The 144,179-nt window shown below is 39.4% G+C and overlaps 3 protein-coding genes and 1 long non-coding RNA gene across 13 annotated transcripts in view; 1 reads left to right on the forward strand and 3 right to left on the reverse strand.

Moving 5' to 3' along the window:
• Nucleotides 1-6,735: 6,735 nt before the first annotated feature.
• On the reverse strand, nt 6,736-22,882 carry NIT2 (nitrilase family member 2). The gene is made up of 10 exons (XM_072811715.1): nt 22,789-22,882; nt 21,211-21,329; nt 19,939-20,059; nt 18,675-18,763; nt 14,612-14,705; nt 14,034-14,108; nt 12,554-12,632; nt 11,077-11,175; nt 8,733-8,788; nt 6,736-8,389 (listed from the first exon to the last, which is right to left on the reverse strand). The coding sequence occupies exons 1-10, from the start codon at nt 22,814-22,816 to the stop codon at nt 8,298-8,300; spliced, it is 852 nt and encodes a 283-aa protein (XP_072667816.1). The 5' UTR covers nt 22,817-22,882; the 3' UTR covers nt 6,736-8,297.
• Nucleotides 22,883-27,446: 4,564 nt separating this feature from the next.
• Nucleotides 27,447-84,022, reverse strand: TBC1D23 (TBC1 domain family member 23). Of its 3 annotated transcripts, none has more exons than XM_072812246.1 (19): nt 83,820-84,022; nt 63,758-63,869; nt 62,533-62,638; nt 61,139-61,343; nt 57,714-57,837; nt 54,409-54,533; nt 54,271-54,317; nt 53,370-53,473; nt 51,970-52,092; nt 50,562-50,654; nt 48,062-48,232; nt 45,794-45,836; nt 43,745-43,851; nt 39,680-39,819; nt 38,156-38,200; nt 34,268-34,356; nt 32,052-32,187; nt 29,939-30,133; nt 27,447-29,114 (listed from the first exon to the last, which is right to left on the reverse strand). In XM_072812246.1, exons 1-19 carry the CDS (start codon nt 83,870-83,872, stop codon nt 29,033-29,035), a joined length of 2,100 nt encoding a protein of 699 aa, XP_072668347.1. In that variant the 5' UTR covers nt 83,873-84,022; the 3' UTR covers nt 27,447-29,032. The 3 variants fall into 3 exon arrangements, with proteins under 3 accessions (XP_072668347.1, XP_072668346.1, XP_072668345.1); XM_072812245.1 differs by lacking the exon at nt 83,820-84,022 and adding an exon at nt 82,657-82,675; XM_072812244.1 differs by lacking the exon at nt 38,156-38,200 and having other exon boundaries at nt 83,820-84,021.
• A 212-nt stretch (nt 84,023-84,234) lies between these two features.
• On the forward strand, nt 84,235-111,292 carry LOC140625144 (uncharacterized). Of its 4 annotated transcripts, none has more exons than XR_012024526.1 (4): nt 84,235-84,915; nt 86,604-86,807; nt 92,111-92,212; nt 110,600-111,292. It is a non-coding gene; the product is annotated as an uncharacterized lncRNA (long non-coding RNA). The 4 variants fall into 4 exon arrangements; XR_012024525.1 differs by lacking the exon at nt 110,600-111,292 and adding an exon at nt 92,980-95,220; XR_012024527.1 differs by lacking the exon at nt 92,111-92,212 and having other exon boundaries at nt 84,244-84,915.
• A 10,490-nt stretch (nt 111,293-121,782) lies between these two features.
• The window catches only part of LOC140625150 (cell cycle control protein 50C-like), a 26,046-nt gene continuing 3,649 nt past the window's right edge, over nt 121,783-144,179 (reverse strand). For 2 of the 5 annotated variants that reach the window (XM_072812452.1, XM_072812451.1), the window contains exons 3-8: nt 140,742-140,852; nt 133,398-133,499; nt 132,319-132,406; nt 131,779-131,919; nt 126,613-126,822; nt 121,783-123,608 (exon numbers count right to left, since the gene is read on the reverse strand). In XM_072812452.1, the coding sequence (XP_072668553.1) occupies nt 123,427-123,608; nt 126,613-126,822; nt 131,779-131,919; nt 132,319-132,406; nt 133,398-133,499; nt 140,742-140,852 (834 nt within the window). In that variant the 3' untranslated portion in view covers nt 121,783-123,426. Of the gene's footprint in view, nt 123,623-126,555; nt 126,823-131,778; nt 131,920-132,318; nt 132,407-133,397; nt 133,500-140,741; nt 140,853-144,179 lie in introns of all 5 variants that reach the window. The other 3 variants (XM_072812453.1, XM_072812455.1, XM_072812454.1) reach the window with 3 other exon arrangements.

A 144,179-nucleotide genomic window follows, 5' to 3' on the forward strand; every position in this document is an offset into this window, starting at 1 on the left:
AAATCACTTTCACTTCTATACACTAATAATCAAATAGCAGAAAGAGAAATTATGAAAACAATACCATTTACAATTGCATCAAAAAGAATACCCAGGAATAAATTTAACCAAGGAGGTGAAGGAGTATGTACTCTGAAAACTATAAAAAAATAAAAAAAATTGGTGAAAGAAACTGAAAATGACACAAATGCAAAGACATTCCATGCTCATGACTGGAAGAACCAGGGCAATCCACAGATTCAGTGAAATCTATTAAAATACCAACAGCATTTTTCACAGAACTAGAATAATATAAAATTTGTATGGAACCACAGAAGACCTTGAATAGCCAAAGCAACTTTGAAAAAGAACAAAGCTGGAGATAATCACAATCCCAGATCTCAAGATACATTACAAAGCTGGTCAATTAATATGGTCAGTTAATCTATGACAAAGGAAACAAGAACATTCAATAGGGAAAAAACAGTCTCTTGAATAAATAAATGGTGCTGGGAAAACTGGACCACTTTATTACACCATACACAAAAATAAAACTCAAAATGGATTAAAGACCTAGATGTCCTAGAAGAAAACATCATGAGTAATTTCTCTGACAGCAGCCATAGCAACATTTTTCTAGATCTCTCTCTTCAGTCAAGGGAAACAAAAGCAAAATTAAACTACTAGAACTACATCAAAATAAAAAGCTTTTACGGGCAGCCCTGTTGGCTTAGCGGTTTAGCCCTGCCTTCGGCCCAGGGTGTGATCCTGGAGACCCGGGATTGAGTCCCACATCGGGCTCCCTGCATGGAGCCTGCTTCTCCCTCTGCCTGTGTCTGTGCCCCACCCCCCCAATAACTGAATTTTTAAAAATCTTAAAAAAAAAAAAAAGCTTTTGCATAGTGAAGGATACTAATAAGACAAAAAGGCAACTGAATGGGAGAAGATATTCACAAATGATATATCTGATAATGAGTTAATATCCAAAACTTATAAAGAGTTTATATAACTCAGCCACATAAAAATAACCCAATTTAAAAATGGGTAAAGGACCTGAAGAGGCCCTTTTCCAAAGACAAACAGATGTCCAATAGACACGTGAACATGCTCAACATCACTAATCATTAGGATTAATGCAAGCCCAAACCGAAAATGAGATATTTTATACCTGTCAGATTTGTAGAATCAAAAAGAAATAACAAGTGTTGGTGAGGACGTGGAGAAAAAGAGGCCCTTGTGTGCTGATGGGAATGCAAATTAGTGTAGCCACTGAAAAATGGTATGGCGTTTCCTCAAAAAAATTAAAAATAGAAAGCCCTCATAATCCAGTAATTCCACTATTGGGTATTTACCCCTCCCCCCACCAAAACAAAACATGAAAACACTAATTCTAAGTTATATGCTCTATTTTTTTTTAAGATTTTATTTATTTATTCATGAGAGACACAGAGATGGAGATAGAGAGAGAGGCAGAGACACAGGCAGAGGGAGAAGCAGGGTCCTGGCGAGGAGCCGGATGAGGGACCCGATCCCGGCACCCCCAGATGACGACCTGAGCCAAAGGCAGATGCTCAACCACGGAGCCACGCAGGTGCCCAGTACCTCTATGTTTACTGCAGCATTTACAATAAACAAAATAAAGGAAGCAATTCAAGTGTCCGTCCACAGAGGAATGCATAAAGATGTGATCTATGTATACAACGGTATCAGCCATAAAACATGAAAGCTTGCCCACTGGGACAACATGGATGGACCCAGAGGGTATCATGCTAAATAAGAGAAAGGAGAAGACCATATGATTTTACTTGTATGTTGAACCCAAAAAGCAAAACAATGAATAAACAAAAAGAGACCCACAGAACAAACTGATGGTTGTGGCAGTGCAGGGGAGCAAAATGGGCGCAAGAGGAGACAGAGACTTCCACTTATGGGATGAGTAAGTCAGGAGGATGAAAGTAGAGTGTGGGGAGTCCAGTCCTTGTTATTACATCAGCATTGTATGGTGGCAGATGGCAGTACACGCGTGGTGAGACAGCAGGACGTATGCTGTACACCTGAACTGATGTAATATTGTGATGGACTAATAAAAAGCAAGGTAGTGAAAAAATAGTAGTTTTTTTACAGGATGGTATGGTTTCAAGGGAGAAACTCTGAGAATGAATCTACAGACACAAGAGTAATAACACTTGAGCACCAAGGAACACATTTGTAGGGTTTCAAATATTTCAGGAAGAGCTAGGAATCACATTTAGAATATTACAGCTTGCCCACCATGCTCTGTTCTTCCAGATTCTTGTTCACTTGGTGAATTATGAACCAGCTATGAAGTAATTACTGAATAAGAAGTAATGTCCTTGCACGTTTGAGTTTTGGTTATTTGATGGTAGATCTGGAGTTTAAATTGGGTTTTTTGGGATCCCTGGGTGGCGCAGTGGTTTAGCGCCTGCCTTTGGCCCAGGGCGCGATCCTGGAGACCCGGGATCGAATCCCATATCGGGCTCCTGGTGCATGGAGCCTGCGTCTCCCTCTGCCTATGTCTCTGCGCCTCTCTCTTTCTCTCTCTCTCTCTGTGTGACTATCATAAATAAATAAAAAAATTAAAAAAAAATAAATTGGGTTTTTTTCCTTGTTGTTGTTAAATAATCTCTAACCCCAAGGTGGGGCTTGAACTCCCAATTCTAAGATCAAGAGTCACACATTTCACGGACTGAGCCAGCCAGGGACCCCTGGACCTTAACTTTTTAATTTTTGATTTTTGTTCAAGACCACTTTATCCTGAAGTGCATTCTCTCTTCCAATAACTAGCTTTTACTTTTTCTTTAATCTTTGCTCAAGAATAGAACTGAATGAAGATAATAATTTAACAAGAAAGATGTGACTGCAACACAAGGGTGGTTGTAAGGCATAAAGGAGAAAAGCCCGTATGAAAGCTGCTGCACTGGCAAGGTGTGGCCACTGCAGACACACAGAACACACAGCTTTTCCCTTGCCATCCGTCCCCTGGCTTCATCAGACCCACTCACCACCAAAACACACCCCACAGTCTTAGGAGGGAGCATAAAAGACTTAAAACTACTACAAGTGGAGCAGAACATTGATCTTGAAAACTTAACTCTTTTGTCTAAACCCTTTTTTACTTGGTAGACTTTGCACAGACCTAACTTGGTGGCAGCAAGAAGCCCTTCCCTAAACATCCACTTGAAGTCACAATCCAATAGTCCGTTTAAACCCTGTAATGTCAGTAATTTACTCATTTGCAACCAATGCGAAACCCATTATCTGTTAGCTCTCAACCTTACAGGCGAGGCCAATATTGAGTGGCACTTTCGTAACTACTTGCATATCCTGACTTATTTCAACAAAAGACATCGGGACTCCAAGGGAGTCACGCCAATTAGTTAAATGTGCTGCCTTAGTTGAGCTGCAGGAGAAGGATTGCAACATGTATTATGCAAAAAAGTATCTTTGCTCAACAGAAAGTGAGGGATTACAGGGGAATGACCTTTGACCAAAACATTTTCATGGCCTTGAACAGCAGTGTTCTGTTGCAAGCGGACCAAATCCAAGGTTCGCTGTGATGGGTATCACTTTCTTACCAGGGGGCATGTTACCACACATTGTAGAATGAAATGTTACCTGCTAATGGAGAAGCCTCCTTCATTCATTCATTTCCGCGTTCTAATGTACCAGAAGGCAGGATCGCCCAAATACGACACCGAAAGGACAAGATGACACGCATTTAATGAAATACCAAACAAGTTCTAGCGTCCATGTGCTTTATCTGTTATAGGAATGCTACATAAAGGTAAAGTGCTTTTCCTTCCATAGCGTCATCGAGATGGCGAGGATGGCTTGTCCACTAGTTTTCAGACTATTCTGAGCTCTTCTCTGAAGGAAATACCACAAGGTGTTCTCTGGGGACGAAGAAGGAATCCAAGGCAGAGGGCTCCTAGGCTCGCCACACCCACATCAGGCAGATCATTCTCACAGATACTGGGTTTACTGCAAGATTCTCTGACCAAAAACAGTTTCACGCTAAAATTATGAAGTTTTAAATAGTTGTCTGTGGGCCTATTAGGATACAGAGCAATCCTCAAAATGCAGTCCATGGTTACCTGAAAGTTCTGACATCCTTTAAAAGATCTGTGAGTTTTAAAGTATTTTTATAACACTAAGAAGTTATTTGGGAACTTCTAGTTGTAGCCAAGATGGAGTTATGGGGTTCAGACTTACCCTCCCATCTGAAATAACTTAAAAAAGGACCACATATGAGACAGTATTTTTCAGACATCAGGCCTCAGGATAGTGATCCAAGAGAAGGTAAAGGAAAGAGGTGAACCGTCTAATTGCTCGAACTTGAATTTCTAGTTTGCAGCACAGGGAATGGGACCACAGCTGGAGGTTAAGCCTCCCTGAGGAAGGAGGTGAAGCTGGAAGCTGCGAGAAGCCAAGACAGTAAGACTTCACGGGGCAGAGGGATCAGAGGAGAGAGTAGCACAGAGAAGAAGGAAGCTCAAGAGATCTGCAGAGCACATCTTTAGCCGAGTACTGATCACGCAGATATGAGGAAACTGCCTGGGCGCAGGCACTTGACAGTGACAAAGCAAAGAGAGCCACTGATATAATAAAGAAAAAATACACCAAAAACAGAAAATAGCCAAAAGGAAATACACAGGGGAAAAAAAAAAATACCAGGGTCGGGGGAGGAGGGGCGAAGACAATAGTATCATTGCTGGGACAATTTCAAGCAGCCTGATGTGTATGATTAGGGAAAGGTTCATAACACTAAGAAATCATAGCTGGTGATGTTCTAAATTTGATAAAAATTATAAAACCAAGGATGCACAAATCACAAAACTCCTAAGCACAAGAAACATGAAAAAAAAAACTGCACGAAAGCTTAATATCATAATCAAATTCTATAAATTTAATCAAGAGAAAAATCTTAAAGGCACATAAAGGTAAAAAAAGACATTATAGAGCACAAAGGATAATAATAATGTACTTTGCCTCTAGAATGCAAGCCGGAAGACAGTACAGCAGCATACTTAAAAACATTCAAAGGAAAGAAACAAGGTGAATTCTATAATCAGTAAGAATATATTTTTAAAAATGAAAGCAAAATACTTTTCAGACATACAAAAGCTGAGAAAATACATCACCAGAGACCTACACTACCTAAACGTTAAAGGAAGTGCTTCAAGTAGAAAAACAAAGATCTACTCTAATGAAGAGTATCAGAAATGGTAAATATGTTGGCAAACAAAAGAGGTTTACTTGCATTTTTTTACTTGCTTTTTAAGTATCTTTAAGAGATTATTGGGGGGACGCCTGGGTGGCTCAGCGGTTGAGCGACTGCCTTTGGCTCAGGGCATAATGGGGCTCCTTGTGAGAAGCCTGCTTCTCCCTCTGCCACTGTGTCTCTGCCTCTCTCTGTGTGTCTTTCATGAATAAATAGAATCTTAAAAAAAAAAGATTATTGAGTGTTTAAAACAAAAATAGCAATATATTGTGGGGTTCACACATATGCTGAAGTGCAATGTATGACAACACAAACGAAAGGGTAAAATCAAGTATACTACTTAAAATTCTTACATGTCAAGTGGCACAATACTTGCAGGTTGACTGTGATGTTAAAAATATATACTAAAATCCATAAAAGGGGCACCTGGGTGGCCCAGCAGGTGAGTGTCTGCCTTCAGCTCAGGGCATGATCCTGGGGTCCTGGAATCAAGTCCCGCATCGGGCTACCCGCAGGGAGCCTGCTTCTCCCTCTGCCTTCGTCTCGGTCTTTGTCTCTCGTCTCTCATGAATAAAATCTTTAAAAAAAAAATATATACACAGCAGATTCATTTTTCATAAAGATATCAAGGCAATTCAATGGGAATAAGGTAATCTTTTCAACAAATGGTGCTCGAACAACTAGATAACCATAGGCAAAAGGGGAAAAAAAATGGAAAGAAAGAAAAAGAGAATCTTGACTTTTTTTTTTTTTTTTTAAGATTTGAGAGAGAGAGACAGCACTGGCAGGAGGGGCAGAGGGAGAGAGAGAATCTCAAGCTGAATCCATTCTAAGTGCAGAGCCTGACATGGGGCTCGATCCCAAGAACCTGAGATCATGACCTGAGCTGAACCCAAGGCTTGGACACTCAACCAACTGCACCACTGAGGCACCCCGCAAAGCATCCTGACTCTTACCTCACACCATATATAAAAAATTGACCACGTAAGAGCGCAAACTATAAAACTTCCAAAAGAAAACGGGATAAAGTTAGCGACATTGGGTTTGGCAATTTCTTCAATACAACATAAAAAAGGGCAAACTTTAAAAAAAGAAAGGATTTTTATCTAGAATATAAAAAAAACTCTTACTAATCAATACGAGGATAAATAATCCAATAAAAATATGGGGAAAACATATGAATAGACACTTAGTCAAAAAGGATGCACAGACAGCAAAGCACATGAAAAGATGCTCAGCGTTATTAGTCATTAGGGAAATACAAAATTAAAAAAAAAAAAAGGAAAGCCACAATGAAATAACACTATACACACAACAAAATGGGCCAATTTAAAGGGTCATCAAACCAAGTGAGTATTGGTGAGGATGTGGAGCAACTGGGGCACCGGCGGACTGACGGTAAGGAAGTAAAATGGCAGTCACTCTGGAAACCAGTTTGGTAGTGATGTACACAGAGGACCCCGCCGTTCCACTCCCAGATTTTTACTCAAGAAAAATGAACAACTTGCACAAAATGTTTTTAACAGCTTTATTTCTAATAGCCAAAAACTGAAATCTCAAATGTTTATTTAAATTATGGTATATCCGCTTAGTGGGCTACCATTTAGCAATTAACAAAGAAATCAGTGATACACGCAGGGATGAGTCTCCAAATAATTACGATGAGTGAAAGAAGACAAAAAAGTATTCACGTGGTAGGATTCCACTTTTAGGTAATTACAGAAAATTCAAACTAACCTACGGTGACAAAGCTGATCAGTGACGGCCTGGGGCTGAGAAGAGTACGGAGGGATTCTAGAGAGCACCGGAAGGCTGGGGGCGGGCCGAGAGGAGGGCTGCTCGCCATCCTGATTAGAGCGCTTCAGGGCTGTACACATCGGTCAGATTTCACCAAACTGGACACTTAATTTTCAAATGTCGTTCACCTTTTCACTCTTGTACTCCTCCAAGTGTACGATGCTGATTCCCAGAGGTTAAATGACACGCGATGGTGTCCCGGCTCGTACAGCTAATAGAGTGTGTGCTCACGCATTCTTCTAAGATTTTATCTTCCCAGTCGGGTGACTACGATGTAAACAGCGGAGCGCCAGAGCAGGACCGCACCAGCTCACAAGTGCCAACGGTGCTTTTATTCCCAACTCTGGTTAGACGTGTTCTACTGAGAGTTTGCACCTCGGCCACGGTGAAAGTATTTACACCACGGAAACTGGCAAATGCTACCCAAATCAGGGCTTTCTTTGGGACGGCTGGCGGGTAAACGTTTACCAGCCCAACGTACATAAAAACAAGGTTCACTGGAATTCTTGATTTTTAATTCTGCAAAAGGATTCTGAAAACAGCCTAAAAACTTGCCTTTACCAAGCTACAAAGTCTTGCCAGGGAGAAAAGCAAAAAGAAAAAGATTTTCAGACACTCATCCCATCAAGAAAACCTTTTGCAGAGACCCATCTTTAGTTGCCTTGACCAAATGACACCGGACAGTCCTCCACGGGACTCACTGTTGACACAGCCTCTCCCCTACGACCTGGAGGGTCTGGGCGTGATTCATCAGCTCCTTCCTGCATCCAAGGAGCCCCCGGCTGCCAGGAGGACTCGGGCTGCCATCTCCTCTAGCAAACACCAAGGGTCCCTCGCCTTGCTTCCCATATCTGCTCACAGACCAAAAATGTAATCCTGCTCAAAAAAGAGGAGCACCAGACCAAGTTTTCTACATGATGGACTCCAACTCCAGCCAAGAGAGAAGAGGTGTGTGACACAAGCTGTATTTGTACCAGGCGAATCACCTGGACACCAAGGCCTGATACTTCTACCAACTACTGGGAGGCAACTTAGCATGGGAGGTAGCCCCTCTTCCTTCAGCTCTCAATGCCAGCCCGAGTCCTTTTTAACTGTGTAATATGGTGTGAAAAATACACGTGCTGATGCTCCATCATCTCATTAGAGAATTCTCAGGTAGGGAAAAATGCTGAAATTTAAATTAAAAAAAAAAAAAGATCTCTTTAATTAATTCAGCAGGGAGATGATCACATTGCAGAAACAGATCATCCTATTTCATGACATGTTAGGAAAATAAACCTCAGGGCTTTTTCGCCTCCACTGCATAGAGGTCTGATCGCTTCTGGCTAAAAATGGGGATTTGCTGGCGTATTTCAGCCAACTTCTTCAGGTCTGCGAAAACAGGAAAGTGTACCATTAATAAGATGTAACTCCTCCCTAACCAATGAGAATTTCCTCCCCAAATAGCATAAAAACCACCAGAATCTCAGCAAGTAATAGTAACCTCAGGCTTGTCCAGGGGCACAGGTGGCCTGGCACCGCCCCAGGAGTCATTCAAACCAAACCCAGAAAACCCACGCTGAGTGCCAGCCCCCGGGGTTTGGCCAGAGACCCAAAGATGAATGAGAAGGCGGCACAAGGGCGCCCTTCCAGGTGACAGCAGCTTCACAGCTACTCAATCGCCTCAGACCGGCGGGGACACCGGGGACCTGAGCTGTGCCACAGCGAATCTTACCTATGTCTGAATACACGACTGTCTCCTCGGCGCCAGCTTTGGCAACAACCTCCCCCCTGCAAGAGATTCGGGAGGGCGTGACATGAGTGGGCTGCCAGCCTCCGGGGTGTCAAGATCCCTGGTCTCTCCCACCTCGCAGGCCACAGGGGAAGGATCGGGAGCTGAAGACAAGAAGGGGGGCGCACAGGTTCCTGCTCTACCGTTTAGGGAGCTGCGTGGCCGTGTGGCAAGTCAGCTGCCACCTCCATTCCCCAACCTACGAGGTAGAAATGAGAGCTGTGAGACTCAGAGGATTGCGGAGTAGGCTTTGTAAACTGCCAACGGCTGGGAGACGGCAGTTATTCCGCGATTATAAGCCTCCAGGAACAGAGCTGCCGAGCCGCCTAGAACCAAGGGGAGCTCCGTCCCGTCCCTTTGTGAGCGCGTCAGGAGGACCGATTCGGGAGGGTCCGGGCCTCCAGGCCTCCCGAGGCCAGCGCTGCCGGGACCGCCTGCCTCGGCCTGTGCTGCCTGGGGATCTAGGCTATTGGCTTTCTGTTTTTGAAGGAAAGAAGTGGTGGAAACCACACCCCAACGGAGAGGAACCCCACGCGTAGCAATAGCAACACTCCCTCCCGAGTCTGCAGAAAGGCTGACCTGGAAACCTTCCGGTTCCGAGTCTCTTGGCCCGAAGCAGAACTCCCAAGACAGCCTAGCAAAAGGAAATTCCTCCAAAGCACAAAATAAATAAACTGATCTAACAAACAGTCTGACGTAGTAACTGGTTCTGCCTCCCGGGCGACCACAGACAAGCACAAATGACCTTGCCAAATGACCTCTGGCACAAATGACCTACAGACATGATCATTAACACCATTTAACCGAGTTCTTTTTTATTCTTTTCTATTTCTTCCCCATTTTCCCTGAAAAGAAAGCTCTCTGGGTTAACCCCAGGACCCATCCTAATGTCGATATAAGGCAGAGGCCCCCAAATCCCAAAGACAGAATACTGAAAAGGAAGAAATAAAGATAGATCTCGAACTACCACCTCGTGTCGGAAGCAGCCGGCCTGAGGAGTAACAAGCTGCCAGTGCCTCCCAAACCCTAATGTGCAGGAGGCTCCCTGGCCATCCCTTCTCAGGCCGTCCCCTATCACACACGTTAATCTTTGGGTCCTATAAAATCACATGAGAGAACTTCAGGGACCCCACAGTGAAACATGACCCTTCTCAGCTTCATTACTGGCATATTTACCTTCAAACTACAGCAATACACACCAGTGTGCTGGTGAGTGTATAATCACACAAACGCGTGAGAAGCAGTATGGAATAAATCCAAGTCCTGAAGTCAAAAGTCCAGAATCTAAACACCAGTCCTAGCTGCTTTGTCCCATGAACTTCAATGCTACCATCTAGAAACTGAGCTTAATACAGGAAAAGTCTCTAGGAGGTCACCCGGAGAGCATGGGTGTGAAAGTGCCATGAAAACTGTACAAATACAGACCATGAGCTACCACAGTAACAAGTGACTGGCCGTGTGGCTGGGCACACACTTTTTTTTTTTTTGAGTAATGTAGTGTGTTTTATTTTACAATGAAGATTTCAGAAAACAAACCACCAGAAGCAAAGTTACAAGAGAAACTGGGGAAAATATTTACATTTCATATTATGAACAAAGGAATTGTCCCCAAACATAAAGATTACCTCCTACAAACTGCTAAAAATACCAACAACCCAGTAAGAAAATGAAGACACAGTTCCCATCACAGGAAATACATCTAGGCCTTCAAAACCCAAAAGCAGTTTGGTCTTGCTCCTACAAAGATAAAGGAAGAGTACTTAGCGTCCCTTGGCTTCACTAGCACAACGCTCTTTCCTCTCGCAGAGGACAAGGCCATTTCCCTTAAATGAACTCACCCTCCTCCACCCTCTATTCAGTATCAGGGAGCAAAATCCTCACCCGGTAACTAATTCCTGCTCTAGGGCCAGCCACAGAGCCTCAGTTTTAACTAAAAGCCAAGGGTCTGGGAGCCCTTTGGACTGAAATCGCCCAACCATCCCTGCTGCCTGGTCTCCCCCACGTGACCCAAGTCCAACGGACCACAGAAGGTGCTCAGAAACTTGGAGGGCTGGGGCCAAAGACTCAATCGGCACAGCAGGACCACTTCTTTCTCACATGGCTTTCAAGCGGAAGCATCTCTTGCTGACGAGGTAGAGACGTGGCAGGCACGGGGGGGGGGGGGGGGGGGGGGGGGGGGAGGGAATTTGGGGAGGGGGCAGGGCTGGGCGAGAATCAGAAAACCCACCCTCCCAAGTGCAATCTCTCTCAAGCTCCCGCGCAGCCTGTCCCCGCGTGGCCAACTCACCAAGGACTCACAACAGTGCTGTGTCCCCAGGCAACATAGGAGGCCTGCTCATCCCGGGCAGGAGACGCTGTGGCCACATACAGCTGGTTATCAACAGCCCTGTTGCCAACGACAAAAGAGAGGCCGTTCATACATTATAGACTGGCGGCATTTTTCTATCCCAAATGTACAGATTCTTCTTTTAAAAACTGGGACGGGACAGGCCAGCTGAGATGTGGAAGAAAACAGCAAAGCCATGAAACCTTCTCTTCAAAAAGTATCTTCTCAAATGGAGGTGATTTTGCCCCCTGGGGACATCTGCCAATGTCTGAAGACATGGACTTTGACTCTGCCACTCGTGATAGGGGGCTGCTATTAGCACCTAGCAGGTGGAGGCCAAGGATGCTGCGAAACATCCTACAATGTACAGGACAGTCCCCACAATAAAGAATGATCTAGTCCAAAGTGTCAATACCACCATAGTTGAGACCCTGGCCTGAGCAAACCTGTCAACCTAAAAAAGAGCAAGTCAAGGTGGCCAGAGAGAACGGACCAGCCTTGCTGGGGCCATAAGCCTGGCAGGGCTACCTGGCACTTCCCCACAGGGGCCCAAGTCCCATTATCCCAAATGAGGTAAGAATTCAGGTGGCAGCCTGGGTACAGCAACTACCTCACCTGGGAGCTCTCCAGGCTCGCTCCAAGCCGCCCAAGCTTCCCTTGCTTTCTACAAGACTGCGTTAATGAACATGCATGGTACCGGATGCCCATCCCCATCCTCCACCCAGCACCAGCCAAACACCTCTGCTTCCTCCCCCAGTAAGAATCACCATCATTTTCAGAGGTGAGAAAACTGGCTACATCGGGGTAGGGAAGGAGAGGGTTGATGGAAGGAGCAAAAGGGAGAATTCTAGAGATCTGGACGTGTTCCATGTTGACCTGGGTCACAGGTGAACACACATGTAAAACTTCACTGACCTACAGACAAAGTTGGTGTACTTTTAAGTGATTATACCTCAATTAACAGAATTGTAAGGAAGGAAGCTAACATTTCTGACCAATATTCCATGGTTTTCAGCATACTTTACACAGACACACACAGTCACACTCCTTCTCCCTTCAGGTTACATCCCCCTCTGGTTTCTGCCCTTCAGCACTCACCCTCCACCTTAGGGGAGGCAGGAAACAGCTACTCGGACACGCCAGACACTGTGCAACGCCTCAGATTTACAGATTAGAAAAACAAGAGCCTTTAACAAGTGTCTTGTTAGAGCATTCCAGGGCTTGCAGAATGGGGTAAAGGATGGGGTGCGATAAGCGCCCCCATCTGAACGGCACAGTCAAGGTGTGATTCATCTTTTCCAATTGCATCTGGATGTCAAGACATGCTGAGTCAGGGGCAGCATTCTGCGTCAAGACAGTTGGGAATTCCACCAGACTGGAAATCTTTGTCCAGAACAACACAGAGACACTGGCAGGTATGCCCAAGATGCTTTCTTACCGGCCTCGTTGAAGCAGCTCCCAGTGGGCGGGTCCGGTGGTCATGTTAAAAGCTGCAGGATACACCAAAAGCTGGCAGCCTTGGGAGAGAAAGGCCGGAGAGTGGGTGCAGGTTAACAACCCACACCACGCTAGCTCCCCATCTTGATCCTCACCCTGTGGGGACCAAACTCAAACCTTCCCAAGCATAAAGAGGGCAGCCAAGCCGGACACTGTCAGGAGTATTCCGTCACGGCTCTGAACTCCTTTAGAGACACACACGCTATACACAGACACACAAAAATAGTGGTAATGATGATCAAAACCACAGTATGTGACTTCACTTAAAAAAAATAAACATTCAAATTTCTCTCAGCACCACATTTTGTAATGCTTTTCAAATGAACTGAGGTTCAGAGTAGGTGCCCTAAAGCTTACTGGGAGAACTTGACAGATCTGCCAACCCGGAGCCACGTACACCTTTCCTGCTGAGCAGGCAGTCACAATCTTTGCACCCACCCCCTTTGCCAAGTGAAAGTCAGGGCCGGGTCAGAGCAGCCTGGACAGGCTGGCAGGGATGCTGACATTTGTGGGGCACCATACGAGGAACTATGTTCTCCTGCCCTAATTTCCACAACAGGCCTATGAGAAAACGGAGATCCACACTGCTGCAAAGATTAAATAATTCAAAGTATCACGTCTATTAACGGGGAGAGTTGAAACCAGAACTCAGATCTTACGACGTGGCTCAGTGTTCTTGCAGGACAACAGGACACTCCTCTGGGCCAAAATGTCACAGACTGCCGTTGTACTGTAGCCAACATCTAGGACTACTGGGTGTACCTCCATGACAGACACGGCAGACCACATCCTTACTTCCAGGGGGCTCCATGTGACTCTTTCCAAACATAGCACAAGAGGAGCTCAAAGAGTGGAGCAGATTTCGGAACGTGACTCCTGCCTTAGCTGCATGGTGTGTTGAACCACAACCTCCGAAAAACCATATTGTCCATGTGCAGCCAGAGTCTGAGCAACCAGATGGGAATGGAGAGATGAAGACCTCCTCTCCAAGGGTATTATGCTGAGTGAAATAAGTCAATCGGAGAAGGACAAACATTATATGGTCTCATTTTGGGGGGGAATATAAATAATAGTGAATGGGAATAAAGGGAAAAGGAGGAAAAATAAGTGGGAAATATCAGAATGGGAGACAGAACATGGAAGACTCCTAACTCTGGGAAACGAACTAGGGGTGGTGGAAGGGGAGGAGGGCGGGGGGTGGGGGTGACTGGGTGGCGGGCACTTGACGAGATGAGCACTGGGTGTTATTCTGTATGTTGGCAAATTGAACACCAATAAAAATAAATTTATTATTTAAAAAAAAAAAAGGAAGACCTCCTCTCCAGTTTTTCTAAGGGCTCCGTTTACCCACAAAGACCAAGCCAGAACCAAATCTCGAAGCACCCACACCCCACATCACACAGCTGCGGTGCTGGCCTCACCTCTCTGCGCGTAGATTTGCGCGAGCTCTGCAAAGCGCATGTCGTAGCAGATGCCGAGGCCCACTCTGCAGTAAGCTATTTTTCAAACAGAAAAATGCAAATGAAATGTTAACCTCTTGCAACATGGTGTGGCAGTAAAGCCTCCACCTAAGATCACAAAACTGATGGCAAGACATTCACGCAAGGCCATGGATGGAGGAAAGGTATACGTTTATTCCTATTGGACTCTAGCTCATAAAGACACCATTTATCTCAGATTGGAAATGAGAAATTCATTCTACTTGAATGCGTCTCTATGTGGGAGGTGTTCAATCACTGCCGAAGAGGTAAACTCTGGAAGCGACCGTGCTACTAGCAGGCGGTGACCAAACAGTAGAGCAAAATCATGTCAGACCCTCAGCATTTCATTCATCCAGCCCTTTCTAGACCTCTGACCATTCTCTGCCCTTCCTACTTGCGGCCTTGCAGTCAGGGTACGTAAAGAAGCTGGAGAAGGGACATAAGAGGGAAAAAAAAAGAGGGAATACCTGATCCTCTTCTACTGATACTACTAAAATGTGGACGTGTCTGGTACTTACGAGTATCAAAGGTGGAGAAACTATCACCAGGAGTCAGTGTTTTAGATTCATGAAATGTAATTTTCCCAGGAATGTCAATGTCAAACAGATGGAGCTGCAGCACAAGTAATGAATTTGGTTACTTCCACTCTAGCAGGGCTCATGGCAATAGTAACACACCTCTCTCCGTGGGCAGCAACAGGGACGCTCTGCGATCAACTATGCAGACAGCAACCCCACCTGTCCACAGCCCACCCCACAAGCTGACATCCCATCAAAATGAGTTCTATTATACAAAATGGGAAAATGGTGCTGTAGGGTTTATGACACTTCTTTCCTAGGTGGGGTGTAACTGATGTCTAGGTTTCTTTTGGGAAGCAATTAACATGTTATTCTTTTACTCATTATAAATGCTAAATATTCCTCAGCCATCAGAAAGGACAAACACCCACCATTTGCTTCGACGTGGATGGAACTGGAGGGTATGATGCTGAGTGAAGTAAGTCAATCGGAGAAGGACAATCATTATACAGTTTCATTCACATGGGGAATATAAGAAATACTGAAAGGGATCATAGGAGAAAGGAGGGAAAATGAGTAGGAAAAATTAGAAAGGGTGACAGACCATGAGAGAATCCGACTGTGGGAAACACACAAGGGGTAGTGGAAGGGGAGGTGGGCGGGGGGATGGGGTGACTGGGTGATGGGCACTGAGGGGGGCACCTGACAGGATGAGCACTGGGTGTTATGCTATATGTTGGCAAATTGAACTTCAATAAAAAAATATACATATTAAAAAATAATAAAGGCATTAGAACATAAAAAAATGCTAAATGAAGTCTTCACAGAATCATAAACTGACACATTGGCAGGAGATACAGAAAGTGGGTAAGCAATTAAAAATAGGTAAAATTTTCCAAACTAAATGCAGCAATATATAGAACAGTAACATCACTTCAAAATTGGATTTATTCAAGGAAAGCCAATGTTTAACATTAGGAAACCAACCAATGTAATTTACTGCATTCACAAAATAAAGGAGAAAAGTCATATAATCAACCTAAGAGGTGAATACGCATTTGGTAAATCTCTACATCCATTCTTTTTTTTTATTATTTTTTTACTTATTCATAGAGACAGAGAGAGAGGCAGAGGCAGAGGGAGAAGCAGGCTCCATGCAGGGAGCCCGATGTGGGACTGGATCCCGGGTCCCCAGGCTCATGCCCTGGACCGAAGGCGGCGCTAAACCGTTGAGTCACCCGGGCTGCCCTCTACATCCATTCTTAATTTAAAAACAAAAGAAAAAACCTCTCCTGGTAAGGGAACTCCCCTAATCTGATAGAGTATGTGGGGGTGCGAGGGAGGAAGGAACATCATATTTGGTGGTGAAATATTAAACCTTTTCATTCTGAGGTCAAGAACAAACAAGGACACCGGATACACCTTTGAGTTGGAAGCAAGGTCCCAGTTGTTGCTAGGAGTGATGGTGAAAATACCTATTATCATGTTGGCCCAAAGAACCAGAGGACAGAGTTTCACAGCAGCTGGAAATTGAAAGAGAAATCCTGAAAAGAAGGAGTCCAATGAGAAAAGCCCTAAATTCTGCATATAAAAATCTATCCAAATCTCTGGCTAAGTAGTGAATTAAAGATGATAGGCCTGACTCCAAGCAGCCCAGCTAAAGCCAAACTACTTTAGATAGAACAGAGCAGCTGAAGCTGCTGCCCACCTCACAAAGGAAAAAGAGTATGGTGTTTGAGTACAACCAAGCGACTACTCACTAAAACAAAAAAATACAAAATTTTTCAGAGTAATAGAAGCTAGAATCTCAACATATAATCCAATATGCAATCCAAAATTACTACACAAAGAAACAAGAAAATGTTACCCAACTTTAAACAAAAGACAATCAAGGAAGCAGGACTCAGATATGATCATTACAAAAAAGTAGCTATTGAAACTAAGCTCAAAGGTATAAAGAAAAAATATGCTTTTAATGATGGGCATATAGGAAATGCCAGTAGAAAAATAAAAGTTTATCTGAAATTTTAAAAGATTTCACTGGATTGGCATACAGAAGACTGGGGCTTACAGAAAAACGATTCTGTGAATTTGAAAATGGATCAATGGAAAGTGTCCACACTGAACAAGAGAAAGAAAAAAGGGAAAAACAAACCTGAGTCTTGGGGACCTGGACTGGTGGAACGGTATCAAAATTGAAGTCCAATAAGACAATGGAACAGAAAAATATTTATCAAGATAATGCCCCCAATATAATGAAAGAGTTAAATTTACAGATTAAAAAAGCACAAAGCAGGACAAATATAAAGAAAATCGTATCTAGACAGGTGCATCAGAGTCAAAACAGTGAGAACTATAAAGATTATGAAAAAATAATTGTAGGAAAAAAACATGAATTACATACAGGATTTCAATACAAATCACTTACCAGAAAATTTTTTTTAAAAGGCTAGAAAGTAACTGAAAAACATGGCTCAAATTGCTAGGAAACAAAAGAAAACTATCAACCCAGAATTCTATTCCACCAAAATTATCTTTCAAGAATGAAGACAAAATAAAGATATATTCATAAACGAAAACTAAGAGAATTCCTATCTAGCACATAGTCACTACAGAAATTCTAAAGAAGATCTTTCTGTCTGAAGGCAAATATACCAGGTAGAACTATGCTCCTTAGAAAGAAAAATACCAAAAAGGTAAACACTGATAAACAAAATATTTTTATCTTAATTTCTTTAAAATACATAGGATCACTCAAAAATTTAGTGTTTTGTGGGGGATTAATAATATATTAGATGCAACATGTAAGGCAACAATAACAGAGAAAATAAGGTGGGGAAGGAAAGGGTCCTATTCAACTGTGAAGTTCTTAAATTTCATATGAAGTGGTACAACATTAATTCTAAGCAGACTGTGAAAACATAGGGTGCATGTTGTAATCCCTGGGCAACAACTTAAAAAAAGGCAAAGAGGTATAACTAAAAGCCAACATAAGTTAAAATGAATTCTAAAAAATACATTTAATACTAAGCCAAGAGAATGCAGGAAAGCGGAACAAAGGAAAAAAAAAACAGTAAAATGTCTAAGGCCTAAATCTAACCATATCAATAATTACGTTAAATATAAGTGGAGTGCACACTCCAGCTAGAAGGCCGAGATTATCAGAATGAAGACAATTGTAAGAGCCAACTGCAGGCTACCTACAGGAGAATCATTTTTTAAAGATGTATGTATGTATGTATTTATGATAGACAGAGAGAGAGAGGCAGACACATAGGCAGAGGGAGAAGCAGGCTCCATGCAGGGAGCCTGACGTGGGATTTGATCCCGGGTCTCCAAGATTGCGCCCTGGGCCAAAGGCAGGCGCTAAACTGCTGAGCCACCCAGGGATCTCCCAGAAGAATCATTTTAAATACAAAGGCACATGTTGAAAATAAGGAATTAGAAGATGATGTATTTTACAACACTATGTATAAGAAGCCTGGAGTGACCATAGCAGAGATAAAATAAACTTTAAGACAAAGAATATTATGAGGAAAAAAAATGGATTTCGTAATGCTACAAGGATCAATTTACCAGAAATATTTAACAATCCTCAATGTGTCTGCATTTATGACACCTAGATTTCCACTCTCTTCAATGTGATCTCTATATTCAATGCAATTCTAACCAAAATTTTTATAGATTTTCCCTTTGCTGAAACTGATAGGCGAAGTTAAAAAAATTTTTTTAAAGATTTTTTTATTTATTTATTCATGAGAGAGAGAGAGAGAGGCAGAGACACAGGCAGAGGGAGAAGCAGGCTCCATGCAGGGAGCCCGACGTGGGACTCCTTCCCGGACCCCAGGATCACGCCCTGAGCCGAAGGCAGACGCTCAACCGCTGAGTCACCCAGGTGTCCCTAAGTCTAAAATTTATATCAAAATGCCAACATCCAAGACTGGACAAGTTGACGATAGCAATTAGTCTAATGCCCCACGTGTGTACAATATTATGAGAAGAACTAGGGAACTTTACGGCAAATTCTCAAGAAGTAATGAGATTTGCCACATTCCCTGCTTACCTTTCTGTACTTTACCAGTAAAGTTCCATCAGGCCCAAACACGGCACAAGTGTTATATAATTTCCCAGCATCCTCTTCAGGAATGGAACCTTTCGTTGAGAGAACCACACAGGGAAAGAAAATATTCTGAATTTGTATATCACTGGACAAACACTTGATAAAGGGTCACTTGGGTCCAACAAGAAAGTGTACTATCTTCGAAGGGTTAATTACGGATTGTTGGTTTTTTTTGTCTTGAGTAAGATCTTTCAGAGATAAACTCCAGAGTACAGATAAAACATAAGTCAGATACCAAAGAGAGGTTTCAAAAATAACCAAACTGTTTCTGGATTCGACTTTGATCTTGGGCTACGCTTAATCTTTAACACCAACAGGGAGGATTCACTGTGGCTCAGCTTAAATTCACCAGGTCCTGCGACAGAACTTTATCCAAAAAGGCCTCAAGGTGGAAATGTAAGCCGGTCCCGCCATCACTGAATGTAGTTCCTGCATTTCTCTTTTTTTTGCTTTGTCTTTTCTTCACCTCGTTCATTTCTAATTCTTAATATAACAGAATAGTCTTGCTATATTTATTAAAGTTTTACTGTACTTTTGATTTAAGCAAAGAGAACATTTTAAAATGTATTTCAAAACATTTATAGAGCTACTTGATGTATGTAACCTCTTTGTGGAAAAAAAAATTCTTAACGTTGTATTAGTATAATGAAGACACTCCAATACGGTTTTTCTTTCCACATTTCCACCTGCCCGTGTATTCCCATTGCTTCTCCTGGGAAAATCGTTATCAGTTTGGTGTGTCCTTATACGATATTTACTATGTGCTACATTACAAATACCCGCAAAAAAAAAAAAAAAAAAAAAAACCCACAAAAATACATAACCTTCATTTGTGTGAGGGACTTATCTGTATGGGAGTACTTGTTCATGTCATATTGAACTCGCTTCTTCCATGTAACAGTGTGTCATAAACATTTTTCCACGTTACATAAAACCCACCTCATTTTTTTTTAAGAGTTTTTATTTATTTGAGAGCGCACTGAGGGAGAGGGAGAAGCAACACCCTGCTGAGCAGAGGGCCCAATGTGGGTTTGATCCCAGGACCCCGAGTTCATAACCTCAGCCAAAGGAGCCCCGAGGCACCCCCACCTCATTCTTTTCAATGCCTAATTTACAGGGTTTGCATTCCGTGGTTTAAATGTAACGCCAGAAGTTATTCAGATGTTTTTCACGTTTAGGCCATTGTACCTTGAGGGTAGGAAGTTACCTCCAATGAGATACACGCTGCATTCCTTGGCTACCTCAGAAAGCTTCTGTGTGGATTCACCAGGAATTTTCTCAGCATATTCAGGAAAATATTTCGTGCCGTATGGAGAGTTAAAGCATTCCTAGGATAATGTTGGCAGAGGAAAAGGGGAAAAAAGAAACATGAAAATATCCAACCCGTTTTAAAGTTCTGCTTTAAGGAGGCACAGCGGCCTTCCCGAGCTCCGCTCCCCAAGGGGTTAACCGGGCCTGAAGCCCAGCACCCCGGCGGCTTGGGTCACGGGTGCTCGGGGGCCTACCTGGCCACCCGCCCCTTCCTCGGGGTCAGGAGAACCTCGGTTCCCCACCTCGATCGCAGGCTCCCCCAAAACTCGGCTTGATCACAGGCCTTTGGGTGTGAGAATGAAGCCACAGCGCAAACTGTGTTAGCAACTGTGGAAGCAACAAGGCCTGTGTGTGGAAAAACACAGAAGCTTCGAAAGCCAGAGGCTTCCTCGTGTGTAAGTTCGCTCTTTCTGGGCTCCCTCCCAGCTCCATCGCTCTGATCCTGCGAATCCCGCTTCCCCCAGAATCTCCCAGCAGCCTCGGACTCTCCTTCCTTCACTCGCGGCCCGAGAGCGTGGAGCAGCAGCCGGCCCCAGGCAGGAGACAGGGCACCCGCAGGCTCAGGGCTCTCACTCCGGCCCAGCAGGCGGAATCCAGGGGAGACCCGGCTGCAGGTGCAGGTGAGCCCACACCCGTGGCCGGAAGCCAGGCCGGCTTCCCGGGAAGACCCTGCGCTCGCCCAGGTGCCTCCTGCTGGCCGCGCAGGTGACCCCGACCGCCTGGGGCCTAAAACACAAGGTGGCTCTGAAAATGCTCGTCCACCTCAGCAGGGCTGCGGAGGGCGACCCGGCCCGCCGGGGAGAGGCGGCGCAGGAGGGGCTGCAGGTGCGCTCCCTGGGACCCTGCACCTGCTGACGCCGAGGCGGCGGCCTCTGCGGGCGCCCCTCTGAAGCCACGGCCTGGGAGCCGCGCAGCGCCCAGCGGCTCAGGACGCGGGTCACGCAGGCTTCCTGCAGATGTTGGAGGCCTAGAGCCAGTCACGGCTCGCGGGCCTGCACGGACTTGGTGACGCCGGGCGAGGAGGGGAGTGTCCAAGGCACGGGCTCTCTTCCTCGGAGGAGTGTCCCCCACAGCACCCTGAGCAGCCGATGACCTCAGGGCGTCCCATCACCAAGACCACCTTCCAGAAGGGATGACCCGGGCCGCCCGCCGCCGCCTCCACACTCACCGGCAGGGAAACTACTTTGGCTCCTTGTCTCGCCGCCTCCCGGACGAGGCCACAGGCGCGAGCGAGGTTTTCCGATTTGATGGAAGAAACCTGGAGCTGGATGAGGGCCAGGCGGAAAGCTGCGGGCGAACAGAGACCCGGGGTTACCGGGGCCCGGCCGCCGAGTCCGGGGGCTCCTCGCCCGGGGGGAGGTCCGGGCCCCGACGGCGGCGATGGGGTCCGCGCGGGCGTTGGGATCCGCGGGGGCGGGGGCGCTAACCAGCCGCAGCCCACGGCGCAGCCCTTCACCGCAAACAATTATCCCGCACCAGGTGTGAGTGCTGCGGAGGCCGGGACACCCCCCCCCCGCCCCGCCTCCGCGGAGGGCGCAGGGCCCGCCTCTCCCGCAGCTCGAAGGACAAGCTGGAGTTTGAACATGACGTTAGCACTTACTGTTTGCTCCTGGGCTCAAGCTCCGATTCTGAATGGGACTCGGTGTGCTGCCCGGCTGCTGGGGGCCCGGGGGGCGGGGGGGGGCAGCCACGGCCTGCACCTGTGCGGGGTCACAGGCAGGGCCCGGGGGTGGGGGGCAGCCATGGCCTGCACCTGTGCGGGGTCACCTGTGCGGGGTCACCGGCAGGGCCCCTGGGGGGGCAGCCACGAGCTGCACCTGTGCGGGGTCACCGGCAGGGCCTAGGCCCCCGGGAGGTTTTGCTCTCACCCCACGAATACTCCTGCGCCCCAAAGAGCACGACAGTAAGTAGCAAAAAGAAAACAAAACAAACCACCCGCGAGGCTGACGGGCTGGGGAAGGAAGGGCGCGCAGCGACTCTCCCGCGGCCTGGCCTGTGCGAGGGCTTCGCCAGCCCCGCCCCGCCCGTCGGCAGCCAGGGCCGTCAGGGGCTGTTCCGGGCCCACCGCCTCTAGGCCCATTTTACAGGCCGGGAAACTGAGGTTCCGAGGGAGTCAATGACCTGCTGACATGCGCTGGGCAAGCCCCCGATGCCTCAGGTCTCCAGACTTGGCGTCCGGGGCCTCCCGTGGAAGAATCTGGCAAAGGCCTGGGGACGAGCGGAGCTCGCACGTGCCCCGGGGCCGGTCCAGGAGCGGGACGGGGAGCGGCGCGAAACCTGACCTCAGAGCTCAACGCCAGAGGCAGGCGGTCTGTCCCGGTTTTTCGCTCGGAAGAGCGGGCTCTCCCCTGGGCGTGAGGGGTGCGACGCGCACCCAAACCCGGGAACACAAACGCTCCACTCGCCGAGACGGGGTTCAAGCCGCAAATACCTGCGGCCGATGCCTTTGCAAAACCCACGCTCAAAAATCAACCTGAGGTGAAGCGAGCGACGGCGACCGCCCCGCCCCGCCCCGCACGGGCGCGCTTTCTAACGCGGAGCCCGGGGCCTCCGGGACGCTCGGGCCGCCCCCCGGCGAGGAGCTTCCCCACGGACTGGCGGCGTCGCGCCCCTGCAGCCCGGCGCCCGAGAGGCCGCAGCGGACGGCCCGCCCGGGGCCCGGAACCCCCGGGGGGCCCGGGAAGGCCCGCGGCACGGCGGGGACACGCGGCGGAGGCGACGGCTGGGCCGGGGCCGCGCTACTCACTGGCCATCGCTCTCCCGCGGGGCAGCATGTACCGCGCGGCTCGGCCCGGCCCGGCGCAGACCCACCGACCGACGCGGCGCACGGCGCGGGGCGGGGCCGCGCACGGGGGGCGGGGCCGCGCGCAGGAGGGGGCGGGGCCGCGCGCAGGAGGGGGCGGGGCCGCGCGCAGGAGGGGGCGGGGCCGCACATCCGCGCACGCCGCGCCCCGGCCGCTGGCCCCGACCCATTGATCCCGCCCCGCCCCGCTGGCCCTGGCCCCGCCCCGTCGGCCCCGCCCCCTCTGCCCCTGGCCCCGCCCACCCCACTGTCCCTGGCCCCGCCCGCCCGTGGAGCGCGGCCTGCGCGGGGACCGGCTGCGGGCGGGGGCTCGGGCTCCGTGCGCCCAGGGCTGCGCGGCGGCCCCGCTCCCGAGGGTGAGCGTTAGGGGCTCCGGCCGCGGCGTCACGCGGAGGGGAAGGCGGGCACTTCATGCTCTTGTGCTCTTAACGGAAATACGCTAATACTGTTAGGACTTTTGCATTTACGTTTATTAGGGTGTCTTTTTGGGTTTTTTAAAGATAGATTTGATTTGAGAGCGAGCGCGTGGGGCCAGGTGGAGGGGCGGGCAGAGGCAGGAGAAGCCGGCTCCCCCTGAGCAGGATTCCAGGCCCTGAGATCCTGACCTGAGCCAGAGGCAGAGGCTTAACGGATCGAGCCACCCAGGCGCCCAGTATTGCTTTTGGATTTTTGTGTTTCGTGTATTTGTGCCTTTTTGTCAGGTTTGGGGATCAAAAATCATAAAACGGATAAAAGCTTGCTATCCTTTTTTTTTCTTCCTTGCCATTTTTTTTTTTTTTAATGCTCTGGAATAGTTTATCAAAGTGGATCTAGTTTTTAAAAGGATACCCTAAAGACATTTTTGGAATAAAGACATTTAAGTATGAACCAGATATTTGATGCTTTAATGAATTTGTGATTATGCCAATGTCTTTACTCTGAGAAGAAGCATGCTGAAGCATTTAGGGGTGAAGGTCAGAATGTCTGGCTTAAAAATGTAGATAAAAGGAAAATATGTGAATATAGAGCAAATGTGGCAGATTTATTATGTCTAAGAGAATATATAGCTATTCATAGTACTGTTTTAATACTTTTTATTTATTTTTATGTTTTAATACTTTATAAAAGTTTTAAACTCTAAAGCTTCAAATGATAAAATTTTCATAATAAAAAGCTGGGGGGAAATACCTAGCAATTATGGATTTTTTTTGAAGGTTTAGCAGATTAGCTGGACCTGGCTTTGTAGCAGGAAGATACTAACCTTTTAATTTCTGCTCTGCTTATTAGCTTATTAAGTCTTGAGTCAATATTGGCCACTTACAATCTGCAAAGTCACCCATTTCCTTTAGATTTGCAAGGTCACCGGCACGAAGTTTTATCTGACAGGGGTACCAAACATCGCTGGACCTGCTAGTAGAACACCCTGGGGGAGCTGCCCAGTAACTCCTACATCAGGCTGGAGGCTGAGTCATCAGCAATTTAAACTAAGACACAGCTCTGAGCATGGAGGACACCTTGCGAGGGGTCGGTGAAAGGCCCAGCCCAAGAAGGGCCTGGGAAACCGGGGAGCGAGCCACCCGAGGGGTGGGAGAACCAGGAGTGACAAACAAGGCCAGGAGTCTGTGGGCGCTGCGCTCCCCACATCATGTGCAGGGAAGGTAGTGCCTCGGCTTTTAGAGAAGGAACAGTAAGAAATATGAAAACTGGTTTTGAGCTTTCCTTTAGAACTTTCTGGGCATAATGGAAAAGCTAGTCGCTGGGTTCCAGTTCTGGCTCCGCCACCGATGCCATCAATGCGGAGGCAAATCACTTCCTTCTCAGGACCTTCCGTAACCTGTAGCACAAAAAGAACTCAGAGGTGGAGACAGGCTGGAGGACTCCCTGGCCGTCCTCCGTCGCCCCACTCCCCACCCTACAACCGCAGCAGCTGCGCCTCGGGTTCCTGCATTCCCTTTCCCCCGACCCTCGGCAAGGAACGAGACTACAACCACCACACTACATGGACCCCCGAAGCCCGGGGCAAAGCCCGGTGCCCGAGTGACCTCCCCTAGGCTGGGGACTGGTCAGGTTCTAGTTTTATTCGAGGTACTTTGCCAGCAACTCCGGTGGGTAAGTCATCCCTATTTCCGTGTCTAGACATCGGTTCAAATTCAACCAGCAGGGGATCCCCGGGTGGCTCAGGGGTTGAGCGCCTGCCTTCGGCCCACGGCCTGATCCTGGAGTCCCGGGATCGAGTCCCACGTCGGGCTCCCTGCATGAAGCCTGCTTCTCCCTCTGCCTGCGTCTCTGCCTCCCTCTCTCCCTATCTCTCATGAATAAACAAAAAATTAAAAAAAAAATTCAACCAGCCAAAATTAACTTTATCACCTCTGAAGGAGCTTCTCCCCCCCACCTTTGTTCTTCCATACAGGCACCACCATTTGTGCTGTTTCCCAGTTCTCCTGGTTCCCCACGCCCTCCCCTCAAAAACCGAATCACTTCTGTATTTTTCAAGTGTTTTATCCTGCACCTCTGGTAAGGACAAGGCCCTTCTGACTCTTCTAAGAGCCCCCGTTGGTTGCTGCCTCCTTTTCTATTCCTGAGACCACCATTCACAGCTAGACCTTCCTCACTTGAGGAACAAGAAGCAGTTGAGGGCAACTGCTTCAGGCAACCTAACTGGTCTCTTTTTCCTCAGCATCTTATCCTCCACCCAATCTTCATAGTATTAGGGAAGTTTGTCCGGGGGGGTGGGGACAGAAGTTCAATTTTGGGGGTGAGATAGATACACAAATGATTAACAGTTGTCAGAGATGGAGGGCTGAAAATCAGAACTGGAATCATCTCCACCATAAGAGCACGAATTCTAAGAGCAGACGAGATCTTAGGAGCATGTACGATACTACAAAAAAATAAAACATCATACTCAGGAATTATACTGGGTTTAGAGCTTTGCACAAATGTCTATCAAGTGATGAAGGGATAAGGGCTCCTAGGAGGCTCAGTCGGTTAAGCAGCTGCCTTCAGCTCAGGTCATGATCCCAGGGTCCTGGGATGGAACCTCGAGCCTCGTGTCAGGCTCTCTGCCCATTGGGGAGTCAGCTTCTCCCTCTCCTGTCCCTCCCTCCACCACTTGTGCTCACACTCTTTCAAATAAATAAAATCTTAAAAAAAAAAATAAGGTGAATGGATGAATGTGATATATCCATTCAGTGGCATATTCTACAGCCATAAAGAATGCAGTTCTGATACATGCTACAACACGGACGAAGCTTGAACATATTATGCTAAGTGAAAGAAGCTAGACACAATTTATTGTAGGATTCCCTTTATCATGAAATGTCCAGAATAGGCAAATCCATAGAGACAGAAAAGGAAGTTAGTGGCTGCCAAGGGCTAGAGAAAGGGAAAAGGAGAGTTACTGCTAATGGGTATGGATTTTTTTTTTTTTTAATTTGAGAGAGAGAGAGAGAGAGAGAATGCATGAAGGAGGACAAGAGAGGAGGACGGGGGCAGAGGCAGAGGGAGAGGGAGCAGCAGAATTCCTCCCTGACCCCAACAAGAAGAGAGCCAACTCGGGCTCCATCCCAGGACCCTGGGATCATGACCTGAGCCAAAGGCAGACACTTACCTGCTTAACTCACTGAGCCACCCTGGCACCCTGGGTATGGGTCTTTCTTGAGCAATGAAATATTCTGAAATTAAATACCAGTGATGGTGGTGCAAGTCTGTGAATATACTAAAAACCACTTGGTAGACCTTCCAAAAGGTGTAGATTATATTTCAATAAATTTTTTAATTCAAAATGTTAAGAGTAAAGTTGAAACATCAGTTTCATCACACATTCAACCTATGGAGTTGGGTTTTCCTTAAGACAAACTGTGAACTTTAAATAGACCCACCAATCTCTGGCTGGTTAGTGTAGTATGTTAGAGTACCATGCTAAATAGTTAAGATCCTGTGTGAAACACACTGGCAGCAAAAATGGCCGAGTAGGTAACAGTACAAATTTATCGCCCCTGCCAGAAAACGTGTTTCATCAGTGGTTGGCGATTAGCACCAAGTCTATGTAAGAGAATTGATTTTATACCTTAATAAGCAATAATTAATTCTCAGGGAGTAGGGAGGGAAGATACCTTCATTTTTCACTCAATTTCTTTCAGCCTTCATTTTCTAATCTTGGAAATACAGAAAATAGTAACAATCTCATAATGTTGCAAACTCTGCAATCCTTGAGCATAGGTAAGAGGCAGATATCCCACAGTGAATTCTAGTTCTGTTCTCTGTGGGCCAGTTAAGGAAGGATGAGCTACATAAGTGCCTAATACAATCAATAACATGTATTTTTGTTTAATATTTGTAACTAGTAACTGTGGTGTTAAGATGAGGATACTAAAGTACAGGGAAGTAGGTCAAGGTACGAATTTATTGCACCTGGATTTAATGTCATTAGTTTTAAACTAGCTCTTTTCTCCTCCCCATATAGATGAGCAGAAATAGGAATCCAATACTTTCAATCCTAAAAATTGAACATTAAATTCCACTAGAAAGATAGCCGTCCATTTTCTAACTTTGTGTTTTCTGCAGAGATTTACAAACAGGGGAGGAGGGGAGAAAGAACGAGAGCGTCATTAAGAACAAAGTTCTGAGCAAATTGTACTGGTTTATTTACAATTGTAATTTATAAACAGTAACACAAACATCTTTACATTAATATGAAAAAAGTCCCATGGCTGAAATGGGCAAAAAATGGGAGACTTCAGGGCATTTCTAAAGGGGGCGCCAAAGAATGGAAAAAAAAGGAAAATGCAATACAACCGTTGTGGGTAGAATTATAAATATCAAGTACTGCACTAGGTGCAATTTCATGCAAATGTCTTCAACCACTCAAGTAAACTTTTTATTTAGGTATTAGAATAAAATATCTTGAACTATGTTGCCTGTTATTCACTTGATTTCCATTAAGTAAATTAAAATACCTGGCTATAAATAGGGTACATCTAAATATTTCTATCAACCCCTTAGAGATAATCCATTACATTTTAGGACATGGCAGATTGTGAGGATTTGCTACTTCCCAAGAAGATTTTATAAGGAGTCATTCCATAGCCCCAAACATGTTCCTGGATTTCTCTCACCAAATGTGTCTAATATAGACCTTAAATAAATTAAATGGAGAAAGCTGCAAAATGAAGCAGATCACTTTTTAGTTTTGTCATGTTAAAAATGGTTTCAAACCACTGGAACTTTAGAGTAGACAAAAAAACCAAAGAAGAGAAAGAAATTTCAGAAACAGATGATAAAACAACTGTACTTTATACAGCTCTCTTATTATTTGGCTTTTATTTAAGTGGATATTAGTGTGGTCACAGACCATAATCTCAGTAAGGATAAATCAATGTGTATACAACACCAGTTCTGAAATATCCTAAATCAAATATTCCACTTATAATAAAGACCAATGACATTTTTACAGATATAATTCTGTCCCCAAAATGTTTATTTTAATCTTAATGTGCCTACCTACCTATTACACTTTTAATTGCTCCTTAGAAACCATTAGGATGAAGTTTAGTATGTGAAGCATCCAGTCTTCAAATCATTAGCTAATGGTGCAAAAAAAAAAAAAATGATTTAGAAACTGATGCTTCAACATTTCACTAGCTGGACATGTGTATTTCTGAATTGGCTGGAATCATCATCTACTTTCTTAAAAAGATTTCACATTTTTAAGAACAGAAACAAACTCTTAATCTATGTAATACTTTCGGTTTCTGATACTGCTCAGTGGATAAAACTAAATGTAGCAATTAAAGGGGTCTCTTCAACTAATTCTATTTCTAATTTTCAGTGAAGACATTGCAAGTATATATGTGTATGGGTGTTTTTAAATCTGAAAGTGATACATATTTTCTTTTAAAACACAGCTCTTCAAAACAGAACTGCATTCTGCACCCTTAGTTCATAAGGGCATAGGGTCATTTACTTCAAAGTCATCTAATAACTGACCTTTATAAATCATTTTACAAAACCGAAAATGCAAAAGAAAATTTAAGAAAAATTTTAACTGTCCAGAAATTGATTATAATAATTTACACATTTTTAGACCTGCAATTCAAGCACCCCCATGAGCAAATTAAAGGTCTTCAGTTAGTATTCAATCAGCAAAATATGTCCATGTTTCTTCTCTTGGTTGCCTTAATTTCTTTTGAAATAATTCTCTTTTATATTAACTTTCCAAAGCATCCAAAACTTTCATGATCTGTTGTTTTATGGCTTTGGTAGCATCTCCTGCATTTGGAATCAAATACCTGGGGGGTGGGGGAGATATATAGATACATATTAATATAAATTGCTTTCAAAAAATAAAAAATAAATTTAAAAAATAATACAAATTGCTTTCACTTCAGGATTCCGCTTAGATGTCACTTCCAATGGGCTGCTTCCCCTAACCTACAAAGCCAGCAGACACATCCTCATATTGACTCCCCATAACTTATTTTGAAAGAAAGAAAATCTAAATATAAAAGTAAGGTGGTTTTTCTTACAGTGTACAGCCAGGTGGAATGAATCACAGATCAGGAGTCAGGAGGACCATATTTGGTCCTATCACAAGCTAGGTGTGAAGATCTGGAAGTCATTCAACTCCTCTGGGCTTTACATTTTTATAGGACTATAAAGATGGTTTAGTTTTGAGATCAATGTGGTCGCATGGTCCTTGGTGCCAGTCCATGAACTGTTTGTCACTGGTCCACAATAAGATGAGGAGGAGCTTGTACCAGATCATAAGTTAAATATACCACTCAGCACACTGCTTAATTCACACTTTTCCAAAGCAAGAATTTTTTTGATGAATGACTTATATTCTGAGACAAGCTCTTATTTGATTGCAAACCAGCATTTAGTGCAGCAATGGTACAGATTACTTAAGGACCCTTCTGTCCAAAAGCTTATGAAATTAGCTATGGCACTCACTGGAACCATGTGCTAATCAGCCACATATGACTAAGGATATAGCAGAAAAAGATCAGCAAAGAATGCTAACAAAAGTGGCTGACATATCCTATTCCACCATCTATTCCTAGTGATGAATTAATTCAATAATTCAGATAATATCATTCTAAGAAAATCTTACCTTTCGATTGCCAAGATTTCTATTCCTGAAGCGTTGCTGTTTCCATACTTGAAGGTAATTAGCTCAGGATGTTTTTTTTTAGATGTAATTTTAACTACAGAATTTAGTGCTTGTCGAGACTGTATATAAGCCAATCCTTTCCGTGAAAGAATCTCCCTTAAACAGTACATGTGTGTTGCAGTAACCAACAGATGACTTGAGAGGGAAAAAAAGGAAAAAAAAAAACATTAAAAAAAACAAAAAGAATTTTAAAGAAATGCCGTGCAAAAAAGCAGTTACTTCAACAATAAAAGATATTCAACTCCAGATAAAATTACCTACTTTTGACTAAAGAATACAAAGGATCACACCTAAAAACAAAAAAGCTACCCAGTAGTAGTTTTTAATTTCCTTTTAGTTGTATGCAAAATTAACATTTTATTAACAGAAAATGTTGTAACTGTTTAAGAGCAAATTTAATATTTTATATAATAAAAAGTACAATACAATTAGAAATCATTAGCATAATATTTTTAGAAACTATTCTATCTGGTATATGGAATATAGTACTTTTCAAACTTTTGCAGTTATTGTCTATATTCATAAACTATTTTCATTCTCATTATACCACAGTGTATACTTTTTTTTTTTAAGATTTTATTTATTTATTCATGAGAGACACAGAGAGAGAGAGAGAGGCAGAGACACAGGCAGAGGGAGAAGCAGGCTCCACGCAGGGAGCCTGACATGGGACTCGATCCCGGGTCTCCAGGATCACACCCTGGGCTGCAGGTGGCGCTAAACCGCTGCGTCACCAGGGCTGTCCCACGGTGTATACTGAAGACCACTTAGCAATAGTTGGGCTGCCTCACATATTTTATAATATTCTGTAACTGGACCTTGATCGTAGAATGGACAAAGAATTATTAACACACCCCCTTCCTTGTGTCTCAGCTCACTTAATACAGTGATATACTATACACTTTTATGTAATTCAGTAAAACTAATACCAGACAAGTCCAGAATGCAGGACATTCTGCAGATTAAACGGCCTAGCCTTGGAGGATTCATTCACCATGTAGAAAAAGGGTAGGAGGAGGTGGTAAGGACAGTAGTACTCTTGTATACGGGGGTAAGACTAAAGAGATTAACAGGCAAATGCAATGTGTGAACCATGACCAAATCCTGAATCACGAAATAAAAAAGAGACTATAAAAGATACTTTGGGGCACTATGAAAAATATGAGAGTGAACTGTATGTTAAATGATGTTCAATTTATGGTTTTTAAAGAGTGATAATGCTGAAGTTGTGTAAGAGAATGCTCTGTTCTTGGGTGATTTATGCTGAAGGATTTAGAGATAAAGTGTCCATCGTAGCTGTAAGATTCCCTAAATGGCTTAACAAAAGAGAATTGTGTATGTATATGTATCTATATGTAGATACATAACTGGATGGAGTAGTGCAAAAAGAAGTTAAAATCTGGTGAACCTGAAAGAGGCTTATAAAGATGTCCAATGTCTTGTTAACATTCAACACTTCAACACTTGGTTAAATTTTTCAAGATAAAAAATTACATAAGAAATATTTTTAAAAATCAAGATATATAGGGTAGCCTGGGTGGCTCAGCTGATTAAGCATCTGCTTTCGGCTCAGGTCATGATCCCAGAGTCCCGGGATCGAGCCCAAATTGGGACCCTGCTCAGTGGGGAGCATGCTTTTCCTTCTCCCTCTGTCTCTGCCCCTGCTTGTGCTCTCTCTCTCTAGCTCTCTCTCAAATAAATAAAACCTTAAAATAAATAAAAATCAAGACCGAATACAAGCTGACAAAGCAAAATTATATCTTATTGTACTGAATAAAGAAAATTTCTTCTGCAGTTCAGTTTTTATTAACTTCCCTTAATTTAATTTTACTTCTGAAGAAGGCATTTTATTTTATTTTAGGATTTTATTATGTATTTATTCATGAGAGACCCAGAGAGAGGCAGAGGCAGAGGCAGAGGGAAAAGCAGGCTCCTCACAGGGAGCCCGATACGGGACTCGATCCCAGAACCCTGGGATCACACCCTGACTGAAGGCAGACACTGAACCACTGAGCCACCCAGGCGTCCCTGAAGAAGGCATTTTAAAAAGTACCTAGGAAACATGTGTCCACTTTCTTTAACTTCTTTACAAGGAAAATGATGCTTGACATCTGGCTTGTTTATCCAAGTCTGGATGTTTACAACCTCTTTTCTGTCATCATCGGACATTGAAGAGCTGTCAATTTCATCTATGAAGAAGTATTAAAAGTGGGAATTACCAACTTTAAAAATGAGACATTTTTTAACAGCTTGAAAAAATTTTTTTCAATATTTTAATCATATGGTTTGAAAAACAAAACACTTCTAATCCTGTTGCTATATTTCCTTATGCCACTGGCATAATACAGAATTATTATTATGAAACATTAGACTACATGGTAAGAAAATCAGGTGAAAATACTGAAAATACACTTTTAACTACACTTCAATAAAAAATAATGTAAATACATTTTTAAAAGACTGAGGAATTTCAACTTTTTTGTTTTATGTTACATGACTCTATGTCTAGACTATAGAGCGATGGTTGAACTGTCCAATAATAAACACCTTGAGGGCAAAGATGGCAGGGTTCTTGTTTTGCTGGATTTTGATTTTAAGAAAAAAACAAAAAACTCTGTCCTGCGATAAATAAGTAAAATTATCTTTAGTGTTTTGGTTTTTTTTTTTCGAGTGAACTAACTCTAAGACATTCTAATTTTTTCTAACTTAAGTAAGGGGAATTACAGTTCTTAGGGTTAATAATTACACATTATTTTTAAGAAATACTTCAAAATATAGAGAGACATAATTTAAAAAAATGAAACATCACATAGCTATACTTTCAGCTTAAATAAAAAGTGAAACTCTTGTGTATCTCTCCCCAATCACATTCTGCTTCCTTGTCCACTAAGACAGTGACTGACTGTTATCAGTTCCACCCTTTAATCATACATGAATATCCCTAAAAAATATACAGTAGTGTTTTTTTGCATTATAAGTAACATTTATATAAACAGTAGGCCATTCAATTGTATTCGTCCACACTGCTTCTTCACTCTCAACATTGTAAAATTTATCCATGTTGATACACACAGCTCTAGTTTTCTCATTTTCATTACTGTGCAATTTTCCATAATATAAATACATGTGTAAATATATGACACATTTGAAAATATACCATAATTTTTTCATCCATATGCCTCTCAGAGGAATGAAAACAGTTGAAATGAAAACTGTCATTGAAAGAAGTTGAAATACTCAGGGAGAGCTAGAGACTGATAACAGGAAGATAGCACAAAGTGAGTGAGGAAAGGACAAAAAGAAACAATTAGAAATAGCATACAGAAAATCTCATTTACCTAAATTTAAGATTTGGGAAGGTGATTTTGTAATATTTGTTAAAATGTCAAAAGTAGTTCCCTATAATCTAACAATCTTATTGCTAAGAAAATACCCTCTGTACACTTAACAAAAGTTCATATAGACAAATGTATAAAAATATCTACTGTCATTTGAAACAACAACAACAAAAAAAACTGGAAAACTACCGGTATGAATTGTGAGAAGACTGATTACATAAATAGAGAATAAAGGTGGAATATGGGCTGAGATGGAAAAAATGCAACATATATTACTAAATAGAAAAAGCAAGGTGAAATTTGGTTGTTTTTTTCCTTCTTATTTTGTACATTTATTTTTCCTAACCCAATACACACACTAATATTAATTATAATTACTAAGCCAAGGTAATCTTGGCATCAGGAACTAAAATAATAAATTATTTTAAAATTATTTTTAAAACTAAAGACCACCACAGAGAATGACAAATTTCCCTAGCACAATATCCCCATCTTGTGGCCCTTTAGGATATTGCCTCCAAAAAGGCTCTAGATGTCTCAACTTTGGAATGCCCTGAACTTTATTTAGTACCACAAATCTCAATCTCCTAGGTGGGTGGATCAAGGGGATTTAAATAAAATCCTACGGACTTAAATACTATTTCAACACTCATAATTCCCAAGTCATCACCAGTTTACTAGATCTCTCTTTGGCTAAAGACTCCTATAATCAACTGCCTACTCAGCATTTCTCCTTGAATTCTAATAGGCCTAACTTAAGATGTCTAAAACCAAACTCTTAGTAGAAAAACCACAGACTCTCCAAAATACAGGATCTCACTGTGTCTTTTTTTTTTTTTTTTTCTTTTAAAGCCGTTGTTTGGCTAGTCTCAGAATGCTCTCTCCAAGGACTCCCATGGAAAGCATCTGCAGATAAGTGTTACTACTACACCTGTGTCGTATTCTTCTTCATCCCCAATGCTGAAAACAGGCTTTACACCACGGTAAGGCTTGCCCACTCTGTCACTGCTGCTCACATGCCTATATTCAAAGAATTTCAGAGGGAGAAATCATCCGTAAGAAGTTACCAAAGATTTTCACCAAGTATGTGAATATTTAAATAAAATGTACACATGCTTTGTCCCTAGCTCCCATATACCACCCAGGTTTAGAATAGTTATGTTAGGGAAACTGTAACAAGATATGGAAATTATGTTAGCAAAAGTGGCATTATGTCTTGATAGGCTGAATGCTTTCAATCTATAAAACTTTTTAAAAAAATTTAATATTTATATTAAAACAAGTGCTTAGATCTGCACAGCCTTAGGGAAGTCATTTAACCTCTCTGTGATTCTGTTTTCATATCTGTAAGAGAGTAGTAACAGCAGTTACTGTGAGAAGTAAATCAGTTAATACTTTGTAAAGCTGTTAGGACAAAGCCTGGCATATAGCAAGTGCTATGCACATGTCTATTAGAGAAAATAGATTATGGAACCAAAGATTCATATTCCAGAAGAAGTGTTAAGACTTTCTCACATGGGGGATCCCTGGGTGGCGCAGCGGTTTGGCGCCTGCCTTTGGCCCAGGGCGCGATCCTGGAGACCTGGGATCGAATCCCACATCGGGCTCCAGGTGCATGGAGCCTGCTTCTCCCTCTGCCTGTGTCTCTGCCTCTCTCTCTCTCTCTCTCTCTGTGTGTGACTATCATAAATAAATAAAAATTAAAAAAAAAAAAACTAAAATCTTTAAAAAAAAAAAAAAAAAGACTTTCTCACATGGGAGCAAATACCTTAAAGTTTTTCCTCCCATTTTTTAAATCATAGTTTCAATTGTACAACATTGTAATTCAACAATTCTATATTTACCCAATGCTCACCACATTATAATCTTTTTTTATTATATTACTTTTGTTTTAATAGAAACATGTTACTTTTACATAAATGTAAATAAACCATGAAAATTAATCTGCCTTCTTTTTTAAGTGGCAGAAGCATAAACAACATGTAAACTCAAACTTGATTAGTTCTACAGGAAGTATGATCTCTTTTTAATATAAAAATTTCTACCTCAGTACTTTTTAGGTAATCTCAAACAAACCAAGAAGAAAGTTAAAGCGTTTCAACAAAATATATGTTTCTGGGGAAAAAGCATTGGAGTATTTGTAAGATAAATGCTCCATCAAGATTATCTACAATGATGAAAAACTGGCTTTTTGGGGTCATGTATCAAGAGATAGTTCCATATGGAAGAATTCAGATTACATGTCTTTACTTAATCTTAGAATTCAATTTTTCCAGAATAGAGATCAAGCCTGTATTTTAAATAAGTTCTTAATATCTCAATAAAAATCTTATAACCCAATTTTGTTGAAATAGACTTAAATCTTTACATCTCCCAAAACAACATTTCTCAACAGAAAACTCACAAGAAAAATCAATTGAGAGCTAAGTGGATAACACTCTTTGGAATTATAAATTAATCAAACACAGTATATAGCTTAAGTTAAAACATATCTAATATAAAATTATCCAGTAAATTATCAAACTATGCTTATTAGAGAAAATGAAGTAATTCAAACACTGAAACTCAGATTGAGCTTTCTTATAAAAGGCAAAGATAATAGAGCTTTGTCTAAAAATACTTTAGTGTCATCTAGATTATAAAATTGTATAAGATTGATATTGGTTCTCTCCTGACATTTAAGTATAATTAAATGGACCTAACACAGAAACAAAGATGTTCAATAAATGCTTGAACCAGAATGCAAGTATAAATAAAGCAAAAATTTTCAAAAACAGGGGCTGGTGGTACCTGGCTGGCTCAGTTGGTAAAGCATGTGACTGGATCTCAGGGTTGTGAGGTTAAGCCCTATATTTGGCTTAAGCCCTATGTGAGTTTAAGCCCTAGTGATCAATCCATTCATTATTGATCTAGATTTATAACGCAGTGCAGTTTTTATAAACAAGATTTCTAAAGAGTACTGAAATAGTTTTTAAAAGACTGTCTAAAAATTAATGAAATTCAATGGCTGGACTCTTTGTAAAAAGCAGTGTACCATATATATATTTTTTTTTACCTGAAGTAATAACAGTAAATACACTTTTAGCTGAAGTAGTTAACAGAAACATCTATAACATAGTTTGACCAGGTTTTAATTTATTTACTATGCTCAGAAAGCCGATTCTTTTGAACTTTTCACTAAATTCTATTTTTGAAATAGATATATTTGCCTGTAGACCAGAGAAGATAATTTAAATTTTTAAAAACTTAAGAATTTGGGAGAAAACTTGGGAGTTAAAATTAGACTAATTCAACAGTTCTATAACAAGAGAAAGTAGAAAGAGGATTCACAAATAGATTATAATTTTATTTTTTTTATTTTTTTAAAGTTTATTTATTTATTTATTTATTTATTTATTTATTTATGACATAGAGAGAGAGAGAGAGAGAGAGAGAGAGAGAGAGAGGCAGAGACACAGGAGGATGGAGAAGCAGGCTCCATGCTGGGAGCGTGACGTGGGACTTGATCCCGGGACTCCAGAATTGCACCCTGGGCCAAAGGCAGGCGCTAAACCGCTGAGCCACCCAGGGATTCCCCAGATTATAATTTTAAAAGAAGTAATTGTCTTTAAAATAATCTCCAATAAATTATAATAGAAGCTCTGTAATTGGCATTGTGCAGGAACAGTCACAGTAAATAAAAATTCTTACCAGTAAGTTAAGAGTAAACTACTGCCTTTAAAAATGCTGCTTTTAAGTAACTGAAAATATTGACCAAAAAAAAAAAAAAAAAAAAAAAAAAAGGCCAACTCCATTATTTCAAAGCTTAACTTGTATTTAAAATGCAACTAAAGGGGCACATGAGTGGCTCCGTCACTTGGATGGCAGATTCTTGATTTCCATTCAGGACGTGGTCTCAGGGTCCTGGGATAGAGCCCTCGGTCAGGGTCTGCACTCACTGAGAAGTCTGCCTCTAGATTCTCTTTCTCCCTCTCCCTTTTCCTCCCACTTGCACACTCTCTCCAAAATAAATAAATCTTAAAATAAAACTAGAATTTATTTTAAAATGTCCATAGATATTGTTGTAACTGATATAAAGCCATACAAAAGTATCAAGTTAGTAAAGTTCTTCTGTGCATCCTAATCAAAGATCCAGTAGATTTTTAAACTTTAGACTTACAGAATCTAATGACAAGTACCTCATCTTATTGGGGCAGAGAAGAGATGGATTATACATTAACATGTCTACAATGACCTAATTTCTGTGATAGAAAACCAAAGAACTGTGGTTCTCTGGGACTGATTTATATGTTTGTTCACCAACCTAAATACATACATCTAATTAAGAAAAAAAAATTTTTTTTAAAGATTATAAAGTGACATAGCATACTTGAATTAACAATTTTGAACTATGACCTATGCCTTATCTCAGGTGCTCTGATATTCTCTATTGTTAGGGCAGAAGATAGAAGCAAATGATCTCCAAAGCTACCACCCTGCCAACTCTGAGACTAAGTATTTTCTTTGTTTCAAACACCCTTCTTTCTTTCAGAATAAAAACTTCAGGTTTTATGAAGTTCTTGAATTTGAATATACTTGATTTTCATCTGAGGAAGGGGAGATATAAAGAAGCATGCAAGGAAAAAAATTAAAATGATCAAGCAAAAAACAAATGCAGCTCAATCAATATCACACACTCTTAAAAAGCAGAATAAGAGAAGTTTAGCATTTGAAACAGCTGGATGAAATTTTAGCCAAGACACTGTGAGGCTTATAGACAGCATGAGGCATGCTAAAAGGAGAGGATGGTCCCAGAAAGCTGCTCTACTCATTGGCTTACCGCTCTGTACATGCTCTGTCTGGCCAAGGAAGATTGAAAGACATTCTATAGCAAATTGAGGCAGAGGACAGAACAAAATGATTATTAAAAACACAGTAGCCTTAAAACAAAAATATAGTATGATCACTTTTTCTAACCCTGAGTGTACATTATAAAGAAAATGTTTTGATCATCCCAAGTACAAAGAAAAATGAAAACCTAGTTTCAACAGATTTTTTAAAGACAAGTCTTTTTAAGTCACAGTTATCACTAGTTCATTTCAAAATGAAATATTAAATGTTCATGCCACAAAATACAACAGTATTCTAGTGCAGAATGCATTAACTTAAAAGTAAAAGTTACAGGTTTTTGAGAACAGACATAATTTTAATGAGCAAAAAAAGTCTCTTGGGTTTGGTAAAACACTTTAATACTATTATTTATCAGTTAACCATTTTAGATGGGCATAATTTTTTTTGTGATTTCTGAAAATAACCTATTCTCTTCTTTTCTATTTACTAAACAAGGGAAAAAAAAATTCTTGTATGCATGTGTGCTACAATTAAAAAGTGATAAATAATAAATTCCTGACATTCAATTCTTAAGTTCAAATTTAAAAAGTTTAAATAACTTTCCTAGCATATTGCAAGGAAGACATGAAAGTGAAGTGAAAATAATATAGTGCACTTTAAAATCAGGCTTGCTTAGCAACAAATTCTGTGTTGGAATTATTAGGATAGTTTTGAAGTGCAGGAACAAGAAAGATCAACTATACTATGTGGAGGAAAAAACATTATGGACACTAAAGTTCCAGTAAGAAACATTATAACAGACATTCATAAACTTTATCATTTGTTAGCTATGTCCTTCATTTGTAATTCATGGGAAAACAGGGGTCATTTATATTCTGTGTACACAATTCTATGAAGATCTAAACTCTTAAAAAAAAAAAAAAAGATCTAAACTCTTAAACTTAAGAAAATGGGTTTCTGGGGTGGCTGATGGGCTCAGTGGGTGGAGCATCCAATTCTTGATCTTGGGGTTGTTGAGTGTGAGCCCTGTTTTGGGTATAGAGATTACAGAAAAAAATAAATTCATTTTAAAAAAAGAAAGAAAATGGGTTTTTGCCTTATTTAGCATGAATGAATTTTCAAGGTTATAAATTCCTACAGAAGAGAAGGAGGTTCCTGCTTTGAGATTACTGCATTTAGTAAATGGTTTCATCCATTTGACATGTGGGAAACAGTCACCGTATGAAGTGTAATACATATAATGGCATCTTAATATTTTTTTAATGAACAGCATAAAGGGGCAGTATTACTATCTGAGTTTTATTCTGAGCAGCAGGAGAAGAGAGAAATATTTACAGTCAAATTTTTATGGCAATAAAGGACATCTCTGCAATTATAATGAATACTGAAATTATCTAATTAAAAATGTACTTTATGATTCTTCTAGAATACATTCAATTCAACTAGTTAGCATTTACTCTAAGACATTTTTTTTAGTTACCCATCATAAACTCATACCATATAAGCAACTCACCGGTCCACAGGAGTTGATGTATTCTCAATAAAACTGATAACTTTTTCCCTGACATTAACGGATTTCGTCTTCAAAGCAACAGTCATTTTATTTACTAGCGATTTCATTCCTCTATCATTTGAGCCATTAGAAGATTCACCCTGAAAAAAAAAAAAAAAAAAAAAGAACTTACAGATGAACTAACTGCTCTCCTAATGATTAGCAGAGACACTACTGCTAAAAGTTATCTAGATGTTACTGAATTGTGTCCATATGTTAAAGTTCAATCTCCTAGGAACAAAACAGAAAATGAGTATGCAGAGATAGGGCCTATAAAGAGTAAATAAGGTTAAATGAGGTCATACAGGTGAGCCTTCATCCAATATGACTGGTGTCCTTTTAGGAAGAGGGAGAGACATCAGGGATGCACATACTTAGAAAAAAGGCCATATGTGTCCAGACAGATAAGAAGTCAGTCATCTCTAAAGCCAAAGAGAGACCTGAGGAGAGATCAAACTTGCCAACCCTTTGATCCCAGACCTGCAGCCTCCAGAACTGTAAGAAATAAACTTCAGTTGTTTAAGCCAACTACTTGGTTGTCTTTTGTTACAGTCACCCTAACAAAGTGATATACTAGGTAAAATCATTTGAGATGGGAATTAGAATTGAAAAATGAGGATATATGTTGCACATATAAATATGGAGTCTGAAACTACCTTCCTTATTCAATAAGAAATAGTTATTGACCTTAACTTCAATTATTCCATAAAAACAAGCAAAAGTATAATCAGATTATCATTCATGTAGCTAAATTTTTAAACATTTATTCCTTGTAAATTTTTAAATATTTTCATGTAGGACTTTACTTTTTTAAGAAAAATTAACTTTATGTACCTAATGTAATAGGTATAAAATTCTTTTTTCTTAAGATTTAATTTATTTGAGAGAGAGAGAGCACTGAGCAGGGAGCCTGATGCAAGTCAGAGCTCCATCCCAGGACCCTGGGATCATAACCTGACCCAACAGCAGACATTTAACTGACTGAGCCACCCAGGCGCCTCATGAGTAAAATTCTTAAACTATTTCATGGAATTGGGGACACCTGGGTGGCTCAGCGGTCGAGCGTCTGCCTTTGGCTTAAGGTGTGATCCTGGAGTCCCGGGATCGAGTCCCACATCAGGCTCCCTGCAGCGAGACTGCTTCTCCCTCTGCCTGTGTCTCTGCCTCTCTGTCTCTCATGAATAAATAAAATCTTAAACAAACAAACAAACAAACACTATTTCATGGAATTTTACTCCATATTCCCTGAAGGGCAAGGTGGCAAGACGTGTCAGAAGTTTAAAAGTGTGGGATCCCTGGGTGGCTCAGCAGTTGAGCGCCTGCCTTTGGCTCAGGGTGTGATTCTGGAGTCCCAGGATTGAGTCCCACATCAGGCTCCCTGCATGGGGCCTGCTTCTCCCTCTGCCTGTGTCTCTGCCTCTCTGTCTCTCATGAATAAATAAATAAAATCTTAAAAAAGTGTAACTATCTTTTACCCATTAATTCCTCTTCAGAACTTAGGAGAAGGAAATAATTAGAAAGTGCCTTAGGATTTAGATACTATTAGATGGAAAATTATACAAATTTAAAAAAAGAAATGCTTTTAAATAAGCATTTTACATACAGCATATATACACACACACACACACACAGCTATAGATAGCATTTTATATACAGTATAACATAAGATTCTGGTGGTGAGGTGCCTGGGTGGCTCAGTCAGTTATGCATCGGACTCTTGCTTTCAGCTCAGGTCATGATCTCAGGGTGTGGGATTGAGCCCCACGTCCAGCTCTGAGCTGCGTGTGGAGCCTGCCTGAGATTCTCTCTCAGCTTCTCCCTCTGTCCCTCCCCTGCCCCTCTCTCAAATATATATATATATTTGAAGGAAATATCTCAAAATATGAAAATATGAATAGCAGTTATTGTTCTTTATACTTTTCACTTACGTATATTGCTAAAATGAACATGTATCATTTTTATTTTAAAGAGAAATAAGTCATTAAATAACACAAAAACTGTATTTCTCTTTCTGTATCCAAATTTGAAAACAAATTAAATTGACTATGGAAATTAAATTCCACACTTAATAATGGAATTATTTTTAATATAATAAAAATTATACTTTTTAATATAATATATAACACATCTTTTTTTTATAACACATCTTTTTAATATAATGTATACTTTTTAATATAATATATAACACATCTTTAAGACAGTTTATTTAAAGGCCTCAGTCAGGGCAGTCCCGGTGGCTCAGCGGTTTGGTGCCGCCTTCGGCCCAGGGCCTAATCCTGGAGACCTGGGATCGAGTCCCACATCGGGCTCCCTGCATGGAGCGTGCTTCTCCCTCTGCCTGTCTCTGCCTCTCTCTCTCTCTGTCTCTATCATGAATAAATAAAATCTTTAAAAATAAATAAATAAATAAAGGCCTCAGTCATTATTTTTCAAATCTGAAGACAGGAACTTGAACAGAATTACAATCCAACACTGTGGGTGGCAATATTAATAAGAATTTTTTTAGGGGGCCTGGGTGGCTCAGTCAATGTTTGCCTTTAGTTAAGGTTGTGATCTCGGGGTCCTGGGATGCAGCCTTATACTGGGCTCCCTGCTCAGCAGGGAGTCTGCTTTTCTCTCTTCCTCTGCCCCTCCTCCCACTCTACTATAAGTGGGAGTGAGTGCTCGCTCACTCTCTCTCTCAAAAAAATACATAAAATCTTAAAAAAAAAAAAAGGCTTTTTAAAGGCCAATCTGATGATAATCCAAAATTCTAAGAATTCTGCTATGTAATCTTTTGAACTTATTCTACTTCTATAACAAAGTAATTATGGCATATGTAAACATATTACTACAAAAATTAATTATAGTGGTGTTCATAACACAAAAAACTAAAAGCAGTGTAAATAATCAATAGGGGACTAACTGAATAAATTATAATATATACATCCATACAGTGGAATACTATGTAGTTATTTAAAATAAAAACAGCAAACAATTAAATAAATGGTGATCTCACATGAAGAGCTCTTAGATACCTAGAGGATTAAGTTGAAAATAAATTTCAGAGGTTTATCTGCTGGTAATTTAACAACAATAGATTTAACTTATATGGCTGAAGGTAAATAGTAATCATCCAGTGAGTTATAATTTCATGATAACTGCTATTAAATATGTGACACATACAACACCATATGTACACTTGTATATTTGATCCTCACATCATCATGAAGAAAGTTCTGTTATCATTTCAATTGCATAGAGGGAGAAACCAGAGCTGGAAAGATCTTGCTGTAGATCATGAAGAAAGTAAGTTGTAGAGACAAAACCTGAACATCAAGGTAAGCCAGACTAGTATCCTTCTATTTCGACGTGGACCATTATTTCTTACGAAAATGATTTAATGACATCAATTAACATAAAATATTTTTGAAAGAGCACAAAAGACTTACTGCCCAAATATTTCCAAAGAAGCACAGAAAAGTGACAAGTAAATATACCCACTATAGCAAAATCTTGTAGAAACCTACATCTCTATAACTAAAAATAAGATATAATGGGACTGGCAATCAGTTTCTGTCTTCTACTGCCTAGCCCATTTGCAAATATGGATGGGCTGAAGTTGTAATCCTGTCAATTTGTGGTGGGGAGGGGTATAGACATGGTCTGCAGGACCTGCAGCCATCAGCTTCAGCATTCTTTTGGCTCACAATAATTGGGAGACTCCTAGAACCAGATCACTTGGGAGTCCCAGCTAATCACAGGACTCAGTATTATCTCCACTGGTATTTAAGCTGAGCAGACAACTGTCACTAGATGATACAAACTGCAGCTGGACAGAATTCAGCAGGTGGATCTCCAGAACTCCTGGCTAGTTTAGATGTGCAGGCCTGTTCCATCATTACATTAACCTTGAAATAACAGGACTCCTCACTATGTGTGTTTGAAATATTTTGACTCCGTTTCTGTTATGGTGAGGGTTCAACTGTTAGTCACCTTTCTGGGCATTTATTCAAATCTGGTGACATATTCTACACATATACTTACATCGACAGAATTGATACTGCTCCTTGAGCCCGAGGTACTAGCAATCCAATGGCCATATCCATTTTCTGGTCCATCCACATTAATGTCTGCCAGGTGCTGCTGCAGTGCTTAAGATAAACAAGAAGAAAAAAAACCTGGCTCACATATCAACCCCCTTTTGGAAAGATTTGCTACCAGAGAATGTAAAAATCATGTCACAGCTGAATCAAAGAGGTTGCAAAGACATAATTACTGTTTTTTTTTTTTTTTTTCTGTACTTCTATAAAGGAATGAAGGACTCCAAGCTACAGAAAGCCTTCCTCTTTTTCTCCTAAAGTCCTCTGTACAAGTACAATTTTTCATAATTGACCTTAAGGATGACAAGAACTATACAAAGGCTTGATGTTTTCCTCTCTGGAAGGGAATCTTTCAAGTATTAAGAGATAATGTCAGCAACATTTTTATGGATTAAAGGAAAGGATTTAAAGAAAACCTATGGTGGCTTTTGTTTTACCATAAAGAGACATCTAATTAAAGAAGGCATTAACTGATATGGTAAGAGAGGTTATTCTTGAAAAAGAAGTAATACATAATTTAAAAAAAGCTTCTAAAACCTAGACTACACTATAAAAACCTCTTTTCAGAGGCTTTTGATGATAAGCTTAATAACCAAGTTTTGTATCATGCTGTCAAAATTCCTAATAAATCACACTGAGGCTAAGGCCAATACTTGCTTAACACCACTTATTAAAATAACTCCTTTTGGGGATACCTGGGTGGCTCAATGGTTGAGTGTCTGTCTTTGGACCAGGTCATGATCCCAGAATCCTGGGATCGGGTACTGCATCAGGCTCCTTGCAGGGAGCCTGCTTCTCCCTCTGCCTATGTCTCTGCCTCCCTGTGTCTCTCATGAATAAATAAATAAAATCTTTAAATAAATAAGTAAATAAATAACCCCTTTTGTAAATCACTCTGGGTATGAGCCCCAAAGGTTTTAGTTATCAGGTCACAATATGCAGGAATCATAGTACTTGCTAATATCAACAAAGATCAAAAGGAAAAAGATCCCAATCTGTCAAAAATTCTTTTTTTTTAATTCTAAGTTATACAAGATTATCTTAAGTCAGAACTTAATCCTTATGAGACTCTCATGATTCTACTACTCAACAAATATTAATTTGATTTTAATATTAAAGGCTCTTTATTTCCTAATTGAAATATATTTGATCTATAGCACTGTATAAATTTAAGGTATTTAATTTATACATTATTAAATGTATGATTTATATATTGTAATATGATTTCCATTTCAGCAATAGTTAGCATCTCTATCGCATCATAGAATTAGTGTTTCTTTTTTATGGTGGGAATAATTAAGATTTAATCTCTGCAAGTTTGATTATTATAATACAATATTGTTGTCTATGTTCACTATACTTACAGTGATCCAGAGCTTATTTATCTACTAATCACAAGTTTGTACTCTTAAATAACATCATTTATTTTAAAAAGGCTCTTTTTAATCTTTTTACCCTGACCTAATCCTTCATAAATTCTCAAATATTTGCCTGCAGCAATTTTGTCAATTACTTTACTATCCTGGATTACCAGATATTCGTCTGAAGATTTGAAAACATCAGCTTATTTGTTTTATTCCAATCTATTCCATATTTTTAGCTAATACTTCCAAGTAGCTTAAAAATAAAATATAACAAAAAAGCAAAAAGTATATGTATTCCTCCTACCCTTGTTTTCCAGTCCTATCTATTCCACGTTCTCCATAAAGACAAGTCACATAGACAGTTTTTTGTGCATTTTTACAAAAATTTTTTACAAATACGAGCTCATTAACCTATCTATTGAAATAATCTTCCATTAAATATCTGCTCATTTCACATGTCTATTATGTTTGTCTGTAATCTCTATGTTCTGCGGCCTTGCCTTTTCTGAAAATACAGAATGACTGAAGAGAGTTTATTCATTAACTGATCTGGTCACTCCAAGTCAGATCTGGTGATATAAATTCCTCTGAAAAGTGGAGGGAAAATAATTAATAAATTAAAACCTTACCCATAAATCCTCCACTGGCAATGCTCACATATTCTTTGTTTTTCTGTAGCAAAAAAAACAGAATTTAAATTATTCCAAAATGTAATTTAATTAAAACCTCTCATAGTTCTATAAGCTGACAAATGTAATATAAAGTTATACATTGACAAATGTAATATAAAGTTATACATTAGATTTCTGGACCTTTTCTTTTCTTTGACATTTTGGAAGATGACAAAAAGATATACATTCATTTACCTTGTATATTGTATGGTCTGGTGTTTGGGTGGAATGAAGGGGACAACTTCATAGCTACTAACAAGACTATGATTTTATTTGTATTATAGTTCCAAAATGAAATAAAGAGTCAAACCAAAGCCAATTAAATTGTATTTTGGATATAATTAGAGTGGTTTTTAAAAGCTTTCAAAATATGTTGTGTCTCTCATAAAAAAGAAATATAAAAACAAATATTAGAGCTAATTATAATAAGAAATAACAGAATGTTACCATTTTACAAACTACTCTAAATAATGGATCTAATAAACAATGACAAAGAAAAAATGAGACATAAAGAAGAGAGATATCTGGGCAGTATGTACCTTCTGATGAAAGCTCATACCACCCAGGACTTCCTGGCCCCACCAAGTCTCTAGATAAAATTACCAACTTAGAGGAAATACCAGGGACAGAAGCCGATAAACACTATCATGTGAATGTAATCAGCAAAATCTATAATGTGGGAAACTCTCTATAGGACAAAGTACCAGTTTTCCAACAGATATATGTAAGTAAAAAAATTAGGAAAGGGAACCTATAAATTAAAAAGAAACTTAAAAGATTTCAACCAAAACATCTTGTTTTGGATCCTGGGAAAATCAGGGAAACCTAAACAACATATTTTTTTTTATAATAAAGTATAATAATAATAATGTGGTTATATCTTTCTAAGGAGTTTATAGGGTTCAGTTCTACCTATTTTTGAATGTTTGAAATTTCCTATGATAAAAATTGGGGAAAAAATTTCTAAAACCACATTAAGAACTTGAGTTATAAAAAGAAGTTCACAGTATTTCAAATTCTTGCCATGTGACAGGACTTACAATATATAGTTTATACCAGAGCATTTTTTAAATAGGCCAATCAAATCTATAAGTAAAATGAGTCTGAGTCACTATTTTTGTTTTTGTGTAAAATTCTAAAATCTCTCCTTTAATAAAATATAAAATTATCTTATGACCCTCTCATCCCAAATGCCTTGTTCATTCTCTGTAATTTTACCTTTCAAGGAGTCTTTCCTTTAGACTTATTTTCTCAAACCAGATTCCCAATAAAATACAACATGAACAGAAAAGGATCCAAATTGAGTGGCTGGTACAATAAATACCATGCCTGTGGTCTTTTCGATTCTATAGTTTAGGGTCATATAAAATGAAGGCTTTAATGTATTAACTATCATAAAATATCTAATAAACAACTAATTTTATAAAGAAAAGAGCCATCACCAAGTGAAGCTTTATAGAGCAGATAGAGAACAGGTTGTATAAAATCACTAACACAAATTAGTTGTGCTGAAGACAACATTCAAACACAGAAAGGTGGCTAAGTGTAATGAAAAATATACATGTATATTTATTCTATTTCAAAGTAAAGATATTAAAATAAATTATGTAGTTACTGTAAAAAGTACTAGGGAGTGAACAGACATAAAGAGCAACACAACAGAATAATCCAGAAATAGATCCTGAAACACTGAGGAATTCAGTGTATTAAAAAGGTGGTATTTCAAATTGATAGCACAACTGGTTACCTATCTGGGAAAAAGATGTTTTTGATTCCTACCTCACTTATTACACAAAAATAAATTCCAGATGGTTCAAGACCTAAACATAAAAAATAAATCACATAAGCATGTAAGAAAAATCTCAAGAAGTCCTTTCTTGGCAAGACACAAAATCTATAAGCTGTGAAGAGAAACTACATATAAATTTTACAACATAGGCAACAGTGGAAAATTACCTATAGGAACTTCTTAAAGGTGATAGCACCAACTGAGCAAAACTGAAATAATGTGGGGCACCTGGGTGGCTCAGCTGGTTAAGTATCTGCCTTTGGCTCAAGTCATGATCCCAGGGATCCTGGGATCAAGCCCCGTGTGGAGCTCCCTGCTCAGTGGGGAGCCTGCTTCTCTCTCTCCCTCTGCCACTCCCCCTGCTTGTGCTTTCTCTCTTTCTGTCGAATAAATTAAAAACAAAGCAAAACAAAAACTGAAATAATTTGTCAGCATACCTGTAAAAAGTGTGCCAGAACCATGTTCATGTACATGTCTTCTTCTTCTCTACCGCTGCCCATAAAACAGAGGTGCTCCCCACCAGCAATGGAGCCGGACTCGATGGACTGCTTCTGTGCTTCCAGCAAAGATTTTACTGACTGTGCAAACTCAGATGGATTCTGGAGCATCTAGATAATTTTTTAAAAACTAAAAATGTGGCATAACGGTATATGACACATACATTTCCAAATCTGAAATATTCTTATAGGGGGAAAAAAACAGTATTTAAATAGCTACCATAAAAACAAAGGAATAAAGCCTCCTATAAACAAAATTGCTGGGATCAGAGAAAAGAAATGTATATAAATGTACCTATAATACATTAAAACAAAAGTTGAAAATTCAAAGATTAAATATGCAAAGAAAATATTCTAAGAAAAAAATGTGTTTTTTAAATAAGCTATAATGTCATTAGGTATCATGAAAAGAAAAGTTTTCACACTGAGAGGAAGGGTCCATAACTAAAAACAATACATTAAAACAAGATCTATTTTTTAGTTTCCACTTCTTTGGTATTTCTTAGAGGACAGAAATAGGAGAAGACATTTGTATCAGCACTACTCTAGGTACTAAAGATAAATGGATGAAAAAAGTTAATATTTTCCCCTCAAGGAAACAGATATGCTAATAACCACAAAAATATGTTAAAACTGTTATAACAGGGCTACATAAAAAGCACAGTGAAGGGACGCCTGGGTGGCTCAGCGGTTGAGCGTCTGCCTTTGGCTCAGGGCATGATCCCACCGTCCTGGGATCGAGTACCACATCAGGCTCCCTGCATGGAGCCTGCTTCTCTCTCTGCCTCTGTCTCCACCTCTCTCTCTGTGTGTCTCTCATGAATAAATAAATAAAATCTTAAAAAAAAAAACAGTGAAAATCCAACAGAAAAATGGACAAACCAAAGAAAAGCAATCTGTAAAACAAAATAAGAACAATATACTTAGAAAAAGATGTTCAACGTCACTAATAATTAACCACTGTTTTTCACCCATTATTCTTATAACATAAAAATAATTGATAATGTTCTATAATGCAGTGGTATTTTTAGATAGGCTTTTAGAAGCCTATTTTGCAGAAATACTTGCACAAGTTCACAAAACGTGTACAAGCATATAACTGCAGTATTGCTTATTATAAGAAAACTGAAAATAACCCAAATGTACATCAACTGGGCAATAAATTATGGTATATCTTTACCACAGATCACTATATAGTCATTAAAAAGAATGTACTTAGGGTACCTGGCTGGCTCAGAGCATGCAACTATTGATGGTGGGGTGTGAGTCTGAGGCCCACATAGAGCTTGCTTGCTTACATACATACATACATACATAAAATGTGGGGATATTAAAAAAAAAAAAAAAAAAGAAAGAACATACTTAAACGGAAAGATCCCTAAGAAACAGTTTGGTGAAAAAGCAAGTGAACTGCTGAGTGAAAAATCAAGTAAAAAAAAAAGTGAACAAGAAAGATATAAATACACAATAAAAGATCTGGAAGATTAAACAAGGTGGTAATAGTTAACTCTGGAGATATCCTTTTGAGTTTTTGAAGAAAAAAATCAAATATTCATGAATCACTTGAGCAAACTTTTAAATAAGCATAAAAGAAGGACTATCTAAACACTCCTAGGCAAATCAAAGAGAAAGGCTTGGAGTTCACTTTCAGGATACAAACAATCTTGATCTCCTTTCTTACTTAAAGCCCTCCAAATTGTCTGAGTGGTTCTACTTCTCTTTTTCGTAAGTTTCCTCTCAATACCACCTAAACCCCTCACTGTCACATTTTCAGGCTTCAATGTCACCTTTTTCAGATGAGATGGCAAGAAGGGCAAACTACATAGTCAGCAAAAAGAGTTACTCCTCTGTCTTCCCCATCCCTGAGGCTCTTATAACCCAGAATAGTTTAAATGTTTATCTCACTCTGAGTATTTCTGATAAAATTTAATTTCTTATTCATCTACTCTTTTAATTAAAGTGACCCTTAGACAGCAATTTTAACAAACGAGCACCGATATGCCAGATACCACCCTTATTAAATACTGAATTATATGCATAAGTACTCATGATGGAAAAAAGGCTTGTAGTAAACAGTTTTAGAATTACCCAAACTATAGTAAGAGCTTATATTTATAGAGTACTTACTAGATGCAAGGCACTACGCTAAGTGCTACATCAGATAACTCACAGTAAGAAGTTTAGAATTTACTGACATAACAATGGTAGGCAATAGTAAGCCATAGTTAACTGTTTGCATCTATCTTGTATCCTATCAGAAGAATGTTCTGGTGAAAAGGAAATCTGAAAACAATACTTTCGCTATATAGGCAGAGACTCCTTCCTTAAGCAGAAAGAAAATGTCCCCAATCTGGAACATATATATTTATTTATGAAATAAAGGAAAAAAACCTATTTATTCTCTTACTTTATAAAAATTTTAACTAGCATTTATACTAACCAGATCTGAATCTAAGTGGAAAGCAGTTGATAAATGCCCAGCATTATACTGCTCTGCAGGACGGCAATCCACCACAAAGAACCGGACTCCTTCCTAAGAGGAAAACAACATTTGACGTACTGGAATTTGCCATGAGGGTCACATTTCACATAATACAATATCAAATTCAGGCAAAGGAGAGGGAATAGATTTATTAAAAAACGGATCTCACAGAATTAGGAGGACCCAATTAGAAGCAATGCAAGAAATATCCTCAAGATCTTACATAACTATGCTCATTTTCAACAGTTAAAAACACTTTATATATACTGTTCTTGACTAGAAAGTCTTTAAATGTGTAGCAGAGGAATGTCAGTTTGAGCTAAAAAACTATATTGGAATTAAAATTTTTAATGTATATCATGTTAAATATATACTTAAAAACTACATAGTTATAAACATAGATCTAGGCACAATTACCATTTCTGCATATTAGTCCCAAAGTTGCCAGCAATTTCGATTCCTTAAGAACTAAACATCTTTTGGGGATGAGAGGAGGTTCTGCAATGCCAGTTTGAACCGAAGAAATTCACATGAAGGATTTAAAATGGATTACTGGTTTTCATTTATTTTTTAATACTAGTTCTAATAAGAGGCACCTAGGTGGCCCAGTCAGTTAAGCATCTGCCTTGGGCTCTGGTCATGGTCTCAGGGTCCTAGGATCAGGACCCTGCTCAGCGGGAGTTTGCTTCTGTCCCTCCCCTACTTGTGCTCGCTCTTTCTCTCTCTCTCAAATCTTAAAAAAAAAACAAAACAATTAAGTTCTATTAAGAAAAAATATGTGAAATGTTTGTTTTAAAAGAATCTATTATGAAATGCCTGTCTTTCTATGCCCATTCTTCTTCATCTTGGAAATACACCCCACCTTCCAGATACACATACCACCCATGGTTAACTGTTGCACTACTGGTAATAAAGAACATATACTGAAAAAACTGGCTCATTAGATTTTTATGCAGGAGATGCAGGAGACAGCACAGCATATCCTCAATTCTCCTTTGTTATAAGCTCTATAGCACTAGATCATGTAATCCAATTAGCTGTATAATTACTGTTAAATGCTAAATCCATCTTTTTAAGTACTTTATACAACCTCAATTGCTTTGTTAAAATATGAAAAAAGATTTGGCAATTTACAAAAATAGATGTCAAGCATAATTAATTATTGACAAGTAAAATAACACACAAGCTGGTCATTTTAAAATGAGCATGTGGGCAGAAGATTAAACACATTAACCATTCAAAAAAAGCAAAACAGCTACATTTTATAGTAAATTAACTTTGTGGGAATCAACAAAGGGAGGAAATGTTGGTTCCTTGCATTTAAAAGGAACATTCTTCTGACAAACTGTGGGTTTTCTTTACTTACCCCTTGAAGCTGATTTGCTTGAAGGATCTCTGACACCGAGATAGCCAGACAGAGAGCCTGACTCAGATCAGCATCGTCATCCTTAATTCCCAACAAAGTACTACCAAATAGATGGTGATTATCCTGTTTAAAAAGAAATTTTTATAACATTATAAATAAAATTAATCTTTCTTCCAAAGAACATTCTTAATAAACCATGATGAAACATAAAATAATTTTATAACGCTGAGTCATGTGATTTTTAAAACTGAATATTATATCATCTCGAATCTTATAGGCCGAAGGCTACAAAAAGGCTGTATACCAAGTCCCTCCCTGTCAGTACACACAAAATAAAAGACTTTAAAAAGATAAAACATTCTACACAGCTATTTTTCTATATCACCTGGAGTGAAATATTAAAATTTTAAAATGTTATGACTTTTCATATTTTAACCTAACAAAAACAAAATAAGGCAAAAATTACATAATACACTGATCCACAGCTTGACTTAATTAGCAAGTGGTAGTGCAGATTATTTACTATGTCTGAAGAATAAAAGGTGTTCCTCTTAAAAGACTGAAAAGAAAAGGGTAAGACTTCTTTTTCACTGAGCATCCTAAACCACTATCCTATCATCTGACTTGTTTGATATTGTTAGGAACTGAGGTGGTCTACATAAGGCAATTATTAAAATAGCTGAAATTAGTCCCTAAAAATGAACTTCTTTTTTAATTAATTAGTTTCAGGGGAAATGCTTTTGTCTGCCTTCTGAAACATATTACACTGAACATAATTTAACCTTATCATGTTTCAGTGACATGACCACCAATTAGCAATCATTATTACAGAATGCCTAAAAATAAATAAAGATAATAAATTCTATGCCTCCTACACTATTAGCTTTTGATTCTTGGAGTTTTACTTTCTAGGAACTCATACCACTGTCTGGTGTTTTTGATCTGGTGTCCTTTCACTGGAAAGCACTTAAGAAAGGTTCTAAGTCTCTATGCAGCTAAGGGACCCTTTTTGTTCATGAGACAGCTTTATATCATTAAAATTGTACAAAGCTAAACTCCAGATAAAGGAGGCATAATTACACATTCTCCATTAGATTTCTGAAATTTTTAAAGTCTAGAAAGCACTAGCTTAAGAAGTACCTCAAACTTCTCATGATCAGAAATAACTAATCATCACAGTTGAAGTGAAATAGTTCCTAGCATATTTGTATACTATCTTTTTTAATTTGTCTGTTTCTCTACTAGGGAGAGTATTTACAGTGAAAAATCCCCCAAATTGCAACACATAACAAGAAAGGAAAGAGTGACAACCTAGAGTATTTTAACTGAAGTGGACACAACATAAATCAAACAGTGTACAAAATGTGAAATACTGAAGCTGGTAATTTCTTGTCTTCTACCTTCCTAAAAGAAGCTGGTGTTTTACTGCAATAATACTGAGCCAGAGAGAAAAGGTCTTCTATATCTTCTAGATTCAAACTGGATGGAGTATTTTCCAAGAACTCTGAAAAAGGATTATAGATAGGAGAACGTTTAAAAAATTGTGATGAATACAATCATGAAAATTATTTGCATATCAAAGCTAGAATATCTTCAAACATAATAAAAACTACATAGTTGGAATCTCAACAGCAATGCCTATAAAACTGCCTGAGAAGAAGTGGAGTTCCCCCAAAGGAGCTGAAACTGTTAATGTAATTCTGCAGTTAGTGAAAAAAAGTTCTGGCAATCAAATCAAATTCATTAGCTTTGATGGCAGTACTATGATTTAACAAACATGCGAAGTGCCAGGGCCCCTAGAAATAAGAAATGACTTAGAAATAGTTTCTGACCTAAGGAACTCTGTCTTGTGTGAGAAATGTAAAAATAAATCATTATATGTAGCAAGATAAACACTATATTATAGTACAAAGTGGCAGGCACTAGAGAGATTAATCTGTGTGGGTGCTAGAATGGGGAGAACCCAAAGAACCAAATTTCCACAATGGAAATAACTATGAAATCTGAGTACTGAAGGGTAAATTAAGGAAGAAGGAAGGGAAGACGGGAGAGAGAGAGGAGGCCATTTGATATGAAGAAACAAACCAGAATAATATATGAAAAAGAACTGAAACAGTGAAAAAATATGGATGAAATGAATGAAGATGGCAAAATTGAAGGAAATAGTCCTTAAAGTTTGCACCTGCAGAGTGTGTACAAGTTGAATGAAACCTCAGAGTTCTGTAGACTAATCTCTTAAATTTATAGATGAAGAACCTAAGTTTCAGTGACCTGAAGTATTTCCTCTACAGTGATACTTACGGATAACTTCTTCTTTGCTGTCAGACTCCTGTGCTAAAATAAATTCTCTGTACAAGAGACACAAATGAATTTGAGTTAAATATTAACAGAGTACCCTGAGAATAGAAAGGAGAAAAATCTAAGCAACTTGATACTTACTTTGCATTAACAAGGATTATTAACATTAAGAAATAAATAAAAAATGGATCTGCTTGTTGTAGATATCCATCCCATATTGCCTGAGTGACTTCAATGGAACAGTAACATGCAAAAAGGCTTCCAAGCTGTAATCAGGAAATGAAATGAGACATAAACCACTGGAAATGACCTGTTCTTTTAAAAGTATGAAAGCATATGTGTAAGTAACATTATATCACATTATCTGCACCTGATGCTTAATGTGTAGCTTAATTTTGCTGTATGTAATGCAAAGGCCTAATATGTGAATTCAAGGCACAATGAAGCCACTTACTGGCTGTGTGACACAGGGCACGTTACTTAACCTCTAAAGCTTCCATTTCTACATCTTAAAAAAAAAAAAAAAAAGGAATACTACTATTCTTCTTCTACCATTGTTGTGAAGAGAGAGATAGAAACATCTAAAGTAACCAGCACATATCTGCCATAGCATAACTAGCATAACTACTGCTATCAGGGTAACTGATAACCACAGGTAACCACAATTATTATGGTCCGTAACCTATAAGGTAATGATAAGGATCAAACATAGTAATCTAAGAACACAGAGAAAAGTTTTAATGACAATATAATGGTGAACTGCTGCCAAAGCTTACTTGTCCATCATTTGAAACAAATGAAACATTTATATCCCTCAGTATGTTTCAGCTCTATGGTTTTCCACTTCAAATGAGAGTTCTTTAAGTTTCTCTAGAGCCTGTGTTTCAAATTGTATAAATTCAGTGATATTTTTAAAGTATTCAATTTTTATCAGATACAGAAACAATTCCATCTAGAGGTTTAAATTTACATTTTTAATGGCTAATGGGAACATATGCATTAGTGCATATTTCAGTAATAAACGGTCACATATTCTTATTAACTATCACTTATTTTAAATATTCTCACAACAGGCCTTCAAAGTTGACATTTTTCTCTCCCGTTTTTGGGGTACGGAAATAGACTAGCGTTAAATAACTTACCCACACTCACAGAGCTGGTGAGTGGTGGTGTTTGCACTAGAAAAACGACCTGATATTCCATAGCTAGCTGCCATTACACTTAACCACAGAGCTTTTAAAGAATATGGTGCTACTGGGCAGCCTCGGTAGTGCAGTGGTTTAGCACTGCCTACAGCCTGGGGTGTGATCCTGAGGACCTGGGATCGAGTTCCATGTTGGGCTCCCTGCATGGAGCCTGCTTCTCCCTCTGCCTGTGTCTCTGCCTCTCTCTCTCTCTCTGTGTGTCTCTATGAATAAATAAATAAACTCTTAAAAAAAAAAAAAAAGAATATGGTGCTACTAATTTTTTTGTTGTTGTTTTAAAAATTACCATTACAAGTAAGACCACTATTATAATAGCCAAAGATGTAATAAAAACAAAATCACAATATATTGTCATCATTAAACTCACTTGGCAAACTACAGCTATCACTGCATTACTCACAGTTATAGGTCCTCAAGGTTTGGGAATTAGTTTTAACTGTAGCACCTCATTATTAAAAACAAAACAAAACAAAACAAAACAAAAAAAACACACACAAAAAAACACCTCCATTCCATAGACATGATACTAGTAGCAAGAACAAACTATTTGGGACACTGAAGACAGATCAGTTGTTTTAGTACTCAGTTAAAATCTACGACCAGCACTGAGGACTGATTCAGAGACCTGGCAACAGAAATGGCATTTCTGAGGCATGTGACAGGAGAGACCTCTATTAAGATATCAAGATGCTTACAAGAAATAGTTTTTTTTTTTTTTTTTACTTCAACACAAATAAGTACATTGAATGGCAACATATGTATCTCAGAGAAAACGTAATTTTACAGTAGGGGTCCTGGGTGGCTCAGTCAGTTAAGTGTCGGACTCTTCATTTGGGCTCAGGTCACGACCTCAGCATTGAGACTGAGCCCCACGTCAGGCTCCACACTGGGCAGGGGGCCTGCTTAAGATTCTCTCTTTCTCTGTCCCTCTGCCCCTCCCTGCCTCTGCTTGTGCATATGTGCACATTCACTCTTTAAAAAAAAAAGATAAGCTTAACTTTACAGGTATTTTATTATTTTAACTCAAAGCAACAAGACTGTGGCTGAGAACTAAATAGGCTGTTGCAGTTTGAGATAATATGCCAGAGTTGAAACCAGTTAGAATTCTCTAAGTTCCATTTCTTGATTGTTTATTCATCCCTTCACCCTCTAAGATAGGTATTATTATTATTCCCATTTTACAGATAAAGAAATTGAGGTTCAGGGGCTGTTTTAAATCACACGGTTATGTGGCACAAAGGAATCCTTTCTGAAGAAAAATTAGGTTAAGACATGATCAAGGAATATGTTTAATTTCTGAACATTCTTCTAGCACCTAATCACTGTTTTAGAAAAATCTTAAAAAAAAAAAAAAAAAAAAAAACCATCTTAAAAGTTACCTAGAAGAGCAGTTCTCAAAGTGTATTCCAAGGAGCTCTAGAAGTACATAGTATCATCACAGATATTGAATAAAAAGCAGATATGAGAATCTACCTATCTGTGATGAAGCCAAATACTAAGATTCACAAAAATATAAAACAATGCCATTACTCTAATTTTCTTTTGAAAAATAGTTATTTTGCATTAGGAAAATAGGCTATTTATGTTAACATGTAATGGATTACTTCTAAATGAATATTTTAAATTTCTTAGTTTTAATTTCTAACCAACATAATCCATATAAAATATGGATCCTCAACAAATATTGAATATAAGAGGTCTGACACCAAAAGGTCTGAGAACCACTGACCTAGAATAATAAAACTTCCCACTGAAAATATAAATGTAGAAGAATACAGCTGAGATGTACTTTATATTCCTTTATACTGATCATTTGACAATCTTTAAGACATTTTCCTCATGATTAGATATCAATTCTCATACACACCATCAATACCTAAATCACACAAAGTTTTAAAGTGAACTGATACATATATTTACATATATTACATGCATATATTTTGCACATACTGCATTTATATACCTCATGTATATTACACATATACAATATATATATAACATATATATACGTAATGTATGTAAAACAACAAAAGGCTAAACTTCACTTTAAATAATCTGAACATAATCAAGAGCTAAAAAACCAATTTTTGAAGTGCCAAAAATTTTACACCTTTGGTTTAAATATTAATGGTCTGTAACTTAGTATTTTTCTTTTTTCTTACTTGGGGGTAAAAAAAAACCCTAACTATAGTTTTATAGAAAGCTATTTTTCATTAAGTGTTCCTACTTTCACTTTATTACCCAGTTGAGTGCATAGGAGTCTGGAGTAATTTTCTTTGTATCAAGAAAAGAACACAGCTCAGGCTCATGGTATTGGATGAGTAATCTGAAAAGATGAAATGGTCTTCCCTTCAGAGAACAATCCCTAAAAGACAAGAGAAGCAAGGTTTTTGCATTAATGGGTCAGAAATGGTCATATTAGTAACCAGTCCTCCTGTAACACCCACCCCATCTCCTCTCCCCACCCCCAAAACACCTGAACACCACAGCATTTATAATAAGCCTATCTGAGAGAACCAGGCTCAGAACACCTAACATAACCTGACTTGACAGAAAGTTTGCAGCAACAGCAGGTCTACAGCCAACTCTAGGGAGATTCTCTCTAGGTAAACTCAGGGAGCACTCAAACAAAAGCACTGCAGGGACCACTGCAAACAGCAGGATCATTTAGGTTATTCTGATAACTTTTGGATCCCAAAAGGATTATCTAGAGAGTTCTAAAGAAGTCAAGCCCTCTTCTTCCCTACATAAGAGAAAACTCCTAGAAAGGCTTCAGGTTAGCTCCACAGTTAATATACTCAAGTAGGGATGTCCCTTAACCCAGGTAAAAGTGTAAAATGGCCACAGATGAATAAAATACTGGGCCAGAACCTTAGAAGCTGTTGAAGTAGCCTGGGTACTACTGCTCAGAATAAATCCCAAGAGGTACAAAACACTTTATCAAGCAACATAACAACTACTTTCCTTCTTCCTTTGTGTCTAATGAATCAATAAAAAATGTAAACAGCTCAAAGAACAGACCATCTCAATAAAAGTATTTGTTGAGAAAATATCATGTGCTGGACACTGTATCAGGCACTTTACAAAAGTTATCAAATTTTATCTTTACGAGCAACCCTATGAAATAATTACTATTTTTTCCTCATTTTACAGTAGAGAAAACAGAGGCTTAGTTGTAGACAGGTAGTTCACCCAAGGCCACAGAGCTAAGAAGTCAGCTAAGACCTCTACACAGAAACTGTATTAAACTGTCATGCCATATTACTCTTCTCTATATATAACTCAGTATTGCAACAAGTGGTATTTTGGTATTGGTACAGTCTCTAAAAAACAAATTGTAAAGAAACTGAAATAAAAGGCTTCATGTGAAAAAACTAATGAATGTCTCAGTTTTAACACAGAAGCACTGATAAAGAATGTCATCAAATGCTGGGATCCCTGGGTGGCTCAGCGGTTTAGTGCTTGCCTTCAGCCCAGAGTGTGATCCTGGAGTCCCAGGATCGAGTCCGTCGGGCTCCCTGCAGGGAGCCTGCTTCTCCCTCTGCCTGTGTCTCTGCCCCTCTGTCTGTCTCTCTGTGTGTGTGTCTCTCATGGATAAATAAAATCTTAAAAAAAAAAAAAAAAGAATGTCATCAAATGCTATTTAAGTGGGAATACTGAAAAGTAATTTCTATATAACCAAGATCTGAGATCAATGCCAGGATTGAATATGAACCTGTAGCTTATTTGGATAATGTAGATGACAGGGAAGTTTTGTAGAGAAAGCCCTAGGTTGTTAATTCAGATGCCCAGAGACAGAAACTGGATTCATATTGGCAAGTTTACCTCCTCCCTTGTCTGAATACTCTCCCCATTCTATAAACGCAAGGCAACTGACTGCTAAGGCAAAACACAGAAGCAGACAGTAGTGTAGGGACATAAAAATGTAGCAACAATCGCCTACTTTGTGTCCCTAGCAGGACATCTCAGGGAGTCAGCCACTGCAACATCATCTATTCATTTAACAGCTGTGTACTATTGCTGCAGCACTGTGCTCCAGAGGATTCTACCCAAGTTATATTGAATCTGTAATAAAATATATTACAATAGAGTTCTTCTGGCAGCATTTTGTGGGGCTGTGTTCTATCCAAGGGCATTAACCGCCACTGCTGGAGTGCTGTGTGACAGATGGAACTCACAAAGAGTAACTAGAGGAACCTAACAAGAGAGTGTATTACACAGCTCAGTGTAAATCCTCCCTCCGCACCACTGCTAACGACCACCACCAGTATCTTTTAGAGGAAAAGCTGGAACATCATCTTTCTTGCTATCACTAGCTCTGTTATGCTAAGTCGTGGTAAAATATAAGGAGTTGAAAGATGTATTTGAATTCCAGTCTCAAATATAAATTCCATGATCATAGTAGCCCTGTCTCCTGGTATCTCTGGGTCTGTTTTACTTACATGAAGCACTATGGCTTCAAGGTAGCACAGAGGCTCTCTACCCTGCTATACGTTAGGACAGATGCGTATTTTAAAAGTTCTTTGCCTAAACAGACAGACATTTCCCAAAAGAAGATATACAAACAGCCAATAAGCAAGTGTATGAAAGATGCTAAACATCATTGATTGTCAGAGAAATGCAAAGCAAAACCATAAAGAGATACCAAATACTCATTAGTATAGCTACAATAATTTTTTCTTAAGTGCTGACAGGGATGTGGAAAAACTGGGATCTTCATTCACTACTGGTGGGAATGTAAAGTGATACAGTTGTGAAAAAGGCTGGCAATTCCTCAATTAAACATACAGTCACCGTATAATTCAGCAATTCCACAACTCAGTACATACCCAAGAGAAATGAAATATATGTCCACACAAAAACTTATACACAAATGTTCACAGCAGCATTATTCGTAAGAGTCAAAAAGTGAATATAATCCAAATGTCCAATCAGCTGTTGAATGAGTAAATAAAAATGTGGTCATGGAGCCTGCTCAAGATTCTCTCTCTCCAGGGCAGCCCCGGTGGCTCAGCAGTTTGGTGCTGCCTTCGGCATAGGACGTGATCCTGGGGACCAGGGATCGTGTCCCACATTGGGCTCCCTGCATGGGGCCTGCTCCCTCTGCCTGTGTCTCTGCCTCTCTCTTTCTGTGTGCCTCTCATGAATAAATAAATTTTAAAAATCTTTAAAAAAAAAAGATTCTCTCTCTCCCTCTCTCATTCCCCCCCCCGCGAAAAAAAAATTCCCATAGCATTCTATATTTCATCTTCCTAATACTCAGCACACTTCTAATTATTTGTTCAGTGCTTGCATATCTAGGATTACATTCCAAGCTATAATGCCAGCACCTCACTTAAGGCAGCACTCCAAAAGTTTTACTTTCCATGTAGGCATTTAATGTTTTTATTATTTTATAAGGAAAGAAATTAAAATAGGGATACCAAAAAATTAGCATAAACTCTATAAGCATAAATCCTTAACTGAAGAATCCTTTTAAAAAAAGATTTATATAAAAAAAGATTTATAACCACAAAAATAAAGTCAAATAACCATTACGACTCAAACAACCCTAAAAATTATTTGAACTTCTTCCTTTACCACCAAAGTAAATCTAAAAACTTCAGTTCAAAGCAAATTAGACATTTATTCATTTTTAAAACCATAATAACTAAATTGTATTTTACCTGGGAATGTACTTATTCATGATAGCATAAAAGCAGTTGTATAAATCACTGCGTGGAAGGTGAAGATGCACCAATGGCTTTAGTAGATGTATCCAGCTAAGGGATGTGCTGTATTTAATGTTACGTGATTTACAGTAAAAGGTAATTACAGATTCAATATCCGAAAGTAATTCTGTTGCCTTCTCTTCTGGCACTGAAAGCTGTTCTAGAAAAGAAGTGTCAAAATTAAGTTACCAAGGGCCCATTAGTGATGCCATTAATGCATATAACACTTATTTACAAACATACATACTACCTTAGTGTATTTGGAGCATGACAAGGGCAAAATAAAACTATATGAAAGCACATGTTTCATTATACTTATTCAGTATTTACTAGATATTCAATATTTACTAACTCAACTTAATAATACTTGACTTATATATATATTAAACATTAGAACTTCAGATAATCTAAAGTGGATAGGTAGGAAAGATAGGCTTAATCCATATTCCTGGAAAGTAAAAAGGTGTTTTCTAAACAGCAGGTTATCGTCTACCCCATGATAGGTAGCTGCCTCTATGTCTTTGTCAGGGAAGGGAATTCATTCTCTACGACCAAATTCCCTTTCCTTTGCACACACCAGCAATAATGTTTCTTTTGTGGTTAGCAGAGAAAAGCCTATCTAATCAAAACCTAACTAAAATGTGATAAAAAGAGAAACAGAAAGATACTAAGACTACAGATGAATTTAAAAGTATAAACTAAAATCATTTAATCTTGAAAAAGACCTTGTGGAGTGACTGGAAATTTTTCACCCATGACTTATAAAAGTTATTTTTGGGGGGCAGCCTGTGTGGCTCAGTGGTTTAGCACCACCTTCAGCCCGGGGCGTGATCCTGGGGACCCAAGAATCCAGTCCCGTGTCAGGCTCCCTCCATGGAGCTTGCTTCTCCCTCTGTCTGTATGTCTCTGACTCTCTCTCTCTCTCTGTCTCTCACGAATAAATAAAATCTTTTTTAAAAATAAATAATTTTTTTAAAAGTTATTTTTTTAATAGCAGATCATTACCTATGATGAATAGACTTTTAGAACACAGAGCCCTTTAATGTGCAGACTATATACAATGATACAGATCTTTACACACAAAAAACAATTTTAAAACTGCAACAAGACTGTACAGGTAGCTGAAGACCTGAACACACAGTTTAAAAAAAACTATAAATTGGACTCTCTTTCTTAAAAATACTAGACATCACTTCATAAGAATTTCACTTTCGTAAGAAACTATGTACTAGCCCTTCACAAACTCAACATATCTCAAATTATAACAAAATGATTCTAATAGATTAACTCTTCTACCTCAAAATATTATTTTCAAAATTTTCACTGTTGGAAACAATTATTAAACTTACCAATAAACTCAAGACAATCTTTGTGAATGGCATTCTGTTCTGGCAAGTCTAAAATACCATCCCATGATGCCAAACTATCACCTTTTCCTGCAACATTTAGAGCAATCTGGAAGAAAGATAAAAGCAACTAGCTTCAAATTTCATTTCTCATTCTTGAAAAATATGCTGTAATAGTGGAAAGTCCTGAATTTAGAAATAATAATGCATACTTCTAAGATTACAAAATAATGTATTTACACTCCACCAAATGCTGATCCCTTAAGTCATATTGCAACAAACACAATTATTTTACATCTTCCCACATTAAATTTTATTACTTCATGTCAATCAAATGAATAGCATATATAAATTTGTTTATTTGAAGCAAATATCGTCAATGCTAGAGACTGAATGTTTGTGTGCCCACACAAAATTTATATGTTGAAACCTAATCCCCAATACAATGTTATCTAGAGGTGAGGCCTTTGGGGGGTGATTAGGTCATGAGGGTAGAGCCCTCATAATGGAGTTAGTGTCCTTATAAAAGAGAGATGGGTCATGGGGGTTCATTATACAGTTCTCTACTTCTGTATGTGTTTTAAATTTCTATAACAAAACATTCAGAATCCTACATACATACAGTTATTATTCCATTTCTGTTACATATATATATGTGTGCAGAGAAGAAAAATATAAAAAGATATATGCCAAGACATAATTACTTATAGGTGATAGCCAATGATTTTTATCTTTTCCTATGCTTATATGTTTTAACAAAGGTGAGTTTTTATAATCATAACAAAATCTTAGTTTAAAATTTAAAAAAATGATAATACACATGCACTGGAGAACAGCCAAAGAGAAAAATAAACAAAGTAAAATGTCGTATAATTCCAATGCCAGAGAGACCTATGTGCCCTCCCCATCCTGTCTTTAACATAGCTGAGGTAGTAATTCCAGCTACAATTATAAATCCTATTTTACTCACTGTTTGCATTTTCCCATTTCATTAAACAATCTTCATAGACATCATTTCTAATAACTACAAACAAAAAACACTGCCTTTCAAATTCTAAATTATTAAATAACCAAACATGACAGAAACATACATTTCAATAAGTTGCTCTGTTCGATAAATTCTCTAGACGCAGCATGCTCATAAGTTTTCTGCAATGTCAACAACTGAACATAAAAATTCTCAAATGTTCTTCTTAAGTGATTACAGTTTGTTTTAGTTTCCAGTTACCTTCCAAACTTTGGCTCTCTGATCAGCAGGTAGTGGTCTCCCCTGAATTATATTTCTCAAAGTTTCAAGATCACAACCTCCTGCTTCCAGAGCTTCTTCAAGATCTTTTTCCCTAAAAAACAAGTCCGTAATAGATCAATGTTACTTATTTTTTCCCATGTAAGATTCATATATAAGCATGGCTTACTAAAGTCTCTATCTATGAAAAGAAGGTTCCTTGAAAGGGAATCTCACGTTTCACGCAACTTACTCTTATTTTGCATTTAGTTCTAATAAGCTTGGTTATGTTTTCTAAGATTAAAGAAATTTAAAAAGAGAAGACAGTGCATGCAAGCTGACAGCACTGAAAAGCCACGGTAATAGTACGACTCATGGTAATAGTAATGACTAACACTTTATATAGCACTATCTTTGTGCCAGACACTATTCCAAACACTGTGCCTGTGTTTTTTAAATTCTCACAACTCTATATGAAGTAACCACAATCATCACTGGCCCCAGTTTACATATGCAACGGTTGAAGCAAAGAGGAGTTATACAGCTTATGATCACTTATCAAGAAAGTACTAAAGCCAAGATTTAAATTTTAACAGTCGGGTTCCAAAATTTGTGTTTCTAGTATTATGCTAAATATTCGTAAGGAGGAGAAATTATAAAATCTAACCAAGAATTCAAAGCACTGCAATATGGGAATACTTAGTATGTAACTTTATACAGAAATCATACCTAGAGCAGTGCCTGGCTTACAGTGTCCAAGTAATGTTAGAAGAACAAAAACACTCTAAAGGCATCACTGTATTACATATTTAAGCAAAGCAATACATCATCAAGTAAATCATCAGGCAGTTATGTACAGCCTACCATGTTTAAAGAGAGAATTAAACATGAAAACAAATTGTACATGGTTAAAAAGAATACATTTAAAAAGAAACTTTCACAAATGTTATGAATTTTTAGTCATGAAATAACAACTTAAAATAACTAATTCCTCAAAATTCTCAAAAGCTGAAATTTCATTATTTATAATTTTAATATACAATACACAAGAAATCTTTACAATAAAAATTCGTAACTCAGCCAATTTCTAAAATTCTTTGAAGCAGCCTGAAAGGCAGAGTCTCCCACTACAATCAGGAAATCAAGACACTGTCACATTTTTGTGTGTGTAGGTGGTTTTGAGAAAAAGTTTACTCCCATTCCACATTCTCTCAATAAAACAATGTACATCTTCCCTATCGATAGGATTCCAAAAATATTAGTTTAAATGTACAGTGTTGCCCTCTTAAGAGGAAGGAATTAAATGAAAATGTAAATACTTGGGATCATATTCAACACAAATGCAGTGATCAAATTTGAGAGATTTCTTAACAAAGCTACTAAAAATTCATAAGAATAAGAAAATAACTAGTAACCATACAAGAAACATTTTGTTCTTTTGCTATATGGTCACCACCGTGTGGAGGAGAGAGTGAGGGAAAGAGGTTTCAAGTCTACTAATGGTTCAGGCCTACAGCTGGTAAAGATGGGGTTGATCTATTATATTCTGGCCAAAGCATACAAGACAGCCTGTCAGAATTTGAAAGATTGTAACCATGAAACAAAGAAAATGGAATGTGACCTTTGATGAGTAAACACCATATTTTTCACGATCAAATAGATAAATGAAGTGAAAACACCACCGTACAAGATGGAATTCTTCTACCATAGAAACGGAGAGCTTTTCCATTTCTTGGTTCCTTTTGGAAGTAATTCTGCCCAAAAATCCTTTACTATCTAGACAACAAAGTCAGTATTTTCGGGCAAAACACCCGACCCTCAACATACTTTTCAAATCATCATAATGTACGCGCACATCTCTGTTGATACAGCTGCACTGGGTCCTTTGCTGCCCCCAGGGAACCTCAGATATGGTCTCTGCAATAGAACCTTGAACAAGAAACCAGAAAATGCCCCAACTTAAGCAGTAAAAGGAATTTCTCACTAAGAGTAACATTATCTTCTGAACAAGGTATTCAAAAGTTCAGTTATCAGACTTTCAATATTACAAATGTACTTGTAAAAGTAGAAAAAGAGTTGAAAATAGTGAAATTAAATAATTTATTTAAGGATCAAGTTCTTATCGAGAGATAGGAACTCTATGGCACTTCGCTCTGAAACAGACTGTTCCTTCCCCTAAACCAAGTTTCCTTCTACTTTTGAATAAGCAATACCTAACATCCAAAAGCAAGACGCATGTCTTGTGGAATATCATTGGGTGGGTTATGGATTTTTAAATCTTCTTTGAATATGGAGGCTTCTTATTGACCTCACAGTCTAAAGGTTGGTAGAAATGTACTGCATACTCAGGCAGGTCTTAAAATAGAAAAATACAGGCCTTGTCCATTTATCCCAGTTAGTCCAAAAAATAACTGTCTACTTTGCTCAGAAGACTCATGGCAAAGCAAATTCAAAGCAAATAACAGAAATGCACCTTTTCCTGGTTCTATGAACCGAATCCTTATTTGTTAGTATAATGCTATATGTTACTGTTGATGATGTATCAATGACCTATTTTCAAAACCTAAATAGAACACAATAGAATATTTATTCCCTCACCTGATGTTTTGTGGCAAAATCACCTAATCTAAGCATTGTAACCCAAGTTGTTTTAAAACTATGGCAAGGCAAACAATGGGACTACATTCATATGAAGTTAGTTTAATGCTTAAGCTAACAACTGAGGAAGATTTTTCCTCTTCAACCAAATGGTAACTTCTAGCACATGGAAACATTTGCACAATGAAAGTTAAAAGGGGATGAGAGGGGGACTTGAATTTCTCAAGCACTACAAATTATAGATTTCTAAATGCTTCTAGGAACAATAAATTCAATTTGAAATTCTGTACATAATTATTTTCTGAATTAGCCATACAATGAATATGTCTGAAATTATAATTTTTAAAAGCAACTAAATTACATGTGTTGTATTCCTAAAAGTTAAAATCAGAAAATCTGCTGGGGGGAGGGGGATACTGTATATTGCTTTTCTTATTTTTTTAAGATTTCATTTATTTATTTGAGAGAGACAGACAGCACAAGCAGGGGGAGGGACAGTAGGAAAGGGAGAGGGACAAGCCAACCCTCCACTGAGCGAGGAGCCCAATACGGGGCTTGATCCCGGGACCTGAGATCATGGACTAAGCCATGAGCATAAGTCGATGCTTAACCAAATAAGCCACCCAGGCACCCCTACACTTTCTTCTACATTGTTTTTCCTCAACCATGTTCTAGAAACTTTTCCTTATAATTTCAAAAATTGATGAATTTTAATTGTACATATTCCAAACAGGAGATGAAAGCAAGGCTTAGTTCACCTCTTAATTTTTTTTATACATATCTTTTTGCAATTAAACTCCATATCCATTATTAGTCATTTTCCACCCCTTCCCACTCTGCTCCCAGCCTCTGGCAACCATTTACTTTCTGTTTCTACACATTTACCTATTCCAGACATTTATTTTTTAAAGTTTATTCATTTTTAAGTAATCTCTATACTCAACACAGGGGTTCAAACTCACGACCTCAAGATCAAGAGTTGCATCCTCCCCCAATTGAGCCAGCCAGTGCCCCAATTCTGGACATTTTATATATGAAATCTTATTTATATGGTCTTTGTGCATGAGCATAATGTTTTCAAAGTCTATGTTGTAGCATGTACCAGTACATGTTATTGCCAAGTAATATTCTACTGCATATATATATATATATATATACATACACACACACATACTAAAATTTACTACAATTATTTATTTATTTTAGAGAGAAAGAACACTCACGAATGTAAGCACATGCATGGAGGGAGGAGACAGGGAGAAAGAGAATTTCAAACAGGCTCCATGCCCAGCATGGCGCCTGACCCTGGGGCTCAATCTCAGGACCCTGAGATCATAACCCTGAGCCAAAATCAAGAGTTGGTCCCTTTACCAACTGAGCTACGCAGGCACCCCTATAATACGTTTTATTTATCCACTCACCAGTTAATGGACATTACAGTTGTTTTAACTTTTGACTCTATATGATGGTCTCTTAATTTTAAACATAAAAATCAATAGTTCAACTGGTTAAGTGTATGATGCATACATATTATTTATTAACTACTTATTCTTCTTAAGAAGGCCTGAAAGAATTTAAAAATCAAGTCTATCAAAACCAGACCTATTGGGATGGCTATTATCAAAAAATAACTAAATAAATAAAAATTTAAAATGTGTTGGCAAGAATGTGGAGAAACTACCAAAAAAAGTGTTGGTGAGAATGTAAAATGGTGTAGCCACTATGAAAAACAGTATGGCTATTCTTCAAAAAATTAAAATATAGAACTATCATGATTCAGCAATTCCACTTCTGATTATATACCCAAAAGAAAACTGGAAAACTTGAACACTGAATAGATATTCGTACACCTATGTTCATAACAGCATTATTCACAGTAGCCGAAGGTGGAATAAACCCAAATATCCTTCAGCAGATAAATGGATAAATGAAATGGGGTATATTCATACAAAATGTAACATTATTCAACCTTAGAAAGCAAAGAAACTGACACATCTACAACATGAATGGATCTTGAGGATATTATGCTCAGTGAAATAAGCCAGTCACAAAAAGTCAAATACTGTACAACTGTACAATAGTCAAATTCACAGAGACAGAAAGAAAACAGAAGTTGCTAGGGACCGGAAGTAGGTCAGGGGTATGTCAGTATCCATTAGAACAAAAACCAAAATTGTGAAAGGTGGCTACTACAGAGAAGTGAGATGGGATGGACATTTACTTTGCACATAGCATCAGTCAGTAAAGCTTGAGTGTATCTTATATTTGTATGTACTACTTGAATAATTTAATATTAACAGACTCCTTTTTAACATACCCTTTCAGTCAGCAGGAATTGAGAATAAAATGACTCAGCTAAAAGCATGTTCAAAGAAGTACCTACAAAAACTACAATGTAGCAGTTTTAAAATGAGGAACTGATTTAAATTAGTGGATGAAATACTAGGCAACAATTTAAAATGCTGAAAAACAATGACATGAAAATGTTCATCATATTAATGACATGTAGTAAATCTTTTAAAAAGGGAAGCTTTAAAACTAACATACAACATGTATGTGTTAGAGAAACAGTACACTATCCCCACTCCCTACCCACTCTTTCCCACACATACACTGGGAAGCTATTAGAAAATGTTTATTTCAAGTAGAGTGCTTAATATAATTAATTTTAATATAATTAATATAATCATAAGAAAATTAATGTGTCCTTTTTTGAGGGGGTATTATTATAGTCTAAAATGAACAAATATTTGCAAGAAACAAGAATGAATAATTCTCACCTCAAACATATATGACTTTGCTTAAAGTATTAGTAAGTAGCTACTACTTAAGAAACCATACCTCACATAATCAGTAAGAAGAAAACAATGTGGCATTTGTGCCACTTTATGTATTTCATTTTAGTTCTCCCTTCCTGAATACTGAAAGAGTAAAGATAAACAAGTCAACTCATACTGACAACAAACTTCCTTCTTTTTTAAAGGTTTACATAATCTAATAAATTTGGAAGGAAGTTAAAAGATAGAAAACCTTTGGTTCTATTTTTGAGCATGGAAGAAAATTAACTTTCTGCTCCTGTGGATGGAGTTAAAAGTAGAGAGTAGAAGGGTGGCATAAACCTGCTAGAAGAGCTTTCATGTGGTGTCATTTCTTGTCCTCTGTCTTAATTCCATGGCCTAAGACCTTAAGCACATTCTTAACACCCTAAATATCACTCCTTTGTGCTCTGGTCACACTCGGAAAGCTACAAATTCTCAGCATTGGATTGGTTAATCTAACCAATTTTGGATTCTTTTGTTCCTACACTCCGCTCAATAAAGACTTCATGGGAAGATAAATTAAGACAACTTTATGAAGCTATCATAAATTCACCATTTTCTCTACCATCAATGCTGGCTGAAAATTTCCTATTCACTTTCTTCAGAATCCCTACAGAGCCACTTTACCTCAAGTGACTTGAAAGAAAAAATATAGGTCAGCAGACTTCTCTCTTCCCTTTGATCTCAACCCCTCTCCAAAAACAAACATAAGCAACTTACCATCAGCTTTAGATATCATTTCTGTCTTCCCTCTATGCACAGACATCTACGTATCCTGTCTCTAGTCTAACACTGGTAATGTCACCTGGGGCTTCTCTCTAACCCTGAATTCCTTTGAAGCCATGTGCCACCAATTATCCCCCTCTCTTATCTTCCACTTTCTTTTTCCAATATGCTCAATATCGTCATTAGAAACAACATCCGCACTACTACAAAAGCTCCTCCAAACTTTCCTTTCCATCTAGGTATCAAGCTCTTGATTGTTCCCTTCACAGCAAAGCTTTCTGAAAGAATTCTCAACAATGTATGTCATTATTTCTCCTTCATCTTCCCCTCAATTCCTCCTCCTCTACTCTCCATCATTTCTCCTCCCTCTTTCACTTCCACCACTCCACAGGGACCACTCTCCCTATGACCCCCTCTTTCTGCCTAATATCCAAATCTTTGCCTTAATTTAATCTTTCCAAGGCATCTGATAACTCTTCTTTCTCCAAAAAAGATACACAAATGACCAATAAGCACATGAAAAGACAATCGACATCATTAGCCATTAGGGAAAGTCAAATCAAAAGCACAATAAGATGCCATTTCACATTCACAGGATGGCTAATATCAAAAAGACACACTACTTTTCACATCCATTAGGATGGCTAGTATCAAAAAAAGGACAAAGATGTGGAGAAATTACAATCCTTATGCACTGCTGGTGAGAACGTAAAATGGTATAGCCACTGTGGAAAGGTCTGTCAGTTATTTAAAAACTTCAGAGAATTATCATGTAATTTAGCAATCCCACTTCTGGGTATATACCCAAAGGAACTAAAAACATGGACTCAAACAGTTATTTGTACATCCATATCCATAGCAGCATTATTCACAATAGCCAAAAATTGGGAACTGCCCAAACATGCATCAATGGATGGGTAAACAAAAGGTGGTGTGTGTGTGTGTGTGTGTGTGTGTGTGTGAGTGTATAATGAAATATTACTCACCCTTAAAAAGGAAGGACATTCTGACATATGGTACAACATGGATGAACTCTGAAGACAAATGCTAAGTGAAGTAAGCCAGTCACAAAATAGTAAAGATTGTATGATTATACTTATATTAGGTACCTAAAATAGCCAAATTCATAGAGATAGAAAATAAAAGTTACCGGGGCTAGAGAGAAGAGAGGTGAATGGGAAGTTATTGTTTATTAATTATAAAGCTTCTGTTTGGGATGATGGAAAATTCTGGAAATGAATAGTGGTGAGTGATGGTTATACATAACTGTGAATGTACTCAATGTCACTGAATTGTGCATGTTAAAATGGTAAAATTTAATGTTATATAAATTCTACCTCATAAAAAAGACAAAAAACTTGTACATTAGTGCTTATGATGGTATTATTTATAATAGCCAAAAAGTAAAAGGAATCTAAACGTCCATTCACTGATGAATGAATGAAATGTAGTATGTTCATACAGTGGAATATTACTCAGCAATAAAAAGGAATGAAGTACTGATACAAATAACACGTTGAAAAACCTGAAAACATTATGGTAAGTGAAATAAACCACACGAAGGCCACATTTTGTATGATTCCATTCACAAGAAATGTCCAAAGTAGGCAAATGTAGAGAGACAGAAAGTGCATCAGTGGTCGTCAGGGGTCTGGATGACAAGGAATGAGAGTGACTGCTACTGGGTAGGGGGTTTCTTTGAGGGGTAATGAAAATAGTCTAAAACTTACATCTTGGTGATAACTGCCTGACGCTTAAATATACTAAAACCACTGAACTGTATGTATACTTCAAATGGGTAAATTTTATGGTACCTAAGTTACATGTCAATAAAAATATTACAAAAGAAGTAACTGCATCAGAAAAAGTTTAGAGATGCTTTAATTTAAGGCTTTCAAATGAAGCTACTGTATCAAACCCTCATTTACCATTTCAATGAAGGAGTATGTCACTATGAAGGGATTGAGCCACACCTTGGGTTAAGGGGTAAGAGCTTGCCTTGACTCTTTAATTCCTCAAGTTGATAGCATTACATGTTAACTACCATTGTGGGAAAGGAACAAACTCCTCAACAGCTGACATAGCTCAATAGCAAGGCCACCAAGGAATTGAGGATATTAAGGCTTAGAGGCAACATATTATAGAGAAAGTAATATAAAATTTAAAATCAGAAAATGTGATACCAGATTCTATACACTTAACAGCTGTGTGACCTAGAATACAAACTTACTCTTCATCTATAAAATGGGGATAGTACCAGGTACCAATGAATTTAAAGTATTGGGAAGTATTTATACAGCATACAGATTCTGTTTTACCAGTTTCCCTTCCATTCCTCTTTCCATTCCAACTTAATGCCTACAGCTTGCCTGAATCTGTCTTTTTCAACTTTCTCTTTCTGAATAGTCTCCATAGGCACTGAAGCCTGCACCATTTTCCAAAGGAAAAGTGTCGGACAGTAAGCTGTTCACATTAACCATTTACGGGTACATGTGACACCAATCCTGAGACAAATGAGACAATAATAAAATGTAGAAAAAGCTAAACTTTGAGGACAAAAGAAAACATAAATGTAGGAACACTAAGTCACATTTCATTTAGTTAAGAATAAATATTTAAAGACAAAACTAACACTCAATAAATGGTTTTTAAAAAGCAGAAAGCATTGGGCGCCTGGGTGGCTCCGCGGTTGAATGTCTGCCTTCAGCTCAGGGCATGATCCCAGAGTCCCAGGATCGAATCCCACATCAGTCTCCTTGCGTGGAGACTGCTTCTGCCTCTGCCTATGCCTCTCATGAATTAAAAAAAAATCTTAAAAAAAAGAAAGCATTTATACAAAATAATGAAACAGCCCTAGAATGATGCAATTAGTAATCATTCCCAGCAAATTAGATGGTCTCTATGATTTCTCATAGTCTATTCAACTTCAGAATAACACAATGCCACTTGAGCATAGTGAGAGAAATTTCTAAAACACTTTGGATAGGATGTTCTCTGAAATAGAAAAAAAAATTAATTCACAAAGCCTCTCAGTCTATCAAGTAAACCAAATCAACTTCACCAGTTTTCCAAATTCTTAAAATCTAGTCCTTTTCTATAATTACCCAAAAAACCCCACATGGGATCTAGAATATATGTTAATCACTTAAACTGGGAAGAGTACAGATACCAGGATCCCTGGGTGGATCAGCAGTTTAGCGCCTGCCTTTGGCCCAGGGCGTGGTCCTGGAGTCCCAGGATGGAGTCCCACATCAGGCTCCCTGCATGGAGCCTGCTTCTGCCTCTGCCTGTGTCTCTGCTTCTCTCTTTCTCTGTACCTCCTATGAATAAATAAAATCTTTAAAAAAAAAAAAAAAAGTACAGATACCAACCAATTACCAATTCTTTTCCCAATTTTTTAAAAAATTAATTTTGTGCCTTAAAGTGGTCAGGGTCTAAGATATATATTATTGTTTGATAAAAACAAAAATTTAAAAGCTAAGTTTAAAATTTTGTTTCCACTACTAAGGAAAAATAAAAGTCCGAAGTCTGCTATGTAAACATCTTAAACATGGTATTTCTCCAGGATACTACTCAAACTCCTGAATCAGCTAGCAGTATTAAACAGAGCCAAGAGATAAAATGGATTCAGAACTTCTAGCATTCAAAAATATAAAGACAAATATAACAAATATAAAGAATAGCCTGGGATCATTATTCTTTCCTCAAATATTTCCACATATGCTTATTCACAGGTCTTATACATGACCTACTCCCTTTCAAAGTCATCTCTCTCCTTCCTTTTACAGTTTACCTCCCTGAAAACAGTAGTCACCACTCATCTCTACTTACTCTCTCCTCATCCACTCAAACTCTCCATCTTCCTACTAAAACTGCCCAAAAAGTCATTAATCATCTATCTTTAGTCCTTGTTCTCTTTACAAACTCTGCAAAGTTATATTCTCTCCTTAAAACACTCTCCTTAAGTTTCCATAACTTTCCTATACCTCTCTCTAATATTTGCTCTGAATTTTCCTTCCCTGCCAAAAAGTACTTTAAAAAAAAAATTCATGAGAGACACAAGGAGAGGCAGAAACATAGAGGGAGAAGCAGGCTCCCTCTGGGGAGCCTGATATGGGACTCAATCTCAGGACCCCGGGATCAGGACCTGAGCCAAAGGCAGACGCTCAACCACTGAGCTACCTAGGTGCCCCCAAAAGTAGTCTTTTATTCAAACCTTCAATAAATATATATTGAACATCACTACCTGCCAGCCACCGTGTGAGGTACCAAAGATCTAGCAGTGAACAAAAAGTCGTGCTCTCATGTAGCCTATATTCTAGCTGGTAATTCCAAAGTTTATCTCAAGTCCTAATATCTGAAACCCACTCAAAAAAGGTGGGAGGAGGTCCCTTTCATGTGTATATAACCTGTTTAAATTTGCCTGGAATGTACATCACTATGAGCACAAATTAAACCATGACAGGCCAGCTTGCCTATATATAGATAAATATAAATAAATATAAATATAAATATAAATATATAAATATATACATATATATGACATATTACATCCAGGTACAAGCCTCTGATCAATTATTTAAAACTCAAAAATGACCAGCTAACTAGTTGTAAGTACCAGCAGATTGTGTAACAGTGTCAAGTTGCACACGTTAAAATTGCGGTTTCAAGACTTACTTTGTGCCACCTTATTTCTGGTTATTTCTTAATGCCCAGGTCATGAGAACATCAGCAACAAAAGCTTTGTCTGAATTTATTTTGCTACTATTGTTAACAAACTGGTTATAAATTACTACTACACCAATACTCGTTAATTAGTTCCTGAATATTTTGTGTGATATTTGGTAGAAATGAAAATCACACAACTTTGTTACACATTCACTCCTGAAATAGATACGGAATAAGTTCATGACCATAATATGTACTGTGTAACTTATTTTTATTTATTTATATATATTTTTAGGTAAACTCTATATGGGATTTGAACTCACAACCCTGAGATTAAGAGTCCCATGTGCTACTGACTGAGCCAGCCAAGCACCCATGTGTAACTTATTTTTAAATACCAATCTCAAACCATCAAAACTTTTTTTTTTTCCAAAACTTTTTTTATAAAAAATGTTGTTTTGTTTTTGAGAGAGAACGCGTGCGCATGTTGGTGAGCAGGGTGGCATGGGGGCCTGGGGGGCAGAGGGAAAGGGAGAGAGAGAATCTCAAGCAGGCTCCATGCCCAGTGTGGAGCCTAACATGGGGCTCTATCTCACAACTCTGAGATCATGACCTGAGCCAAAATCAAGAGTCTGATGCTTAACCGACTGAGCCACCCATGTCCCCTCAAACCAGCAAAACTTTCTAACAAACAGTATGAGACATATTAAAAAATGACCATGATACCTTACTGTCCATGAAAGCACAATCTGGTAATGGCAAAATTTTCAAGTTATCTGGATTTCTGTCACACTTATTACAGCATTTTAACAAGTTGTATATTTCAATGCCAAGAGAAAAAAATCCCATTCACCAGCTTTTAAAAAAAAAAAAAAAATTAGTGAAACTCTGTATCAGGATCAGATCCACAAAAGTAGCTTTGGGAGATTCCCTTACCAAATAATACAATCCTCTCCAGAATTTATGCTTAAGCAGGATCTTGCGCCAAGGAAAGAAGGTGTAAATCTAGTCATCCTGTGCTTAACAAGCCTAACTGTACAGTGCTATAGAGTAGTATTTCAGCACTGTACAAAAGGCAAAGGAGACAGAGATCATAGAACACTGATCTGTAAGCTACTAATATTAAGTCACTACAAATGGAACAGTGCTTTGAATCTTTAGACTTGAAAAAAAAACTCTTTAGACTTGGGACGCCTGGGTGGCTCAGTGGTTAAGCATCTGCCTTCAGCTCAGGGCATGAACCAGGAGTCTCAGGATGGAGTCCCGCGTCGGGCTCCCTGCATGGAGCCTGCTTCTCCTCTGCCTGTGTCTCTGCCTCTCTCTGTGTGTGTCTTTCATGAATAAATAAATAAAATCTTTTTAAAAAAATCTTCAGGCTTATTTTTTTATTGGAAGAAGAAATACTTTTGTTGTTTTTTAATTTATTTTTTATTGGTGTTCAATTTGCCAACATATAGAATAACACTCAGTGCTCATCCCATCAAGTGCCCCCCTCAGTGCCTGTTCAAACTTATTTTTGGTCCATAATCCACATAGATCAAACTATACAGATAATACTAATGAAGTGTACTCCTTAAAAAATAAAAAAAGCAGCTTCTCATAACTTTACTCTATGTGTAATGTTGCAATGCAATTGCCGTAAGATTTTCCTTGCACAATGGAAGAATATCTTCTCTACAAAAAAAAGGAAGTTGACTTTAGACAGTGCTCCAAATCCTTTCCTCTTTCACACTTCCTCAAAATAAAAAGTCTCTAACATACTCTTCTTTTCTCTACATATGAGGTGACTTTCCAGTACTTTTTTTAAAAGATCTACTTATTTATTTTTGAGAGAGAAAGAGAGCATATTCACAGGCATATACAAGCAGGAGAAGGGGCAGAGGGAGAGGGAAACAGACTGCCCACTGAGTGCAGAGCCCGATAGATGTGGGGCTCCATGTCAGGAACCTGAGATCATGACCTGAGATGAAATCCAGAGCCAGGCACTCAACTGACTGAGCCACCGAGGCACCCCAACTTTCCAGCACTTTCAATGCACAAACAAATGCAACAGGTTCCCCACCCCTCGGCCTCACCAAAGCAGTTTATTAACAATACACGTATGTCCTTTGCCCAAGAGAAAGAATGGGATGAAAACAACACAAGTCAATATAAAACAGCATTTACTTGTTTCTATCACAAGTTTCTAATTTATCCAAAATGCAATAAGGAAAGAAATGCTACCAACATTCCTTTCCTTGAAACCATCATTTTAGAAAATAAAGGAACATTACTACAAATGAGGTGACAACAATGCAAGTCTTTCCAAGGATACTTTACCAATGGAGATTGGTTTGGCAAAGAAATACATGATAGATTTTTTACAAAATTGCATTCCAATCATCAATGAGAATTTATTTGATTAAAGAGAATCTCGCTTACTTTCATGTCAGTGGTTAAATCTAAATAGAATCTACAAAATAAAACTCAAGAATTGCCGGTATTTAATTATTCAGCTATATGAGATAAATACATTCTTCTATGGGTCACTTTTATACTTCAAAACAAAGGCTAGAAACTTCTGAAAGGGGAAAGAAACCACAAGAGAGTTACATTAAAACCAGGTTTCTTGGGACATCTGGCTGGCTCAGTTGGTTGAACATCTATCTGCCTTCAGCTAGGCTCCTGATCCCAGGGTCCTGGAATGGAACCCTGTGTCAGGCTTCCTACTCAGTGGAGAAGGTCATCTGCTTCTCCCTCACCCTCTGTTCCTACTCCCCCTTGTGTTCTCTCTCTCAAAAATAAATAAAATCTTTTTAAAAAGCAACAACAAAAAACCAAGTTTCTTGTTTCTCCAATATCCCTGAATAAAAACAACAGAAAAATTACTGAGCTGATAGTTACTAAACTGTATAATTACTTATATTTTCTAATTAAATATCACTACTATGTTCTCACAGACTGTAAATAATTCTATTTTATATATGATATAGGTACATGAAATATAATTATATTAATTATTAATATACTTAACCGAATTATACAAATACATTTATTTATTTTTTTTTACAAATACATTTAAATATAAACATGTAAGTACATATTATCTAAATGTGATATATAAGCATATTGTTTCAAGATCAAAAAACTTATTTTTGGCAAGGATACGAGAATACATTATGAAAACTAAAGAGATATAAAGCTATAGTATATAATGCTCTGTATCACATCTCACCATATCGATCATGAATTGTACCTTCTTGTATATATAAGACAATGTGTTACACAGTTTATGCACATCCTTACAGCTTTAGAGGTGCCGCAGATAACAAATACATATGTTTAACAATGCACATCTTAGAAAATTGTGTCTTTCAAAACACAAGATTGAGTATAGGACTAGTTTATTTTAATTAAAAAAAAAATTAAGTAGGCTCCCCACCCAGCGTGAAGCCCAACAACAGGGCTTGAACTTGCAACCTTATTGTTTGATAAAAAGATCAAAACCTGAGCTGATATCAAGAGTTGGATGCTTAACCAACTGAGCGAGCCATCCAGGTGCCTCAGGACTAGCATATTTTTAAATGGGCTCTCTCTAGGTGTCTGTTATATACGTGAAGTACACAGTATATATGCAATCAACTTTAGAAAGAACATAGGGCTTAAAGAGATATAAATTTAAGTCCCAGATTTTCCGCTAACTGGATTTGTGGTCTGACCATCCTAAGCCTGTCTTCTCATCTCTAACAAGAAAACTACAATAATTCGTAACTTCCCCTTCTCATAGAATTGTTGTAAGCATCAAATGAGATAGTATATATAAGCATACATAAGAGATAAAGCCCTATGCAAACATATAATATTTTCTTATAGTTTGCTAAAATTATTAAATATCACCACGGCAACTAGTTTTATGTAACTGCTTTAAAGCAAGAAAAGCACATATTACACCATTCCCACCCAACTATGAAATGCTATGTCAGCTTTAAGATAAGAAAAAACTCCTTTAACCCTCAAGAAAAAGAAAGGAAACTTGAAACAAAATATTTAGTGATTTTATTACTGACCATTTTCTCAGCTCAGATCAAAGGTCAAAGGTTAGACCCTTAAAAACAAATACACATGAAATTTCAGGAAATAGGGTTTTTTGTTGTTGTTAAATTGGCTCTTAGTGTTCTTGTATTTCAACAAGAGACAATTTGTTCTTGTACTAACATAAGGAACTGATTTTCCATTTATAATTCTCAATATCTAAATAAATCATTTCAAGTACTGTCCCCTTTCAAGCTAAATAATCCTATGCCACTCTGCTAGAGTGTCTAATTTCTAAAACACCAGTATGTCGGTATCTTCAGAAGATATCGTCACCTATCATCCCTAGGGCTAAAAGGATGAAAAAATGGAAGTGCCCAAGCAAGTAAGAACAATGCAACTTCTGGTTTTTAATCGGTCTCAAATTTTTTCTTAAACACCGTACTGCAGCTTGAATATAACCAGTAGTTAGTTAAGGTCTGCTGAATGCTTTGCTAAACTCTGTTTTGCTTTTTGATACATGAGGGAAGCCACTGTTTTTAGTTTATACCAAGCAGAATCCACATTTTAGCATAAGCAGCAGCAATTATTTGCCAAGCATAGTTTATCAATTCTGTTCAGAGGACACCTACTTGTAAGTTGGCTGTGTATTGGAGCACACTTAACATGATGCTCCAGAGTTACCTGACTTGCCTCTAAGATAGGGAATGCACCTGTACTCTCTATAGTAAGCACAAATAAACGAAAATAAATTAATTGTATACGTTTTGGGGGCATGCAAAAGCCAATTACTTACATTCACAGGAGCAAAATCCTAGAAGTGAGTTATTATTTAGGAATTACCTTTAAAAACTGTAAAATGTGAATTATAGGAAAAACATTCATGTAAATCACATAAACAAAATAAGTCTTAATTTCTAATCGTTGTCTGCATTCTACCTACAGTTTACAAAATCAAACAGGTGTCACTTAAAAAACCCCCAATTCAAGACAGTAAGGTTTATTTTCTCTTCATTTTCTGTAAAGTAATATCTAGTATGCCCAGAACCACAAGTTGTCAATATTCCTCTTAAACGAGTTCCATTCTCTTTCATATTAAATATATTTCTTTATTGAATATATCATGTCTGGAATTGCAATCATCCACTCCTTAAATACCTCCTCATATTTCAATGCTTATGAAATGGGAAGCACGGAGAACACTATTTACAAAGTGCACAGAACTTTCAAAAAGACTCTTTTATCTCCAAAACAATTCTATTCACATTTCAGATGAATAAAAGTTTCTTTATAAACTGCTTTTATAATTTTAAGAAAAGTTTACCAATAATTTAAGAAGAGTTTAGTAATAAAACCATGACTTTAAAGTGAATATTGTACAAAAATTTTAAACTAAACAGAATACCAACAGTTTTTGCAAAATTAATATCTATATAAAAACATTTTTAAATCATGGCTTTAGATTTTTAGGCATTATGTCAGGAAGAAAGCCTCAGAAAATGAGAAACTCTGGTTCAAATCTAAGGCTAACTTAACTGCTTCAAAACTGAGAAGAGGAATTATCAAACTTTGAACTGTAAAAATTTAACATCTTTGATTTTTACAAACCCGCAGTTTGTTTAAATTTAAATAATTTCAAACTTGCTGGCACCTAGCTGGCTCAGTCAGTAGAGTATGAGACTCTTGATTTTGGGGTCATGAGCTCAAGACTCACATTGGGCACAGGGGTTTACTTAACAGAAAAAAAAATGTTTAATAATAATTTCAAACTTGCTATAAACATTTTTAAAGAATTTCTCCACACCCTCTGAAGTTTCAGAAAGTTAGAGAGCTGAGTATTTTCTGATATCCTTGGTTTTCCATAAAAAAGTGAGCATTTTACAACCAATTACATGGTTCACAAAAAGAATGAAGTTAGAAAATATATATGAAATGACAGCTTGGTATGCTATTGCACATGGTTTTACAAAAGTCATTGAGTCAATAAACATTCACTGAGCCACCTGCTATCAGCCACTGCCCTTGAGAAGTCCACTATGTACACAACGATGATAAATCATGCAATCAGATAAATTGCAATATAATGCGTTGGGTGAGAAAACATAACAGATAATATATAGAGAGAAATTCTTCCAGCCAAATCATTCTGAGACATACATCATCTAGAAACTTGCTAAAGAGTATAGTCCAGGAACCAGCAAAATAGCCATCACCTAGAAGCTAGTCAGTCAGAAATACAGAATCTCAGGTCCCAAGCAAATCTACTGAATCTGCATTTTAACAAGATCCCCAGGTAATCCTAATGCACATTTAAATTTTGAGAAGCACTGGCCTAGAACATAACTGAAAATAGGTAAGTGTCATCTTATACTTTTAAAAATCTTTGGAACCCATACTGAGCCTTTTTACAAATATATACTTAATTTTAACATAGCTACCTAGTTTCACAGATTAAGAACTGGGAAATACCACTAACAACAAAGAGAGAAAACAGAAAAAAAAAACACTAACAGAAAGCAATCTCAAAAGAGATGGTTATACAGGGCCATTTAACATAGTAACAATCTTCCCTTTTTGCCTAGACAGGTCACTGTATTACAGAAGTATAACAGTAACTGATCTTCTTAACTGTGCCTACTCTAACTAGACCACAAATTCCTTGAGGACAGGGACCTAGTTTTATTCTTACACACTTATATCTACAAACTGAATGACCCTAAGTCACTGAGGTAAGTTCAGGTTAGGCAAAGAGATATATAACACATTTCAGAAAAATTTCCATCTGACAAAGGTACAATAAAAACGTGAAGTGGGACGCCTGGGTAGCTCAGCAGTAAGTATCCAACTCCTGGTTTCTGCTCAGATCATGATCTCAGGGTCATAAGACAGAGCACCGCGAGGAGCCTAAAGATTCTCTCTCTCTCTCTGCCCCTCCGCCACCTCCCCGCCACACATGCTCTCTTTCTCTCTCAAGAACAAACCCTCCCCCTTCCATAACAACCTCTTCACCAGTCTAAGAACAGAGGCTTTACCAAATCTATGGCTCCAAATCCAAATGTCTTCTCTGACTGTATTCAAACTCGCTCTGAGGGTACACCCGAGTGGAGTACGCAGAGAAAAAGATTACATACATGGGAATGGAAGCAGAGCAGAAACCACAGAACCCCTCCGGGTTCCTCCATTCATAAAAATAAAAACGACAAAAATTGAAAGCCACAAAAAACATACAGCAACCGTAGAAGAGAACACATGCTACTGCTAACAACTATTAATTCCATGTTCTTTGCCTGTGAATCACTGGTATTCACAATCCTCCTAAGAGCTTCTCGAAGATACTTTACTCTAGAAACATTTCTCCTCATGGCCTCCAATAAGCTGATCAGAGTCAGTTTATGATACAATTCACCCTTCCAAGACAGCACATTTACGAAGTTCTAGTCATTACTCCCCAAACAATCATTAGTTTTCTTGCCTGTGTCCATGGTCCGGCTATTACTCCATTCAGAGCCCTTTCCCACCAGTTAATGCACTATCCAGTATGTTAGCCACCAGCCGTGTGTGGCTACTTAACATTTGAAATGTGGCTAGATCCAGTTGAGATGTAAGGTAAAGGTAAAATAAAATATATGTTGAATTTTGAAGTGTTACAAAAAGAGACGTAAAACTGTCTAATTGGTTTCTTTTAACAATATGTTGAAGTAATATTTTGGATATAAATAATTTCAACTGGTTTTGTTTTGGTTTTTAATGTGGCTACTAGAAAATGTCAAATTACAGGGGCACCTGACTGGCTCAGTCAACGGAACATGTAACTTTTGATCTCAGGGCTTTGAGTTCAATCAAGCCCAGGTTGGGTGCAGAGGTTACTTAAATTTTTTTTACATCTTTAAAAAAAAAAAAAGGAAATGTTTAAATTACATATGTGGCTTACATTCCACTTCCACTGGACAGCACTAGTCTAAATCCTGTGGACTCTTCAAGGCCTAATTCAAACATCTTTGCTTCCTTGACGCTTTCTCCAATAACTGCAAGTGGAAGTCGCTTCTGTCCCCCCTGAAACCCCATAGCGCTTTCACTCACATTCCCAAAGAGCTGGATCAATTTAACTTGCTCCCGAGTGTAACTGTCACAGCTCCAATATAAGCAAATTGAGAAAAGAAACTACATCCAGGTCACCGGTGCGTCTTCCTGCCGAATCCTGGAGTGCACATGCACGCACCTAGGCGGTACTGGACGTCTGCGGATTCGGGGCTGGGTTTCTCAGTTACTATCTTATCTGAACCTTTCGATGATCCCGTTTCTTTCTCAAGGATTAAAGTCCACGTCTAAAATGTCCCGTACGATTCTCAGGCCAACAGCTTAATACACGAGCTGTATACATGTCATAGGATGAAAAAGCAAACCTGAAACTATCTAACACATACAGTCAGTGTACTTCAATATAAAAATCCAAAAAGCCTCTAAAGGCTCTATCTTTTTTTTATGATACTGTCCCTAAAAACGTCTTGTAAAGATCAACTATTTCAAAATTAGGAAGGGGCCTTTCCCGAAGACTAGCGACACTGGATAAAGCCGACCAAAAACATGACGGGAGGGGCCCCCCGGTTGCCCCGAGGCGGCCGGGCAGGCGCAAAGGCTGGGCAGCGGCGAGCGCGGCTCCCGCGAAGCCCCGGGGCCGCCCCGGTCGGGCTCTGGGGAAAGCGGCAGGAAGAAAAACGACTTGTGGGGCCCGAATCGTCAGAACCGTTGAAACGCAAAACAAATAAAAACTAGAATAAGAACCATCTCAAGTCTGTGGGCAGGATCCTCCCCGGCGCGTCGCTCCCCCGCAGGCAAGGGTCGCGGGGTCACGCCAAGGGCCGGGTCCTCAGATGCGAGCCCCGCGCCTCGGACGTGCGTCCCCGAAACTTCCTCCCGAGCCAACCTACTGGAACTCCCGGGACCACGGGTCTCGGCTGAGCCCTGCCCTGAAGCCAGCCTCTCCAGCGCGTCCGGGGCCCCGGGACCCTCACGGGAGCCCCGCGGTGAGGCCCAGGCGCTGGGCGACCCGCTCTCCCGCGGAGGCCCGCCTCAGCCCGTACCGAGAGGGCCCGGCCCGGAGAGGGGGCGGGGCAGGCCAGTGGACGCGGTCCAGGCGGGTCCCCGCGCTCCACGCCGGCGCCCGCCGGTGCCTGCGGGACCGGCGGGAGCGGGGGAAGGAAGAACCGAGGGGCAGCCGGAGTCAGCCCCGGGCTTTCACTCACCAGCCCTCACCGCTCGACGTTGGCCGGGGCTGGACCTCTTCTCCTTCCGCCATTGCTGTTGACGTCCACGTCACTTTGCCGAAAAGTGGACCCGGCGCCGGGACCGACTCCTGAGACTCAATGTCGTAAAAGATCCTCGGAAGTCTGGGAACGAGCTCCGGGAGAGGAAAGGAGAAAGGGAGGAGGCGGCAAGGGACGGGCGGAACGCAACGTCACGACGTCCCCACGGCGAAAGGCGGCGGGGCGGGGAGCGGGGGAGGAGACCTGGTCCGAGCCGCTGCCCTGTCAAAGACTACGAGTCCCAGGATGCCCTGGGGAGCCGGGCGGAAGGAGGGCGTGGGAGTGGGCGGGGCGGGGCGGGGCGGGGAGCGGGCGGGGCTCGGCGGGGAGTAGGCGGGGCTCGGCGGGGGAGCCGGACTCCGCGGGGGAGCGCGACCCGGTCCCGGCCGCGGCGGGCGTCGCGTCTTCGCGTCCTTGGGGCTTGTCCGCCGCCTTGGGCGTCCTACTAAGCAAGACCGGAATTGGGAGCCGCAGCTCGTGGAGGGCGGGGCGGGGGAGCGTCGCGGGGTGGCCGCACCGCAGCCCTTTCCCGCGGGGACCGCGGGGTCCCGGGAGAGTTGGAAGCGAGGGAAGGTTTGCGCGGCGCGGTCCACGGAGCACCAGGCGGGCCGCATGCTTTCGGCCTCAAAACTTGAAAGCTGTTGGGGAAAAACGCGCTGAAAATAAAGGAAACGGGCTCTAGACTCCCGCCTTTATATATAGCTTCCGCATAAGCTGGGAGGTCAAATCCACATTCGGGTTTCTAGAGCTCCCGGGGTTGCAGACCGAGCTGCCGCTCCGCTTCCTGCCCCCGCCGTCCTCACCGTCCGTCCGTCCGTCCGTCCCCCCGCGCAGCCGTGCCTGCAGCTCCAGGCTCCGTCCGCGCGCCCGGCGCCGTCGAGGCCGCGGCTCTCGGCTCCGTGACTGGCCCCGGGGACGCCAGCTGCCGGGCTGCGTCCCCCGATCGGGACGTTAAATGCACAAAGCAGATTGCGGAGGGTCGGAGGAGGCGCGGCGTTCGGAGACGCAGCACCGTATACCGTACGGGCAGATGCAGGTGTGCTCTTACAAATGAAAGGGAAAAAATAAAATAAAATAAAAAGGAAGGGGAAGGACGGGAGAACTGGAATGAACGGCAGTTCTCACGCAGCCACACAGTAGCGAAGGCGGTGAGAACGAGTTTATTCAAAAACGAACTGACACCCAGTGCCCCCAACCCCCGCCCACTTCCCCTTCCGCTACCCCTGGGCGACGGGCACCGAGGGGGGCACTTGGGATGAGCACTGGTCTTAGGTTGTATGCTGGCAAATCGAACTCCAATAAAAAAAAAAAAAAAAAACGTAAAAAACAAAAACGACTGACCGCAGGGGAAAGAGCCGAGCTCCATTCCAACCGGTGCAGAGGTGCTTACATGGGGGAGGGGGACTGGGGCTCAGTAGAATTTTTTTCTTTTATTTATTATTTATGATAGTCACAGAGAGAGAGAGAGAGAGAGAGAGAGAGAGAGGCAGAGACACAGGCAGAGGGAGAAGCAGGCTCCATGCCCCGGGAGCCCGACGTGGGATCCGATCCCGGGTCTCCAGGATCGCGCCCTGGGCCAAAGGCAGGCGCCAAACCGCTGCGCTGGGGCTCAGTAGAGCAGAGAAGTGACAAGTCACGGAGGCTCGGCCAGCGGCTGCGATGAGGCAGCTGCACCCGCTCGCTGGCAACCTGTGGGGTCAGAACCTGCTCTCCCCCAGAGCTGGGGGGCGGCCCTGTCCTTCCCGATGATTACATTTCAAAGGGATGATTCTCAGGTCCCGGAGAAGGACACTCTGGGCTGTGAGAGGAACATACTCCCAGTGGTCAGCCCTTTCTAACAGATGCCCAAGAAAGGGAAGCCAGGAGCCTGGGGTCAGGATTGGCTGCAACAAAGAGGAAATTCCCCTGGCGCTTGAACTCTCTCAATGGGGCGTCTTAGTGGGGGGCTGCATCTCCAAGGGGGCTAGAGCCCTCCTGGGGACGTGCTCTTAGGTTGCTAGAAAACGTGCGAGTTTGGTCACATGTCTTCGTGCAGAAGTTTGCATGAGTCGTTATCCGCGGAAAGTCCTGCAGCTCTCAGAATTACATTTAGGGAAGGAGAAGAAATGGTTTCAATTGTATTTTTAATATTCTGTGTTGTGCCCAAGACTGCGAATCTGAGAAAACCACCAAGGAGCCGACACGGATGCAAGTACATGAGGGTTTATTAACAAGCTGGAGCTTGGGTCCGAGTATACCCCACGGGGCGGGGCAGGGACTTGAACCGGGAGGAGGGGTACAGCTGGGTGTTTATGGGCTGGTCTAGGGGTAAGGTGGGGTTTTTCTAGGGTGGGGGTGTGAGAATCTCCAGTAAAGAGGTCCCACGAGCTCTTGCTTCCTTATTCCGATAAGGGCTGCTTTGTGGTTTTCTCTGTGGCCGGGCGGGGTAAGGCAGACTGGGTACCTGGTGACAGTGGCCTGGTCACAGTGGCCGGAGATGGCAGCTCAAGCTCCAATGGCTGGACTTGTGCCGATGTTAAACTTGAATGGCCCTAATTTTCTCGGCCTCCACATTTTGTTTAAGAGCTGGGAAGTGTAGTACAGTAGGTGTTCCATATTCTTTTAGAGTCTTTGGTATACAGATTTTTCCCCCATGATTTTAAAACTATTTGACTAAAATAAGCAGAAAGCATAGTCCAGCCATTTCATTAGCAACCAAAACCATGTTTACTCTCTTCCCAACAGGGGGATGATGCAGAGCCGCATGTTATTATACCCACTTCCAAGCCCAGGACCTTACCAGGATGTTCAGTCCTTCTGTGGGGAAAATTTCTTTTAACATGGAGATGAGGGTTTTGGTGACAACCATCAAAAAAGAGTAAAAGGCATGACTCTAGGTCAATTTACCATCCTAATTTCAAGACCTCCACTGCATCACTTCAATTGCTGGTGGGTTTTCAGAAGCTTTTCTAAAATGGTTTTAAACACTATTATTATATTGAGGTGCCTCAGTGACTCAGTTGGTTAAGTGTCTGCCTTTGGCACAGGTAATGATGCCAGGGTCCTGGGATGGAGGCCCCAGGCAGGGTCCCTGCTCAGTAGGGAGCCTGCTTTTCCCTCTTCCTCTGCCACTCCCCCTGCTTGTGTGCTCTGTCAAATAAGTAAGTAAAATATTTTTTAAATGTTTCAACTTATTAAAAAAATTCTATCAGTTATTTGACAAGCAACTGTTCACTCGCTGACGTGTTTCCAATCCTTGGGGCTCATGGGTGGCTCAGTGAGTCAAGCGTCTGCCTTTGGCTCAGGTCATGATCCCAGGATCCTGGGTTTGAGCCCCACATTGGGCTCCCTGCTCAGCAGGAAATCTCCCTCTCCCTCTGCCACTCCCCCTGCCTGTGCTCTCTCTCTCTCTGTCTCTGTCAAATAAATAAAATCTCATTTTAAAAAGGTGTTTCTAGAAGATCCCTGGGTGGCTCAGTGGTTTAGTGCCTGCCTTTGGCCCAGGGCGCGATCCTGGAGTCCTGGCATCTAGTCCCACGTCGGGTTCCCAGCATGGAGCCTGCTTCTCCCTCCTCCTGTGTCTCTGCCTCTCTCCCTCTCTCTCTCTCATAAATAAATAAATAAATAAATAAATAAATAAATAAATAAATAAATAAATCTTTTACAAAAAAGGTGTGTCTAATCCTCAAGTATAATTCATGTTTAGCATAATTAGTGATTGCTTTACACTCTGTGTGGTAAAAATATTATTTCATGAAAAATATGTCACTTGACATTTCAAGCATTCTTCCCCTTATAGAAGTAAAGGCAAAGCTTCTGACTACCCCTCTTTTTACCAAGGCCAGAGCTTCATGAGCATGCAGCCTGTGCAACAGCTCAAGACCCATGCTTAGAAGGGCCTGTACTCGGTGCAGGGCTCTGCTACTGCCATCTTGAAATTCCTAATGATTTTGGAACAGGAGGTCTTTTCTTTTCCTTTTGTACAGGCCCTCCCCCCGCCGCCAAATTACATAGCCAGTCCTGGATAGGGTCAATACAGTATTAATACACACTTGACATTATTTAATGATAATATTTTCTGGAGTTAGATCATTTGTCCTTTACTCACCCACCTGTTCTGTGTTCTGCTGAGTTCACTCTGAGTTCATGACATTCACCAAGATGACATCCTTTTTTCCTCCAGTGGTAATTCTAGGAATCTGGTTGTTAGGTGAAGTCCTTGAAACTTTGGTTCCTCTTTCTTGAACAGGTTCTACTGGTTTACTTTCCATGGTGTTTGGTGTTTGCTCATGTTTGGCTTGTTAACATCGAAGCTGCAGTTACCACAGACCTCAGTGGTAGGGGAGTCCTCTGCCAAGAAGCCTCTGCTCCTCGTTCTCTTGCTCTGGCTCAGGGTCATCCACACTTTCCCCCCACCTTGCCTCATTTTCTGGCAGGATAAACACCACACTGGGTTGTTTGACTCCAAGCTTGGAGTTTGACTCCGAGCTGCTCCCCCTTGCTAATGAGTGTGTTTGTCATCATAAGCTTTTCTTCTTGCTCTGAATCTGGTTTGTCCACATTTTCCCCAATACACCTCACTTACTGAGATGACAAGGACCACACTAGGACCACAGAACATTTTCTAGATGGCTGCAAATTTTTATGGGTGTAACTTCTGAGTGTTTTGTGCTTTAAAAAAAAATCTCACTGTCCTGCCATTTACCTCAATTGTTATGTACTTAAAAAAAAAAACTACAAGTTATTTATAAAAAAATAGATACAAATCCCAACTACATGAGACTACAAGTAGAATTTGTTAAATTTTGGTAGTGGCTCTCTGCTTTAAAAAAAAAAAGCCCTTTTCAAGAGATAGAGATGATTTTTATTATGAAATCATCTGTTTATATTTTCTTACATTTCTCCTTCCTTCTAATTTTAAGAATATTTCATCCATAAATGAGGAAATCTTTCTGCTCTTGTGTTTCTCTATATCCCTCTGGACCAAAGGGAGTTGGAATCCCCTTATTTATTTATTTATTTTTTTTAAATTTTTATTCATTTATGATAGTCACAGAGAGAGAGAGAGAGAGGCAGAGGGAGAAGCAGGCTCCATGCACCAGGAGCCCGACGTGGGATTCGATCCCGGGTCTCCAGGATCGCGCCCTGGGCCAAAGGCAGGCGCCAAACCGCTGCGCCACCCAGGGATCCCGGAATCCCCTTATTTATAACCCAGTGCTGTGCTAAGGTGCTGCTGATGGTGGTGACCGTCTGGGACTATGCACAGTGCAGCCATTCCAAGATGCGTGTCTAAAAAAGGCACACCCGGTCATCCACATAGGATATGTTACCTGCCTGCATTTGTGCAGATAATTGTACCCCCACACCCAGATAGGAAGGTGTAGAATTATGCTGTATTATCCTTGGACAAAATCAAGTTGCAATTTTTCTAAAGGGAAAATTTAGGTCTCTCTTTTTTAAAAAAAGATTGTATTTATTTATTCATGAGAGACACAGAGAAAGAGGCAGAGACACGGGTAGAGGGAGAAGCAAACTCCCCGCAGGGAGCCCGATGTGGGACTTGATCCCAGGACCCCAGGATCACGCCCTGAGCCAAAGGCAGGCATTCAACCACTGAGCCACCCAGGTGTCCCAAATGAGAAAATTTAGGTCTCTTGGTTTTAAATGAAACTTTTATAAAAAATAAAAATATTTTCCATCTATTATTTGCTGTTCTATGCCATATAATTATATAATTTATATTTTATTATGTGTACTTAATTCATATTTTGACACATAGTTTATTCTCAATAAATATTTGTTAAATGAACTAAGGGAGGGGGTTGAAGTATTTTTTAATGAAGCCATTCACCTAGACCGCTGGTTGGGATTGAGGCAGGTAGGGATTGTGAATTCGTCCGTGTGGCCAATTGTTATGTTAGTTTGTAGAGTTTATTTCAGTTTTCATTATAATATTATTACACCATTTCTTTTAACAAGAGATAAATGATGATAGCCTTTGTTCTTTTATTCATATTTGAGCAATCTCTTCTTGATTTTCATGTATTCCTAGGTGAAGGTGAAGACCTAATAAATTGTATTAATCTATTGCCACATTAAAAATTACCCCAAAACTCAGTGTCCTAAAATACTGATTATCTCACAATATCTGTGTGTCAAGAATTTAGGAGCAGGTGAGTGGATGTTCTGAGTCAGGGTCTCTTGAGGTTAGTCAAGATGTTGGCCAGGTTTGCAGTTATGTAGTCATCTGAAGGCTTCACGGGGGCTGGAGGATCTGCTTCCATGGTGGCTCACTCACATGCCTGACAAGTTGGTGTTGGCTCAGGGTCCTCTCCAAATAAGTCTTTCCCTGGGCTACTTGAATGTTCTTTTCACATGGAGTCTGCCTTCCCCTAGAGTGAGAGGTTAAGACAGACCAAGATTGAAGTCACAATATTTTTTTGACCTAGCCTCAAAAGTTACACACCCATCATTTCTGCAATATCCTATTGGTTACACAAGTCGGCTCTGTTCAACATGGGAGGGAACTACAAAAACAGCTTGAACACTCAAAGGCAAAAAATCACTGAGAGCCCTCTTAGAACCTGTCACTTGAGGTAACATGAAATCAGATGCATCATCATTGTCCAACCAACTTGTCCCTGAGATCCCTGCCCAGAGCATCTCAGCTCTGCTTGAGCTACTTTTCCCCTGAGCTTGTGAAGGACTCTTAACAGGCCCCCTCATGCAGGCACTGAGTGATACAGACCGTGTACTCTCACTCTGACAATGATAACCACTTTTTAGTTCTTTTGTAGCCTCCATTACACCAAATGTAGGGCTGGAAATATAGATGGAGTCCAGGAGTTCTTGTTGAATATTAAAATATTGATTTCTGTTTCAAAATACTAATTTTTGAGCTTCAGAATTCTTTTTTTAAATTTTAAAAAAATTTTTTATTTATTTATGATAGAGAGAGAGAGGGGCAGAGACACAGGCAGAGGGAGAAGCAGGCTCCATGCACCGGGAGCCCAACGTGGGATTCGACCCCAGGTCTCCAGGATTGCGCCCTGGGCCAAAGGCAGGCGCCAAACTGCTGCGCCACCCAGGGATCCCTGAGCTTCAGAATTCTAAACTTTCCCAGGAATTTTTCTTTTTCTCCTACAAGGGCAGATGTCTTCATAATTATCAAAATTACTTCAGTTATTTGTGACTTTAAAATCCCATTAGGATCTGCATTCCAAGATTCTTTAAACTACTGAAGCCCAACATTTAATTTAATGATAAACAAAACCAAGTCAATTCCCATTCACAAATGACAAATCAACGGTTGGCAACAATTTCAACATCTGCTTTTAATTCACTTAAAAGCGTTAAGCAAACAGTGATTAAAAAGAAAAACCTAGAAACTATAGTATTTCTCCATTATTCTTCTAGTAGTTGTCCTTACTAACCAAAGCTGACTTTTATTTAGTAAGTTATGTAGATGGACCCGAAATAAACATTTTGATGGAGATTGACCCATTCCTGGGTCTGGGATGGTTATGTTTTAATGTGGGAGCCTTTCCTCATTCCAAATTTGTTCTCAAATATTCCAGACAAAGGACTCTTGTTAGGGTTGAGTCACTGCTTGTTGGAAATAGGGATAGTAAACAATATATTAGCTGGAACTAGCCTAAATTTTTAAAACTTACTGCTTTTTTGTGAGTTCACACGCACAACCTATAAACAGTATTCTTAGACAATGGCTGTGCTATTCTTTATGTGTGATCTGTCTCCAGTCACCTCATGCTCTTATAGTCACCCTTTGTTTTAGGTATATGTCTTGCCAAATAAAATAGTGAGCAAGGAACCATCTAAGGTTATTAAATTTAGTTACATGATATATGCTCTTTTAACAATATCTATAAAAAAATACAGGTATGTTATATTTTCTATTGAATATGTTATTTCCAGGCTGGTTTCTCCAGTACCCACACTTTAAGTTGTACATTTTATCACTGTCATTTCCACATGCTAAATCCACTTAAGAAGAATACAAAGTTAAATAAAAAAGAATTCTTAGGATATAATGAATATGAAAATGGCCACAGATACAAAAGCATTTTTAAAAATTTAGATTAAAAAATTTCTTCCCTATAATTTTTCTCATACTTTTATTCTGGACAATATCAACTATATATCTGTTGTTAATTTCAACCTATAACCTGATAACTCCTATATTTGTATCTTAGCTTTAGCCTTTCTTTTGTACTTTCCATCTGTAAATCTAGCCATCTAACTAGGAGCTTACACAGGATGACCCACAAACTCAACATTTCTAAAACCAACTCATCACGTCTACCTGCTTCCCAATCCTTACCATTTCTGCAGAGGTGAGTGGTTTTATCATATTTCCAGTCCTCTAAGCCAAAAACTTGGGAACTATTCTGTCTTCTTTCCTTCTTCCTTTCCATAGGTCATCAGGGTCTATTGATTTTTTTTTCTTCCCTAAACATAGTTCAGGTCGGGTCCTCCTTCTTCTTCACCCCCACAGATTTTCTCTTGCTTTTGTTCCTTGTTATGTTTTACATGAAGGGATCCTTAATTAGTTTCTACCTTCTCCCACTCTTCCCCAAGTAGTCACAGCCTCTACACCAGGAGTTCAAACTGGCAGCACTCAGACTGGATTTACTTAACAGTTTTTATTTTGTTGTTATTTTTAATTAAAAAAAACATTTTATTTTTAAGTAATCTCCACACCCAATGTGGGGCTCAACTCAAAACCCTGAGACCAAGGATCACATGCTTTACCAACTGAGCCAGCCAGGTGCCCCTCTTGTTATTTTTAAGTACTTGAATATGTTTTTCTTTTTTTTTTAAGATTTTATTTATTTTTTTTTTGAGAGAGAGGGAGAAAGAGAGAGATGGTGAGAGAGAGCAAGAGACACAGGAGGGAGTAACAGGCTCCCCACTGAGCAGGGAGCCCACCCTCGGACTCTGGGATCATGAGTCAGCTGAAGGCCGACCTTAACCAACTGAGCCACCCAGGGACCCCCACTTGAATGAATGTCTTTATATATATTTAAGTTCCCCTCCGACTCCCCTATCACTTTAGACTATACCCTGATTTACACATTTGTTAATTGCTTGGTCCTCACAGGTGTTTGAATTTGTGCCTCTTGCTGCATATTTTCTGAAATGGGAATCTACACAAATCCTTTCGTTGCTCATCATCCTCCATAAAGAATGTTCAAATCCTTATCAATGATACAATCCTGTCATGATCACAAGTAATTTCCTTTCTGCACTTATAACATATACATCAGTCACTTTATAAGGCCTCAGATATATCCTGTTGCTCCGTGACTTTATGATTTTGTTAACTGCTTATTTTCTCTTGTTACATTTTATGAACTTCTCTCAACTGGTTATGCCTAGCCTTAACCCTTGAGCAACATTTTCTCAGTAACCCTTTCTCTCAAGCAGAATTATTCATTTCTGCCTTTTGTTACCACTTCCCCTTAAATACAACTCAAGCACTGCATTTATCACACTTTAATTATGTGTTTATATATTTGTTTTCTCCAATAGTGATGAGATCCTTGAGAACAGTTTAATATGTTTATATTTCCAGAGCCTGTATAGTATTGGATACCTACCTGTGATTTGGTGTATGAGTAGACAAATGAATGGAGAGTATATATACATATAACATTATTACTGCAAACACTTAAAGAGAATTTACTATGTGAAGTATTGTTTTAAACACTTCCATTAATTCATTTAATCCTCCCTATGAATTAGCAATGAATGAATATGAAATCTTAGTTTAAGTTAAATAGGCAAGTGATTTTTCTATCTTCATGATTTAAGAAGCACTTGAAAAGTAGGAATAATTATTGTTTGTAATAAATAAGAAAATAAGTTAATGAAGATCCACAAAAGATGAAAAAGAAGGAAGACATTACTTCAGGGTCCTTATTATATATCACAATTAGGTGTGATTGTTCAGTTGGATATTTCTGCTTCAGCTTAATGAAATTCTTCCAGAGTGAGGCAAAATCTTATGCCATCATTTTTAGCTTGAAGCAAAGAATTTCTTCCTCCCATAAAAATATTATTTTAAAAATTATTGACTTGTACAAAGTATTTTATGATAATTTGTCAGCAGAAACAAAGCCTATGCTCCTACATAAGGATAATGCTTAAATTTTGCCTAGTCATAGTCTTTACAGTGTCTAATGAGGCTCTACATAATCTGCAACCCTAACATTCCCTTTATCTGGAAAGCCCTTTCCCCAGATATTTTTATGGTTCTCCTGGCTAAAGAGTATTCAGGTAGGCCAAGATATGGGAAACAAAACAGGGAGGGAGTGACCTGATCTAATGCAGGAAAGCACCAGGCATGTTGGTGGTTGGAAGAGCAAGTCAGTGATGGTACAGAGAGCTCAGCCAGGATTTAGTAAGGAATGGGGAGCCACTGAAGAGTTTCAAATAGGAGAGAACCTCAAAGAGGACTCTGAGAAGAAAGCTTCACAAAGATGCATGTTGACATGAGTTCCAGTTGGACTGAAGGTGGAAGAAGTTGAAGATAGATCAGGCCAGAGGCAGTAAGATCCTAAATGGGGATATTAGCCACAGAGCTGGAAGAAAAGTAATACAAGTGAGAAAGATTATGGGAAGAAAAAGATTATGAAAGACAAGAGAAGGAGGGGGGATGGTCCAGATGATGGTCACAGCAGAAACAGAACTCTCAGAGGAGGATCTGTTTGAGAGAAAGGTTGGATGGAAACGGGGTACGTTAATTAGGCAGTTGCAGATAAGGCCATGGCCCAGAAAGTTGGATTGAGTTTAGTAAAATTCTGATTCTTGTTCTTCCTGTAGATGAGAATTAGCAAATCAGGAGACAGAAAATGGCAACGGACACTCTTGTGCCACTATGAGAGGTGAATTGGTGCAATGTTTTTTGGATGGGAATTTGGAAATGTTCATCATCCAAAATATGCATACCCTCTGAATCATTTTCTTTGGAATTTATCTTATAGAGATATTTGTACCATCGAACAAGAGTACATACAAGGATGCTCACTGATGTATTGTTTGGCTTGTAATGGCAAAAAATTGGAGTCAACCTAATTATCTATCATTGAATGTGCATCTGTTTGATGAAATAACAGGTCACTACTAAAATAGAATAAGGTAAAGCTATGTATACTGACATGGAAAGACGTCTGTCATAAAACAAATTGTAGGATGTGCCAACTAGATGTGAGAAATCCTTTTACAATGCAGTATATATATCAAATGATCACCACATATACTTAAATAACTTACAAATCTTATTTGTGAATTATACCTCTATAAAGCTGAAAAACATTCAATAAAAAATAAAACTCTTAAACATTTCCTCCCAACCACTAACCATATTCCACTGATGTGTGTTCTAGTTCTACAGCTTTAAAAAGCTAGGTCAAATAGCAAGTCACTTCTCCCTAGGAATTGTGTTAAACATTTCATTCATTTACTTTTAATTAAAACAAAAGAATTGGGGGGGAAGCAACTGGTATTTGGGGTATGTCTGGTATTTCTTTCACTTTTTCCAAAAAAATGGAGATACCCATTTGGATGTGCACATGGAAAAGTCTAAATGAATATGAAGAATATTATTAACCATGAGAGTTTTTGATGGGTAGGACTCAAGGGAACTTTCATTCTATACATCTATGAATTGTTAGAATTTTCTCCACTGAGCGTGTATTACCTTTAGTAAGAATAAAAGTTTGGAGTTTTAGAAAAACCACATACAGATTTTTTTTTTAAAGGAGGTCAGCAGTTCTTAAGGAGGATCAGTCACTGATACTAAAGCTGAGATCATAAAAGTCAATCAAAGCAGGGGTGCCTGGGGGATACAGTGGGGTAAGAGTCTGACTCTTGGTTTCAGCTCAGGTAGTGATCTCAGGGTCATGAAATCAAGCCCACATTGGGCTCTGGTCAGCTGGAGTCAGCTTGGGTTTCTCTCTTCCTCCCCCTCCATCCCTCCCCATGTCACTCTTGCTTGCTCTCTTTCTCTCCCTCAAATAAATAAATCTTGAAAAAATAAAGTAGATCAAAGCAAGCAGAAAAACATATGAGGGACCTAATGCATGAGACTACGTGGTACATGGTATATAGGTGTATGAAAATGAATGGAAAAGGCCCTACCCGGTTTGGCATCTCCTGAACATTCTAGTCCCCTCTCATACCACATTCCCCTCTGCCTCCCACTAGCTTCCCCACTGTTCTTTTAATAAGCCTTCAACACATGGCCTTTGCTCATGCTATCTCTGGAAAGATCCCCTCACTGTTGCACACACACAGACCTGAAAACACACACATCCTACTTTTATTTTGCATCTCAGTTCAAACGTCACTGCTCGGAGTACTAGAGCAGTGTTTTGGAATATGGCAGTCCCCTTTATTCTATTTGTCTTTAGATACACTATATGTGATCCGAATGGGAGAATTAAGAAATTAAAAATGAGACAAGGGAAGGAAAGCAGAGGATGAGGTTATATTTTGGTAATACTCATGTTTCAAAACATTTCTTCCTGCTATATATTGTCTTGTCTACTGGCTTCTCCTACTTTTAAGTTTGCTGTGGTTCTTCACAGATGTTGCCTATGCATGGAGGTAAGAGAAATGAAATGAGTAGACTGTGAACTCCTTCAGTATTATAATTACCATTTCCTTTGAACGAGTTCCTTTCTGCCATCACTCACTGAGCCTTTAGAGTCTACCTAGTTCTGTTTGAGACCCTGGGTGGAATGAGCTTATTTAGCCTCCATTTTTCCTCCCTGTAGCTCTTCTGTTCTCTTATTCAGTGCAAGCTCAGCCCATCACTGTGATTTTCAACCTCCTGAACATTGGAATAACCTGGATGGCTTAACAAACCCACACACAACGACGTGGGAACTTCACCGCCAGGGATCCTGACTCTGCTGGTCTAGGGTCATACCCAAGCACCGTGGTACCCTAAAAGTTCCTTGGGTGATGATGATGTGCAGGCAGCACTAAGAGCCAACTGGCCTAAGGATGCCCGGGTGGCTCAGCGGTTTAGCACCTCCCTTCGGCCCAGGGCATGATCCCGGAGTCCCAGGACCGAGTCCCATGTCGGGCTCCCTGCATGGAGCCTGCTTCTCCCTCCTCCTGTGTCTCTGCCTCTCTCTCTCTCTGTGTCTCTCATGAATAAATAAATAAAATCCAAAAAAAAGAGAAAAAAACAACAACCACTGGCTTGAAAGATCTCTACTTGGAGAACTGGAAAACGCTTGACTTCTGGAAATCAAAGCCTGAATGGTTCCAATGGCACTGGTCTCTCAGATGGTGTCAGACCTGCTTCATTTGACAAGCTAGAGGCTGAAGGCAGAAAGCCCGAAAGGTGATAGTGGACACATCTTCCCTGAATTAAGGCTGATGACTTTAGACCAGAGCACTTGCTTGTAGGAAATAATTTGATAACTTGTACAGCTGGATTAAAGTCAGTTGGTCATGGAGGAGAGGTGCAGATTTAATGCCCATGGAGACCTTTGCTCTCTGTCATTCCTGTCTCAAGACCTTAAGAACGAGGAAATGTTGGGACGCCAGGGTGGCTCAGCGGTTGGGCATCTGCCTTCAGCTCAGGGCGTGAACCTAGTCTGGGGATGGGGTCCCGCATCGGGTTCCCTGCGAGGAGCCTGCTTCTCCCTCTACGTCTCTGCTTCTCTCTGTGTGTCTCTTATGAATAAATAAATAAATAAATAAAATATTAAACAAACAAAAGAACATGGAAATGTTACTTTAAGAGTTCAATGCAGGGGCGCCTGAGGCCCTGGAACATTATGCTTTATTCTTTGGCACAGTTCAGCGACCAGGACTCCTGAGTCCCAAACTCCGGAGGTTACTACCAGTTGAAACTGTAAAGCAGGCCAACCAACTGCCAGGCCTGGCTGGGCCACTCATCAGGTAGATGCGGCCTGCTTAACTCACCTGCGTGCTCAGGGCTTTGGTTTCTGTCCATCAGGTGAACTGAAGGTCTAAGAGGCCTAGCTAAGCCCCTTTCAGCTTTAAAGTGACACTAGGTGGCACTCATGTAACTTCAATGGGGAGCAGTTGGTGCAAGTTGGCTGCCAGGCTCGGGTCCCTTACAGAGGCCTAGGGACAAGCTAGGTTTGACTTGGGAAATGATGCAGTTTTAGGAAAATTGTATCAGCCTCCTTTCATCGAGAAGAGCTTTTGATTCTGTGGATGCCTGTTGTGTTTTACTAGCTGCTTTCACTGGTTCTGTACTTCTGACTTCATATTCCTTTTCTTATCGTCTCAAATTTTAAAATGTCATAGAGAAAACTGTATCTATGGCTTAGTGATATTTGTAACACTGTCCAGACACACACGGTTGTGTGACATAAAAGCGAGTGTATCACCCTAGCAAGTACTATGTTCTCCCGGTCACGTGCTGCTGCACAAGTAACTCTGAAGAGAGAGATCCTCTGTCCCCACGCTGAAATTCCGAGCAAATGGGATTCTTACCTGCGACGAGCCACCACTGGACAGGGTCACGGAGACATGATTCTTGTTCAAAACCCCCACAGCTGATTTGTCCTGGTGTTTCCAGGAGGTTTATTCCAGTCCAGGTCCATCTCAAGAATCCAGTCTGGCTCAACTTGGATTCAGAACTTGACCTAAAAGGTGGGGGGATGGGGGTTGGGAGCCTCCATGATCAGAACATTATCTAAAAGGTGATACTTTCAAAGGTCATCCAAGTCACCTTTCAGATGGTTTCCCTCAAGCTAGGACCACAATGGAAGTATCCAAGGATTTAGCAAAAAGATAAAAATAAACATGGAGGAACTGAGTTTGGGGTCTAACTCTGTACGATCTGAAATTTAAGAAGTTACATATTGTTAATTCATTTGGGAATAAGAGGTGGGTTTCAGTGACTTTGTCACCTCTCAATAGAAGGGACCATGGAATTGCCTGAACTTTCTGTGTTGAAGTATGGTCACAACTTCCAGGGTGTCATGTGGTGTTAAGGTTAGGGTAAGGGGATGAATGTACCCATGTGTACACACTGGTAGAAGAAGAAAAGGTCTAAAGCCAAAATACAGCAGTGGCATTAGGGGTGACCTTTATTGTCATCTGTATAACTTTCCCATATTTCTCAATTTCATTTTAATGATCATGAATCTGTTTTGTGTATTATTATTTAAAAATTTAAAAGAAAAAAGAAAAAAAGTAGATGATCAGATTTCAACAAAGGCACAGTTATTTGTTACTGTTTAACAAATTACTTTGCTTACGGTAAAACAGCTACTGTGATTTCTAAAGGGTCTTGTACTACTTGCTTTAGAAATGGAAATTACTGGATTCTGGTCTGATCACTGATGGCAAAGGAACACCTGAAAGACTCTTAATAGGTCTTCATAAATATATACAAAAGGAACCCTTAAAATGAGAGCAGGATAGAAATAATTTTTTTATGATTTATAATTCTCCTCTAATCAAATTGTACTACTATAATTATGGGATTGATTTTCTCTACAATGATGTTTTACATTTCAACCTCATGCTAATTCCACAAAGTTTGGCAGATAATCAGTTGTGGCTTCCTTTAGCATTTTTTATGACCACTTCTTTTTTTTTTAATTTATTTTTTATTGGTGTTCAATTTACCAACATACAGAATAACCCCCAGTGCCCGTCACCCATTCACCCCCACCCCCCGCCCTCCTCCCCTTCCACCACCCCTAGTTCGTTTCCCAGAGTTAGGAGTCTTTATGTTCTGTCTCCCTTTCTGATATTTCCCACACATTTCTTCTCCCTTCCCTTCTATTCCCTTTCACTATTATTTATATTCCCCAAATGAATGAGAACATATAATGTTTGTCCTTCTCCGATTGACTTACTTCACTCAGCATAATACCCTCCAGTTCCATCCATGTTGAAGCAAATGGTGGGCACTTTTATGACCACTTCTTATTCTTAATATGTTCAAGGTAAAGAGCACCAGGCTTGGAAAAGATTTGGAGGAAATTTTGGCACAACTTTGGCACACCCTAGCAGTGTAAACACAGTCAGGTTATTTAAGTGTTCCAGGTTTCAGTTTTTCCATTTGTATGTAAAGCGGAGCATGGGTGCTCTTACTACCTCCAATCACCTCAGTTATTTATAAGGATAAAATAAGAATATACACAACAAGACTTAAAAATGTATATGTGGGTTCTTTTCGGTAAACAGATGGAGTTAGGAGAACAAAAGATTCTCTTGGGGGAGTAACACTTGTAAAAGAAAAAAAGAGTAAGCAGGATTGCGCAGGTCCGACTGCAGGGCTTCCTCTGCTAGCCCAACAGGGAGCCGCACAGCAATGGTGGTCAGTTCAAGGAGCGCATGTTGGATGGGAATGGCTAGTTCTTTGCTCCACTGCCTTGCTCAGTTGTTGTCTGGGGCCACCCAATGACGAGTGTGAACTCAGCTCCAGCGCAGAGCAGATCTTGAAGGAGCCAACAGCTGTGGGCTGTCAGCTAACCACACTTCTTGAAGCTCAGTACCAAGTCCTTTCTTGGAAAGGACTTCATATCCTATGTCTGCCACCACAGGCCCCTAAGATAACCCTACCTGGCACCACCACTTGAGACAGCTAGCAGGTCAGACCTTGAGTTACGAATTCCCTTTCTCTGACCACAAACCTCTGTCCTTTGATACCATCCACTCTCTCTGAGCACTGAACATGCTCCTCCTACCCTCCATTATCCCTGTTGTCGATCCATTCCTGTCTTGACAGTTGCCTCTTTCTGATTTCTCTTGCCTCTGTAGCAAAATTCATCAGCTTGGACTCAAGATCTGGCATTTTAATGTTGCCTTCTCTTGCTCCTCTCTCTCTCTCTCTTTTTAAAGATTTTATTTATTCATGAGAGACAGAGAGAGGCAGAGACACAGGCAGAGGGAGAAGCAGGCTCCATGCAGGGAGCCTGATGTGGGACTTGATCCTGGGACTCCAGGATCATGCCCTGAGCCAAAGGCCCAGGCTCAACCGCTGAGCCACCCAGGTGTCTCCTCTTGCTCCTCTTGATCTCCTCACCGACGCTCATGTTTGTCAGATTGATTTCTAATTTTGAGTCACCTCATGGTCTGCTTTCCTCCAAAACTTGAGTGATAAGTCTTATTGGAGAAATGCATGGAAATCTACTGAATGGTAAACTACACTTCTGTGACAGCCAATTTAATCACGGCACTTACTGAAGCAATACTTTTATCCAATTCTTATTGTCTCTCTTTGGACTTATGTAGCTCGTAGGAGATAATTGACATTTATCCAATACTTCCCTGTGCCAGAGACATCTATGTGTTTGAAACACTGACGTCCACTCTTCTCCCTCCAAGTTTTATATGGCTGGTTGATACTACCCTGACTCTTGTTCAGTACCCGCAACAGTGCCATAAACTTATTAAATGAAGGAAAACTAAATTTGTTATATGTCTATTGCATGCAATGGCCAGTATCAAATATTTTACGTATGTCATCTCATTTAATCCTCACAGGATTTCTGTCTTGTTTTAATAGTCTTGTTTCATAGATTTATTTGTTGCCTGTCTCTTGTCACTAAATATAAGTCCTTAAGGGGAAATATCATGTCTGATTAATTTCTGTAACTTTGTAGTTCCACTTCCCAAGCAATGCCTGAAACATGATCATGCTCGATGTAAGTTAGATAAGGGCTGAGGTAAGTGACAGAGCCAACGAAGGAAAGGTCAATGTTAAGGTTCAAACCCAAATCTGTTCAACTCTAAGCCTGTACACTTTGTGGCTCTGTCTGTATTAAGTGTTGTCAACTGCCCAAGGCCTCACAATAATTTTAAGAACAAAATTTGAATTAGAAGAAAATGATCCTCTACACCATACTTCAATCAAAACCATGAACAGTAATTATAGTTGTCACTTGCTTTATTTACTTCTAAAGAATGTACCTAATATTGTAGGAAGAATAATTGGCTAGTTCATAAATTTTTGTTTCCTCTTCAAACATCTGCTTAAAATCGTCTTCTTACCTCATCTGAGGTCATCTGTGGTTCAATAGATGGTACTGTGTTTGGGCATCATTTGGGTGTCAGTTGAATTCCATAAGCCTTCTGTTTCTTACCACAAGAAAGATATTAGCCAAATTTGCATATGCTAAAAGTTGATTCAAAATTATAAAGCGTGAATTAAACAAATGACATTTAGCAGAAAATAATTAAGGTCTTTAGTTAATCTTCCTTTTTGCTAGAATTTGGCTTTCAGTCAACCGATACCATTTCACAGTAGCTTACACTATGTGGCAAGCCCCAGAAAGAAGTTTCTGGACAGCTTCTAGTTCCCAATGGTAAGCAAATCTTTAAACCGCACGTTGAAATTGAACAATAGAGTTGAGATTTGAGATTTCCATTCCCACAACTAGTTGTAATGGAACCAAACAACTCTGAATGCGTTTTAGAGATTAATAAGACCTTCATTCATAAGGCATTTTATGAACCTTTCACTGTAAATGCCAACTATTTTTAAATCTTGTGATTCCATAATGAAAATGATTTCCTAAACAATTTGGGCAGCTCTGTAATAATTCTAATGGTTTCCCTATTCAAGTGCCTTTCAAAAATAGCCATAACATGTCTTTTAGAAATAGATGGATAAGTATTAACCAAATAAAAGCATATATTGAAAGTTTCTGCTAGAACAACGAAACCAAAATAATCTGTAAAATGAGGGTGTTGAGCTAAATGATCTTTAAGGCTGCTTTCAGCCGTAGGGGGGCAAAAAACCTATGGCTTTAACTCTGAAAAAGCTTAGCTGAAACCCTAATACAATTCACATATCTTGTTTTTCACGCTTTCCATGATAAATTCTTGCTCATTAATGTAACTCATATCTGGAAGGAAGTTAGCAACCTATGTGAATTCATCTACTTGTTTTAATAACATTTCATTTACATGTTTAATAAAAGGGTCATAGTGTAACAAGAACTTCTGGTTAAAGGAAGAGGCATTTTTAGAAACGTGTTTTCCTTATGTTTTTTTTTCCCCCCAAAAGTGGCGACAGAATTTCAAGACCCAGTCTTATATTCCCCAGTTAGGTTATGCTGTATTTATATGAAAAAAGTGCTCCTATTGCAGCATCTCTCCCAATCATAATAATATCTTGCATTCATATCATGTTTTACAGTTAAACAAACTTATTTTTTCAGTTTTTAAATTTCCTATCACATTCACCTCATTGCCTCCTCAAAACCTTCTCATCACTCTTTGAGCACCTCCTCTCCTGGGCCCCTCATCCTCCATCTTTGATCACCTCAGTGGCCCTGAGGAGAGAGTTTGGCAGATATTCTCATTCAGAGATGAGCAAAACAAAACTCAGGGAAATGAGGTTATCAGCTGGTGGCTAATGATGCCCCAGATGACAATTTATATTATGTCTGTAACGTTAATTTGAATAAGGTTTTTGAATGAAAAGGAATCATTTTGGAAACTGAAAATGGATATGCAGCCCCACCCATAGCTTGACAAGTACTGGTTGAATTAATAAATGAACTTTAAATTTTTAACAGCACCTCATATTTTAGAAGCTATTTCTTTGTACAATTCTTTTGCAAAACACTAAGGCAACCTATAGCAAGAACCATAGCAAGGTCTTTGGATACGCTCTGATCCAGGAATTGCTCTTCAAATAATCTTTCATACAGAAAAAAAATCCTATAGAAGTAACATTCTCGAAGATGTTCTCCAGGTTATCAACCCCAACCAAAAGACTGAAACCACCTTAAAGCCCAGGATTTAGTATCTGTGAAAGGTATTATTTATGGCTGCCCAGCAGGTTTCTTCCCTAATCACCCTCTTTATCCTTCCTAAACATAATGGTAGGCACATGACCCAAGGCAACCAATCAGACTACTCATCTCCACAGCCCACATTGATTGGTTTAGATGAGCCAGTAAAAGTCCTTTCCTATGTCTTTTCCTTAGGTCACCTCTTGCCTCTATGGTGAGGGATTGGACATATAAAACCCTAGCATTTCAGCCACACAGAGAAAGCCCAGTTAAGATCGACTAAGGCCAATACACAAGCAGAGGCAAGAGGTGAAGAGAGACAGAGCTGGCACATTCCTGAAAACATTGAGCTCTGGCTCTAGTCACACCTAACGCCTCTTCCACCCATGCAAATTCCAGTTACTCAAGCCATTAAGTCTCTATTTTTTAAAGCTAGTTTAAATTGGGGTTCTGATATAATTAAAAGCCCTGATTACTACATGCACAGAAAGGAATGCTATGTAGCTTTAAAATAGCAATTATGAGGGTGCCTGGATGGCTCAGTCAGTTAGGCATCTGACTCTGGATTTCAGCTCAGGTCATGATCTCAGGGTTGTTAGATTGAGCTCCTGTAGGGCTTCACACTGGACTGGATGTGGAGCCTGTTTGAGATGGTCTCTCCCTCTCCCTCTCCCTTTCTCCACCTCTAAAAAATAAAAAAAAAAAAAAAAAAATAAAAAATAAAATAGCAGTTATGAAGACACATGGGAAATGTTTACAACAAAATGTTAAGTGGTAGCAACAAAAGACAAAATAGTAAGCGTGTGTGTAGAAGTATACAAGGAAAAAAGTGTATGTGTTTATAGTGCTTACTCCTGAGTGGGAGTGGAGAGGTACACTTCTCCTTTTCCTTTATATACTTCTATTACTTGAAAATATTTCAGGGACCATGTATAATATTGGTATTATCATTTAAAAAGAAATGTTACCCCCAAAATACATACCTTAGGATTATCATAATATAATACAATACACTTAGTCACCTGGAAGAGAATATTAAAATAATTATTGTGCTAAAAGTTGTGATTTTAGTAGTTTAAAATTTTTCAAAAACATCTTGAGATGATAATAATTATATATTGGCTTTTCAGCAAGAAAAAAGGGATTTTATTTATTATCAATTAATTAATTTGTACTCTATTTTAAATTTTCATTCCAGTTGTTAACATGTGGTGATATATTTATCCTATTTATTTATTTTAATTTAAATTCAAATTCAATTAGCCAACATATAGTAAATCATTAGTTTCAGATGTAGAGTTCAGTGATTCATCAGTTGCATAGAATACCTAGTGCTCATCACACCATGCGTCCTCCTTAACACCCATCACTCTGTTACCTCCTTCTCCCCTCCCTCCAGCACCCCTCAGTTTGTTTCCTATAGTTAAGAATCTCTCATGGTTTGTCTCCCGTTGATTTCTTCCCTGTGTTCCTCTCTTCCCCTATGATCCTCTGTGCCATTTCCTATTTCCACTTGAGTGAAACCATATGACAATTGTCTTTCACTGATTGACTTATTTCACTCGGCATAATACCCTCCAGTTCCATCCACATTTATATAAATATGATAGTATTCCATTATACACACAGACACACACACACACACACACCACATCTTTTTTATCCATTCCTCTCTGGATGGACATCTGGGCTCCTTCCTCAGTTTGGCTCTTGTGGACATTGTTGCTATAAACATTGGGGTGCAGGTGCCCCTTCAGATAACTACCTTTGTATCTTTAGGGTAAATACCTGGTAGTGCAGTCGCAGGATCCTAGGGTAGCTCTATTTTTAACTTCTTGAGAAACCTCCATATTGTTCTCCAGAGTGGCTGCACCAGCCTTCATTCCCACCCACAGTGTAAGACAGTTCCCCTTTCTCTACAACCTTTCCAAGATTTGTTGTTTTCTGTTTTAATTTTAGCCATTCTGACTGATATGAGGTGGTACCTCACTGTGGTTTTGATTTGTATTTCCCTGGTGATGAGTGATGTGGAGCATTCTTTCATGTGCTTGTTGGCCATGTGTTTGTCTTCTTTGGAGAAGTGTCTGTTCATGTCTTCTGCCCATTTCTTATTTTGGACTATTTGCTTTTTGGGGGTTGAGTTGAATAAGTTCTTTATAGATCTTGGATCCTAGCCTTCTATCTAATACATCATTTGCAAATACCTTCTCCCATCCTTAGGTTGCCTTTTAGTTCTGTTGACTGTTTCCTTTGCTGTGCAGAAGCTTTTTATCTTGATGAAGTCCCAATCACTCATTTTTGCTTTTGTTTCCATTGCATTTGGAAACGTTTCTAGCAAGAAGTTGCTGCAGCTGAGGTTGAAGAGGTTGGTAATTCTGTTCTCCTCAACGATTTTGATGGGTTCCTGTCTCACAGTTAGGTCTTTCATTCATTTAGAGTATTGTTGCATATGGTGAGAAAATGGTCCAGTTTCACTCTTCTACACGTGGCTGTCCAATTTTCCCAACATCATTTGTTGAAGAGACTGTCCTTTTTCCATTGGATATTCTTTCCTGCTTTGTTGAAGATTAGTTGACCATAGAGTTGAGGGAAGAACAAAATGCATAAACATTGTTAGAGCTTTAAAAATGAAAACAAAGGGTAAAAGTAGCCTCATTTATTGGGAGTTTGTTTATAAATTTTAATTCCATTGTCAAGTTAATATTTCACTTTAACTCTACATTGCTTATAAGGTCATTCAGCACTAGATTCTTGGCTTTCCTGACCATTTCCTTACCATTCTTTTTCCTAACTCCTTTTAATGATTGTATGATCATAAAATTCATTCAAGTTGATTTATACTAGGACTAGTTGTGGAGGAAATAATTTCTTTTGTTTCATATTAGAATCAGTTCTGGTGGTTAATTCTGTAGAAGATATTTCAGCTCTCTTCTAGTCAGATTTGCTCACCTGGAAGATGAGAAATTTAGGTATACAATTTTGTATATAAAATACAGATTTCAGGGGATCCCTGGATGGCTCAGTGGTTTGGCGCCCGCCTTTGGCCCAGGGCGTGATCCTGGAGTCCCAGGATCGAGTCCTGCGTCGGGCTACCTGCATGGAGCCTGCTTCTCCCTCTACCTGTGTCTCTGCCTCTCTCTCACTCTATGTCTATCATGAATAAATAAATAAAATCTTTTAAAAAAATACAAATTTCACCCAAAGATGTGACTGGTTATTTGGTTTGGTTTATTTAATTTTGTTTAGGATAAAAATGTATCAGTGAATAATTTTAAATGGTCATCTCTTTTGGTAAATTTAGAGTACTAAATCTCTACATATTCTACTAAGAGAAGCGATATATACCTATACTCCATTCTTTCTACCTACATATTGGGGTGTATGAGATGTTGGTATAATTAGTACAAAGAGTGGGGGAAAAGCACAATGAACACAAGGCACAACATTTCTTTACCTTCAGTACAATAAAGCACTGTTTTAGCTCTGGCCAACAAAATGAAAAGTAACATAAGTACTTTGAAAATGTCATTTATTTTCTCTTTACTTCATTTTTTTTTCATTTATAGAGACATGATAATAGCTTCATTGACAATTTCCTAGGATTAGGATATCAATTGAGATTAAAAACAAAATCTTATTGGTGTATACCATAGAGAAAAGTGCACACAGAAGGAGTATACAGCTTGATGAATCTTGACAAACTGAACGCACTCATGTAGTAAACACACAAGGGAAGATGCAGATGTCCCCGTGCCTTAGAAACATCCTTCATACTCCAAGTCTCTGTTCCTCTGCCACAAGAACATTCGCTATCCTGACCTGTAACACCACAGATTTTGCCTGTGCTTGAACTTTACGTAAAAGGACTCATACACTGTGTATTCTTTTATGCCTGACCTGTTTCACTCAACATTATATTAATGAGATTCATCCACATTGTGTGCAGTTCTTTTTCCTTGTTGTCTGGTATGCAGTTTTATGAAAATACTGCAAGTTATTTCTACATTTTCCATTGATGGACATTTGGGTAGTTTTCACTTTGGTTTACGACTTGGAAAACAAACATACTTATTTTTGTTGTGTATACCCAGAATTGGGATTGCTTTGTCAAAGCTTATATGTGTGCTTGGTTTTTGTGGATAAGCCAAGAAATTATACAAAAATACAAGTAATTTATGAGACATCTGGTTGCTACACGTTTTAAGGTGACTCGAGGTAACACTATGAATGTTACTTTATTATTCACAGCTTATTGTTAGACTGTTACTGCTCTCTGGAGTGGCCTTAATTAAGCTTTGCCTTTGTTGCGCCAAATAAACGTAAGCTCAGTAACTAAACTGAATTAAACTTTCCTGATTTTACATGATTGTTTCTCAGAAATGCTAACTATACCCCTTAATTCGACCGACAACAGACTAATTTCGCCCAATTTGGAAAGCTTGGAGAAGCTAAGCTTTATACCACAGGCCAGGAAAATTTAGCATAGAGCAAATATTTGAAATGCAAATCTAATTTCCCATGCAAAGTCAGTAACTCAAACGCTAAGTACAGAATTCATCTAATTTCCCTTATGTCCACTATCTGACTTCTCCACTTCTCTGAATCTGATTTTGTGGGCTATTTTGAGTAGTTCCACTACAGGTTTTGTTGTTGTTGTTGTTGTTTTGTTTTGTGATTTTGTTTTTGTGAGAATAAGAGAATAGAGGAGAGGAAGGAAAAAGCTTAATCTCAGCAATAGCCGTGGTATTAGCAGAGGAAGCACAACTGTGGGTGTATGAGGTTTTGCTCTGTTACCTCACTGATATCACCCCATTTCCAGTTAAGTGTTTATAAAGCACCTCTGTGTGCCTGACACTGAAAAGCCAGAGGTAAATAAGAGCCCTTAAAAAGTTCACAGCCTAGCGAAGGAGACAGGTACACATCTGGCTGTGAGCCCTAAAATAGCACTAATGAAGTGGATGTAAACATAAAAGGACCCTACTTTGTTACACAAGTGGATGGAAGTCAAATGAACAAGATAGTTTATTCTCCCTCCTGCTGCACTTTCGTTTACATTGTTAACTCCGTCGTAGGTTACAATTATAGTAATTTATTCAAGTGGAAAGTAAATCACAATCTGGCAAATACAGTTGACCCTTGAACAATAACATGGGTTTAACTGCAGACATCCACCTATGATGCAGATTATTTCACAGTATGGTGCTCTGAATATGGTTTCTCTTCCTTTTTTTTTTCTTAATATTTTCTTTTTCTCTAGCTTACTTCACTGAAAGAATTCAGTATATAATACCTATACAAAATGTGTTAATCAACTATTTTATTGGTAAGGCTTTAAAAAAATATTTTATTTATTTATTCATGAGAGACACAGAGACAGTCAGAGACATAGGCAGAGAGAGAAGCAGGTTCCTCATGGGGAGCCCGATGCGGGACTGAATCCCGGGACCCTGGGATCACAACCTGAGCTGAAGGCAGATGCTCAACCAGAGCCTTCAACAAGGTGCCCCTATTGGTAAGGCTTTTAAAGAACAGTAGGGTATTAGTAATTAAGTTTTGAGGTTGTTGAAAGTTATTCACAGGTTTTTGACTGTGTGGGGTGAGAGAATGTTGTCACTCATAACCTCCACATTGTTCCAGAGTCAAATATATATGAATGTAACATCTGTGATGGAAAGTGGTTGTCTTTCTTTTTCGTGTTTATTTGCCTAGAGTTTTGTTTTGGTTTAGGGTTTTTTGGGGGGCAAGTTATTCCTGGAAATCACTTGACTCAAAGCTCATGAGCTGACTTCCACTGAGTCATTTCTAATTGATGCAGGTTGAGAAGCTCCTTCAAACTTCAAACTTCATCAGCCTCACTTTGTGTCCATTCCACTCTTTCCATCTCCAGACCCCCTATACATAGGCTTGTTACATATATTTGATAAGAATTTAGTGGACATTTTCTCTTTGTTATTCCATATGTGCAAAAATAAAAGAGTACAGACAATTAAACAATTAGGAGATTGGTACAGTGTACCAAACCTTAAAGTGCATAGGTACCCTAGAATATTAAAAATGCATATTCCCAAATCTGACTCCAAGAGACTTTGATTCAATAGTCTGGGCCAGGCCACAGGAATCTGCATTTAGCCTTTTGATGCTGATGGAGATGGCTCTTGGGTCTTATTTTGAGAAACTTCACTTTGGTTCCCATTTAAAAACGATGCAAATGCTCTCCATGATGGAGAGGATGCACATCTGTCTGGCCCCTGTCTTCACGCAGATAGCTATTGCTACCCCTTTCATCAGCAGCTTGCTCTATCTTTTTTGATAGACTTTGCTTTTTAGAGAAATTTAGATTTACACAAAAATTAAGGAGAAAGTACAGAAAGTTCCTGTAGGCCTCCTAAAAATCCCCTGTGCTCTATCTATCCCACCTTCCCTTTCTCAAACCCTTGACAACCATTGATTTTTTTTTTCTGTCAGCATTTGCTGTTGGATTTTAGTGAAGAGGTATGCGGTGGCATCTCATCATTGTTTTAATTTGCAATTCCCTAATGACATATTGATTTTGAGCATCCTCTCTTAAGCTAACTTGCCATCTGTATGTGTAATTGCTAATATCATCTACTCCCAGTCTGTTTAAATATCTCCATTGGGCTGATGTCTCTTAATTCTTTCCAATCCCAGGTTGCTGTTGGCTTCAGGCGGGTCCCAGTAGACACCCTGTTCCTTATATCCTCCTTATTCCTATACTTCATTAGAACTGAGGGCCCTGGATTTTTCAAACAATATACCAGTACCTCTAGAGGCTTTGACTTGGGCTGCTGACAAAGAAATCTTTATTAAACCCTTGAAAATGATATTATTCAAGAGACACACAAGGGAAGTAAGTGATGAGAAGAGGAGGTACTATTATGAAAGTGGCCCCAGGACATTAGGTTTATCACAAAATCCTTTCCATGAGTCAGTTCATCTTTTCCATTTTAGTTTCAGGAAGGATATTTGACCCCATGGAATTAGGAGTCCTTTCCTACTTTTGCCAAACTGCTAAAGCCAATGAATATCCAAGTGAAACCGTATCCAAATTTGGGGCTCTGCTGACCACAGAAGACCTTCTGCCTGAGTTATTGCTCCTGAAGCTTTCACACAGCTGTCTCTAGAGAGCACAGAATGGAGGCCAAGTTTCTTGGATGAGCTGCAGTCAGTTTTCCAAGGATGTGGTTGATTCCAGAAAATGCACAGCTAATTTATAAGAGGTAGGAAGACGGCAACTGCCTTGAGAATAACATATTGGGGATTCTGGAGGTCAAGAATTGATCTCAGCCCATATGGGAAACTTTCACTAGTATGAACTGAAGAAGCTTGCATGAATCTACAGGCCATCGTAAAACCTCTGACAATGCTAGTTTATGTTTTATGTTTTAGAATGAGGTCAAAGATGAATATCTTAAAATACAGACTTTGTCTCTGCATTGGCTGGGAGACTGATGGTATCTGAGCTGTCTGGAAGGAGGTTGGGGAGTCGGAAACTCCTTTCTTCATGTTGGTGCTAGTCCTGATCCTTGGATTTAACTATTGTTTTCAGTTTAACAGAGTCCAATATGTCTCTATATTTTAATCCTATAGGAGAATTTTTCCACAGTCTTTGAGTCTCTAGGAGCCAATAAATCACATTAAAAGAGGCCCAGAATATCTGTCTTCTTTCTTTGTGTCCTCGGCAAGATCATGCATTGTCTCATAGGATTGGTATTTGACAGATACTATTTTGGGTCTTCCAATGATTCCTTCAGTCTTTTTTGAGAACCAGAGCTCAAAAAAATCTGTGCAACTGGAAATCACCCCTAGTCCCCTGAATCCTGCAGTCCTAGTTTCAAAGAGGTCAGTGTCTTCTTCAGGGCCATGTGGAGGCTCCAGTGTATTCCTAGGAGAATGCATTCCTTGTATTAAGAAGTTATCTACAGAGCATCTTAGAGTTCTATTTGGTGATGTAGTGACATAAGATGTCTGTGGCTGAAGAACTTTGTAAGTGGTTAAATAATGGGACTGTTTCAGTGAACCCAGTAAACCCTAGTTAATAAAATTCCCAATTGATGTGGAGACTATTCATTTCCAATGAAACTAGCAAGACAGGAATCTCACTCAGCAAGCATGCTGTCCTAACTTGTTGGAAGATACTGCAGCTGAGGGCTACAGCCATCATCACTCCATCTTTTTTTTTTTTTTTGATATTTGTCTTGTTCAAATGCTTAGCACACATGTAAAAGCCACTCGAAAAGGGTTTTCAGGATCTGTCATTCTAAATTCCAAGCATGGCACACTGACCCTGAGATTTTTTTTGGTTGTGGTGGCAAAATACAAATAAAATTTACCTTTTTAACCATTTTTAACTTTACAGTTCAGTGCCATTAAGTATATTCATATTGTTGTGCAACCATCTCCACCATCCATCTCTAGGATTTCCTTCCTCCCCCAGCCCTGGCTACCATTCTACTTTCTATCTCTGAGTTTGATGACTCTAAGTATCTCATATAAGTGGAATCATACAATATTTGTCCTTTTGTGACTGGCTTATTTGATGCAGCATAATGTCTTGTAGGTTTATCCATATCATAACACGAGTTAGAATTACATTGCTTGTAAGGCTATTATAATGTACATAATTATGTACTATCGTGTATTATGATAGTGTGTGTGTATTATTGCTGGATCATATTGTAATTCTACTTCTATTTTCTCGAAAAATCACTATACCATTTTCCACAGCAGCTGTACTGTTCTACATTTTCACCAGCAATGATTTCCACTTTTTTTCACATCCTTCCCAACACTTATTTTTGTTTCTTTTTGGATAATAGCCATCCTAATGGTATGAAATGATCTCTTACTGTGGTTTTGATTTGAATTTGCCTAATTACTAGATATGGAGCATCTTTTCCTTGTGCTTAGTGGTCATTTGTTTATCTTCTTTAGAGATGTCTATTTTAGTCCTTTGTCCATTTTAAGTTGGATTTTTTATTGTTGAGTCATGGTTTTTAAAAATATATCCTGGATATTGATCCCTCATCAGATATATAATTTGTGAATATTTTCTCCCATTCTGGGGGTTACCTTTTCAATCTGTCGATAGTCTTTTTATGCAAAAAATTTTAATTTTGATAAAAGCCCAATTTATCAATTTTTTTCTTGCCTTTGCTTTTGGTGTATATCCAAGAAATCATTGTCAAGTCCAATGTCATGAAGTTTTTCTCCGATGTTTTCTTCTAAGGGTTTTATAGTTTAGCTCAAACATCTAGGTCTTTGATCCATTTTTTATATAATTTTTGTATGTGGTGAAAGGTAAATGTTCAAATTTATTTTTTTGCATCTGGAGATCTATTTTTTCTAACACCATTAGTTGAAAAGACTGTCCTTTCCCCCATTGGTCTTGCCACCCTAACCGAAAATCATTTGACCATAGAGAGGGTCCCAGCTTATGACTTTCCAATTTTAAAATGGTGTGAACGCATTTAGTAGAACTCATACTTTGAATTTTGATCTTTTTTTCCAGGCTAGCAATATGCTGTGTGGTACTGTCATGATGCTGGGCAGTGGCAATGAGCCAGAGCTCCCACTCAGCCACATGATTGCAAGGATAAACAACTGAGATACTCTTGTAACTATTCTGTGCCAATGCAACCATTGCTTTTTCACTTTCAGTATCGTATTCAATAAATTGGATAATATATTCAACACTTTATTATGAAATAGCCTTTGTGTTAGATGATTTTGCTCAACTGAAAGCTAACGTAAGTGTTCCGAGCATGTTTAAGGTAGCTTAGGCTAGCCTGTGATATTTGATGGGTTTAGGGGTATTAAATACGTTTTTGATTTGTGGTATTTTCAACTTATGATGGGTTTATCTGGACATAATCCCATCAAAAGTTGAGGAAGATCTGTTATGTGAGGGCTTATTTCTGGGTTCTTTATTCTATTCTATTCTATTCTATTCTATTCTATTCTATTCTATTATTTTATTGGTCTATATTGTCTGTTTTTAAGACTGTATCATGCTGTATTGATTGCCATAGCATCATAGTAGGTTTTGAAATCAGCAATGTGAGACCTCCAACTTTGTTCTTTTTCAAGATTGTTTTAACTATTTGGGGTCCCTTGATATTCCATATTAATTTTAGGGTGATGTTCTATTCCTGAAAAAAAATGTTGAGATTTTTATAGGAATTGCATTAAATCTGTAGACAATTTTGGATAATATTGACATCTTATAAATATTAAGCCTTCTAATGAACATGGGATGTCTTGCCATTTACTGATGACATTAATTTCTTTCAGCAACATTTTGTAGTTTTTCAGTGTATAAGTCTTCCACCTTTTTGGTTAAGTTTATTCCCAAGTATTTTATTCTTTTTGATACTATTGTGAATTGAATTTTCTTAATCTCCTTTTGAATTGTTTATAGATTGTATAGAAACACTACTGAGGCACGTGGGTGGCACAGCTGGTTAAGCGTCCAACTCTTGGTTTCAGCTCAGGTTGTGATCTCAGGATCCTGAGATCAAGCCCTGCATCTGACTCTGAGCTCAGTGCAGCTTCTTGAGACTCTCTCTCCCTTTCCCTCTGCCCCTCCCCTGCTCAGATAAACAAATCTTAAAAAAATAAAAACAAAAACAAAAACAAAAAAAACCACACAACTGATTTGTGTGTGTTGACTTTGAATCTTGCGTGTGTTGATATTTTTAGGATTTCCTACATAAAAGATCTTGTCAGTTATGAACAGAGATAATCTTATTTCTTCCTTTCCAATTTGTGTGCCATTTCTTTCTTTCTTTTTCTTGCCTAATTGTTCTGGCTAGAACTTCTGGTACTGTGTTGAACAGAAGTGGTGAATTTCATAGTGGATATCCTTAACTTGTCCCTGATCTTAGAAGAAAGGTTTCATTTTTTTTTTCACCATTGAGTATAATGTTAGCTGCAGGTTTTTTATATATGGCTTTTGTTATGTTGAGGTAATTTCTATCTAGTCCTGGTTTGTGGAGTGTTTTATTATGAAAGATGTTGAATTTTGTCAAATGCTTTTTATGCATCAGTTGAGATTTTGTAACCAGGGAAATGGTTCTGAGTCTCAGCCCAAAAGATAGTGGGAGAGTTCTCAGCAATTAACAAATAGGTTTTGTTTCATAGGATGTTCTCTTTTATACTTCTTAGGAAAGCCAACCACTATTTTTAGTTGCATCAACCAGAGGTTGATATTCTCCTTCACCTGGTTATTGTTTTCTTATGCCCAGCAATAGCTAACTATAGCATCCTCTCTTTCTTGCTAACAACTAGAAGAAAAAGCAAATCAATTTAGGCTTATCAATAACTGGCTAGAAATCATTTTTATGGGATAAATTTAATTTTTAAGTGATCATACAGTAAAACTGACTTTTTCAGTAGTGTATAGTTCTATGAATAAACACATGTACAGACTGATATGACTACCACCATGACCAGGATACAGAAGAGTTCCATTGTCTCTTGCATTCTATCCCTTTATCGTCACACCCTCCCTCTATCTTGAATTCCTGGCAACCACTAATTTTTTTTTTAAGATTTTATTTATTTATTCATGAGAGACACAGAGGGAGAGAGGCAGAGACACAGGCAGAGGGAGAAGCCGGCTCCATGCAAAGGGCCCGATGTGGGACTCGATCCCCGGACCCCAGGATCACACCCTGAGCCAAAGGCAGGCGCTCAACTGCTGAGCCACCCAGGCATCCCGGCAACCACTAATATTCACCATTACTATAATTTGGTCCTTTTGACAATGTCATACAGTAGCATGTTATATCTGTGAGTAGAAGTTAAGTGTGACTGACAATTTTGCTAGCCATCGTTTGAACAGAATTATCTTAAATCATGATGAGCCTGGTGTCATCATCATGGTAGTAGACAATTATTATAAATTCAGGATATTGTGTCATCCTCAGAGCATCAGTCTCTAGAGTTCTATCAGTCTGATGGGAAGAATGTTAGACAAATTTTAAGAGTAATAGTTGAGGACTGGGACTGATCTTTTAGCAATTGGGTCACAAGAGATTATAGGAAGCCAGGTTACCATCTGTGGCACGTGGTCATTTTATGGACTACTACGTATTGTCATCCACATATGAAGGACAGTGCATTAAGCTGAAAACTGCAGGACTGTATAAGAAATGATTTTGAACAAATCATAAAACAGTTGTGTTTTGTTTCTGCTGTGATGGCCAACAAATTAATTTTTAGTCTTTTAGATGAAACAAATCTAGTAGAATAAAATTGAAATAGTCTTATTTTATCTATTAGGATGGTTTTGGCTGAAAGTAACAGAATACCCAGCTAAAAGTGGCTGAAATAATAAGGGGGGGGGTTTCTTACCTCACATAAAAAAGTTATCTAGAGGTGAGTGGTTCCAGGTCACTGAATCAGTGGTCTCAACAATGTCACAAAGACTCCAGTTCTTTCCATCTTTCATTCTACTGTTCTCAGTATGAAACTTTTGGCCCTCAAGAGTTGTTTCCTCTTGATTGCAAGATGTCCTCATGTCCCCGTACAACTGTATTCATGAGTAGGGAGAAGGTAAGGTGACAAATCTCTTCTCATGTCTGCTTCTTTGTTTTGGAGGAAAAATCTTTTCCCAAATCCCCCCAACCGCTTTCTCTTAAGTTGTATAGGCAGAACTGGGTCCCTTGGCTATTCCTACCTGAAGGCAAAATATATATCTAGTGTTTTGGTATTTATCATGTGGAGTGGTCTTTGACAGGAGGAAGAAAGGCAAGGGAAATACCTTCTGGTAGGTCTGCTTCATCCCACTGTCGTGAAGATTAAATGCAGCAATAGCTGCAGCAATAGCCTTACCCTAACATGGGTAAGGCACATCTGCCTGGACTGCACAAAAAAGGGCTCCATCCTTATTTGTTTTTTCCCTTTCTCCCCCTTCACTTTCCTGCTTTAAAAGAAAGGTGGAAATCCAGAAACTTTGCTCACCTTTCCTAAACAAAGGCATTGCTTGTCTCTTTCATCCCAGCCTTTTTGGAGTTCTGCAGTTCCAGTTTCTGCAAGCTCTTTGGAATCTCCCTGACCTCTCGGGAAAGTTTCTGACCTCAGACTGAGGAATACATTTTTATGGGCATCCCATGAGTGTTGATTATAAAAAAGAAACTGAGATGTCAACTGTACTTCAATTAAAAAAATAAACTGAGAAATCTTTGTAGAAAAAGAAAGAAAAACACAACAGAATATAAGTTATTTCTACAATGTTAGTCTGCACTAAAAATCAACTGTTTCAGTGGAGTGAAGCCCTCTGAATAAAAAAAGGAGCAAAAGGCACCCCTGTGCCTATCTGTTCTGAATGCTGGCTCTGTGAGCACCATAAGATGTTTCTTGCCATCAGAGCAATGACTTCAATTTTTCCATTCCAACTGTGGTGAAAATGAATAAGAAAACTGTATCCTGCCTCTGGAAGCAGGATACAGGCTCCACACTAATCAAAAAAGGAAGATTCATTATAAAACAATATTTTAATATCCAGGTTCTGAGTCATTTCATGGCCTGCCACAGGATTAGAATGGGGATATTGTACAAGCCCGACCCTTTGGAGGAAAGCTTTTTCCTAAATGAGTTCTTGCTGCTCTCTGATTCACAAATCCAAATCTCACAATTTCACCTCCTTCTCTTTTAATCATATTACCAGATAGCTATTTTTTAAAAAAGATTTTATTTATTCATGAAACACACACACACACACAGAGAGCGAGAGAGAGAGTGAGAGAGGCAGAGGGAGAAGCAGTCTCCATGCAGAGAGCCCAACGTGGGACTCGATCCAGGGTCTCCAGGATCAGGCCTGGGCTGAAGGTGGCGCTAAACCATTGAGCCACCAGGGCTGCCCACCAGATAGCTATTTTAAGGGACGTGGTGGGGGCTGCAGATAAAACGGGCCAGGGCTCATCTGAAAATGCATGAACTGAGAAGTGCCAATGAAATATTGGCACTGAAAACAGGCAAAAGGAGAGTAAAGTTTTTAGAAACCTGGTTAGTAGCAATAAAGACTTAAAAGGGCTGTGCTCTACTTGCCAAACCGAGGTTAATTTAGCAATGGACTTGTGAACCAGTCCTGATGAGAAGTACTCTGAACTGAGCCCCTGAGTGACTCCCCTGGGTCTAAGAAGGGAGAATGGGCTTCCCTGTGTTGTGCCCTTTGGCGAAGCCAGGTGAAATCTGCTCCACGGTGCTATCATCCATGAACATTCACAGACAAAAAATGTTGACAACCACAGACCATGCTGCTATGGGATTCTGTTGGATACACTGCAAAGGAAAACCACCAGCAGCTGTCTGAAGCTGGGTTTCTTTTATTAACATTTGGTTAATAGAACCTTTGCCGTGAAACAAACCAGATGAAAAACCAGCCTTCATTAGGAAGGCTTGAGTGCAGGCTGGGACAGATTATGTTGTTGTGACCAAGTCAGAAGGTTTTTATCAACTTGCACACTGTTCTGTGCCCAGCATGGACTTAGATGCTCTGGGATCATAGACTGGGAATTGGAAGCTGGGTACTGCCTTGTGGGAGCAGGATCGCTTTGCCTTCAGGGAGGTGTGTGTGGGGTACAGAATGACATTCAGGAAACTGGAAGAAACCTTTGTGAGTGTAGGATTCATGCTCAATTGTGTGGGACAAATATGAGCAGGTTCAAAAGGATAAAAGAATCCATGTCAGATGAGTCCCTTGAGAGCAAGAGCCCCAACTGGCTCATTTTAGTATCTTTAGCGTGTGAATTTGTCACACCAGGTAGGGGTTTAATTGGTAAATTTCAAATAAAGTTCAACTCTATACTCTTATTTGCCCATAATTTCAGTCCTACCCAATTTTATATCCGTCTCTTCCTACACACTTAGAATATATGCCTAAATAAAAGCACCTCAAAACCCCATTAAATGTTCCAAGCTGTCACACTCTCACACACACAGTCACAAGCTCTCATTCTCACTTTTATTCTTTTCTCTTTTGATCTTGTGCTCACTTTTTCTCACCCCAGAAGTGTTTCCAGGAGTTGGAGAGAGAGTAGAGTAGCACCTAGTTTTTCTAAGCCTTCACCTTCACCTAGCAGTTCACAAAAGCACAAGGGACAAAGAATAAGAAAACTAAAGGAAGAAGATGAGGAGTGGGGAGAGAAGAGAAAGGAGAGAAAGAAAACCAGAAAAATCAAGTGATGTGAGTAGGGAGTTAATTGTAAATGATGATACTTTTACCCTAACAAGGAGAAGGAGGATGGCTCCCAGACTCTATAGCAGGGTGAGCGTCTTGCAGAGACTAACTGCTTTGGCTTGCTGACTTGTGGAGAAGCAGAAAAAAGGAAGTCCACTCATATCTCCGTTCTGTCAAAAATTCCAGGGATTCATATTTCTTGAATAGTTGCCCATAGACTTAGGTTGTGAATAGGTCTTCGGGGGTCTTTTCCATTGAGACAATTCTCGTACAAAATGAAATGGGGAGTACTCTTTTGGGAAAAGTCTTGATTACATAGTGAATGCAGATGCCTTCTGTGGTAGTTAATTTTACGTGTCAAGTTGATTGGGGCAGGGTGCCCAGATATTTGGTCAAGCATTATTCTGGATGTTTCCGAAAGGGTGTTTTTGGATGAGACTTAACATTTAAATTGGAGACAAAGGAGGCAGGAATATATGATGAAAACAGAATCTCTTCAATAAATAGTGCTGGGAAAATGGACAACTACATGCAAAGGAATGAAACTGGACCACTTTCTAACACCATATATATATACATGCAGACACATACACATGCAACTTAAAATGGATTAAAGACCTAAATGTGATACCTGAAACCATAAAACACCTAGAAGAGAGTACAGGCAGTAATTTCTTTGACACTGGCAGTAGTGACATTTTTCTAGATATGATTTCTAAAAAGCAAAAATAAACTATTGGGACTATATCAAAATAAAAATCTTTTGGGGCACCTGTGTGGCTCAGTGGTTGAGCATCTGCCTTTGGCTCGGGTCATGATCCTGAGGTCCTTGGATCAAGTCCTACATCAGGGTCCCCGCAGGGAGCCTGCTTCTCCCTCTGCCTGTGTCTCTGCCCGTCTCTCTGTGTCTCTCATGAATACATAAATAAAATCTTTAAAAACAACAACAAAAAATAAAATAAAAAACCTTTGCACAGCAAAGGAAACCGTCAACAAGACAAACAAGGCAACCTATTGAATGGGAGAAGAGATTTGCAAATGATATATCCTCAAAGGAGTTAATATTAAAAACACATAAAGAACCTACATGACTCAATACCAAAAAACAATCACAGTAAAAAATGGGCTGCAAATGACATATCAGATAAAGGGTTAGTATCCAAACAATAGGTGTTGGCGAGGCTGTGGAGAAAGGGGAGCCCTCCTACACTGTTGGTGGAAATGAAGGCTGATGCAGCCACTCTGGAGAACAGTATGGAGGTTCCTCAAAAAGCTAAAAATAGAGCTACACTATGATCCAGCAGTTGCATTACTAGGTATTTACCCAAGGCTACAAAAGTACCGATTTGAAGGGGCGTGTGCACCTCAATGTCTATAGCAGCATTATTTACAATAGCCAAATTATGGAAAGAGCCCAAATGTCCATCAACTGATGAATGGATAAAGAAGATGTCGTGTATAAACACACACACACCGGAATATTACTCAGCCATCAAAAAGAATGAAATCTTGCCATTTGTGGTATGTGGACTATTACTCAGCCATAAAAAAAGAATGAGATCGTTCCATTTGCAACAATATACATGGACCTTGAGGGTATTACGTGAAGTGAAATAAGTCAGACCGAGAAAGATAAATACCATATGATTTCACTCATATGTGGAATCTAAAAAACACAAAACAGCAAACAAACAAAGAGCAGAATCAGACCTATGAATACAGAGAACAAACTGATGGTTGCCAGGGGAAGAGTGGTGGGTGAGTAGGCAAGATGTATGCAGGGGGGTGGGAGTCACAGGCTTCCAGTTGTGGACTGATTAAGTCATGGAAATAAAAGGCACAGCCTAGAGAACAGAGTCAATGACGCAGTGCTATTGGTGCTATGACGGATGGTAGCTTCCCTTGTGAGCACGGCATAACCTATGCTGTTGAGTCACCATGTTGTACACCTGAACCTGATATAAGTAACACTGTGTCAACTATACTGAAATAAAATTTTTAAATGATACTAATAGAAAGTAAAATTTAAATAGAACACATTTAATACTTTTTGTTTATTTTTAATATATTCATCTATTTGGTTTAATATAAAACAATATTTTCCCCCCAAATTTTTTTTAGAAGATTTTTTATTTTTCAGTAATCTGTACACCCAACATGGGGCTTCAGCTTGGAACCCCATGATCCACTCACCAAGCCAGCCAGGCACACCCCCCACCTCAAAATTTAGTTTTAAAAAATTGATAGACTGAGTAAAGCAGACTGCCTTTTATAATGTGAGTGGTTGCATCCAATCACTTAAAAGCCTGAAGAGAAAAAAAGGCTGACCTCTCTTGAGCCAAAAGGCATTCTCCTGGACACAGACTTCAGGATTCATCTGCAACACCCACTCTTCCTGGTTCTTCCGGTGGGCCATCTTTTGGCTTGAACTACAACTCCTTCGTGAACCTCCAGCCTGTTCAGCCTCCTGCATCAGATTTTGCACTTGCCAAGGGTGTGTGTGCACACATACACACTATTTTTCTGGAGAACTGTGACAAATACAGCATTCTATATGCTGACAAACAAAACTGAGACACGGCAAAGGTGTTCATGCCTTTTTCCAATCAGCACCATAACCGAGAAGGTACTAGAAGGTGAGATCTGAGGTCAATGGTCTGGTGTAGGTGTGAGCTGTGTTCTTTCTTTGCCCTCTGCTTGGATAGTTCACCTAACTTGAGAAACAACTGCCCAGGAGACAAGAACAGTGCCAACCCCTAGTATATTAATTTTCTATGACCACTGTAGCAAATTACCACACACTCAGTGCTTAAAACCACATAAATTTATTCTCTTACAGTTCTGAGGGTCAGAAGTCTCAAATCAAGATGTCAGCAAGACTTCTGGGGAGGATGTTTCTTGCTTTTTTTCAGCTTCTGGAGGCTGCTTACATTCTGTGTGTCACAGTGCCTTTCTTTTTTTTTTTTTTTAATTTATTTATGATAGTCACAGAGAGAGAGAGAGAGGCAGAGACACAGGGGGAGGGAGAAGCAGACTCCATGCACCGGGAGCCCGACGTGGGATTCGATCCAGGGTCTCCAGGATCGCGCCCTGGGCCAAAGGCAGGCGCCAAACCGCTGCGCCACCCAGGGATCCCTCACAGTGCCTTTCTTGCATCACTCCAATCTCTTGCTTTCATTGCCACATTCCTGCTACTCTCCTGATTTCCTGCTTCTCTTCTAAGGACTCACACAATTACATTGGGCCCACCCAGGTCATCCAGGATGCCATCCCCACACAATACCCTTAATTTAATCTCACCTGCAAAGGCTCTTTTGACATCTAAGGTAACATTTACTGGTTCTGGGATTGGGCCATGGGTACCTTTGGGGTGGGAGGTAGAAAGGCCTTATTTGGCTTACCACACCTGGATACCAGAAGTCACAGGTTACAGATGGAAGGTGAGATAGGGGAGGGATTCTTATATTTCAGAGTTGGAACTTGAAATTTTGTCTTTTTGGGAAAGTACTAAACTATTTGGTGAATGCAGGAAGTTGCAACAAAGAAATGCTTTCTTGGCTGCTAAAGATACAAATACGTATCGGTACTGTATTTTTCTTTAACAATAAAAATTCTTCTAGAGATTTTTTCACGGAGTAAAGCTTCCTCCATCTTAAAAAAGAAATATAAACATGCTTTTTAAAGTAAAGCATTCAGATCTGTGCACACAAATCTGTGGGGACTCTTCCCCTGGCAGCTTTACCAAGTACTTTGTTCAGTCTCCTTTATAGGGATTCAAACATTTTAAGATGAACCCTGAGAAGCTCCCTCAACACACAGAATTTAAGTATCATAAATACATGTCATCATTTGCATTCTAGAATATGTCATCCCAAGTTTGAGAATTGTTTTGTGCCCTTAAATGCTGAATACAACTTTTGAGAGAAGCAGTAACTTTCAGGGCTTCCCTCTTGGTTATATGAATAACTTCAGGGAGCTCTCTGGCCTTTCTTTTTGGTGTATTGTTGTATTGTGGGTACTCAGGGCACTCCACGATCTTTGCTTGGTATATTCTTAGAAGAGAAAACTTAGCTTTGAGTCCACAGAAAGGAGAGAACATTGAATAAATCAGTTTACAAAAATCATCCTGATTGCTCAATTCGATGCTCAACAATTGTTAGAAAGTATGTAATTTGGACCAGGTGATGAAGACTCATGGTCTGAGGTTAAGAGGATTCACCTAATCCCAGGGACCCCACCTTACTTTTGTCTAATGATGGTACTCTCTCCTAGGCATTCACCTACCATTAGGCACAAGGGCTTCAAATAAATACCAGAGACTTGGTTCAGAATTCAAGGATGATTTATCTTCCCCATTCCAAGGACATTTTACTATACATGACTATGCTTTCTCCTTCTCCCCTTCTACCCTTTCTCCCTCCTCAAACTCTGAATTTCTCATTGTTTATTTATCTGGGATTGTACTTGGTCAGTCAATCCAGTTCCCCTTGATAAAATATCCTCGTCATTTTGAGCCTTGTCAGAAATCTTTGACTCTCTTAGTTACTTCATTGTCAATTTCTTTGTTTTCTGCTTTTCTTCTTAAAACTTGACTTTAGTCCTGGATGAAGAGCATTTTCTTTTTTTTCAGCATCAGGTGAATGGCCATCATGGAAAAGGCGGCCAACCATGTTACTGCTCCTGTCACTGTGTAGGCGAGACCTAAAAAAAGGCTGCTGCCTCCGCTCCATGTCAAGGTGGAAAGAACAACTGATTTTTCTCCTTTGAACCTGGTTACTGGAAAATCAAAGATGAGAAGACCTGTTAAGGATCTATTTCAACACTTCTCAGCTCTACCATTGTACATCCTAAATATATTAGACCAAACCATATAAAATCGTTGTGTTTTCTGTATGTTAGTAAATTGAACACCAATAAAAAAAAAAAAAAGAATAAAAAAAAAATAAAATAAAAACTTAAGAAAATAGTTTAAGAAATTGAAAAAAAAAATAAAATCGTTGTGTTTGTAGGTAAAAAAAAAAAATTGTTGAATGTTCAACTTCATATTGTCTAGTCTTTACCAAGTAGTATGTTGTATCTTGCTTGAATGAAATTAAGTAAAAATGAGCCTTTCCTCTATATAGTTGTAATCTATAAAAGAGATTCTGATGCAAATATATCAGACTGACTTACAGAGAACTAAAAACTGGACAAATATATTTAATTTCCTTTGGCAGACCCAAGGAAATGAAGAGAATACAGATGCGCTTTACAGCAAACCTAAATTTTTGTTTACCAATCAGGAGACCTAGGGCAGGCTAATGTCCCTCATAGACTAAGGTTTGCATTTCTACCATAGAGAAACTTCTTCAAGTCTAGTGAAGAGAAGAAAAATAACAAGATCAATGGCAAAACATTTTTTGGTGGGAAAGCTAAAGGTGGTGCATTCATTTGGGTTTTGAAAAGGCAAACATCCCTCACTGCTGGAGAGAGTATGTTTGAAGTGGGTTTGCTATCGTTAGCATTTTAATGATGTCATTTTGATTATGCATGTGGCCTGAGTTTTTTAAACATCTGGTGCTTTTGTAAACCAAACTAATAAACAAATAAAGACTTCTCGTAGCAACGGCACAGGACAGCAGCATTTCCCAGCAAAGCTCTTAAAAGGCCTCAAATCACTTGGCAACATGCGATTTAAAGGCACAAGGAAACTTCTTAGGAAATAAGTTCTCTCTCTTTTTTTTTTCCATCAAAATTCCTCACTGTCACCAGGTCCTTGGGTGCCATCTTGACCCACCTGCCTGTTCTCTCTTCCCTCATCTCCATTAAGAAGGCCTTTTGCTCATACACAGAACATCTTTTTCCCTTTAGCAGCGGTGGGTGTTTGCTGCAGCTCAGATTTAGTTTTTCTCCTTGCACAGCAGTCAGGCCAGGAGGCAAGCTGGGTATCACTGCTACCAGGACTCAGTTTGGGAAGTGCAAGCATAGGACTGAAGCTCAGGATCTAGCTTCTGCCTGGAAGGTTTAGACTTGACAGTCATCAGCCGTAAAATATGACTGTGAATGAGGTCACCCAAGGAGAGCCTGTCTCCAGAGGAGAAACAGAATGTCTCCTTTGTTTGGAACATGGCCTCCCTTAAAGTCTCCCTCAACTCAAAACTTCCTGTCATGCATTGTGAGCAGTATATGATAGGTTTTTTTCTTCTTGTTTTATGATTGCAACTATAACTGCTTTACTGATAAGGGAATCATGGACAAAGTCGGGATCGGAAGGTCTAATTTGGGAGACCACTGTCAAGCAACTTTTAATCACAAATTTTTGAGGGGCTTGCTGAAATCCTATTAAAAAGGTAATATTCTATGGCTTACTCTTTGATCTGTATGTATAATGCTGCATAAGAGAAACCAGTTTGTAGCTTTTGTTTTCATTTCTCCCTAAATTTCATTTTCAGTTCATTTTCATTTCTCCCTAAATGTGCTTAGGGAACTGAAGGCAGTTTCATTTCTTCCTAAATTTCACTTAAGGAGAAATCAAAATGAACGAACTGAAGGCAAACTGTACTCCTGATCATGAACAAAAAGGAGACAACGGCAGAAGCAGAAATGGTGTCACATCAGTGGGGACATCTCTGACTGAGGAATGTTCCCCTTCCATCAGAATCGAGATGTCTAACTCTAGGATAGAAAAGAAAAGATGGAGCAGGGAACCAGAGCACATACAGTCATTGAGTTATTCCAAAGTATTTCTCATTCAAGCTCCCTGAGAGGTAAAGAAACTAAAGAGGTAGATAGTTTTGTGTTAAGATCCTCTGGCCTGCTAGAGGTCCCATGAACAACCCCTAGTCAGTAGCCCTGAGACGCTACAGGAAGTGCTGATGCCTAATTGGGCTGATGCCTCAAAGTTATGTACAAGCCCTGGAAGTTTCTGCCTCAGGGAGAATTAGGATGACACTTTAAAATAAAGTCTGACAATGACAGTTAGTATAAATTGTGTGTAAATATATGATTTTTTAAGGACAGTATTTGGTGTCATTTTGAAGTTAAGTCTTTTTAAGTCAAGAGTTACATTTGTATTTTTGAATTAAGTGAAAAAATTCAGAATCTCACAATAAAGCATGTGTCTCCTAACTTGGACTTTAGGTCCATAACCAAGGCACTGACTCCTACTAGCTAGCTCTGTATCAGAGGGAGGAAAGAACACAGCGTCTTCGGAAAGAGCTTCTAGCATGCCTCACGTGGGCTGGATGAACTGCACCTGGATCTTGAGTCCAGGGCTCCTTTGGTCTATACTTTCATTTAGAATAAAAGGTTCTGCAGTGTCTTTCAGTTTTCATTATTTTTAGCACATATTCTAAATTTACTACTTATCAAGTTGCTCTCTCTTATTTCCATGGTCCTCCACCTCATCGCATCCTACAGAGCAGTCTTCTTTTCTCTGCTACAGATTTCTAGGCCTACTGGTATTTAATCTTTTTTGGGAGATGAAAATAGTCCTTCCTTATTTATCCACCCTACTTACCTGATACTGCAATTAACTGTTATTTCTTAAAAAAAAAAAAGGTACACATTTGATTATATAAAGTTGAGACAAACAGCTCTATGGTGACAAGTGACAATATTACCTATAAGAGAATCATATATTTCTTCTGTACATATATATATTTATATATATATATATACACACACACCCAGACCAGATTGTAGACTAGAAAAGTACAAAACGAAATAATTCAATAACAAGTACCCAGATGGACACTGATTTTCCTTCATCCTCAGGAAGAAGAGTGGTATAAAAGGATACTGTAGGTAATGTTGAAACTATAGTTACCAGCAGGCAAGCCTTCAATAAAGTACTGTATTCGATTGAGTCGACGGTACAGTTTTTTGAAAGTGGGAAAGGCGGCTGTCCGCATCCACACGATGAAGTCATCATTGAGGAAGCCATTATTTCCTGGATCCTCTTCATCTAGTTCATAGACAGGCTTAGACCAGTATGGGGGCTTTGTGGTCCCTGTGGGAAGAAAATCATTGACATGGTTGAAATTTCTACACCCTTCAGTTTTCCTTAGAATAGAGAGAATGAAATAACTTTGGCATTCTTGAGGAAAGAGAAATAAAAATGAAAACTTTAAAAAACTGTGTGTAAGCTACCTACAAATGCAACTATTAAAAATAATGGATTATAAAAGCTCTCAGGAAATGTGGGGGAAATAATGAAGATTTGTCATAGAGTTAAAAAAGAACAGAATATCAAATTATATGTATATTATGGGTTCAACTGTATTAAATGCATATAAAGCATTGAAAAAGTAGAGCAAAATGATAATAGTGGTTGTATTCAGGGATAGGATCATAGAGACTGTATTTTCATTAGCTTTACTAGTAATTTAAAGACAGGAAATTAAAACAAGATATGATCATTCCATCTAAAATTTGGGTAAGAGGTAAAGAAAAAAGTGACAATTAATGACGCAGTGGAAATAGGAACTCCTGTACACAGCAAATAGATGTGTGGATCAATAATACCCCTGGCAATCTAGGAACATGCATCAAAAGCTTTAATATATTTCACATGTATTTTGGCCTGGAAATTCTACTTCTAGAAATGTATTCTAAGGAAATATTCATGTATGTGCATGAAGATTGTGTCAAATAGATACTCTTTTCAGCAATGTGCCTAAGAGCTCAAAGTTGGAAGTAAGGAAGAGGAACTGGTAAATGGGAGGAGGCAGAGAGCAAAGGTGTTGTAAACCTGTTCTAAAGCCAGGAGGCCTAGGAGGTTTGGGTATTGAAGGAATGCTAGAAGCACAGGGTGCGGGGCCAGGGCCAGGAAATGGGTCTGTTGAGAGTTTACTTTCATTCTCACACTTTCCACTTTAGCATGATGGGCTTGTCTGTCTCTTCTACTCTGCAGCAGACTCTTCAGTTTCGTGTCTTCCTAATTTTTTTTCCACTGGCATTTAGTCTAGTGCCTGGCACATAGCAGGCTTTCAATAAATGCTTGCTAAAGGAATGAGTGATTCCAATTAAAGCTGACAGAAGTTGATAATAAAAACCATACTGAATTTTAAAGAACGAGTCAATAAGAGAAAATTGTTTAGTGAGCTTTTTAGTTCTAGACAATTGGTTCTAGTATTTGTAGAATCCAAAATGCAAAGGAGAAAACCACCCTTTCTCAACTCGATTGACTGAACTATTTTCTTTTAAAATAAATACAGTCTTGTTTTCTAAGCATGGGCTCTGGTACTTGTAAAAGCAAGTGCTAAGTTTGGTTGGATTAATCTGTTAAAGTATGTTTGTACACTTAAATTTCCTCTGGAAAAATCCTTTGCTGAAGAAACTTCCTCTGCAAATATTGGGAACTTACCTATTTTAGCCCTTCCCAAAACTTCAATCACTGTTGGTAGAAGAATTTTGATAAAAATTGAAATTGCCTTTGGTACCTCCACTGTGGACCTCACCCTCTCTCTATTTTAGCCAGAGCTCATGTCCCAAGACAACATGTCCTATAGGACATTGACAGTCTAATCACCTAGGGAGCTTGTAAAAAATGGAAGTTTAAGCATGCCTTTCCTACCAACTCCTGAACCTGCTCCATCCCACGTCCAGAGAATATGAAAAGTGTGGTGTAAGAGGCACCAACTTTTTTCATTTTCCAAATTAGGTCACTTGTATTTATCCACTCATTCAACAATAAGCATTTCTTGATTGCTCACTATGTATCAAGCACCAGGGATATGAAACTTCCTAATTTCCTCAAGGAATTCTCAGACTGAAGTGGGGATGACAAGTATTCAAATAGATAATTACATAATGTGGTAACTCTTCAGAAAAGGTAATAACAAAGTGTAGCAGGAGATGACAGAAAGGACCCTTTGCCTAGTAGGCCAGAGGTTATGTGGCAAGACGAAACAATAGAATGTTGCCAAGTTCCTTTCAAAAACTAGGAATTCAATCACAGGTACAGTGACCCTATATGCCAGTTTGTCTAAGTAGGCCCGGCTTATGTCTGTTGTCTGTTATCCCATCTGACTTAGGATTTATTCCAAACAAATAATGTACATATAATTTCATCCTTTCACCTTCCAGCCATGGTCTTAGCTAGTAGCATGTAAAATACCTATGTGCAGTGAATGGAGTGCTTGCTCTAACATGTGATTAATGTAAGATAACCACGGATCCTTTCAATCAAAACATAACATACTCCTGTGACCCCTACCAGCTGTTTGACCACTCCAGCCAGTTAGGTCACAGCCTGTCTTGGCCTGTGAGATGCATGACACTGCCAGCCTACACATTAGTGGATCAGTGGAAAACGTGGGAAATTATAGGTTATGTTATACATACGTGACATAGCATAGGAAATAGATGTGAATGGTCTTGCTGAGAGCAGGTATGAACTCTGTTGCAACTGTGGTTTTATAATTTATTATATGGTACAAATATATAACTATTTTATTGTTTGGTATCAGCTTTTATTAGCTAGTAAGTCCTTTTAGCTATAAAAAGCTGAAAAATGGAACATGTATATTTAATGTAAAGTTAAGAACAGTTTTTTGAGAAAGTTGATGAATGTTTCACTTGCAGTGTTGGTTGACATATACCACACAACAAGGGAAACATTATGATATCAATGACCAAGTGAAAATTAAAAGACATAAATCTGCTGAAGAACAATAGAATGTACTTCAGAAGTTTGTGGCTATTTTTTAAAGAGTATATCCAAAGACAATGCTTTGCCTCAGGTAGCTATAGGAGGTCCACTTATATGTCATTATGTGAGCATGACTTTTCATCTAGGTCAAGTGAGCTTCCTTCTAGTTTTACTTCTTTATTAGATTTTTTTTTTTTGTAATCAAAGAAAACCTTTAATGTGTTACCTCCATTAGTACAAAAAGAACTGTGTGTACAGTTAAATGAGGCCAGTTTTACATCAGTGTCTTCAAATGCTTCAAAACAGAAAATCAGTTAAATTAATTATAATAATGGTTTGATTTTTTGGTTTGATTTTTCATAGAATCAAAGCAAAGCTTTTTAATATTCAATCTTGAAAGATAAAGCCTCTAACAATATAATAAATATTACTATAAGTTCAGTTTAAAAATTCAAAAATCAAGTGTATATTTTTGGTTTTGTAGTGATAACATAAATACAAATTTGGTGGAGCACAACATCAGAATCAAGATAATGTTCTTAATAAATTGAGAAATTTACAGATCAATGTACTTAAACTTGGTTGTGGTACATACATAATTTATATCTAAACAAGCTACCATAATTTACTAATTAAAAGAACTATAGTTGCACAAACTTAAATATTTTTGTATATTCACAGAGAAACTGAACTGTAAAATTTTTATAATAATATGGATGGAAAATAAAATAAATACTTTAGGATGGTAGTATATGTGGTTTATCTTTGCTATGTATCATCAACTAGAATTTTAGAAAGGTTTGAGCCTTTGAAGAACTATTTTGTATATCAAATGATGTATCCTACAATCATCCCAAACTTTTTTTTTTAATTTTTTATTTATTTATGATAGTCACACACACAGAGAGAGAGAGAGAGAGAGAGAGAGAGGCAGAGACACAGGCAGAGGGAGAAGCAGGCTCCATGCACCAGGAGCCCGACGTGGGATTCGATCCCGGGTCTCCAGGATCGCGCCCTGGGCCAAAGGCAGGCGCCAAACCGCTGCGCCACCCAGGGATCCCTCATCCCAAACTTTTTTTGGTAAATGAGCTCTCTAACTTTTGGTTGAATTTTATTCAAAATAGTTTACAAATTTTAAACAGTGTTCAAAGTATGGAATGCCAAAAAAACTTTAGCTTTTGATTTAGTGATTTGTAATTACTGAAAGCCAGTCTTGCAAACAAGAAGATATTACAATTTACCCCTATGAAAACAAGGGAATAATTGAACATATTATATAATTAGAGTTCAAAATGTGGACAAATTTAATTTTTAAAATTTACAACTGTACTTTAGAATATTTCAATTTCAGTAAAAACTCTTTTGATGGAGCTCCTATTTTTAACTGGATAAAATTTTTTCTGTACCAAAATTAAATGATCTCAAGTTTTAAGATTTTGTGGCATCTAAATGTAGGAATACACTTAGAAGAATCAGAAATTCAAAAAAATGTAAAGTAAAACAACAGTGCCTATGAAAATATTTACTATTGAAATACTAGCATATTTAATACAAAAAAATTGAAAATGTAAAAGAGAAGAACGAATTAAAGGTGCCAGCAGTGTCAATTTGATTAACCACAAAGTTCAGCTTCAAAAACGACTGCAGATAATTTTGTGAAAAATCAAAAATAATATTTTAATAAAACATTTTTAAAAATAATAAAATAACATATCATTAGAAAAATACAGAGGCATGAAGACAGATATGGCCAAGAAACTGATTAAAATATGTGACTATATATCCAGAATAATTATTCTGCTTATCTTTTAATGTTTAAATAATAAAGTAGGTTTTTATTTTTTTAGTTGGCTTAATATACACAGTTATGTAATTTTAATTTTTGAAAGAGTCGCATTTTAGAATAGTTTGTAATGGAATTATTTTACAGGTCCACCAATATGATAATGCCAATTTATTGATCAATAAATACAAATTTCAAATAAATACATAACTTTCGTTATTCTAGTGCTCTCATTCACTCTCAAAAGTGTACCGGTTTGGACAATAAATTACATAGTCACCCTAATTATAGATGAAGCAACACGTTTCTTAAAACACTTCCTTTTTCCTGAGGTAAACTGAAAGGAACCAGGGCACCAATCATTTTATGTTTCTGAAGGATACGTGATGGAGGAGTCCACAGGTAGGGAAAGTCAGAGCAAAAATGGAGGTCAGCATGAAAGTAAAGAAGGGGGCATCATAAACATTTCCTCACACATAAAAATTAAACTATAAAGAGAGAAGAATATTTAATTAATATATGGGTCTTACCTGCAAATGCACTAGAAAGATTAATGGAACTTGGATTCTGAAACTTGACATACTTATCTGTCCACCAGGTAATTTTACTTTTTAGCATTGGGACTTCGATGGGTATAGATGAATTAAGGTTGTATGAAAGAATAATAGTATCTGCAAGGAAATTAAAAATTGTGCTGAGATGCAAGCAAGCATTTTTGCCCACTTCAAAGTACAAAACCAGACACAGATGAAAAACAGGGTTTTAGCAGACTCTCAATATGCCTACATGCAATAGATGTTGGAATTCCAAGACTAGTCTTTTTCTTGCCAAGGCCCCAATTATTGGAAAATACTCTCAAGCTCCATTTAGCTCATGTTCCATAACTACCTCAAATGTAAGGTAAGGTAAGGGAGAGCTTATTTGCAAATGAAATACCATAAGTCAGTCGATAATGTATACAAAAAAATTTTTTTTGAATTACTACTCAGTTGCAGAGGTAGTTTTCTGGACATTTAGGTTATTACATGCTTATGAAAAGTTACACCATGGAGACAGGAAAAGTCACCTACCATTGAATATGCTGTTGGCAATAGCACCACAAGGAGCTATGGGGGTCCCATCATGGGAGTTGCTAAATGGAGCACAGTTTCCAACATCCTGGATGCAAGATGATACAGTAAAAAAGAAATGCTGTGGTAAACTCTCTTAGAATGTTAAAAGTGAGAACACTGGCAATGTAAATCAACCCACACTAATTTATTGACGCATAACAAGATTACGGACTGCTACCTGCTTTTCCCAGACTTCTGGTTCACTTATACTAGGAAATTTTTGTGTTTTGGAAATTGTGCGTGTGTGTGTGTGTGTGTGTGTGTGTACTTTTCCCTCCCCTTATTAACAACACATAACAGACCAAATATGCAGGAAGGACTTACTTTGCGGGCTCTGCCAAATATCACACTAAGCATACGCTGGAATACATTTTTAAATCTTTTTTAATTGAAGTGTAATTCATATTCTGAAAACTATACAAATGGTGGTGAGTTTATATACTTGATGACTTATCACAGGAAATCCATCCATCTAACTACTAGGATATATTTTTAAAAGAGAAGTTGCTAAACAATCATTTGATTATCACTTTTATCCAATAATCTCAGTATAGAAAAGGTTTCCTTCTAGCTTTTTTTTTTGCTAGCATGCTGAGTGTCATTTATTAAGAATAAAATTTTATTATCATAGGAGTGAAAGCGCATTTAATTAAACCAAAGGCTTTTAATCGATCAAGTAGGGCTCAATTTCTTTAAACTTGGCTGGAGCGAAGGCCTCAATTATAGGAAGGATAATGGTAGCTATACCAGGAACTGTACTGAGACCAAACGCTCAAGGTTACTATTAAAATGATGCATGAAAGGATAACCATTTAATTGGACAAGATTCACATCCTGTTCTGAAGAGGGAAACCACTCCTCTCAATAGCAGATATACTGAATACCCAGTCCCTTCAATTTATTCAAGAATGAAAAGAGCATTCCTTTCTTATAAAACTTAAGGTTTTTAGTTCATTTTCCCATACCCTCTTTTTAGACTTAAAGATTCACCTGTTTTTTTTTTTAAGAGTATTATACGAAATTAAATAAAGCTTTACCTTTAAGTCTGTACCCAGCAGCTGGCTATTACTTCTGGATAGAATATATTGATAGAGATTCTGATAGAAACCATACAATTTGTAGTACATATAAACATTACCCTGTAAAAGAGAAAAGCAAGAATAAGGAGTAAGAAGAATTAACTGGAATATTAACAAACATGGACAGAATTTTTAAAAAGATTTTATTTATTTACTCATGACAGAGAGAGAGAGAGAGAGAGAGAGAAGCAGGCCCCATGCAGGGAGCCTGATGTGGGACTCGATGCCGGGTCTCCAGAATCACACCCTGGGCTGAAGGCGGTGCTAAACCGCTGAGCCACCAAGGCTGCCCTGTACAGAATTTTTATAGTAAAAAGCACCACAGAAAAAACTGATGAGAACTGTAAATTTCTTTATATCAAGCAGAAATCCAAGAAATTATTTTTAAAAATTAGTACTGGAATATCCTCACCTACAAAGAATTATTAAAATCACCAAATAACTTTTGAATATTTTTGTAAGGGCTACGGTGCTCCTGCCATGAAAAAAAATTTAAAACCAGGTTTTGCATTCTCAATATATAAAATTGATGTTAGAAATAGTATTATTTCCTAGCAATACCAGAAAAAGTGCTTTGCCTAGGGCTTGTGGTAGGCATCAAAGTCATGATTTCAAACAAATCCTTGAACACATTTGAAGTTGGAGCCACTGAGCATATTTGGGTGCATGTGAAAGGCATGAGATTAGCTCCCTGTGGTCTGGCTCCAGGGTTTTTTGTCTTTTCCATCCCTAGGATCCAGCATAGTATCTGGCACACTGCACTTGCTCAAGAAATGGTGAACCAAAAAAAAAAAAAAAAAAAAAGAAAAAAAAAGAAATGGTGAACCATTTGTTATGGACCAAAAAGAGGGAATAGAATAGTTCATGGATCTGAAGGAAAGGTGACTTTCACCTTAGCAAATAAGAAGCCTTGTTGCCATGAGAGATGGTCCTTTTCATGTGTGGTACCCTCTGAAGCTGTGTAATCATAGGCTACCATCACGTTTACCTTCATGGTGACGTACCAACGTTCTCTAGGCAGATTTGACACAGATTTTACTAACAGCACATATGATGCAAATGGAAATGCTCAATATGACTGTTTATAATTAATATACTATCTCCAAAATGATGGAAGGTCGGCATCCAAAAATATGAAGGCCTCTATTAAGTGCTCCCCATATGTTAGGTGCCATATTCAGTGCTAGGAATACAAACATATTCCTTTACAATCTCCTGAGTCAATCGATTTTCTTATACTATGAAAACATGACACCTTGGATAGTCTTATCTAGTTTTACCCCAAGGACATGTAAGAGGATGGGTATGGAAAATGTGAGCTGGTACTCAGGGTAAGCTAGAAATAAAGGTCATGGTAAGTGTGGCCATCTACAGAAAACAGCAAAGGCCAAAGAACTTAGTTGCCTGTAAGAGGAGAGTGTGTGGGACATGAGAGGGGGAGATGGTGGGTCATGACAAGGAGACAGGTTACAACATCATAAACAGGAGAGCATGGTGTGAAGACAAACCAGCCAGGCATAGCTGGAATGACTGATGACATGTCCTCACCCAATGAGGGAACCTCCACTGTTGACACATAACTAGAGAAAATATGAAACCCACAGAGTGGAATTCACCATACATTTTCTTGGAAACTAAAAAGAGAATTTTACTTACCCAAAGTGATACATTCACATAAATGACAAAATAAACAGGCAGAGAACACTCACCACACCAGGGACAGAAGTGTTTTAATAACTTTTTTTTCAGTGATTCCTTTGTCCAAGATTTAGCTTAACAAGGCCTCCCAGATCATCATCTTTTTTATTGGTCCTAGAGGCACAAGGCATTTTATGGCATTTCTTCTCTTTAAATTCAGTGGCAGTCTGTGCAGGATTCCTGGTTTAAGGCAGTCTTGCATGAATTCATTCTCTAGCATGTGTAATGTGTGCTAACTGGTGAACCGAAGGCTCTGTGGTTGAACTAACTAGTTTGGTTGAATTTTTATGAGAAAGTCTTTGCCTGAAAGGAATGGTTAGCAGCTGGTAACATTTATTTGACTTAAAGGTTTCAAAGCACATAGACAGATGGAAACTGAACCCCTTTAAGATTTTATCTTCTGGACTTTTTCTTCAAAAATTTAAGTGCTCTGAGCCTCCAAGAAATAATTGACTCTGCTGCACTTTGATTTTAGACTTTTGACTTCCATAACTGTGAGAGAATAGTTTTCTATTAAGCGTCCCCCCACTTCTGGCCAGAATTAAACAACAGACTTTTTTTTTTCAATTGAAGTATAATTGATACACAATGGTACATTAGCTTCAGGTGTCCAACGCAGTCATTTCACAAAGTCTATATATTATGCTGTGCTTCTCACAAGTATAGCTGCCATCTGTCACCATACAACGCCATTGACTATATTCCCTATGATGTACCTTTCATCATCATGGCTTATTCATTACATAACTGGAAGCCTGTATCTCTTCCCACTCTCCTTCACTTATTCTGGCCATGTCCCCACTCTTTCCTCTGGCCACCACCAGCTTGTTCTCTGTGTTTATGAGTCTGTTCCTGATTTTTAAGCAACACTAAGTTTTACTTTTGGGGAGCAGCACAGTGAGTTGTGGAAGACAGAAAAGGGCATACCTGTGGAGAACTGGAGTTCTGACCTATAAGAACACATATATAAAACTTTCCTCATTGACTTTATGTAGCTATCCCTTATAATCCAAGAACAACTCCGTAATTTCTTTATAGTTTATATATCTGGCTTGCTCACGTAATTGCTTAGCACTAGCCATAATCAATATGGATGTATTCAGAATATTATTAATGCCAACACCCTTTCATTTGGGATCAACAGAGAAGTAAGAAAGGGTCACATAAAATCAAAGCTTCCTAGAACATAAAGCCATACAACTTAGCATTTTATCTTTCCTCCATTCATTTAATCTTTCAACAAATATTTTCTGAGAATCTACCACATAAATATACTATGTTATGCACTGTAGAGAAGGGAAGATTCTTATTTTCTTTTTATTATTATTATTATTATTATTATTGTTATTATTTATTCATGAGAGACACAGAGAGAGAGACAGAGACACAGGCAGAGGGAGAAGCAGGCTCCCTGCAGTGAGCCCGATAATGGACTCGATCCCAGGACTCCAGGATCATGCCCTGGGCTGAAGGCAGGCGCCAAACCACTGAACCACCCAGGGATCCCCCAAGATTCATATTTTCATTCAGCAAACCTACAGTGTGCCAGGCATGATTATTGGTGCTTGGGATACAACACAGGGCTGGACAATAAGCAATACATAACATATCAATAGAGCCTACACTGACTCTGAGATCAATCATAACAAGTTAACAAGGATCAGGGGCATCACAAGAGTGGGGTAAGTAGACAGGCTGCAGTATGCAACAGGACGGCCAGGGTAGGCCTTATTGAGGTGAGGGTTGAACCAACACCTGAAGTAGGGCAATTAGCCAAGTGACTAACAGGTACAGGGGGCCAGCAAGAGAATGCCTCACTTGTTTAGTGAGTGAGGAGTCCAGCGTGGTGGGTGTGTGGCTAGGGGAAGAGAATGAAGGGATTAGGTCAAAGAGGAAATAAGAAGCCCAATCATGTAAAGCCTTGTAGAGACTTAGGCTTTTTCACTGAGTGGAAAGGGAGCCATGACAAGGATTATTTTTTTAAGTTTATTTATTTAGTTTTGAGTATCTCTATACCCAACATGGGGCTCAAACTCATGACCCTGAGATCAAGAGTTGCATGCTCTCCCAGTTGAGCCAGCCAGTGCACTCAATGTGGGGATTTCTGAGTAAAGGAATAACATATGACTTAGGCTTTTAAAAGCTTACTCTGCGGCCACGTAGGTGGCACAGTCAGTTGAGCAGCTGATTCTAGGTTTTTGGCTCAGGTTGTGATCTCAGGGTCATGAGATTGAGCCCTGTGTTGGGCTCTGTGCTCAGCACAGGGTTGATTGAGACTCCTTCTCCCTCTGCCCCTCCCTTCTCAAATAAATCTTAAAAAAACCCCCACAAACCTCACTCTGGCTGCTATGTTGAGACATGAATATAAGCAGGGAGACCTGTTAGGAGGCCATTTCAGAAATATCAGTGAGAGGTGAATATAGCACAGAGCTGGGTGGTAGCAGAAATGGGAGAAGTGGACAGACACTGGATATGTTTTGAAGGTGGACGCAACAGGATGGATTGGATGTGAGGGAATAAAAGGAGTTAGAAATGACTCCTAGGTTTTTGACCTGAGCACCAGAAGGATGGAGTTGTTTTCAACGGAGATTGAGAAGTCTTTGGATGGATTAGGTTTTTTTTTGTTGTTTGGGGGAGGGCAGTGCAGTGGATAAGGGGAGAAGTGGAAACTAGAAATTCAGTTTTGGAGATGCTGTGCCTCAGATATTTATTAGACACCCACATAGGAAGGCAGCTGGAAATACAAGTGTGGATTTGGAAGAGACATTTGGGCTAGAGATATAAAATGGTGTTGGTAATAGAGGTAGATGACATTTCCAAAAAAGTGAATGCAGTTAGAGAGGAGAAGACTAGAGTGCTGCCCATCTCAACATAAAGAGTTTGGGGAAAACAGGAAGAACAGCCAAAGGAACTGAGGAATGGCAACCAGGGGGCTAGGAGGAAAACCTAGTGTAGTATCTTGAAAGTCAAGAGAAGAAGTGTTCAAGGATGAGAGAATGGTCACTACGTCCAATGAGCGACAAGGCACTAAGGACTGACTGCTGAATTTATCAACATGGAAGTCTTGGGCTTCCTTGCAATTTCACTGAGTGGGAATCTTTCTGATTGGAGAGAGAATGAGAAAGGAGGACTTAGAAGTAGCCAAGATAGACAACTCTCTTGAGTTTTCCTGCTAATGGGAGGTAAGAAATGGGCAAATAGCTAGCAGGGAGATGGGGAGACTAGAAGGCCAGTTTGCTTGTTTGAAGATAAGGGAAATTGTCCGTATGCTGGGAAAGATTGAGTAGAAAGAAAAGCTAATGATATTGGAGAGGACAGAACTGCTGAGTTAGGTCCTTATAAAGGCAAGAAAAGATGGCATCTATGTACCAGTGGGGATAAGCCTTCAGATAGGAGCAGGGACAGTTTACTTATGGTTAAGGAGGGGGTGGTGCTGAGCATGTAGTGCAGATACTTGGGAGAAGGTAGTTGTGTAACATGCAGAGCATGGTTCCTGTGCTCCAGGAGGTTCCTATAAGTAGAGGAAATGAGTCCACAGGATTTTAGGACAGAAGTGATTGTAGTAAGGTAATCAGAAGAATGGAAACAGTGCTCCCAGGATACCAATGTGGACAAACCGTTGCTGAGACAAAAAAAGGAGGCGCAAGGAATGCTGAGGGATGTTAGGGGTCTAAAACAAGTAGCAGTGAGTGGGGGAGACTTCCAGAAACATAGAGGGTTGTATTGTGGGAAAGCAAGTTGGTCAGTTGGCAGGAGTCCAAGGTCTCCTTCTTCCTCCATCTTTTTATGAAAAGGTAGCTGGGCCTCAGGTGGTTAAAGAGTAACCCGAGAGTGCTCTTTTGGGGGCGGGGAGGGTGGTGAATTTATTTTGCAAATAACGGCTGGTTTAAAGTAGGGGAAGCCAAAGGCTAGGAGTGCAGTTAGGTAGCTCTGATACTGGACCAGGAGGCCTGAACTGAGGCAGTGCCAAAAAAAAAAAAAAAAAAAAAAGAAGGGGACAGAAGATACCTGGGTGGCTCAGTGGTTGAGTGTCTGCCTTTGACTCAGGTTGTGGTCCTAGGGTCCTGGGACTGAGTCCCCGAGGAGCCTGCCTCTCCCTCTGCCTATGTCTCTGCCTCTCTCTCTGTGTCTATCATGAATAAATAAATAAAATCTTAAAAAAAAATGAAGGGGACAGGGTGGTTGGAGAGATGGATTGAAGAACAGTGTCTACACATGAGAGGCTTAGATGAAAAAGGAATAGGCAGGGTAAAGTCAAAGAGGAAAGTCTGGAGTCTTGGTGAAGGGCTCTTTACCAGAAAGGGCAGTGAGGAGGGTTTTCCAGAAGATGATGATGAGTCTGGTTTGGGAGCAGCTGAGTTTGAGGGCCTCGAGTTGGGAGACTCCAGGGGGAAGCTCAAGAGGAGGCCTGCCGATGCTTAGATTGCGGAGTCATCTACGACGGGAGTCATCTACTACGGGAAAGGAGGGGGACCAACCAGGTCAGGGAGGAGGATACTGCAGGGGGAGAGGTGTGGAGTCCAGAGGACAGCTCAGGATCTTTGAGGAGTCGAAGGGAATACAGTTTTTTATTTATTTGATTAAGTCTTGACTACCAGGTAAGACTGTGGAGGCCCTGAAAAGATGCCTCTGAGGTCTCCTAGTACAGTGATGGTAATTGAGGGATGACCCCAGCTGTCATGCTCTGAAATCATCCTGTGTTTGCACCAAGGCCATGCTGCCCCTGGCTGTTTCCAATGGCCAAGCACAGCAGGGATACTGAGGCAGGCTCCTTCAGGGACTCTCTGTTCTTTGCTGCAATTTTCTGAAGAATGCACTGCAGCCTAAGACCCTTCTTCCTAACTTCCTCCCTTCCTTCTCCCCTTCCCTTTTCTTCACAGGGGTCAGAGCTGTGTTGTAGTCTGACAGCTCTCCCAGCCTCCTCTGGCTCTCTCTCCATTTTCCCTCACAGGAAGTTCCCCCAATAAATCTCTTGCACGTCTAATCTTGTCTTGGCATCTGCTTCTCAGAGGACCTGGACTAACACGAGACTTTAATCAGCCCAAGAGCGGGGACTTCTTTTAATATTTCTTTGGCATTTCTCACAGTGCCTGACAGCCAGGCCAAGAGTTGCCTTAGGGATTAGGCAATTGCAAACACAGAGTGACTTGGGGGATGGAGGTGGGAGGGGAGGATGGGGGGACCTAAGGAGAGTCCCAGCAGGTGTGTGACCCCCGACACTAACTTTGTCCAAGTCACTTAACCTCTCAGCCCATTAATTTTCTCACTATAAAATGAGTGGTTAGATTCAATGATCTCTATGGTCTCCTCTGCTGCTGACATTTGGAATAAAACCTGTCTGATTGATATTAAGAATTATGTTACAAAGCTCAGTAGGTAGAGAGTCTGGAAACTTAGAAACAAGAATAACATTCCAAAGGAAAAAAGTAGGGGGAGAGTCGTGCATGAACCCAACACTTTGTAAGGTCCCTCACCAGTATCCTGCTTTATTTTTTGTATTTTCAGTTCTGGAAAGCACTTGGTGGAAATCATGAACTTACTGCCAAGTGTGAAATAGGAGTAGATCAGTGTACAGCTAACGGAAGGCTCTTGAATTTCACTTACCTTCATTGTCTCTGAAAGGTAAAAGGGGATAGAGCAGGTGCATTCTTTGTCAAAATTAGTGGCATCTTCTCGGAGTTCTGCACAATTTGCACAGATTTTTGTGTATTTGACCTATTAGGCAGGGAAAAGAACAATGACTAATTAAAAATTACATGAGTACACATTTTAAAAATCAAGCCCTGAGTCCATCTAAGTCTTCAAGCTCTCTGTGTCAAGGGCATGAACTCTTGGACATGACTGAAGGATAGCACACTGCTGGGGACAAAGTGTTTCTGCAGATGCTTGGGAGGAATGGGCCTTTTACCAGTCTCTCATTTTGGGACCTGGCAGTATTTTGCCACTGACCTGGAATTCAGTGTTTCTATTGTATGTTTATGCAACTTGTTGTGATGTAGGCTTATGTCTAGATCATAAAGAGGTGTCATTAGGAAAGTATTAGTCAGTGACTCATGAGAACTGGGCCTACAGCCTGAAGCTAATCAGCTTTATGATGAAGTCACTTCAGTTTTTCCATTCTATTGTATGGAAAGTATTTATACTAATCAATTTTTCTACATGACATCTAGAGGAAGTTGCTAAAAAGGACCAAACACAAAGAAGTACTTCCAAAATGTAGGGCTATTGATACTTGTGGAATAATTCGGATTTTAAAATGTTACCACATTCTGCTTTTTCAAAGTTAAATTCTGTGCAAAATGGTATAGTGGACTCTTTACAAAAGGGTGGTGTGTTTCAAATGAGCAAATCCTATGAGCTCTGGCTAAGAGCCTCAGCTGTGTAAAGATACAGCTGGAAGAAGCTTAACGAAGGAAGGCTCACAGAGAGACCACAGAGGCTATGCATTTCCCTTCTGCTCTTCCTTCACTGTGTTGAAGAATAATTAGATGATGGGAATGGGGAAGAGTGAGAAAGCAAGGGAGTGTCCTTCTCCTTGGTAAACTGCCAACAGGATTTAGGATTCTTTGGGAGGGAAGACTAACAAGAAAGACAGGATTTTTTAAATCCTTGCAAACCACTGGGAGTTTTGAAGCCAAATAAGCAGTGTTAGTACTAAATTAAAGATTAGCCAAAAAGTCTACTCAATTGTACTGAGATGCTTATATTTCCTTAAATAATTCTTTATTGTATGTATGTATGTATGTATGTATGTATGTAGTCATTCTTTAAATACACAGCAAGGCTTGAAATGTTAATTTGGACAAGACTGATGCCCTTTCTATCTGTGAAACTGGCTTCTAATTTTTAAAGAGCTTTAAAGAACAGGGCTGTATCATCACTGACAGCACACTGAACTGTAACTGAGGAACAGGTTTGGGTACAGCCAGTCTATGACCCTGTGTTAAATACTTAACCTCCAGAGCTCACATTTTGTTCATCAGCATCATTTTGTCTAGCAATTAATTCATCTTTGAGCTTGTTGTAGTAGCATTCATTGTACCCCATGGATTCCTGTTGGGGTTCTCTTAATGCATAATTAGAAAAAAAAATGTGTTTCATGGTCAAATGCTTTCTAGCTCTAAAAAGTTTATGGGGTCGCCAAACTACAGAAGCAGCCCAGGTGTCCACAGACTGATGAATGGATAAAGAAGAGGCGATACATATATATATATATATATACGAATAAATACAATGGAATGTTACTCAGCCATCAAAAAGAATGAAATCTTGCCACTTACGATAACATGGATGAACTAGAGCATATTTTTGTAAGATTTTATTTATGTTTGTTTATTTAGAGTGTGAGTGGGAGGAGGGGCAGAGGAGGAGGGGGAGAGGATCTCAAGCAGATGCCACTGAGCTTGGAGCCTGACATAATCTCACGACCCTGAGATTATGACCTGAGCCGAAATTAAGAGTCAGATGCTTAACTGACTGAGCCATTCAGGTGCCCCTGAAGCTAGAGGGTATTATGCTAAGTGAACTAAGTCAGTCAGAGAAAGACAAATACCATATGATTTCACTCATAATGGAATTAAAGAAAGAAAACAAATGTGCCGGGACGCCTGAGTGGCTCAGTGGTGGAGTGTCTGCCTTCAGTTCAGGGTATGATCCCAGGGTCCTGGGATGGAGCCCTGCATCAGGCTCCCCGCAGGGAGCCTCTGCCTATGTCTCTGCCTCTCTCTCTCTGTCTCTCATGAATAAATAAAATCTTAAAAAAAAGAGAACAAGTGTGCAAAGTAAAAAAAAAAAGAGAGAGAGAGAGAGAGAGAGAGAAACAAAGACACAGACTCTTAACTATAGAGAACAAACTAGTGGTTACCAGAGGGAAGGAAAGTAGGGGGATGGGTAAAATAGGTGATTGAAGAGTACATTTACCATGATGGAAAAAATAATAATAAAACAAATAAATTTTTACAAGGAAAACATATCTCTGATCTACTGTCTCAGGTGGCCTTGTAAACCTATAGTTCTAAAATGACAGCAAAGATCACACTCTGCTTGCTCCTCATAGAATTTCGGAGAAGTGGGAATGATCATTCTTGTTCCAAGTGAACTGGATAAAGGTCACTTCCTTGTTGTGGCCCAGGGCTAAGTGAGAAGAGGAAAGCCACTCAGAACTCTTTTACTAGGTCTGTGCTTGATCACACCGGCCTGAGTAGGCACTTCATCTTATCACCTAATATAATGAAAAAAGTCCACGTGCAAAAGAGAATCTCACTATTATAGTGGTTTCTGGTTTTCCTGGATGAAAGCAAAATGTTAGGAATAGTCCTGTCTGAAGTGACCAGAAAAAATAGTCTATTGGAAAAATCTCCTTAACATGATAAAAATCATTCTGTTCAAAGTTGTTTGTAGAGTGGCCTTAGTGGACCATGGAGTAAGATTCCCTTCACAAGCATGAGGTAACATTATTTGGCAATGGCTGTCATCTTAATGGAGGCTGCACTTTACAGTGGGTGAGGCGATAACCAGAAGGAAAGAGGCAAGGAGGACATGGGAAGGGGGGAAAGAAACCAGAAAGAAAGGGGTTGGTGAAGAGGATAGAAAAGTAAATAGGATGAACTGCTTGTAGAAATGAGTACCAAACTCATAAGCCACTTAATTTTGCTAATGCTCTTCAAAAGGCAAGTTTAATTTTCTCTTGCCGTTTTGCATTTGCCACTTGGTGGGGCCTGGTGGTTTACATCTCACACTGGAGGACTCAAAAGGACTTAGGGGCATTTAATTTCTGGGGAGATAAACTGCTGGGAGTTGGGAGCAGAAAATATAAAATGGAAAGGCATTTGAGTAGTGTGGTTTGGTAGGAGGAGTGAGACCTGAAATGGTGTTTTCCTCTTTATTTTATTTACGTATTTTAAAAAATATTTTATTTATTTATTCATGAGAGACACAGAGAGAGAGGCAGAGACATAGGCAGAGGAAGAAGCAGGCTCCCTGTAGGGAGACTGATGTGGGACTCAATCCCAGGACTCTGGGGTCATGACCTGAGCCAAAGGC

This window comes from Canis lupus, chromosome 35 (assembly GCF_048164855.1).
Source record: "Canis lupus baileyi chromosome 35, mCanLup2.hap1, whole genome shotgun sequence".
In the NCBI taxonomy this organism is placed as follows: Eukaryota; Metazoa; Chordata; class Mammalia; order Carnivora; family Canidae; genus Canis; species Canis lupus.

What these genes read in the sequence shown, in the direction of transcription:
- NIT2 (XM_072811715.1), bottom strand. Translation starts at nt 22,816, where the DNA reads ATGCTGCCCCGCGGGAGAGCGATGGCCA. An exon ending in TTTCTCCACCTTTGATACTC is followed by an intron (nt 14,109 to 14,611) that starts GTAAGTACCAGA and finishes TTTGAAAAATAG; the next exon opens with CTTACTGCAGAGTGGGCCTC. An exon ending in AGTCGTGTATTCAGACATAG is followed by an intron (nt 8,390 to 8,732) that starts GTAAGATTCGCT and finishes CTGTTTTCGCAG; the next exon opens with ACCTGAAGAAGTTGGCTGAA.
- TBC1D23 (XM_072812246.1), bottom strand. Translation starts at nt 83,872, where the DNA reads ATGGCGGAAGGAGAAGAGGTCCAGCCCCGGCCAACGTCGAGCGGTGAG. An exon ending in ATGAATAAGTACATTCCCAG is followed by an intron (nt 57,838 to 61,138) that starts GTAAAATACAAT and finishes CTTGTCTTTTAG; the next exon opens with GGATTGTTCTCTGAAGGGAA. An exon ending in TCCACTTAGATTCAGATCTG is followed by an intron (nt 48,233 to 50,561) that starts GTTAGTATAAAT and finishes AAAATTATCTAG; the next exon opens with ATGCTCCAGAATCCATCTGA.